This window comes from Pongo pygmaeus, chromosome 4, assembly GCF_028885625.2.
Source record: "Pongo pygmaeus isolate AG05252 chromosome 4, NHGRI_mPonPyg2-v2.0_pri, whole genome shotgun sequence".
Taxonomy (NCBI): Eukaryota; Metazoa; Chordata; class Mammalia; order Primates; family Hominidae; genus Pongo; species Pongo pygmaeus.
The window spans coordinates 54,934,275-55,078,453 of record NC_072377.2 but is presented as its reverse complement, the minus strand read 5'-3'; positions in this window follow the sequence as shown (position 1 = coordinate 55,078,453).

The window sequence follows — 144,179 nt, the reverse complement described above, 5'->3', positions numbered from 1 at the left end:
AGAATCTGTAAGTGGATATTTGGAGCGCTTTGGGGCCTATGTTGGAAACGGGAATATAATCACATATAAACTAGATGGAAGCATTCTCTGAAACTCCTTTGTGATGTGTGCATTCAACTCACAGAGCTGTATCCTTCTTTTGATTGAGGAGATTTGAAACAATTTTTTTTTTCAGAATCTGAAAGTGGATATTTGGAGTGCTTTGAGGCCTAGGTTGGAAACGAGAATATTATTACATAAAAAAATAGACAGAAGCATTCTCAGAAACTTCTTTATAACGTGTGCATTAAACTCACAGAGCTGAACCTTTCTTTTGATACAGCAGTTTTGAAACACTCTTTTTGTAGAATCTGCAAAGGGATATTTGGAACGCTGTGAGGCACAAAAGGGAAAAGGGAATATCTTCACATAAAAACTAGACAGAATCATTCTCAGAAACTTCTTTGTGACCAGTGCATTCAATTCAAAGAGCTGAACAATTCCTTTGATAGAGTAGTTTTGAAACACGTTTTTTGTAGAATGTGCAAGTGGATAATTCGGGCACTTAGAGGCCTACGTTGGAAACGGGAATATGTTCACATAAAATCTAGACAGAAGGATTCTTAGAAACGTGTTCGTTATTTGTGCATTCAACTCACAGAATTGAACCTTTCTTTTGATAGAGCAGTTTTGAAAAACTCTTGTTGTAGAATCTGCAAGTGGATATTTGGAGTGCTTTGAGGCTTATAGAGGAAAAGGAAATATCTTCACATAAAAACTGGACAGAAGCATTCTCAAAAACTACTTTATGATGTGTGCATTCAAATCGGGGTGCTGAATATTTCTTTTGATAGAGCAGTTTTGAAACACTGTTTTTCCAGAATCTGCAAGTGGATATTTGGAGCGCTTTGTGGCCTACGTTGGAAACGGTAATATCATCACATAAAAACTAGATAGAAACATTCTCAGAAACTCCTTTGTGATGCGTGCATTCAACTAACAGTGTTGAACATTTCTTTTGATATAACAGTTACGAAACACTCTTCTTATAGAATCTGCAAGTAGATATTTGGAGCGCTTTGGGATCTATGAGGTAATAGGGAATACCATCACATAAAAACTCGACAGAAGCACTCTCAGAGACTGATTTTAGATGTGTGCTTTCAACTCACAGATTTGTAACTTTCTTTTGATAGAGCAGTTTTGAAAGACTCTTTTTGTAGAATCTGCAATGGGTATTTGGAATACTTTGAGGAGTATATTGGAAAAGGGAATATCTTCACATAAAAACTAGACAGAAGAATTCTCAGAAACTTCTTTGTGATGTGTGCACTCAAAACACAGAGTTGAACTTTTCTTTCAACAGAGCAGTTTTGAAACACTCTTTTGTAGAATCTGCAAGTGGATATTTGGAGCGCCTTCAGACCTGTGTTGGAAAAGTGAATATCTTCACATAAAAACTAGACAGAAGCATTCTCAGAAACGTCTTTGTGATGTGTGCATTCAACTCACAGAGTTGCACCTTCCTTTTCAGAGAGCAGTTATGATACTCTCTTTTTGTAGAATCTGCAAGTTGATATTTTGAGTGCCTATAGGCCTACGTTGGAAACGGTGATATCCTCACATAAAAACTAGAGAGAAGAATTCTCAGAAACTTCTTTGTGATGTGTGCATTCAACTCACAGAGCTGAACCTTACTTTTGATAGAGCAGTTATTAAACAGTCTTTTTGTAGAATCTGCAAGTGGATATTTTGACAGCTTATAGGCCTATGTTGGAAACGGGGATATCTTTACATAAAAACTAGACAGAAGCACTCTAAGAAACATCTTTGTGATTTGTGCATTGAACTCACGGAGCTGAACCCTTCTATTGATAGAGCTGTTTAGAAACACTGTTTTTGCTGCATCTGCATGTGAATATTTGGCAAACTTTGAGTACTACTTTGAAAACGGGAATATCATCACATTAAAACTAGAAAGAAGCATTCTAAGAAACTTCTTTGTGATGTGTGTACTCAAAATACAGAGTTGGACCTTTCTTTTGATATAAAATTTTGAAACACTCTTTTTTGTAGAATCTACAAGTGGATATTTGGAGCGCTTTGAGGCCTATGGGGGAAAAGGGAATATCTTCACATAAAAACTAGACAGAAGCATTCTCAGAAACTTCTTTTGATGGATCCATTCAACTCACAGAGCTGAACATTTCTTTTGATAGAGCAGTTTTGAAACACTCTTGTTGTAGAGTCTGCAAGTGGATATTTGGAGTGCTTTATGGCCTATAGTGGAAAAGGAAATATCTTCAAATTAAAACTGGACAGAAACATTCTCAGAAACTTCTTTATGATGTGTGCATTCAACTCACAGTGCTGAATAAGTCTTTTGAAAGAGCAGTTTTGAAACACTGTTTTTCCAGAATCTGCAAGAAGATATTTAGAGTGCTTTGAGTCCTACGTTGGAAACATAGACGTCATAAAAACTAGACAGAAGCATTCTCAGAAACTACTTTGAGATGTGTGCATTTAACTCGTAGATTTGAACTGTTCTTTTGATAGTGCAGTTGCGAATCACTCTTTTTGAAGAATCTACAAGTGGATATTTTGAGGGCTTTGAGGCCTGTAGAGGAAAAGGAAATATCTTCACATGAAAACCAGACAGAAGTATTCTTCGAAATTTATTTGTGATGTGTGCATTCAATTCACACAGCTGTATCTTTCTTTTGATTGACGAGTTTTGAAACACTGTTTTTGTGGAATCTGCAAGTGGATATTTGGAGCACTTTGAGGCCTACGTTGGAAACGAGAATATCATTACATAGAAACTAGACAGAAGCATTCTCAAAAACTTATTTATAATGAGTGCATTCAACTCACAGAGCTGAACCTTTCTTTTGATACAGCAGTTTTGAAACACTCTTTTTGTACAATCTGCAAGGGGATATTTGGAACGCTGTGAGGCCCAGAAGGGAAAAGGGAATATCTTCACATAAAAACTAGACAGAAGCATTCTCAGAAACTTCTTTGAGACGTCTGCATTCAATTCAGAGAGCTGAACATTTCTTTTGATAGGGCAGTTTTGAAACACTCTTTTTGTAGTATCTGCAAGAGGATATTTCGAGCGCTTAGAGGCCTACATTGGAAACGGGAATATGTTCACCTAAAATCTAGACAGAAGAATTCTCAGAAACTTATTTGTCATGTGTGGATTCGACTCACAGAGTTGAACCTTTCTTTTGATAGAGTAGTTTTGAAAAACTGGTTTTGTAGAATCTGCAAGTGGATATTGGGAGTGATTTGAGGCCTATAGTGGAAAAGGAAAGATCTTCACATAAAAACTGGACAGAAGCATTCTGAGAAACTTCTTTTTTTTTTTTTTTATTTTGACTCACTTTATTGTAATATTTGCTTTGTTGCAGTGGTCTGGAACAAAACAGGCAGTGTCTTCAAGGTATACCTGTATATTGGATATCAAGACCTTTTCAAGATGATTTACTGTTTTGTATATCCTCTATCCATTTAATATGACTGAAAATTTTATAATTTATTAGGAAGCTGAAAGGTAACACATACTTGTTGAGTATCTCCTGTATTTGTTTTCCCCTTTATTCTTAGTATTTGTTTCTGAGAAACTTCTTTATGATGTGTGCATTCAAATCACAGTGCTGAACATTTCTTTTGACAGAGTAGTTTTGAAACAGTGTTTCAAAACTTTGAAACAGTGTTTTTCCATATATCCAGTCTGCAAGTGGATATATGGAGCTCTTTGGGGCCTACGTTGGAAACGGGAATATCATCACATAAAAACTAGATAGAAGCATTCTCAGAAACTCCTTTGTGATGTGTGCATTCAACTAACAGTGTTGAACATTTCTTATAATATAACAGTTTTGAAACACTCTTTTTGTAAAATCTGCAAGTGGATATTTGGAGCGCTTTGAGGTCTATGGGGCAAAAGAGAATATCTTCACATAAAAACTCGACAGAAGCATTCTCAGAAACTTGTTTTAGATGTATGCATTCAACTCACAGATTTGTACCTTTCTTTTGATAGAGCAGTTTTGAAACACTCTTTTTGTACAATCTGCAAGTGGATATTTAGAGTACTTTGAGACCTATATTGGAAAAGGAAATATCTTCACATAAAAACTAGACAGATGCATTCTCAGAAACCTCTTTGTGATGCATGCACTCAAAACAAAGAGTTGAACCTTTCTTTGAACAGAGCAATTTTAAAACACTCTTTTGTAGAATCTGCAAGTGGATATTTTTATTGCCTTGAGGCCTATGTTGGAAAAGGGAATATCTTCACGTAAAAATGAGACAGAAGCATTCTGAGAAACTTCTTTGTGATGTGTGCATTCAGCTCACAGATTTGAACTGTCCTTTTGAGAGAGCAGTTATGAAATTCTCTTTTTGTAGAATCTGCAACTTTATATTTTGAGCGCTTATAGGCCTACGTTGGAAACGGGAATATCTTCACATCAAAACTAGACAGAAGAATTCTTATAAACCTGCTTCTGATGTGTGCATTCAACTCACACAGCTGAACCTTACTTTTGATAGAGCAGTTATGAAACAGTCTTTTTGTGGAATCTGCAAGTGGATATTTTGACAGCTTATAGGCCTATGTTGGAAACGGGAATATCTTTACATAAAAACTAGACAGAAGCATTCTCAGAAACATCATTGTGATGTGTGCATTCAACTCACAGAGCTGAACCTTTCTTTTCATAGAGCTGTTTAGAAGAACTGTTTTTGCTGCATCTGCAAGTGGATATTTGGGGAATTTTGAGGCCTACGTTGGAAACGGGAATATCATCACATAAAAACTAGTCAGAATCATTCTCAGAAACTTTTTTGTGAAGTGTGCATTCAACTCACAGAGTTGAACATTTTTTCTGACGGAGAAGTAATGAAACAATCTTTTTGTAGAATGTGCAAATGGACATTTGCAGTGCTTTGAGGCCTATAGGGGAAAAGGAAATATCTTCACATAAGCTAGAAGAAGCATTCTTTGAAATATCTTTGTGATGTGTGCATTCAAATCACAGAGCTGAAACTTTCTTTTGATAGAGCAGTTTTGAAACACTCTTTTTGCAGAATCTGCAAGTGGATATTTGGAATACTTTGACACCTCTATTGGAAATGGGAATAGCATCACATAAAAAATATACAGAAGCATTCTCAGAAACTTCTTTCTGATGTGCGCATTCAACTCACAGTGTTCAAAGTTCCTTTTGATAGAAAAGTTTTCAAATTCTCTTTTTGTAGAATCTGTAAGTGGATATTTGGAGAACTTAGAGGCCTACTTTGGAAATGGGAATATCATCTCGTAAAAGCTAGACAGAAGCATGCTCAGAAACTTCTTAGTAATGTGTGCATTCAAATCATAGAGTTGAACCTTTCTTCTGATAGAACAGTTTTGAAACACTCTTTTTTTAGAACCTGCCAGTGTATATTTGGAGCGATTAGAGGCTCATATTGGAAAAGCGAATATCTTAAAGTGAAAACTAGACAGAAGCATCCTCAGAAACTTCTTTGTGATGTGTCCATTCAACTCACAGAGCTGAACATTTCTTTTGGTAGAGCAGTTTTGAAACACTCTTTTTGTAGACTCTGCAAGTGGATATTTGGAGCACTTTGAGGCCTATGGGAAAAAAGTGAATATCTAAGTATAAAAATTAGACAGAAGAATTCTCAGAAACTTCTTTGTGATGTCTGCATTCAACTCACAGAGCTGAAACGTTCTTCTGATAGAGCAGTTTTGAAACACTGTTTTTGCATTGTCTGCAAGTGGATATTTGGAGAGCTTTGAGGTCTACGATGTAAAGGGGAATATCATCATATAAAAACATGATAGAAGCATTCTCAGAAACTACTTTGTGATGAGTGCATTCAACTGACAGAGTTGAACCTTTCTTTTGATAGAGCAGCTTTGAAAAACTATTTTTGTAGAATCTGCAAGTGGATATTTGGAGCGTTTTGAGGCCTACGTTTGAATAGGGAATATCATCACATTATAAGTAGACAGAAGCATTCTCAGAATCTTCTTTTGATGTGTGCTTTCAACTATCAGAGTTGAACCTTTCTTTTGATAGAACAGTTTTGAAACACTCTTTATGTAGAATGTGCAAGTGGATATTTGGAACGCTTATAGGCCTACGTTGAAAATGGGAATACCTTCACATAAAAACTCGACAGAAGTTTTCACAGAAACTACTTTGTGATGTGTGCATTCAACTCACAGACCTGAAGATTTCTTTTGATAGAATAGTTTTGAAATACTGTTTTTGCAGAATCTACAGGAGGATATTTGGAGATCATTGAGGGCAACGTTGGAAACGGGAATATCATCACATAAAAACTAGACAGAAGCATTCTCAGAAACTTCTTTGTGACGTGAGCATTCAAGTAACAGAGTGAAACTTTTCTTTTGATAGAATAGTTTTGAAACACTCTTTTTTTAGAATTAACAAGTGGATACTTGAAGAGATTGCAGGTCTATGGGGGAAAGGGAATATCTTCACATAAAAACTGCACAAAAGCATTCTCAGAAACTTCCTTGTGATGTGTCCTTTCAACTCACAGAGCTGAACCTTTCTCTTGATAGAGCAGTTTTGAAACACTATTGTTGAAGAATCTGCAAGTAGATATTTGGAGAGCTTTTAGGTCTACGTTGGAAAGGGGAATATCATTACATAAAACCTAGACAGAAGCATTCTCAGAAACTAGTTTGTGATGTGTGCATTCAACTCACAAACTTGAGCCTTTCTTTTAATGGAACAGTTTTTAAACACTGTTTTTGTAGTATATGCAAGTGGATATTTGGAACGCTTTGAGGCCTATGGGGAAAAAGGGAATATCTTCACATAAAAACTAGACAGAAGGATTCTGAGAAACTTCTTTGTGATGTGTTCATTCAATTCACATAGCTGAACATTTCTTTTGATAGAGCAGTGTTGAAACACTCTTTTTGTTGAAAATGCAAGTGGATATTTGGATCGCTTACAGGCCTATATTGGAAAAGGGAATATCTTCACATAAAAACTCGAGAGGAGCATTATCAGAAACGTGTTTGTGATGGGTTGATTCAAGTCACAAAGTTTAACCTTTCTTTTGATACAGCAGTTTTGAAACACTCTTTTTGTAGAATTTGCAAGTGGATATTTGGAGTGCTTTGAGGCATACGGGGAAAAAGATAATATATTCACATAAAAACTAGACAGAATTATTCTCATAAACTACTTTATGATATGTACATTCAACTCACAAAGCTGAACATTTCTTTTGATAGAGTAGTGTTGAAACACTCTTTTTGTAGAATCTGAAAGTGGATATTTGGTGCGCTTATAGGCCTACGTTGGAAACAAGAATATCTTCACATAAAAACTAGACAGAAGCATACTCAGAAACTTGTTTGTGATGTGTGCATTCAACTCACAGAGTTGAACCTTTCTTTTGATAGAGTAGTTTTGAAACACTCTTTTTGGTGAAACTGGATGTGAATATTTAGAGTGCTTTGAAGTTTATAGACGAAAAGGAAATATCTTGACATAAATACTAGATAGAAGCATTATCAGAATCTTCTCTGTGGTGTGTGCATTCAACTCACAAAGCTGAACATTTCTCCTGATAAAGCAGTTTTGAAATACTCTTTTCATAGAATCTGTATGTGGATATATGGTGAGACTATAGGCCTACGTTGGAAACGGGAATATCTTCACATAAAAACTAGACAGAGGGATTCACAGAATCTTCTTTGTGATGTGAGCATTCAACTCACGAAGCTGAACAGTTCTTTTCATGGAGCAGTTTTGAAACACTCTTTGTGTAGAATCTGCAAGTGTATATTTGGAGCGCTTATAGGCCTACGTTAGAAACAGGAATATCTTCACATAAAAACTAGACAGAAACATTCTCAGAAACTTATTTGTGATAAGTGCATTCAACTCACAGAGTTCAACTTTGTTTTGATAGAGCAGTTTTGAAACACTCCTTTTGTTGATTCTGCAAGTGAATATTTGGAGTGCTTTGAGGCCTATAGTGGAAAAGGAGATATATTCAAATAAAAACTTGACAGAAGCATTCTGAGAAACTTCTTTGTGATGTCTGCATTCAACTTACAGAGTTGAAAGTTTCTTTTAATAGAACAGTTTTGAAACACTCTTTTGTAGAATCTGCAAGTAGATATTTGCAGCGCTTTGAGGCCTATGGGGAAAAAGGGAATATCTAAATATAAAAACTAGACAGAAGCATTCTCAGAAACTACTTTGTGATGTGTGCATTCAGCTCACAGAGGTGAATCTTTCTTTTGATGGAGCACTTTTGAAACACTGTTTTTGCAGAATCTGCAAGTGCATATTTGGAGTGCTTTGAGTGCTGCTATGGAAATGGTAATATCAACACATAAAAACTAGACCGAAGCATTCTAAGAAACTTCTTTGTGATTTGTGCCTTCAGCTCACAGAGGAGAACCTTTCTTTTGATAGAGCAGTGTTGAAACACTGTTTTTGCAGAATCTGCAAGTGGGTATTTCGAGCACGTTGAGGCCTACAATGGAAATGGGAATATCAACATATAAACACGAGGCAGAAGCATTCTCATAAACTTATTTGCAATGTGTGCATGCAAGTAACAGAGTAGAATCTTCATTTTCATGGAAAAGTTTTGAAACACACTTTTTGTAGAATTTACAAGTGGCTATTTGGAGTGCTTTGAGGCCTCTGGGGGAAAGGTGAAAATCGTCACATAAAAACTAGACAGAAGCATTCTCATAAATTTCTTTGTGATGTGTGCATTCAACTCACAGAGCTGAACCTGTCTTTTGACAGAACAGTTTTGAAACACTCTTTTTGTAGTATCTGCAAGTGGATATTTGGAGCGCTTTGATTCCTACTTTGGAAGCGGGAATATCATCACATAAAAACTACATAGAAGGATTCTCAGAAACATTTTTGTGATGTGTGCTTTCCACTAACAGAGTTGAACGTTTGTTTTGAACGAACGGTTTTGACACACCCTTCTTGTAGAACCTGCAAGTGGATATCTGGAGACCTTTGAGGCCTGGGGGTAAAAGGGAATATCATCACATAAAAACTAGACAGAAGCATTCTCAGAAACTTCTTTGTGATGTCTACAATCAACTCACAGAGCTGAACATTTCTTTTGAGAGAGGAGTTTTGAAACTCTCTTTTCGTAGAATCTGCAAGTGCATATTTGGATTGCTTACAGGCCTACGTTGGAAATGGGAATATCTTCACATAAAACCTAGACAGAAGCATTCTCAGAAACTTGTTTTTGATGGGTGCATTCAACGCACAGAGTTGAACTTTCTTTTGATACAGCAGTTTTGAAACACTCTTTTTGTAGAACCTGCAAGTGGATATTTGGAGCGCTTATAAGGCTACGTTTGAAACAGGAATATCTTCACATAAAAATTAGACAGAAGCATTCTCAGAAACTTCTTTGTGATGTGTGCATTCAACTCACAGAGCTCAACATTTCTTTTGATATAGCAATTATGAAAGACTCTTTTTGTAGAACCTACAAATGGGTATTTGGAGCTCTTATAGGCCTATGTTGGAAACTGGAATATCTTCACATAAAAACTAGACAGAAGCATTGTCAGAAACTCCTTTGTGATGTGTGCATTCAACTCAAAGAGTTGTACGTTTCTTTTGATAGAGCAGTTTTGAAACACTGTTTTTGCAGAATCTGCAAGTGGATATTTGGAGCGCTTTGAGGCATATGTTGGAAACGGGAATATCAACAAATAAAAACAAGACAGAAGCATTCTCAGAAACTTCTTTGTGATGTCTGCATTCAACTCACAGAGCTGAACATTTCTTTTGAGAGAGGATATTTGAAACTCTCTTTTTGTAGAATCTGCAACTGCATATTTGGATTGCTTATAGGCCTACGTTGGAAACGGGAATATCTTCACATAAAAACTAGACAGAAACATTCTCAGAAACTTCTTTGTGATGTGTGCACTCAAGTAACAGAGTGGAATCTTTCTTTTGATGGAACAGTTTTGAAACACACTTTTTGTAGAATTTACAAGTGACTATTTGGAGCGCTTTCAGGTCTGTGGGGAAAAAGGGAATATTTTCACATAAAAACTAGACAGAAGCAGTCTGAGGAACTGCTTTTTCATGTGTGCATTCAAGTAAAAGAGTGGAATCTTTCTTTTGAAAGAATGGTTTTGAAACACCCTTTTCGTAGAATTTGCAAGTGTATATTTGGAGTGCTTTGAAGCATATGGGGGAAGGGAAAATATCTTCACAGAAAAACTAGATAGAATCATTCTCAGAAACTTCTTTGTGATGTGTGCATTCAACTCACAGAGCTGAACGTTTCTTTTGATAGAGCATTGTTGAAACAATCTTTTTGTAGAATCTGCAAGTGGGTATTTGGATCGCTTATAGGCATACGTTGGAAACAAGAATATCTTCACATAAAAACTAGACAGAAGCATACTCAGAATCTTGTTTGTGATGTGTGCATTCAACTCACAGAGTTGAACCTTTCTTTGATAGAGTAGTTTTGAAACACTCTTTTTGGTGAATCTAGATGTGAATATTTGGAGTGCTTTGAAGTGTATAGAGGAAAAGAAAATATCTTTACATAAATACTAGACAGAAGCATTATCAGAAACTTCTTTGTGATGTTTGCATTCAACTCACAAAGCTGAAAATTTCTTTTGATAGAGCAGTTATGAAACACTCTTTTTGTAGAATCTGCATGTGGATATACGGAGTGACTTTAGGCCTACGTTGGAAATGGGAATATCTTCACATAAAAACCAGACAGAATCGTTCACAGAAACTTCTTTGTGTTGTGAGCATTCAACTCACGAGTTGAACATTTCTTTTGATGGAGCAGTTTTGAAAAACTCTTGTTGTAGAATCTGCAAGTAGATATTTGGAGCGCTTATAGGCCTACGTTGGATCTTCACATAAAAACTAGACAGAAACATTCTCAGAAATTTGTTTGTGATGTGTGCATTCAACTCACAGAGTTCAGCTTTGTTTTGATAGAGCAGTTTTGAAACACTCCTTTTGTGCAATCTGCAAGTGAATATTTTGAGTGCTCTGAGGCCTATAGTGGAAAAGGAAATATATTCAAATAAAACTTAGACAGAAGATTCTGAGAAACTTCTTTGCGATGTGTGCATTCAAGTCTCAGGGTTGAAAGTTTCTTTTAATAGAGCAGTTTTAAACACTCTTTTTTGTAGAATCTTTAAGTGTGTATCTGCAGCGCTTTGAGGCCTATTGGGAAAAAGGGTATATCTAAATATAAAAACTAGACAGAATCATTCTCAGAAACTTCTTTGTGATGTGTGCATTCAGCTCACAGAGCTGAACCTTTCTTTTGATAGAGCACTTTTGAAACACTGTTTTTGCAGAATCTGCAAGTGGCTATTTGGAGCGCTGTGAGTGCTGCTTTGAAAACGGGAATATCATCACATAAAAACTAGAAAGAAGCATTCTCAGAAACTTCTTTGTGATGTGTGCATTCAACTCACAGAGTTGGACCTTTCTTTGATGGAGCAGTTTTGAAACACTGTTTTTGCAGAATCTGCTAGTGGATATTTCGAGCACGTTGAGGCCTACAATGGAAACGGGAATATCAACACATAAAAACTAGGCAGAAGCATTCTCGTAAACTTCTTTGTGATGTGTGCATTCAAGAAACAGAGTGGAATCTTTCTTTTGATGGAACAGTTTTGAAACACACTTTTTGTAGAATTTAGAAGTGACTATTTGGAGCGCTTTGAGGCCTGTGGGGGAAAAGGGAATATCTTCACATAAAAACTAGACAGAAACATTCTCAGAAACTTCTTTGTGATGTGTGCATTCAACCCACAGAGCTGAACTTGTCTTTTGATAGAATAGTTTTGCAACACTCTTTTTGAAGTATCTACATGTGAATATTTGGAGCGCTTTGAGGCCTATGTTGGAAGCGGGAATATCATCACATAAAAATTAGACAGAAGCATTCTCAGAAACATTTTTGTGATGTGTGCATTCAACTAACAGAGTTGAACGTTTCTTTTGAAAGAACGGTTTTAACACACTCTTCTTGTAGAATCTGCAATTAGATATCTGGATCCCTTTGTGTCCTAGGGGTAAAAGGGAATATCATCACATAAAAACTAGACAGAAGCATTCTCAGAAACTCCTTTGTGATGTCTGCATTCAACTCACAGAGCTGAACATTTCTTTTGAGAGTGGAGTTTTGAAACTCTCTTTTTGTAGAATCTGCAAGTGCATATTTGGATTGTTTATAGGCCTACGTTGGAAACGGGAATATCTTCACATAAAAACTAGACAGAAGCATTCCCAGAAACTTGTTTGTGATGGGTGCACTCAACTCACAGAGTTGAACCTTCCTTTTGATAATGCTGTTTTGAAACACTCTTTTTGCAGAATCTGCAAGTGTGTATTTGGAGTGCTTTGAGGCCTATAGTGGAAAATGTTGTATCTTCACATAAAAATTAGACAGAAGAATTCTCAGAAACTTCCTTGTGATGTGTGCATTCAAGTAACACAGTGGAATATTTCTTTTGAAGGAACAGTTTTGAAACACCCTTTTTGTAGAATTTGAAAGTGGATATTTGGAGCGCTTTGAGGCATATGTGGTAAAAGGGAATATCTTCCCATATAAACTAGACAGAAACATTCTCAAAAACTTATTTGCGATATGTGCATTCGGCTTACAGAGCTGAACATTTCTTTTGATAGAGCAGTTTTGAAGCACTGCTTTTGCAGAATCTGCAAGTGGGTATTTGGGGCACTTTGAGGCCTAGGGGAAAAAGGAATATCTTCACATAAGAAATACACAGACGCATTCCCAGAAACATCTTAGTGATGTGTGCATTCAACTAACAGTGTTGAACGTTTCTTTTGATAGAACAGTTTTGATGCACTCCTCTTGTAGAATATGCAAATGGATATCTGTAGCCCTTTGAGGACTAGGGGGAAAAGGGAATATATTCACATAAAAACTAGACAGAAGCATTCTCAGAAGCTACTTTGAGATGTCTGCATTCAACTCACAGAGCTGAACATTTCTTTTCAGAGAGGAGTTTTGAAACACTCTTTTTATAGAATCTTCAAGTGGATATTTGGGGTGCTTATAGGCCTACGTTGGAAACGGGTATATCTTCATATAAAAATTAGCCACAAGCATTCTCAGAAACCTGTTTTTTTAGCGTGCATTCAACTCACAGAGTTGAACCTTTCTTTTAATTCAGCAGTTTTGAAACACTCTTTTTGTAGAATTTGCAAGTGGATAATTCGAGTGCTTTGAGGCTTATAGTGGAAAAGGAAATATCTTCACATAAAAATAAGACAGAAGCATTTTGAGAAACTTCTTTGTGATGTGTACATTCAACTGACAGAGCTGAACATTTCTTTTGATTGAGCAGTTATGAAATACAATTTTGTAGAATCAGCAAGTGGATATTTGGAACACTTACAGGCCTAAGTTGGAAACGGGAATATCTTCACCTAAAAACTAGACAGAAACATTCTCAGAAACTACTTTTTAAGGTTTGCATTCAACACACAGAGATGAACCTTTCTTTTGATACAGCAGTTTTGAAACACTCTTTTTGTAGAACCTACAAGTGGATATTTGGAGCGCTTATAAGCCTAGGTTTAAACGGGAATATCATCACATAAAAATTAGACAGAAGAATTCTCAGAAACTTCTTTGTGATGTGTGCTTTCAATTCACAGAGCTGAACACTTCTTTTGATAGAGCAGTTACAAAACACTCTTTTTGTAGAACATGCAAATGGGTATTTGGAGCACTTATAGGCCTACGTTGGATACAGGAATATATTCACATAAAAACTAGACAGAAGTATTCTCAGAAATTTCTTTGTGATGTGTGCATTTAACTCAAAGAGTTGAAAGTTTCTTTTGATACAGCAGTTTTGAAACACTTTTTGCAGAATCTGCAAGTGTATATTTGGGGTGCTTTGAGGCCTATAGTGGAAAAGGAAATATCTTCACATAAAAACTAGACGGAAGCATTCTCAGAAACTTCCTTTTGTTGTGTGCATTCAAGTAACAGAGTGGAATATTTCTTTTGAAGGAACAGTTTTGAAACTCTCTTTTTGTAGAATTTGCAAATGGATATTTGGGGCGCTTTGAGGCATATGGGATAAAGGGAATATCTTCACATAAAAATTAGACAGAAACAGTCTCAAAAACTTCTTTGTGATATGTGCATTCAACTTACAGTGCTGAACATTTCTTTTGATAGAGCAGTTTTGAATCTCTGTTTTTGCAGAATCTGCAAGTGGATATATGGAGCGCTTTAAGGCCTAGGGGAAAACGAATATTTTCACATAAGAAATACAGAGAAGTACTCCTAGAAGCATCTTTGTTATGTGTGCATTCAACTAACAGTGTTGAACCTTTCTTTTGATAGAACAATTTTGATGCACTCTTCTTGTACAGTCTGCAAGTGGATATCTGTAGCCCTTTGAGGACTAGTCGAAAAGGGAATATCAACACATAAAAACTAGACAGAAGCATTCTCAGAAACTTCTTTGTGATGTCTGCATTCAACTCACTGAGAGAACATTTCTTTTGAAAACGGAGTTTTGAAACACGCTTTTTGTAGAATCTTCAAGTGGATATTTGAAGTGCTTATAGGCCTACATTGGAAATGAGAATATCTTCACATAAAAACAAGACAGAAGCATTCTCAGAAACTTCTTTGTGATGGGTGCATTCAACTCACAGAGTTGAACCTTTCTTTTGATAGTGCAGTTTTGAAACACCATTTTGATAAATCTGCAAGTGAATATTTGGAGGGCTTTGAGGCCTATAGTGGAAAAGGAAATATCTTCATATAAGTATTAGCCAGAAGCATTCTCAGAGTCTTCTTTGAGTTGTATGCATTCAACTGACAAAGCTGAACATTTCTTTTGATAGAGCAGTTATCAAACACTCTTTTTGTAGAATCTGCATGTGGATATTTAGAGCGCTCATATGCCTATGTGGAAATGGGAATATCTTCCCGTAAAACCTAGACAGAAGCATTCTCAGAAACTTCCTTGTGATGTGTGCATTCAACTCACGGAGATGAACATTTCTTTTGATAGAGCAGATTTGAAACACTCTTTTTGTAGAATCTGCAAGTGGATATGTGGAGAGCTTTGAGGTATATAGGGGAAAAGGGAATATCTTCACATAAAAACTAGACAGAAGCATTCTCAGAAACTTCTTTGTGAAGTCCGCATTCAACTCACAGAGCTGAACATTTCTTTTGAAAGAGGGGTTTTGAAACACTCTTTTTGTAGAATCTTCAAGTGGATATTTGGAGTGCTTATAGGCCTATGTTGGAAACGAGAATATCTTCACATACAAACTAGACAGAGGCATTCTCAGAAACTTATTAGGGATGGGTGCATTCAACTCACAGAATTAAACTTTTCTTTTGAAGAAGCAGTTTTGAAACACTCTTTTTGCAGAATCTACAAAGGGATATTTGGAGTGATTAGAGACCCATAGTGGAAAAGGAAATATCTTCACATAAATAATAGCCAGAAGCATTCTCAGAAACTTCTTTGTGATGTGTGCAATCAACACAAAAAGCTGAAAATTTCCTTTGATAGAGCACTTATGAAATAATCTTTTTGTAGAATCTGCAAGTGGATATTTGGAGCGCTTATAGGCCTACGTTGGAAACGGGAATATCTTCACATAAAAACTAGACAGAAGCATTCTCAGAATCTTATTTGTGATTTTTGCATTCAACACACAGAGTTGAACCTTTCTTTTGATAGAGCAGTTTTTTAAAACTGTTTTTATAGAACCCTGCAAGTGGATATTTGGAGCGATTTGAGGCCTATTGGGGAACAGGGAATATCTTCACATAACTAGACAGAAGCATTCTCAGAAACATTTTTGTGACATGTGCATTCAGCTTTCGGAGCTGAACTTTTCTTTTGATAGAGCATTTTTAAAACACTGTTTTTGCAGCATCTGCAAGTGTATATTTGGAGCGCTTTGAGGCCTACGTTGGAAACGGGAATATCATCACATAAAAACTAGAGAGAAGTATTTTCAGAAACATCTTTGTGATGTGTGCATTCAACTAACAGTATTGAATCTTCTTTTGATAGAAAAGTTTTGAAACACTCTTTTTGTAGGATCTGCAAGTGGATATCTGGAGCGCTTTGAAGCCTATGTGGGAAAAGGGAATATCTTCACACAAAAACTAGGCAGAAGCATTCTCAAAAACTTATTTGCGATGTCTGTATTCAACTCACAGAGCTGAACCATACTTTTTGTAGAGTAGTTTTGAAACACAGTTTTTGCAGAATCTGCAAGTGGATATTTTGAGCACTTTAAGGCCTACGATGGAAAAGGGAATACCATCACATAAAAACAAGGCAGAAGCATTCTCAGAAACTTCTTTGTGATGTGTGCATTCAGTTCACAGAGTTGAAATTTTCTGTTGATAGAGCAGTTTAGAAACACTGTTTTTGCAAAGTCTGCAAGTGGATATTCGGATCTCTTTGAGGACCACGTTGGGAACAGGAAAATTATCACATAAAAATTAACAGAAGCATTCTCAGAAACTACTTTGGGATGTGTGCATTCAAGTAACAGAGTGGAAGCTTTCTTTTGATACAACAGTTTTGAAACATTCTTTTTGCAGAATTTGGAAGTGGATATTTGGAGCGCTTTTAAGCCCATGGGGGAAAAGGGAATATCTTCAAATAAATACTAAACAAAAGCATTCTCAGAAACTTCTTTGTGATGTATGCATTCAACTCACAGAGTCGAACCTTTCTTTTGATAGAGCAGTTTTGAAACACTGTTTTTGCAGACTCTGCAAGTGGATATTTGGAGAGCTTTGAGGCCTACATTGGAAACGGGTATATCATCACATAAAAAGTAGACAGAAGCATTCTCAGAAACTTCTTTGTGATGTGTGAATTCACCTCACAAATTCGAGCCCTTCTTTTTATAGAACAGTTTTGAAACACAGTTTTTGTGGAATCTGCAAGTGAATATTTTGTGTTCTTTGAGGCCTACAGGGGAAAAGGAAATATCTTCACATAAATAACAGACAGAGGCATTCTCAGAAACTTTTCTGTGATGTGTGAATTCAACTCACAGAGTTGAACCTTTCTTTTGGTAGAACAGTTTTGAAACACAGTTTTTGTGGAATCTGCCAGTGAATATTTTGTATGTTTTGAGGCCTACAGGGAAAAGGAAATATCTTCATGTAAATAATAGACAGAAGCATTCTCAGAAACTTCTTTGTGATGTGTGCATTCAACTCACAGAGCTGAACATTTAGTTTGATAGATCAGTTCAGAAACACTGTTTTAGTAGAATCTGCAAGTGAATATTTTGAGTGCTAACAGGCCTAAGTTGGAAACGGGTATATCTTCACATAAAAACTAGACAGAAGCATTGTCAGCAATTTGTTTGTGACTGGTGCATTCAAGTAACAGTGTTGAAACTTGCTTTTGATAGATCAGTTTTGAAACACACTTTTTGCCGAATCTGCAAGTGAATATTTGGAGTGCTTTGAGGCCTATTGTGGAAAAAGAAATATATTCACATAAAAACTAGACAGAAGCATTCACAGAAACTTCTTCATGATGTGTGCATTCAACTCACACAGATGAACGTTTCTTTTGTTAGAGCAGTTATGAAACACTATTTTTGTGGAATCTGCAAGTGGATATTTGGAGTGCTTTGAGGCCCATAGAGGAAAAGGAAATATTTTCACGTAAAAAGTAGACAGAAGCATTCTCAGAAACATCTTTGTGATTTGTGCCTTCAACTCACAGAGCTGAATCTTTCTTTTGATAGAGCAGATTTGAAACACTGTTTTCTCAGAATCTGCAAGTGGATTTTTAAGCGCTCTTAGGCCTTCGTTGCAAACGCGGATATCATCACACAAAAAGAAGAGAGAATCATCCTCAGAAAATGCTTTGTGATATGTGAGTTCAACTCACAGAGCTGAATCTTTCTTTTGATAGAGCAGATTTGAAACACTATTATTGCAGAATCTGTAACTGGATATCTGTAGCGCTTTGAGGACTACCTTGGAGACGGGAATATCATCACATAAAAACTTGTCAGAGGCATTCTCAGAAACTTCTTTGTGATGTTTGTATTCAACTAACAGAGTTGAAGCATTCTTTTGATTGAACAGTTTTAAAACACTTTTTGTAATATGTGCAAGTGGATATTTGGAGCGTCTAGAGGCCTATGTGTGAAAAAAAAAAATCTTCACATAAAATCTAGACAGAATTATTCTCAGAAACTAATTTGTGATGTGTGCATTCAACTCACAGAGCTGAACATTTCTTTTGATTGAGCAGTTTTGAAGCACTGTTTTTCCAGATTCTGCAAGTAGATATCTGGAGTGCTTTGAGGCCTACGTTGTAAATGGGAATATGATCACATAAAAACTAGACAGAAGCATTCTCAGAAACTTCTTTTTGATGTGTGCATTCAACTCACAGGGCTGGACCTTCTTTTGTTAGAGCAGTATTGAAACACTGTTTTTGCAGAATCTGCAAGTGGATATTTGGAGAGCTTTGAGGCCTATATTGGAAACGCGAATATCATCACATAAAAAGTAGACACAAGCATTTTCAGAAACTTCTTTGTGATGTGTGCATTCAACTCACATAGTTGAACCTTTCTTTTGATGGAGCAGTTTAGAAAAACTATTTTTGCAGAATCTGCAAGTGGATATTCGGAGCGCTTTGAGGCCTACGTTAGAAACGGGAATATCATCACATAGAAACTAGACAGAAGCATTCTCAGAAATTTCTTTGTGATGTGTGAATTCAACTCACAGAGCTGAACATTTCTTTTGATAGAGCAGTTTTGAAACGCTGTTTTTCCAGATTCTGCAAGTGGATATTTGGATCGCTTTGAGGCCTACTTTGGGAATGGGCATATCATCACATAAAAACTAGACAGAAGCATTCTCAGAAACTTCTTTGTGATATGTGCATTCAATTAATAGAGTTGAACCTTTCCTTTGATAGAACAATGATGAAACACTATTTTAATAGAATCTGCAAGTGGATATTTGGAGCGATTTTTGGCCTCTTGGGGAAAAAGAACTATCTTCACATAAAAACTAGACAGAAGAATTCCCAGAAACTTCTTTGTGATATGTGCATTCAACTCAGAGAGCTGAACATTTCTTTTGATAGACCAGTTTTTAGACACTCTTTTTGTAAAATCTGCCAGTGGATATTTGAAGCACTTATGGGCCTATGTATGACAAGGCAATATCTTCACATAAACTCTAGACCGAAGCATTCTCAGAAACATGTTTGCGATGTGAGCATTCAACTCATAGAGTTTAAACTTTCTTTTGATAGAGCAGTTTTGAAACACTCTATTTGTAGAATCTGTAAGTGGATATTTGGATTGCTTTGAGGCCTATAATGCAAAAGAAAATATCTTCACATGAAAACTAGACAGAAACATTCTCATAAACTACATTGTGATGTGTGCATAAAACTCACAAAGTTGAACATTTCTACTGATAGAGCAGTTTTGAAACATTCTTTTTTTTAGAATCTGCAAGGGGATACTAGTAGCATTTTGAGGCCTATTGAGGGAAAGGGAATATCTAAACATAAAAACTGGAAAGAAGCATTCTCAGAAACTTCTTTGTGATATGTGAATTCAATTAACAGATGTGAAACTTTCTTTTGATAGAACAGTTTTCAAGCACTCTTTTTGTAGTATCTGCAGGTGGATATGTGGAGCACTTTGAGGCCTATGGGGGTAAGGGAATATATTCTCATAAAAAACATACAGAAGCATTCTCAGAAACTACTTCGTGAAGTGTGGATTCATCTCACAGAGCTGAACACTTCTTTTGATAGAGCAGTTATGAAACTCTTTTGGTAAAATTTGCAAGTGAATATTTGGAGCGCTTATAGGCCTACTATTGGAACGGGAATATCTTTATATAAAAACTAGACAGCAGCATTCTCAGAAACTTTTTAGTGATGTGTGTATTCAACTCACAGAGCTGAACATTTCTTTTGATACAGCAGTTATGAAACATTCCATTTGTAGAATCTGCAAATGGATATTTATAGCTCTTATAGGCCTACGTTGGAAACTGGAATATATTTACATAAAAACTAGACAGAATCATTGTCAGAAACTTCTTTGTGATGTGCACATTCAACTCACAGAGTTGAACTTTTCTTTTGATAGAGCAGTTTTGAAACACTCTTTTTGTAGAATCTGCAGCTGTATATTTCGTGTCCATTGAGTCCCACAATGGAAAAGGAAATATCTTCACATCAAAATTAGACAGAAGCATTCTCAGAAACTTCTTTGTGATGTATGCATTCAACTCAGAGAGGTGAACATTTCTTTTGATAGAGCAGTAATGAAACTCTCTTTTTGTATAATCTGCAAGTGGATATTTGGAGTGCTTATAGGCCTACGTTGGAAACCGGAATATCTTCACATAAAAACCAGAAAGAAGCATTCACAGAAACTGCTTTGTGATCTGTGCATTCAACTCACAGAGTTGAAATTTTCTTTTGATAGAGCAGTTTCGAAACACTCTTTTTGTAGAATCTGCTAGTGGGTATTTGGAGTGCTTTGTGTCCTACAGTGGAATAGAAAATATCTTCATATAAAAACTAGACAGAAGCATTCTCAGAAACTTCTTTTTGATGTGTGCATTCAACTCACAGAGCTGAACCTTTCTTTTGATAGAGTAGTTTTGAAACACTGTTTTTGCAGAATCTGCAAATGGATATTTTTAGCGCTTTGAGTCCTGCATTGGAGATGGGAATATCATCATATAAAAGTAGGCAGAAGCATTCTCAGAAACTTCTTTGTGATGTGTACATTCAACTAACAGAGCTGAACATTTCTTTTGATAGAGCAGTTTTGAAACACTCTTTTTGTAGAATCTGCAGCTGTATATTTGGAGTCCATTGAGTCACACAATGGAAAAGGAAATATCTTCAAATCAAAATTAGACAGAAGCATTCTCAGAAACTTCTTTGTGATGAGTGCATTCAACTCACAGAGGTGAACATTTCTTTTGATAGAGCAGTAATGAAACACTCTTTTTGTAGAATCTGTAAGTGAATATTTGGAGCGCGTATAGGCCTACGTTGTAAACGGGAATATCTTCACATAAAAACCAGACAGAAGCATTCACAGAAACTGCTTTGTGATCTGTGCATTCAACTCACAGAGTTGAAACTTTCTTTTGATAGAGCAGTTTCAAAACACCGTTTTTGTAGAATCTGCAAGTGGGTATTTGGAGTGCTTTGTGTCCTACAGTGGAAAATAAAACATCTTCATATAAAAACTAGACAGAAGCATTCTCAGAAACTTCTTTGTGATGTGTGCATTCAACTCACACAGTTGAACCTTTCTTTTGATAGAGTAGTTTTGAAACACTGTTTTTGCAGAATCTGCAAATGGATATTTTTAGCGCTTTGAGGCCTCCGTTGGAGACGGGAATATTCATCATATAAAAGTAGACAGAAGCATTCTCAGAAACCTCTTTGTGATGTCTGCATTTAAGTCACAGAGCTGAACCTTTCTTATTATAGAGCAGTTTTGAAACGCTGTTTTTGCAGTATCTGCAATTGGCTATTTGGAGCGCTTTGAGACCTACGTTGTAAACGGGGATATCGTCACATAAAAACTAGATAGAAGAATTCTCAGAAACTTCTTCATGATGTGTGCATTCAACTCACAGAGCTGAACATTTCTGTACATAGAGCATCTTTGAAATACTGTTTTTCAAGAATCTGGAAGTGGATATTTGGAGCCCTCTGAAGCCTATGTTCGAAATGGGAATATCGTCACATAAAAACTACACAGAAGCATTCTCAGAAACTTCTTTGTAATGTGCACATTCAACTCACAGAGCTGAACCTTTCTTTTGATACAACAGTTTTGAAACACTCTTTTTGTAGAATCTGCAAATGGGATATTTGGAGGGTTTTGAGACTTTTGGGGGAAATGAGACTATCTTCACATAAAAACTAGAGAGAAGCTTTTTCAGAAACTTCTCTCTGATGTGTGTTTTCAACTCACAGAGCTGAAGCTTTCTTTTGTTAGAGAATTTGTGAAATACTGTTTTTGCAGAATCTGCAAGTGGATATTTTGAGTGCTTTGAGGCCTACGTTGCAAACGGGAATATCATTATGTAAAAACTAGACAGGAGCATTCTCAGAAACTACTTTGTGATATGTGCATTCAACTCACAGAGGTGAACGTTTCTTCTGAGAGAACAGTTTTGAAACACCCTTTTTGAACAATCTTCATTTGGATATTTGGAGCACTTTGGGTCCTATGGGGTAAAGGGAATATTTTCACATAAAAAGTAGATGGAGTCATTCTCAGAAACTTGTTTGTGATGTGTGTATTAAACTCACAGAGATGAACCTTTCTTTTGATAGAGAAGTTTTGAAACACTGTTTTTGCAGAATCTGCAAGTGGATAATTGTAGGGCTTTGAGACCTACTTTGGTAACAGGAATATCATCACATAAAAATTAGACAGAAATATTCTTTGGAACTTCTTTCTGATTTTTGCATTCAAGTAAAAGAATTGAATCTTTCCTTTATAGAGAAGTTTGGAAACACTGTTTTTGCGGAATCTGCAAGTGGATAATTAAAGCACTTTTAGGTCTAAGTTGGAAACAGGAATACGATCACATAAAAACTAGACAGAAGCATTCTCAGAAACTTCTTTGTGATGTTTGCATTCAAGCAACAGATTGGAACCTTTCTTTTGATGGAACAGTTTTGAAACATTCTTTTTATAGAATTTGCAAGTGGATATTTGGAGCAATTTGAGGCCTATGTGGGAAAAGGGAGTATTTTCACATAAAAACTAGACAGAAACATTCCCAGAAACTTCTTTGTGCTGTGTGCATTCCACTGAAAGAGCTGAAACTTCCTTTTGATAGAGCAGATTTGAAACACTGTTTTTGAAGAATTTTTAGTGCTACATTGGAAACGGGAATATCTGCATTTAAAAACTAGACAGAAGCATTCACAGAAAGTGTATTGTGATGTGTGCATTCAACTAACAGAGTTGAACCTTTCTTTTTATAGAGCAGTATTGAAACACTCTTTTTGTAGAATCTGCAAATGGATATTTGGAGTGCTTTGTGGCCTATAGTGGAAAAGGAAATATTTTCACAAAAAAACTAAACAGAAGCATTCTCAGAAACCTCTTTGTGATGTGTGCATTCAACTCACAGAGCTGAACATTTCTTTTCATAAGGCAGTTTTCAAACACTGTTTTTACACAATCTGCAAGTAGATATTTGGAGTGCTTTGAGGCCTACATTGGAAACGGGAATATCATCACATAAAAACTAGACAGAAGCATTCTCAGAAACTTCTTTGTGATGTGTCCATTCAATTCAGAGAGCTGAACCTTTCTGTTGATAGAACAGTTATGAAACACTCTTTTTGTAGAATCTGCATGGGGATATTTGGGGTGCTTATAAGCCTAAGTTAGAAAAGGGATTATCTTCAAAGGAAAACTGGATAGAAGCATTCTCAGAAACTTTTTTGTGATGTTTGCATTCAACTCACAGAGATGATCTTTTCTTTTGATATAGCAGTATTGAAACAATCTTTTTGTAGAATCTGCAAGTGGATATTTGGAGTGACTTGAGGACTAGAGTGGAAAAGGAAATATCTTCACAGAAAAACTTGACAGAAGCATTCTCAGAAACTTCTTTGTGATGTGTGCATTCAACTCACCGAGCTGTACGTTTCTTTTGATAGAGCAGTTTTGAAACACTATTTTTGTAATATCTGCAAGTGGATATTTGGAACGCTTATAGATCTACATTGGAAATGAGAACATGTTCATATAAAAACTAGACAGAAGCATTCTCAGAAACTTCTTTGTGATGTGTGCATTTAACCCACAGAGTTGAACGTTTCTTTTGAAAGAGCAGTTTTGAAACACTCTTTTGTAGAATCTGCAAGTGGATATTTGAAATGCTTTGAGGCCTATAGTGGAAAAGGAAATATCTTCACTTAAAAACTAGACTGAAGCATTCTCAGAAACTTCTTTTTGATGTGTGCATTCAACTAACAGAATTGAAACTTTCTTTTGATAGAACAGTTTTGAAATACTCTTTTTGTAGAATCTGCAGCTGGATATCTGGAGCGATTTGGGGCCTATAGGGGAAAAGGGAATATCTTCACATAAAAACTAAGCAGAAGCATTCTCAGAAACTTCTTTCTGATGTGCGCATTCAACTAACTGTGTTGAAACTGTCTTTTGATAGAACAGTTTTGAAACACTCTTTTTGTAGTATCTGCTGTTGGATATCTGGAGCGCTTGGAGGCATATGGGTAAAAGGTTATATATTGACATAAATTCTAGACAGAAGCATTCTCAGAAACTCCATTGTGATGTGTGCATTCATCTCACAGAGCTGAACGTTTCTTTTGATAGAGCAGTTTTGAAACACTCTTTTTGTAGAATCTGCAAGTGGATATTTGGAGCTGTTATAGGCCTACGATGGAAAAGGGAATATCTGCACATAAAAACTAGACAATAGCATTCTCAGAAACTTGTTTGTGATTGTGCATTCAACTCACAGAGTCGAACGTTTCTTTTGAAAGATCAGTTAAGAAACACACTTTTTGTAGAATCTGCAAGTGGATATCTGGAGTCCTTTCAGACCTATAGAGGAAAAAGAAATATCTTCCCTTAAAAATTAGGCAGAAGCATTCTCAGAAACTTCTTTGTGATGTGGGCGTTCAATGCAGAGAGCTGCACCTTTCTTTTGATAGAGCAGTTTTGAAACACTGTTTTTGCAGAATCTGCAGGTGGATATTTGGAGCGATTTGAGTCCTACGTTGGAAACTGGAATATCATCACCTGAAAACTAGAAAGAAGCATTCTGAGAAACTTCTTTGAAATGTGTGCATTCAACTCACAGAGTTGAACCCCTCTTTTGATAGAGCAGTTTTGAAACACTCTTTTTACAAGATCTGCAAGTGGATAATTGGAGCGCTTTGAGACCTACGTTGGAAACGGGTATATCATCACATAAAAACTAAACAGAAGCATTCTAAGAATCTTCTTTGTGATGTGTTCATTCAAGAAACAGAGTGGAACCTTTCTTTTGATGGAAGAGTTTTGAAGCAGTCTTTTTGTAGTATTTGCAATTGGATATTTGGAGTGCTTTAAGTCCTACGGTGTAATAGGGAATATCTTCACATAAAAACTAGATACAAGCATTCTCAGAAACTTCTCTGTGATGTGTGCATTCAACTCACAGAGCTGAACCATTCTTTTGATATAGGAGTTTTGAAACACTGTTTTTGGAGAATCTGCAAGTGGATATTTGGAGAGCTTTGAGGCGTACGTTGGGAACAGGAATATCTTCACATAAAAACTAGTCAGAAGTGGTCGGGAGCCAAGATGGCCGAATAGGAACAACTCCGGTCTACAGCTCCCAGTGTGAGCAACGCAGAAGACTGGTGCTTCCTGCATTTCCATCTGAGGTACTGGGTTCATCTCACTAGGGAGTGACAGACAGTGGGTGCAGGTCTGTGGGTGCACACACCGTGTGCGAACCGAAGATGGGGGAGGCATTCCCTCACTCGGGAAGTGCAAGTGGTCAGGGAGTTCCCTTTCCTAGTCAAAGAATGCGGTGACACAAGGCACCTGGAAAATCGGGTCACTCCCTCCCTAATAGTGCGCTTTTCTGACGGGCTTAGAAAAAGACGCACCAGGAGATTACTTCCCACACTTGGCTCAGACGGTCTTATGCCCATGGAGCCTCATTGATTGCTACCACAGCAGTCTGAGATCAAAGTGCAAGGTGGCCGTGAGGCTGGGAGAGGGGTGCCCGCCATTGCCCCGGCTTGCTTAGGTAAACAGAGGAGCCAGAAAGCTCGAAATGGGTGGAGCCCACCACAGCTCAAGGAGGCCTGCCTGTTTCTGTAGGCTCCACATCTGGGGGTAGGGCACAGACAAACAAAAAGACAGCAGTAACCTCTGCAGACTTAAATGTCCCTGTCTGACAGCTTTGAAGAGAGAAGTGGTTATCCCAACATGCAGCTGTAGATCAGAGAACGGGCAGACTGGGTCCTCAAGTGGCTCCCTGACAAGTGGCCCCCGAGCAGCCTAACTGGGTGGCACCCCCCAGCAGGGGCAGACTGACACCTCACATGACCGAGTACTCCAACAGACCTGCAGCTGAGTGTCCTGTCTGTTAGAAGGAAAACTAACAAACAGAAAGGACATCCACACCAAAAACCCATTTGTACTTCTCCATCATCAAAGACCAAAAGTAGATAAATCCACAAAGATGAGGAAAAAACAGAGCAGAAAAATCGGAAACTCTAAAAAGCAGAGCACCTCTCCTCCTCCAAAGGAACGCAGTTCCTCACCAGCAATAGAACAAAGCTGGACGGAGAATGAATTTGACAAGCTGAGAGAAGAAGGCTTCAGACAATGAAATAACTCCGAGCTACGGGACGATACTCAAACGAAAGGTAAAGAAGTTGAAAACTTTAAATAAAAAACTTAGAAAAATGTATAACTAGTATAAACAATACAGAGAAGTGCTTAAAGGAGCTGATGGAGCTGAAAACCAAGGCTCGAGAACTACGTGAAGAATGCAGAAGCCCCAGGAGCTGATGTGATCAACTGGAAGAAAGTGTATCAATGATGGAAGATGAAATGAATGAAATGAAGTGAGAAGGGAAGTTTAGAGAAAAAAGAATAAAAAGAAACAAGCAAAGCCTCCAAGAAATATGGGACTATGTGAAAAGAGCAAATCTACGTCTGATTGGTGTAAGTGAAAGTGACGGGGAGAATGGAAACAAGTTGGAAAACACTCTGCAGGATATTATCCAGGAGAACTTCCCAATCTAGTAAGGCAGGCCAACATTCAGATTCAGGAAATACAGAGATCTCCACAAACATATTCCTCGAGAAGAGCAACTACAAGTCACATAATTGTAAGATTCATCAAAGTTGAAAAGAAGGAAAAAATGTTAAGGAGAGCCAGAGAGAAAGGTCGGATTACCCTCAAAGGGAAGCCCATCAGACTAAGAGTGGATCTCTTGGCAGAAACTGTACAAGCCAGAAGAGAGTGGGGGCCAATATTCAGCATGCTTAAAGAAAAGAATTTTCAACTCAGAATTTCATATCCAGCAAAATTAAGCTTCATAAGTGAAGGAGAAATAAAATACTTCACAGAGAAGCAAATGCTGAGAGATTTTGTCACCACCATACCTGCCCTAAAAGAGCTCCTGAAGAAAGCGTTAAACATGGAAAGGCACAACCAGTACCAGCCACTGCAAAATCATGCCAAAATGTAAAGACCATTGAGATTAGGAAGAAACTGCATCAACTAATGAGCAAAATAACCAGCTAACATCATAATGACAGGATCAAATTCACACATGACAATATTAACTTTAAATGTAAATGGACTAAAATCTCCAATTAAAAGACACAGACTGGCAAATTGGATAAAGAGTCAAGACCCATCAGTGTGCTGTATTCAGGAAACCCATCTCATGTGCAGAGACACACATAGGCTCAAAATAAAAGGATGGAGGAAGACCTACCAAGCAAATGCAAAGCAAAAAAAAGGCAGGAGTTGCAATCCTAGTCTCTGATAAAGTAGACTTTAAACCAACAAAGATCAAAAGAGACAAAGAAGGCCATTACATAATGGTAAAGGGATCAATCCAACAAGAAGAGCTAACTATCCTAAATATATATGCACCCAATACAGGAGCATCCAGATTCATAAAGCAAGTCCTGAGTGACCTACAAGGAGACTTAGACTCTCACACATTAATAATGGGAGACTTTAACACCCCACTGTCAACATTAGACAGATCAACGAGACAGAAAGTCAACAAGGATACCCAGGAATTGAACTCAGTTCTGCAACAAGCGGACCTAATAGACATCTACAGAACTCTCCACCCCAAATCAACAGAATATACATTTTTTTCAGCACCACACCACACCTATTCCAAAATTGACCACATACGTGGAAGTAAAGCTATCCTCAGCAAATGGAAAAGAACAGAAATTATAACAAACTATCTCTCAGATCACAGTGCAATCAAACTAGAGCTCAGGAATAAGAAACTCACTCAAAACTGCTCAACTACATGGAAACTGAACAACCTGCTCCTGAATGACTACTGGGTACATAACAAAATGAAGGCAGAAATAAAGATGTTCTTTGAAACCAATGAGAACAAAGACACACACCAAAATCTCTGGGATGCATTCAAAGCAGTGTGTAGAGGGAAATTTATAGCACTAAATGCAAACAAGAGAAAACAGGAAAGATCCAAAACTGACACCCTAACATCACAATTAAAAGAACTAGAAAAGCAAGAGCAAACACATTCAAAAGCTAGCAGAAGGCAAGAAAAAACTAAAATCAAAGTAGAACTGAAGGAAATAGAGACACAAAAAACCCTTCAAAAAATCAATGAATCCAGGAGCTGGTTTTTTGAAACGATCAATAAAATTGTTAGACCACTAGCAAGACTAATAAAGAAGAAAAGAGAGAAGAATCAAATTGATGCAATAAAAAATGATAAAGGAGATATCACTATCGATCCCACAGAAATATAAACTACCATCAGAGAATACTACAAACAGCTCTATGCAAACAAACTAGAAAATCTAGAAGAAATGGATAAATTCATCGACACATATAAGCTACCAAAACTAAACCAGTAAGAAGTTGAATCTCTGAATAGATCAAAAACAGGAGCTGAAGTTGTGGCAATAATCAATAGCTTACCAACCAAAAAAAGTCCAGGACTAGATGGATTCACAGCCAAATTCTCCCAGAAGTACAAGGGGGAACTGGTACCATTCCTTCTGAAACTAAACTATTTCAATCAATAGAAAAAGAAGGAATCCTCCCTAACTCATTTTATGAGGCCAACATCATCCTGATACCAAAGCCGGGCAGAGACACAACCAAAAAAGAGAATTTTAGACCAATATCCTTGATGAATATTGATGCAAAAATCCTCTATAAAATACTGGCAAACCAAATCCAGCAGCACATCAAAAAGCTTATCCACCATGATCAAGTGGGCTTCATCCCGGGGATGCAAGGCTGGTTCAATATATGCAAATCAATAAATGTAATCCAGCATATTAACAGAACCGAAGACAAAAACCATATGATTATCTCAATAGATGCAGAAAAGGCCTTTGACAAAATTCAACAATGCTTCATGCTAAAAACTCTCAATAAATTAGGTATTGATGGGATATATCTCAAAATAATCAGAGCTATCTATGACAAACCCACAGCCAATTTCATACTGAAAGGGCAAAAACTGGAAGCATTCCCTTTGAAAACTGGCACAAGACAGGGATGCCCTGTCTCACCACTCCTATTCAACATAGTGTTGGAAGTTCTGGCCAGCGCAATTAGGCAGGAGAAGGAAATAATGGGTATTCAACTAGGAAAAGAGGAAGTCAAAGTGTCCCTGTTTGCAGATGATATGATTGTACATCTAGAAAACCCCATCATCTCAGCCCAAAATCACCTTAACCTGATAAGCAACTTCAGCAAATTCTCAGGATACAAAATCAATGTCCAAAACTAACAAGCATTCTTACACACCAACAACAGACAAAGAGCCAAATCATGAGTGAACTCCCATTCACAATTGCTTCAAAGAGAATAAAATACCTAGGAATCCAACTTACAAGGGACGTGAAGACCTCTTCAAGGAGAACTACAAACCACTGCTCAAGGATATAAAAGAGAAAATTTTCGCAACCTACTCATTTGACAATGGGCTAATATCCAGAATCTACAATGAACTCAAACAAATTTACAAGAAAAAAAACAAACAACCCCATTAAAAAGTGGGTGGAGGACATGAACAGACACTTCTCAAAAGAAGACATTAATGCAGCCAAAAAACACATGAAAAAATGCTCACCATCACTGGCCATCAGAGAAATGCAAATCAAAACCACAATGAGATGCCATCTCACACCAGTTAGAATGGCAATCATTAAAAAGTCAGGAAACAATGGGTGCTGGAGAGGATGTGGAGAAATAGGAACACTTTTACACTGATGGGGACTGCAAACTAATTCAACCCTTGTGGAAGTCAGTGTGGCGATTTCTCAGGGATCTAGAACTAGAAATTCCATTTGACCCAGCCATCCCATTACTGGGCCTATACCCAAAGGACTATAAATCCTGCTGCTATAAAGACACATGCACACGTATGTTTATTGTGGCATTATTCACAATAGCAAAGACTGGGAACCAAGCCAAATGTCCAACAATGATAGACTGGATTAAGAAAATGTGGCACATATACACCATAGAATACTATGCAGCCATAAAAAATGATGAGTTCTTGTCCTTTGTAGGGACGTGGATGAAATTGGAAATCATCATTCTCAGTAAACTATCGCAAGAACAAAAAATCAAACACTGAATATTCTTACTCATATGTGAGAATTGAACAATGAGAACACAAGGACACAGGAAGGGGAACATCACACTCTGGGGACAGTTGTGGGGTGGGGGGAAGTGGGAGGGATAGCATTGGGAGATATAACTAATGCTAGATGACGAGTTAGTAAGTGCAGTGCACCAGCATTGCACATGTATACATATGTAACTTACCTGCACATTTTGCACATGTACCCTAAAACTTAAAGTATAATAATAATAAATAAATAAATAAGTAAATAAATAAATAAAAAAAACTAGTCAGATGCATTCACAGAAACTTATTTTTGATGTGTGCATTCAACTCACAGAGTTGAACCTTTCTTCTGATAGAGCAGTTTTGAAACACACTTTTTGAAGAATCTGCTGGTGGATATTTGGAGTGCTTTGAGGCCTATGGGGAAAAGGGAATATCTTCACATAAAAAAATAAACAGAAGCTTTCTCAGGAACTTCTTTGTGATGTGTGCATTCACCTTACAGAGCTGAACATTCCTTTTGATAGAGCAGTTAGGAAACACTCTTTTTGTAGAATCTGAAGTGGATATTTGGAGTGCTTATAGTCCTACGTTGGAAACGGGATTATCATCACATAAGAACTGGAAAGAAGGATCCTCAGTAACCTCTTTGTTATGCGTGCATTTAACTCACACAGTAGAAATTTCTTTTGATAGAGCAGTTTTGAAAAACTCTTTTTGGAGAATCTGCAAATGAATATGTGGTGTGCTTTGGGGCCTATAGTGGAAAAAGGAAATATCTTCAAATAAAATCTAAACAGAAGCATTCTCAGAAACTACTTTGTGGTGTGTGCATTCAACTCACAATGCTGAACATTTCCTTTGATAGAGCATTTATGAAACACTCTTTTTGTAGAATCTGCAAGTGGATAGTTGGAGCGCTTATTGGTCTACGTTGGAAAGAGGAATATCTTCACATAAAAACAAGACAGAATCATTTCCAGAAATTCCGTTGTGATTTCTGCATTCAACTCACAGAGTTGAACTTTTCTTTTGATAGAACAGTTTTGAAACACTGTTTTTGCAGAATCTGCAAGTGAATATTTGAGGAGCTTTGAGGCATACTTTGGACACGGGAATATCATCACGTAAAAACTAGACAGAAGCATTCGCAGAAATCACTTTGTGATGTGCACGTACAACTAATAGAGTGGAACCTTCTTTTGATAGAACAGTTTTGAAACATTCTTTTTGTAGAATCTGTAAGTGGATATTTTGAGTGCTTTGAGGCCAGTGGGGGAAAAGGGAATTTGTTCACATAAAAACTAGACAGAGGCATTCACAGAAACTTCATTTTGATGTGTGCATTCAACTCACAGAGGTGAACTTTTCTTTTGATAGAGCAGTTTTGAAACACTGTTTTTGCAGAATCTGCAAGTGGATATTTGGAGCGCTTTGTGTCCTATGTTGGAAACGGGATTATCATCACATAAAATCTAGAAAGAAGCATTCTCAGAAACTTCGTTGTGATGTGTACATTCAACTCACATAGTTGAACCTTTCTTTTGATAGAATAGTTTTGAGACACTCTTTTTGGAGTATCTGTATGTGGATATTTGGAGCTTTTTGTGGCTTATGGGAGAAAAGGGAATATCTTCACATAAAAACTAGACAAACGCATTTTCAGAAACTTGTTTGTGATGTGTGCATTCATCTCACAGATTTGAACCTTTCTTTTGGTAGAGCAGTTTTGAAACACTCTTCTTGAAGTATCTGCAAGTGAATATTTGGAGTGCTTTGAGGCCTATGGGGGAAAAAGGTATATCTTCACATAAAAACTACACAGAAGCACTGTTAGAAACTTCTTTGAGATGTGTGCATTCAACTCAAAGAGCTGAATAGAATCTGCAAGTGGAAATTTGGAGTGCTTATAGGCCAACATTGGAAATGGGATTATCATCACATAAAAACTAGACAGAAGCATTCTCAGAAACTTCTTTGTGATATTTGCATTCAACTCACAGAGTTGAAATTTCTTTTGATAGAACAGTTTTGAAACACTCTTTTCAGAGAATCTGCAAGTGAATATATGGAGTGCTTTGAGGCCTACAGTGGAAAAAAAAATATCTTCACATAAAAACTAGAGAGAAGCATTTTCAGAAACTCTTATATGGTGTGTGCATCCAACTCACAATGCTGAATATTTCTTTTGATAGTGCAGTTATGAAACACTCTTTTTGTGGATTCTGCAAGTAGATATTTGGAGCGCTTATTGATCTATGTTGTTAACTGGAATATCTTCACATAAAAACTAGACAGAAGTATTAACAGAAATTCCTTTGTCCTGTGTGCATTCAACTCACAGATTTTAAGTTTTCTTTTGATAGAGTTTTGAAACACTGTTTTTGCAGAATCTGCAAGTTAATATTTGAGGAGCTTTGAGGCTTACGTTGGAAAAGGGAATATCTTCACAGAAAAACTAGACAGAAGCATTCTCAAAAACTTCTTTGTGATGTGTGCATGCAAATAATAGAATGGAACCTTTCTTTTGATATAAGAGTTTTGAAATACTCTTTTTGTAGAATCTGTAAGTGGATATTTTGCACACTTTGAGTCCTGTGGGGGAAAAGTGAATATGTGCACATAAAAACTAGACAGAGGCATTCACAGAAAATTCTTTGTGATGTGTGCATTCAACTCACAGAGCTGAACTTTTCTTTTGATAGAGCCATTTTGAAGCACTGGTTTTGCAGAATATGCAAGTGGATATTTGGAGAGCTTTATGTCCTACGTTGGAAATGGGATTGTCATCACACAAAATCTAGACAGAAGAATTCTCAGAAACTTCGTTGTGACGTGCACATTCAACTCACAGTGTTGAATCTTTCTTTTGATAGAACAGTTTTGAGACATCCTTTTTGGAGAATCTTTATGTTGATACTTGGAGCTTTTTCTGGATTATGGTGGAGAAGGGAATATCTTCACATAAAAACTAGATCAAAGCATTCTCAGAAACTTGTTTGTGATGTCTGCATGCAATTCACAGAGTTGAATCTTTCTTTTGATAGAGCAGTTTTGAAATTCTCTTTTTGAAGTATCTGCAAGTGGATATTTGGAGTACTTTGAGAACTATAGTGGAAAAGGAAATATCTTCACATAAAAACTAGACAAAAACAGTCTCAGAAACTTCTTGGTGATGTGTGCATTCAACTCACAGAATTAAACATTTCTTTTGATAAGACAGTTTTGAAACACTATTTTTGTAGAATCTGCATGTGGATAATTTTAGCGCTTTGAAGCCCATGGTGGAAAAGGGAATACCTATACATAAAAACTAGACAGAAGCATTCAGAAAAACTAATTTGTGATGTGTGCATGCAACTTACAGGGTTGAACTTTTCTTTTGATAGAACAGTTTTGAAACACTGTTTTTGCAGAATCTGAAATTGGATATTTGGAGCGCTTTGAGGCCTACGTTGGAAACGAGAATATCATGACAGAAAAACTAGACAGAAGCATTCTCAGAAACTTCTCTGTGATGTGTGCATTCAACTCACAGAGTTCAGCCTTTCTTTTGATAGAGTAGTTTTGGAGCACTCTTTTTGTAGAATCTGCAAATGGATATTTGGAGTGCTTTGAGGTCTATAGTGGAAATGGAAATATGTCCACATAAAAACTAGATAGAAACATTCTCAGAAACTTCTTTGTGATGTGCACATTCAACTCACAGTGCTGAAAGTTTCTTTAGATAGAGAAGTTTTGAAATACTGTTTTTCCAGAATCTGCAATTGGATATTTGGAGCGCTTTGTGGCCTATGTTTGAAACGGGAATGTCTTCACATAAAAACTAGACAGAAGCATTCCCAGAAACTTGTTTCTAATGTGAGCATTTAACTTACAGGGATGAAAGTTTCTTTTGATAGAACAGTTTTGAAATATTCCTTTTGTAGAATCTGTAAGTGGATATTTGTAGCGCTTTGAGGCCTATGGTGTAAAAGGGAATATCTTCACATAAAAACCAGACAGAAGCATTCTCAGAAACTCCTTTGTGATGTGTGCATTCAACTCACAATGCTGAATTTTCTTTTGATAGAACAGTTTTGAATCACTCTTTTTATAGAATCTGCAAGTGGATATTTGAAGTAATTTTAGGCCTATTGTTGAAAAGGAAATAACTTAGAAACTAGACAGAAGCATTCTCAGAAACTTCTTTGTGACTTGAGCATTCAACTCACAGAGCTGAACCTTTCTTTTTATAGAGCAGTTATTAAACACTCTTTTTGTAAAATCTAAATGGGGATATTTGGAGCGGTTATTGGACTACGTTAGAAAGAGGAATATCTTCACATAAAAACGAGACAGAAGCATTCTCAGAAACTTCTTTTTGATGTGTGCATTCAACTCACAGAGTTGAACCTTTCTTCTGATAGAGCAGTTTCGAAACACTCTCTTTGTAGAATATGCAAGTGGATATTTGGAGTGCTTTGAGGCCTATAGTGGAAAAGGAAATATCTTCAGATACAAACTGGACAGAAACATTCTCTGAAACTTCTTTGTGATGTGTGCATTCAACTCACAATGTTGAACCTTTCTTCTGATAGAGGAGTTTTGAAACACTCTCTTTGTAGCATATGCGAGTGGATATTTGGAGTGCTTTGAGGCCTATAGTTTAAAAGGAAATATCTTCAGATACAAACTAGACAGAAGCATTCTGAGAAACTTCTTTGTGATGTGTGCATTCAACTCACAGACCTGAATTTTTTTTTGAAAAACCAGTTTTTTAACACTCTTTTTGCAGAAGCTGCAAGTGGATATTTGGAGCGCTTTCAGGCCTATCTAGGAAACAGGACTATCTTCACATAAAAACCAGACAGAAACATTCTCAGAAACTTCTTTGTGATGTGTGCATTCAACTCACAGAGCTGAATCATTCTTTTGGTAGAACGGTTATGAAGCACTCTGTTTGTAGTATCTATAAGTGGATATTTGCAGCACTTTCAGGCCTATCTAGGAAACAAGACTATCTTCACATAAAAACTAGACAGAAGCATTCTCAGAAACTTCTTTGTCTTGTGTCCATTCAACTCACAGAATTGAACATTTCTTTTGATAGGACAGTTTTGAAACACTCTAATTGTAGAATCTGCATGTGGATATTTGGAGCGCTTTGAGGCCTATTGGGGAAAAAAGAATATCTTCACATGAAAACTAGACAGAAGCATTCTTAGAAACCTGTTTGTGATGCGTGCATTCAAGTCCCATAGTTGAAATCTTCTTTTGATGGAGCAGTTTTGAAACACTCTTTGTGTAGAATCTGCAATTGGATATTTGGAGTGCTTTGAGGCCTGTATTGGAAAAGGAAATATCTTCATATAAAAACTAGACAGAAGCATTCTCAGAAACTTCTTTGTGATGTGTGCCTTCAACACACAGAGCTGAAACTTTCTTTTGCTAGAGCATTTTTGAAACACTGCTTTTGCAGAATCTGCAAGTGAATATTTGGAGGGTTTTGAGGACTACGTTGGAAATGGAAATATCATCACATAAAAACTAGACAGAAGCAATCCCGGAAACTTCTTTCTGATGTGTGCATTCAACTAACAGAGTTGAAACTTTGTTTTGATAGAAAAGTTTTGAAACACTCTTTTTGTAGTATCTGCAGGTGTATATGTGGAGCGCTTTGAGGCCTACGCTGGAAAAGGAAATATCTTCACATAAAAACTAGACAGAAGCATTCTCAGAATCTTCTTTGTGATGTGTGCCTTCAACACACAGAGCTGAAACTTTCTTTTGCTAGAGCAGTTTTGAAAAACTGTTTTTGTAGAATACACAAGTGGACATTACGAGCGCTTTGAGGACTACATTGGAAACGGTAATAACATCACATAAAAACTAGACAGAAACATTCTCAGAAACTTCTTTGTCATGTTTGAATTCAACTAACGGAGTTGAAACTTTCTTTTGATTGAGCAGTTTTGAAACACTCTTTTTGTAGTTTCTTCAGGTGGATATCTGGAGCGTTTTGAGGTCTTTAGTGGAAAAGGAAATAACTACACATAAAAACTAGACAGAAGCATTCTCAGAAACTTCTTTGTGATGAGTGTATTCAACACACATAGCTGAACATTTCTTTTCATAGAGCAGTTATGAACCACTATTTTTCTAGAATCTGCAAGTGGATATTTTGAGTGCCTAAAGGTCTACGTTAGAAACGGGAATATCTTTACATTAAAGCTAGACAGAATCATTCTCAGAAACTTCTTTGTGATGTGTGCATTGAACTCACAGAGCTGAACCATTCTTTTGATAGAGCAGTTTTGAAACACTGTTTTTCCAGAATCTGCAAGTGGATATTTGGAGAACTCTGAGGCCTACGTTGGAAAAAGGAATATCTTCACATAAAAACTAGATAGAAGTATTCACAGAAACTTCTTTGTGATGTGTGCATTGAAATCACAGAGTTGAACTTTCTTTTGATAGAGCAGTTTTGAAACACTCTTTGTGGAATATGCAGGTTGATATTTGGAGTGCTTTGAGGCCTATGGTGGAAAAGGAAATATCTTCACTTATAAACTAGACAGAAGCATTCTCAGAAACTACTTTTTGATGTGTGCACTCAACTCACCGAGGTGTATTTTTCTTTAGTGAAAGCAGATTTGAAACACTGTTTTTCCAGAATCTGCAAGTGGATATTTGGAGCTCTTTGAGGCCTACGTTGGAAACGGGAATATCATCTCATAAAAACTAGACGGAAGCATTCTCAGAAACTTGTTTGTGATGTGTGCATTCAATGCACAGAGCTAAACCTTTCTTTTGATACATCAGTTTTGAAACACTCTTTTTGTATAATCTGCAAGTGAATATTTGGAGCCCTTCTGGGCCTACTTTGGAAACTGGAATATCTTCACATAAAAGCTAGAGAGAAGCATTCTCAGAAACTTCTTTGTGATGTGTGCATTCAACTCCCAAAGCTGAATCTTTCTTTTGATAGTGCAGTTTTGAAACACTGTTTTTGCAGTATCTGCATGTGGATATTTGGAGCAATTTGAGGCCTAAGTTGGAAACTGGAATATCATCCCATAAAAACAAGACAGAAGCATTCTCAGAAACTTACTTGTTATGTTTGTATTCTAATCACAGATTTGAACCTTTCTTTTGATAGAGCAGTTTTGAAACACTCTTTTTTTAGAATCTGCTAGTGGATATTGGGATTGCTTTGACGCCTACAGTGGAAAAGGAAATATCCTCACACAAAAACTTGACTGAAACATTCTCAGAAACTTCGTTTGAATGTGTGCATTCAACTCACAGACCTGTTGCTTTCTTTTGATAGAGTAGTTATGAAACACTCTTTTTGTGGAAACAGTAAGTGGATATTTGGAACGGTTATAGGTCTACATTGGAAACAGGAATATCTTCACATAAAAACTAGACAGAAGCATTCTCAGAAACTTCCTTGTGATGTGTGCATTCAACTCATAGAGCTGAACATTTCCCTTCATAGAGCAGTTTTGAAACCCTTTTTTTGCAGAATCAGCAAGTGGATTTTTGGAGCGTTTTGAAGCCTACTTTGGAAAAGGTTATATCATCATATAAAAATTAAGCAGAACTATTCCCAGAAACTTCTTTTTGATGTGGTCATTCAAGTAACAGAGTGGAACCTTTCTTTTGATGGGAGAGATATGACACACTCTTTTTCTAGTATTTGCAAGTGGATATTTGGAGCGCTGGGAGGCCTATGGTGAAAAGGGAATAGCTTCCATAAAAACTAGACAGAAGCATTCTCAGAAACTTCTTTGTGATGTGTGCATTCAACTCAGAAAGCTGAACCATTGTTTTGATAGAGCAGTTGTGAAACCCTGTTTTTGCAGAATCTGAATGTGTATCTTTGGTGAGCTTTGAGGTGAACATTGGAAACAGGAATATCTTCTCATAAAAACCAGACAGAAGCATTCACAGAAACTTCTTTCAGATTTGTGCATTCAACTCACAGAGTTGAACTTTCTTTTGATAGAGCAGTTTTGAAACAATCTTTTTGTAGAATCTGCAAGGGGATATTTGGAGTGCTTTGGGGCCTATTGTGGAAAAGATTATATCTTCACATAAATACAAGACAAAAGCATTATCAGAAACTTCTTTGACGTGTGCAATGAACTCACAGAGTTGATCCTTTCTTTGAAAGAGCAGTTTGGAACACTCTTTTTGTAGAATCTGCAAGTGGATATTTGGATTGCTTTCAGGCCTATAGTGGTAAAGGAAATATCTTCACATAAAAACTGGAGAGAAGCATCCTCAGAAACTTTTTTGTGATGTGTGCATTCAATTCACAGAGTTTAACCTTTCTTTTGATTGACCAGTTTTGAAACACTGTTTTTCTGGAACCCGCAAGTGGATATTTGGAGTGCTTTGTGACCTATGATGGAAACGGTAATATCAACACATAAAAACTAGACATAAGCATTCTCACAAAGTTCTTTGTGATTTTTGCACTCAACTCACAGAATTGAACTTCCTTTTGATAGAGAAGTTTTGAAACATTCTTTTTTTAGACTCTGCAGGTGGATATTTGGAATGCTTTGAGGTCTGTGTTGGAAAAGGAAATATCTTCATTTAAAAACAAGACAGGAGCTTTCTCAAAAATTTCTTTGAGATGTGTGCATTCGACTCACATTGCTGAAACTTTCTTTTGATAGAGCAGTTTTGAAACACTGTTTTTCTAGTATTTGCATTTGGATATTTGTAGCGGTTTGAGGCCTACAATGGAAACTTTTTTATCATCACATAAAAACTAGACAGAAGCATTCTAAGAAACTTCTTTTTGATGTGTGCATTCAACTCAGAGAGCTGAACCATTCTTTTGATAGAGTAGTTTTGAAACACTACTTTTGCAGAATCTAGAAGTGGATATTTGGAGAGCTTGGAGGCCTACGTTGGAAACGGGAGTAACTTCACATAAAAACTAGATAGAAGCATTCACAGAAACTTCTTTGTGCTGTGTGCATTCAACTCACAGAGCTGAACCTTTCTTTTGATACATCAGTTTTGAAACACTTTTTGTAGAATCTTCAAGTGGATATTTGGAGCGCCTATGAGCCTACTTTGCAAACGGGAATATCTTCACATAAAAGCTAGAGAGACGCATTTGCAGAAACTTGATTGTGATGTGTTCATTTAACTCACAGAGTTCAACCTTTCCTTTGATACAGCAGTTTTGAAACATTCTTTTTGTAGAATCTGCAAGTGGAGAGTTGGAATGCTTTGAGGCCGATAGTGGAAAAATAAATATCCTCACATAAAAACTAGACAGAAACATTGTCAGAAACTTCTTTGTGATGTGTGCATCCAAGAAACACAGTGGAACTTTTCTTTTGATGGAACAGTTTAGAAAAACTCTTTTTCTATTATTTGCAAGTGCATATTTGGAGGGCCACGATGCATATAGGGGAAAAGGGAATAACGTCACATAAAAACTAGACAGAAGAATTCTCAGAATCTCCTTTTTGATGTGTGCATTCAACTCAAAGAGCTGAACAATTCTTTTGATAGAGCAGTTTTCAAACACTGTTTTTGCAGAATCTGCAAGTGGATATTTGCAGAGCATTGAGGCCTTCATTGGACACGGGAATATGTTCATATAAAAACGAGACAGAAACATTCACAGAATCTACTTCAGGATGTGTGTACTCAAATCACAGAGTTGAACCGTTCTTTTGATACAGCAATTTTGAAACACGCTTTTTGTAGAATCTGCAAGTAGATATTTGGAGTGCTTTGGGGCCTAATGGGGAAAAGATTATATTTTCCCATAAATACTAGACAGAAGCATTCTCAGAAACATTTTTGCGATGTATGCATTCAACTCACAGAGTTGAACTTTTCTTTTGATAGAGCATTTTTGAAACACTGTTTTTCAATAATCTACGGGTGGATATTTGGAGCGCTTTGAGGCCTACTTTGGAAACGGGGATATCATCACATAAAAACTAGACAGAGGCATTCTCAGAAACTTCTTTGTGATGTGTGCATTCAAATCACAGGTTTGAACCTTTATATTGATAGATCAGTTTTGAAACACACTTTTTGTAGAACCTGCAAGTGGATATTTGGATAACTTTGAGGTCTACATTGGAAACGGGAATATATTCACAAAAAAACTAGACAGAAGCATTCTCAGAAATGTTTTTGTGATGTATGTGTTCAGCATTCAGAGTTGAACATTTCTTTTGACAGAGCAATTTGAAACACTCTTTTTGTAGAATCTGCAAGTGGATATGTGGAGTGCTTTGAGGCCTGTAGTGGAAAAGGAAATATCTTCACATAAATCTAGACAGAAGCATTCTCTGAAACTTCTTTTTGATGAGTGCATTCAACCCACAGAGCTGAACATTTCTTTTGATAGAGCAGTTTTGAAACGCTGTTTTTGCAGAATCTGCAAGCGGATATTTGAAGAGCTTTCAGGCCTACGTTGGAAACGGGAATATATTCACATAAAAAATAGACAGAATCATTCACAGAAACTTCTTTGTGATGTGTGCATTTAACCCACGGAGTTGAAATTTCTTTTGATAGAGCAGTTTTGAAACGCTCTGTTTGTGGAATCTGAAGGTGGATATTTGGAGTGCTTTGAGGCCTATGTTGGAAAAGTAAATATCTTCGATTAAAAACTAGACAGAAGCATTCTCGGAAACTTCTTTGTGATGTGTGCATTCAACTCATAGAGATGAAACTTTCTTTTGATGGAGCAGTTTTGAAACACTGTTTTTCTAGAATCGGTAAGTGGATATTTGGAGTGCTTTGAAGTCTACGTTGGAAAGGAGAATATCATCACATAAAAACTAGATAGAAGCATTCTCAGAAACTTCTTTGTGATATGTGCATTCCACTCACTGAACTGACCCTTTCTTTTGATAGAGTAGTTATGAAACACTCTTTTTGAAGTATCTGCTAGTGGATATCTGGAGCAGTTATATGCCTGTGTTGGAATTGGGAATATCTTCACATAAAACCTAGGCAGAAGCATTCTCAAAAACTTCTTTGTGATATGTGCATTAAACTCACAGAGACGAAACTATCTTTAGCTAGAGTAGTTTTGAAACACTCTTTTTGTAGAATCTGCTAGTGGATACTTGGAGTGAATTGAGGCCTACAATAGAAAAGGAAATGTATTCCCATAAAGTTAGACAGAAGAATTCCCAGAAACTTCTTTGTGATAGGTGTATTCAACTCACAGAGCTGTACATTTCTTTTGATATAACAGCTCTGAAACTCTCTTTCTGTGGAATCTGCAAGTGGATATATGGAGTACTATGAGGCCTATGGGGAAAAGGGAATATCTTCATTTAAAAAATAGACAGAAGCATTCTCAGAATCTTCTTTGTGAAGTGTGCATTAACTCACAGTGCTGAACCTTTCCTTTGATAGAGCAGTTTTGAAACACAGTTTTTGAAGTATCTACAAATGGATAATTGGAGTGCTTTGATTCCTACATGGGAAACTGGAATATCATCACATAAAAACTAGACAGAGGCCTTCGCAGAAACTACTTTGTGATGTGTGCATTCAGCTTACAGTGTTGAATGTTTATTTTGATAGAGCAGTTTTTAAACACGGTTTTTGCAGAATCTGGATGTGGATATTTGGAGTGTTTTGATGCCTACGTTGGAAATGGGTATATCATCACATAAAAACTAAACAGAAGCATTCTAAGGAACTTCTTTTTGATGTGTGCATTCAAGTAACAGAGTGGAAACTTACTTTTGATGGAAAAGTTTTGAAACACTCTTTTTCTATTATTTGCAAAAGAATAATTGGAACGATTTGAGGTCTATAGGGAAAAGGGAATAACTTCACAAAAGAACTAGACAGAAGCATTCTCAGAAACTTCCCTGTGATTTGCACATTCAACTAAGAGAGTTGAACCTTTCTTTTCATAAAACAGTTTTGAAACACTATTTTGTAGAATAAGCAGGTGGATAGTTGGAGAGCTTTGAGACCTTTGTGGGAAAAGGGAATGTCTTCACATAAAAACTAGAAAGAAGCATTCTCAAAAACTTTTTTGTGATGTGTGCATTCAACTCACAGAGTTGAACATTTCTTTTGTAGAGCAGTTCTGAAATACTCTTTTTGTAGATTCTGCAGGTGGATATCTTGAGTGCTTTGAGGGCTATAGTGGAAAAGGAAATATCTTCACATAAAAACTAGACAGAAACATTCTAAGAAACTTCTTTGTGATGTGCTCATTTAACCAACAGAGTTGAAGCATTCTTTTGATAGAATAGTTTTCAAACACTGTTTTTGCATAATCTGCAAGTGGATATTTGGAGGGCTTTGAGGCCTACGTTGGAAACAGGAATATCTTCACATAAAACCTAGACAAAAGCATTCACAGAAACTTCTTTGAGATGTGTGCATTCAAATCATAGAGTAGAACCTTTCTTTTGATAGAGCAGTTTTGAAACACTCTTTTAGAGAATCTGCAGGTGGATATTTTGAGTGCTTTCTGGCCTATGGTGGAAAAGGAAATACCTTCACACAAAAACTAGACAGAAGCATCCTCAGAAACTTCTTTGTGATGTGTGCATTCAACTCACAGAGCTGAACATTTCTTTTGATATAGCAGTTTTGAAACACTCTTTTTGCAGAATCTGCAAACTGATATTTCAACATCTTTGAGGCCTACGTTGGAAACGGGAATATCTTTACATATGAGCTAGACAGAAGCATTCTTAGAAACTTCTTTGGGATGTGTGTACTCAACTCACAGGGCTGAACCTTTCTTTTGATAGAGCAGTTTTGAAACATTATTTTTCCATATTCTGGAAGTGGATATTTGGAGCGCTTTGTGGCCTACATTGGAAACGAGAATATCATCACATAAAAACTAGAGAGAAGCATTCTCAGAAACTTCTATGTGACGTGTGCATTCAACTCACAGACTAGAACCTTTCTTTTGATAGAAGGATTGTGAAACACTCTTTTTTTAGAATCTGCAAGTGGTTATTTGGAGCGCTTTGAGAGCGGTGGGGGAAAAGGGAATATCTTCACTTAAAAACTAGACACAAGCATTCACACAAACTTCTTTGTGATGTGTGCATTCAACTCACAGAGGTGAATCTTTCCTTTGATAGTGTAGTTTTGGACGACTATTTTTGAAGAATCTGCAAGTGGATATTTGGAGCGCTTTTTGTCCTACGTTGGAAACGGAATATCATCACACAAAAACTAGACAGAATAATTCTCAGAAACTGCTTTGTAATATGTTCATTCAACTCACAGAGCTGAAACTTTCTTTTGATAGAGCAGTTTTGAAACAATGTTTTTGCAGAATCTACAAGTGGATATTTGGAGCTCTTTGAGGCCTACGTTGGAAACGGGAATATCGTCACACAAAAACTAGACAGAAGCATTCTCAGAAACTTCATTTTGATATGTGTATTCATCTCACAGAGTTGAAAATTTCTTTTGATGGAACAGTTTTGAAACACACTTTTTGTAGAATCTGCAGGTGGATATCTTGAGCGTTTTGAGGCGTACGTTGGAAACTGGAATATCGTCACATGAAAATAGGACAGAAGCATTCCCAGAAACTTCTATTTTTCGTGTGCATTAAAATCGCAGAGTTGAAACTTTCTTTTGATAGAGCAGTTTTTATACACTCTTTTTGTAGAATCTGCAAGTGGATATTTGGAGAGGTTATAGGCCTACGTTGGAAAAGGAAATATCTTCACATAAAGACTAGACAGAAGCATTCTCAGAAACTTCTTTGTGATGTGTGCATTCAGCTCACAGAATTGTACTTTTCTTTTGATGGGGCAGTTGTGAAACACTCTTTTTGCAGAGTCAGCAAGTGGATATTTGTAATGCTTCGAGGCCTATGGTTGAAAAGGAAATATCTTCACTTAAAAATCAGAGAGAAGCATTCTCAGAATTTTCTTGGTGATGTTTGCATTGAACTCACAGAGTTGAACCTTTCTTTTGAAAGAGCAGTTTTGAAACACTCTTTTTGTAGAATTGGCAAGTGACTATTTGGAGTGATTTGAGGCCTATAGTGCAATAGAAAATATCTTCACATTAAAACTGGACAGAATCATTGTCAGAAACTCCTTTCTGATGTGTACATTCAACTCACAGAGCTGAACCTTTCTTTTGGTAGGGCAGTTATGAAACACTCTTTTTGTAGATTCTGCAAGTGTATATTTGGAGAGGTTATATGCCTACATTGGAAACGGGAACATCGTCACATAAAAACTAGACAGAAGCATTCTCAGAATCCTCTCTGTGATGTGTGCATTGAATTAACAGAGCCGAAAGTTTCTTTTGATAAAACAGTTTTGAAATACTCTTTTTGTACAATCTGTACGTGGATATCTGGAGCACTTCTAGTCCTAAGGAGGAGAAGGGAGTATCTTCACTTAAAAACAAGACAGAAGCATTTTCAGAAACTTCTTTGTGATGTGTGAATTCAACTCACAGAGCTGAACATTTCTTTTGATATAGCAGTTTTGAAACACTCTTTTTGCAGAATCTGCAAGTGAATATTTGGAGCGCTTTGTGTCCTACGTAGGAAACGGGAATAACATCACAAAAAAACTAGACAGAAGAATTCTCAGAAACTTCTTTGTGATGTGTGCATTCAACTCACAGTGCTGAACCTTTCCTTTGATAGAGCAGTTGTGAAAAACTGTTTTTGCTGTATACGCAAGTGGATATTTGGAGCTGTTTTAATCCTACGTTGGAAACCTGAATATCATCACATAAAACTAGACAGAAGCATTCTAAGAAGCTTCTTTGTGTTGTGTGCCTTCAAATCACAGAATTCAACCTTTCTTTAGATAGAGCAGTTTTGAAACACTCTTTTTGTAGAATCTGCAAGTGGATATTTGGAGGGCTTTGAGGCCTATTATGGAAATGGAAACATCTTCACATAAATACTAGACAGAAGCATTCTCAGAAACTTCTTTGATATGTGTGCACTGAACTCACAGTGTTGAACATTTCCTTTGATAGAGTAGTTTTGAAACACTCTTTTTGTAGAATGTGCAAGTGGATATTTTGTGCACTTTGAGGTCTACGTTGGAACGGAGAATATCATCACATTAAAACTAGAGAGAAGCATTCTCAGAAACTTCTTTGGGATGTGTGCATTCAACTCACAGAGCTGAAACTTTCTTTTGATAGAGCAGTTTTGAAACAATTTTTTGCAGTGTCTGCAAGGTATATTTTGAGCGCATTGAGGGATATTTTGGAAATGGACATATCATCACATAAAAACTAGACAGAAGCATTCTCAGAAACATCTTTGTGATGTGCGCATTCAAATCACTGAGGTGAACCTCTCTTTTGACACAGAAATTTTGAAACACTCTTTTTGTGGAATCCGCAAGTGACTATTTGGAGTGCTTTGATGCCTATTGTGGAAAAGGAAATATCTTCATATAAATGCTAGACAGAAGCATTCTCAGAAACATCTTTTTGATGTGTGCATTGAATTCACAATGTTGAACATTTCTTTTGATAGAGCAGATTTGAAACACTCTTTTTTAGAATCTGCAGGTGGATAATTGGAGTGCTTTTTGCCTATAGTGGAACAGGAAATATCGTCACATAAAAAGTGTGAGCAGTTTGAGGCCTATGGGGGAAAAGAGAATATACTCACATAAAAACTAGACTGAAGTAATCTCAGAAACTTCTTTGTGATTTATATATTCAACTCACATAGCTGAACATTTCCTTTGACAGAGAAGTTTTGAAAAACTCTTTTTGTAGAATCTGCAATTGGATATTTGGATCGCTTATAGGCCTACGTTGGAAACGGGAATATATTCACATAAAAACTAGACAGAAGCATTCTCAGAAACTTCTTTGTGATGTGTGCATTCAACTCACAGAGTTGTACCTTTCCTTTGATAGAGCAGATTTGAAACACTCTTTTGTAGAATCTGCAAGTGGATATATGAAGCTTTTATGGTTCTACATTGGAAACGGGAATATCTTCGTATAAAAATTACAAAGAAGCATTCTCAGAATCTTCTTTTGATGTGTGAATTTAACTAACAGAGTTGAACCTTTCTTGTGACACTTTTGAAACACTCTTTCTGTAGAATCTGCAAGTGGATATTTGGAGTGCTTATAGGCCTATGTTGGAAAAGGGAATATCTTTACATAAAAACTAGACAGAAGCATTCTCAGAAACTACTTTGTGATGTGTCCATTCAACTCACAGAGTTGAACCTTTCTTTCGATAGAGCAGTTTGGAATCACTCTTTTTGTTGAATCTGCAAGTGGATATTTGGATTGCTTTGATGCCTATAGTGGAAAAGGAAATATATTCACATAAAAACTAGACAGAAGCATTCTCAGAAACTTCTTAGTGATGGGTGCATTGAACTCATAGAGCTGAACCTCTCTTTTGATAGAGCAGTTTTCAAACAGTGCTGCTGCAGAATCTGCAAGTGGATATTTGGAGCGTTTTGATGCCTATGTTGGAAACAGGCATATCATTACATAAAAACTAACAGAAGAATTCTCAGAAACTTCTCCATGATGTGTGCATTCAAGCAACAGAGTGGAACCTTTCTTTTGATGGAACAGTTTTGAGACACTCTTTTTGTAGGATCTGCAGGTGGATATATGGAGCGATTTGAGGCCTTACGGAGAAAAGGGAATATCTTCACATAAAAACTAGACACAAGCATTCTCAGAGACGTCTTTGTGATGTGTGCAATCAACTCACAGACTTGAACATTTCTTTTGATACAGCAGTTATGAAACACTCTTTTTGTAGAATCGGCAAGTATATATTTGGAGCGCTTTGAGGCCTATGGAGGAAAAGTTAATATATTCACATAAAAACTAGACAGAAGCATTTTCAGAAACTTCTTTGTGATGTGTGAATTTAACTCACAGAGCTGAACCTTTCTTTTGATAGAGCAGTTTACAAACACTGGTTTTGCAGAATGTGCAAGTGGATATTTGGAGTGCTTTGAGTCCTACATTGGACACGGGAATATCATCACATAAAAACTAGACAGAAGCCTTTTCAGAAACTTCTTTGTGATGTGTGCATTCAACTCACAGAGTTAAACCTTTCTTTGGAGAGAGCAGCTTTGAATCACTGTTTTTGCAGCATCTGCAAGTGGATATTTGGTGCGTTTTGTTGTCTACGATGGAAAAGGGTATATCATCAGATAAAAACTAAACAGAAGCATTCTCAGAAGCTTCTTTGTGATGTGTGCATTCAAGTAAAGGAGTGAAACCTTTCTTTTGATGGAACAGTTTTGAAACACTCTTTTTCTATTATTTGCAAGTGGATATTTGGAGTACTTTGAGTCCTAAGGGGAAAAGGGAATAACTTCACATAAAAACTACACAGAAGCATTCTCAGAAACTTCTTTGTGATATGTGCCTTCAACCCACAGAGTTGAACTTTCTTCTGTTAGAGCAGTTTTCAAACACTGTTTTTGCAGAATCTGCAAGTGGATATTTGGAGTGTTTTCAGGCCTATGGTGGAAAAGGAAATATCTTCACTTAAAAACTAGACAGAAGCGTTGTCAGAAACTTCTTTGTGATGTGTGCATTCAACTCAAAGAGCTGATATTTCTTTTGATAGAGCAGTTTTAAAACACTTTTTTTCCAGAATCTGCAGGTGGATATTTGGAGCGCTTTGAGGCATTCGTTGGAAACAGGAATATCTTCACATAAAAACTAGAGAGAAGCATTCACAGAAACTTCTTAGAGATGTGTGAATTCATCTCACAGAGTTGAATGTTTCTTTTGATAGAGCAGTTTTGATACACTCTTTTTGTTGAATCTGCAGGTGGATATTTGGAATGCTTTGAGGCCTAAGGGGTAAATGAAAATATCTTCTCATAAAAACTAGACGGATGCATTTTCAAAAACTTCTTTGTGATGTATATATTCAACTCACAGAGTTGAACATTTCTTTTGATAGAGCAGGTTTGAAACACTCTTTTTGCAGAATATGTAAGTGGACATTTGGAGTGCTTTGAGTCCAATGGTGGAAAAGGAAATATCTTCTCATAAAAACTAGAGAGAAGCATTCTCAGAAACATCTTTGTGATGTGTGCATTCAGCTAACAGAGTTGAAACTTTCTTTTGATAGAGCAGTTTTCAAAAACTGTTTTTGCAGAAGCTGCGAGTGGATATTTGGAGGGTTTTGATGCCTACCTTGGAAAGGGGTTTATCATCACATAAAAACTAAACAGAAGCATAATCAGAGACTTCTTTGCAATGTGTGCGTTCAAGTAACAGAGTGAAACCTTTCTTTTGATGGAATAGTTTTGAAACACTCTTTTTCTATTATTTGCAAGAGGATATTTGGAGTGCTATGAGACCTATGGTGAAAAGGGAATAACTTGACATAAAAACTGGACAGAAGCATTCTCAGAAACTTGTTTGTGATGTGTGCATTGAACTCACTGAGCTGAACCACTCTTTTGACAGAGCCGTTTTCAAACACCGTTTTTGCAGAATCTGCACTTGGATATTTGGAGTGTTTTGAGGCCTATGGTGGAAAAGGAAATATCTTCACTTAAAAACTAGACAGCAGCATTCTCAGAAACTTCTTTGTGATGTGTGCATTTAACTCACAGAGCTGAACCATTCTTTTGATAGAGCAGTTTTCATACACTGTTTTTGCAGAATCTAGAAGTGGATATTTGAAGAGATTTGTGGTCTGCTTTTGAAATGGGAATATATTCACATGAAAACTAGACAGAAGCATTCAAAGAAACTTCTATGTGATGTGTGCATTCAACTCAGAGAGTTGAAGATTTCTTTTGATAGAGAAGTTTTGAAACACTCTTTTTGTAGAATCTGCAGATGCATATTTGGAGTGATTTGAGGCCTATGGTGGAAAAGGAAATATCTTCCCATAAAAACTAGACAGAAGCATTCTCAGAAACTTCTTTGTAATGTGTGCATTTAACTCACAGGGCTGAATATTTCTTTTACTAGAGCAGTTTTGAAACTCTCTTTTTTGTAGAATCTGCAAGTGGATATTTGGAGCGCTTATAGGCCTACGGTGGAAACGGGAATATCTTTAAATAAAAACTAGACGGAAGGATTCTCAGAAACTTCTTTGTGATGTGTGCCTTCAACTCACAGAGTTGAAACTTTCTTTTGATAGAGCAGTTTTGAAGCACTGTTTTTGCAAGATCTGCAAGTGGATATTTGCAGCACTTTGAGTCCTGCATTGGAAACGGGAATATCATCATATAAAAAATAGACAGAAGCCTTCTCAGAAACTTCTTTGTGATGTGTGCATTCAATTCACAGAGTTGAACTTTTCTTTTGATATAGCAGTTTTCAAACACTGTTTTTGCAGAAACTACAAGTGGATACTTACAGCGTTTTTATGCCTACCTTGGAAACGGGTACATCCTCAAATAAAAACTAAACAGAGGCATTCGTGGAAACTTCTTCGTGATGTGTGCTTCAAGTAACAGAGTGGAACCTTTCTTTTGAGGGAACAGTTTTGAAACACTTTTTTCTAGTATTTGCAAGTGGATATTTGCAGCGCGTTTTGGCCTATGGCGAAAAGGGAATAACTTCACATAAAAACTAGACAGAAGCATTCTCAGAAACTTCTTTGTGATGTGTGCATTCAAATCACATATCTGAACCATTCTTTTGGAAGAGCAATTTTCAAACAATGTTTTTGCAGAATCTGCAAGTGGATATTTGCAAAGCTTTGAGGCCTACGTTGGAAACGGGAATATCTTCATGTAAAAACTAGACAGAAGCATCCACAGAAACTCCTTTTTGATGTGTGCATTCAAATCACAGAGTTGAACCTCTCTTTGGATAGAGCAGATTTGGAACACTCTTTTTGTAGAATCTGCAGGTGGATATTTGGAGTGCTATGAGACCTATGGTGGAAAAGGAAATATCTTTTCATAAAATCTAGACAGAAGCATTCTCGGAAACTTCTTTGTGAAGTGTGAATTGAACTCAGAGATCTGAACATTTCTTTTGATACAGAAGTTTTGAAACATTCTTTTTGTAGAATGTGCAAGTGGATATTTGGAGCTCTTATAGGCCTACTTTGGAAGCTGGGATATCTTTACAGAAAAACTAGAGAGAAGCATTCTCAGAAACTTCTTTTTGATGTGTGCATTCAACTCACAGAGTTGAACCTTTCTTTTGATAGAGCAGTTTTGATACAGTCTTTTTGTAGAATCTGCAAGTGGATATTTCTAGTGCTTTGAGGTCTATAGTTGAAAAGGAAATAATATTCACATGAAAACTAGACTGAAGCATTCTGAGAAATTAGTTTCTGATGTGTGCATTGAAGTAACGGAGTGGAACGTTTCTTTTGATGTAACAGTTTTGAAACTCCCTTCTTCAATTATTTCCATGTGGATATTTGGAACAGTTTGAAGTCTATAGGGGAAAAGGAATAACCTCACATAAATACTGGTCAGAGACATTCTCAGAAACTTCTTTGTGATGTGTGTATTCAACTCAGAGAGTTGAACCTTTCATTTGATAGAGCAGTTATGAAACACTGTTTTTGCACAATCTGCAAGTGGATATTTGGAGCTCTTTCAGGCCCACGTTGGAAACGGGAATATCATCACATAAAAACTAGACAGAAGCATTCTCAGAGACTTCTTTGTGATGGGTGCATTCAACTCACAGTGTTGAACCTTTCTTTTGATAGAGCATTTTAGAAACACTGTTTTGCAGTATCTGCAAGTAGATATTTGGAGCGCTTTGAGGCCTACGTTGGAAACGGGAATATCATCACGTGAAAACTAGACTGAAGCATTATCAGAAATTTCTTTGTGACGTGTGCATTCAACTCACGGAGCTGAACCTTTATTTTGATAGAGCAGTTTTGAAACACTGTTTTTGCAGAATCTATCATTGGATATTTGGAGCGCTTTGAGGCCTACATTGGAAACGGTGATATCATCACAAAAAAACTGGACTGAAGCATTCTCAGAAACTATTCTGTGATGTGTGCATTCAACTAACAGAGTTGAACCTTACTTTTGATAGAACAATTTTGAAAACCTCTTTTTGTTGAATCTGCAAGTGGATATTTGGATCGCTTTGATTACAATGTGGGCAAAGGGAATATCTTCACATAAAAACTAGACAGAAGCATTCTCAGAAACTTCTTCGTGATGTGTGCATTCAACTCAGAGACCTGAAGTTTTCTTTTGATAGAGCAGTAATGAAACACTCTTTTTATATTATCTGCAAGTTGATATTAGTTGCGCTTATAGGCCTATGTTGGAAACGGGAATATCTTCACATAAAAACTAGACAGAAGCATTCTCAGAAACTTCTTTGCGATGTGTGTATTCAACTCACGGAGCTGAACCATTCTTTTGATATAGCAGTTTTCAAACACTGTTTTTGCAGAATCTGCAAGTGTATATTTGGAGAACTTTGAGGTCTATGTTGGTAAAGGGGATATCTTCACATAAAAACTAGACAGAAGCATTCTGAAAAACTTCTTTGTGATGTGTGCATTCAACGCACAGTGTTGAACCTTTCTTTTGATACAGCAATTTTTAAATGCTCTTTTTGTAGAATCTGCATTTGGATATTCGGAGCGTTTTGATGTCTACATTGGAAACGAGTATATCCACACATAAAAACTAAACAGATGCATTCTCAGAAAGTTCTTTGTGATGTGTGCATTCAAGTAGAAAAGGGGAACCTTTCTTTTGAAGGAACAGTTTTCAAAAAACTCTTTTTCTATTATTTGTAAGAGGATATTTGGATCGCTTTGAGGCTCATGAGGAAAAGGCAGTAACTTCACATAAAAACTAGACAGAAGCATTCTCAGAAACTTCTTTCTGATGTGTGCATTCAATTCACGGGGGTGAACCATACTTTTGATAGAGCAGTTTTCAAACACTGTTTTAGCAGATTCTGCAAGTGGATATTTGAAGGGCTTTGAGGCCAACGTTGGAAACGGACATATCATCACATAAAAAGTAGACAGAAGCATTCTCAGAAACTTCTCTGTGATGTGTGCATTCAAATTACACAGTTGAACCTTTATTTTGATATCGCAATTTTGAAGCACTCTTTTTGTAGTATCTACAAATGGATGTTTGGAGTGCTTTGAGGCCTATAGTGGAAAAGGAAATATCTTCACATGAAAACATGACAGAAGAATGCTCAGGAAACACTTTGTGATGTGTGCATTCAACTCAGAGACTTGAACTTTATTTTGATAAAGCTGTTTTCAAACACTGTTTTCGTAGAATTTCCAAGTGGATATTTGGAGCCATTATAGGCCAACGTTAAAAACGGGAATATCTTCACATAAATAATAGACAGAAGTATTCTCAAAAACTTATTTGTGATTTGTACATTCAACTACCAGAGCTGAACCATTCTTTCGATAGAGCATTTTTCAAACACTGTTTTTGCAGAGTCTGGAAGTGGATATTTGGAGAGCTTTGAGGCCTACATTAGAAATGGGAATATCTTCACATAAAAGCTAGATAGAAGCATTCACAGAAACTTCTTTGTGATGTGTGCATTCAACTTACGAAGTTGAACCTCTTTTGATAGAGCAGTTGTGAAACTCTTTTTGGAGAATCTGCAGGTGGATATTTGGAGTGCTTTGAGACCTATGGAGAAAAAGGAAATATCTTCACAAAAAAACTAGAAAGAAGCATTCTCAGAAACTTCGTTATGATGTGGGCATTAAACTCACAGAGCTGAAACTTTCTTTTGATAGAGCAGTTTTGAAACACTGTTTATCCAGAACATATAAGTGGATATTTGGAGTACTTGAAGGCCTATAGTGGGAAAGGAAATATCCTCACATAAAAACTAGACAGAAGCAATCTCAGAAACTTCTTTGTAATATGATAGAACACTTTTGAAACATTGTTTTTGCAGAATCTGCAAATGGATATTTAGAGAGATTTGTGGCCTATGTTGGAAACTGGAATATCTTCATATAAAAACTAGACAGAAGCATTCACAAAACCTTCTTTGTGATGTGTGCATTCAACTCCCATATTTGAACCTTTCTTTTGATAGGGCAGTTTTGAAACACTCTTTTTGTAGAATCTGCAGGTGGATATTTGGAGTGCTTTGAGGCCTATTGTGGAAAAGGAAATATATTCACATAAAAACTAGACAGAAGCATTCTCAGAAACATATTTGTGATATGTGCGTTCAACTCACAGTGCTGAATCTTTCTTTTGCTAGAGCAGTTTTGAACCACTCTTTTTGTATAATCTGCAACTGGATGTTTGGAGGGTTTTGAGACCTAAGTGGAAAAGGACATATCTTTACATGAAAACTAGACAGAAGCATTCTCAGAAAATTCTTTGTGATGTCGGCATTCATCTCACACAGTTGAACATTTCTTTTGATGGAGCACTTCTGAAACACTGTTTTTGCACAATCTGCAAGTGGATATTCAGAGAGCTTTGAGGCCTACGTTCGAAAAGGGATTATCATCACATAAAAACTAGACAAAAGCATACTCAGAAACTTCTCTGCGATGTGTGCATTGAAATCACAGAGTTGAACATTTCTGTTGATACAGCAATTTTGAAACACTGTTTTCGTAGAGTCTGCAAGTGGTTGTTTGGAGTGCTTTGAGGCCTATAGTGGAAAAGGAAATATCTTCACATAAAAACAAGACAGAAGCATTCTCAGAAACTTCTTTGTGATGTGTCCATTCAACTCACAGATCTGAACATTTCTTTTGATAGATCAGTTATGAAACACTCTTTTTGTAGAATCTGCAAGTGGATATTTGGAGCGGTTATAGGTCTAAGTTGGAAAGGGGAATACCTTCACATAAAAACAAGACAGAAGCATTCTCAGAAACTTGTTTGTGATGTGTGCATTCAACTCCCAATATTTAACCTTTCTTTTGATAGAGCAGTTTTAAATACTCTTTTTGTAGGATCTGCAGGTGGATATTTGGAGCGTTTTGATGTCTACATTGGAAACGGTTATATCATCATATTAAAACTATACAGAAGCATTCTCAGAAAGTTCTTTGTGATGTGTGCATTCAAGTAGAATAGTGGAACCTTTCTTTTGATGGAATAGTTTTCAAAAACTCTTTATCTATTATTTGCAAGTGGATATTTGGATCGCTTTGAGGCTTATGGGGAAAAGGCAATAACTTCACATAAAAACTAGACAGAAGCATTCTCAGAAACTTCTTTCTGATGTGTTCATTCAACTCACAGGGGTGAACCATTCTTTTGGTAGAGCAGTTTTCAAACACTGTTTTCGCAGTTTCTGCAAGTGGATATTTGAATGTCTTTGAGGCCTACGTTGGAAAAGAGAATACCATCACATAAAAACTGGACAGAAGCATTCTCAGAAACTTCTCTGTGATGTGTGCATTCAAATCGCAGAGCTGAGCCTTTCTTTTGATAGCGCAATTTTGAAACACTCTTTTTGTAGTATCTACAAGTGGATATTTGGAGTGCTTTGAGGCCTACAGTGGAAAAGGAAATATCTTCACATAAAAACATGAGAGAAGGATGCTTAGAAACTACTTTGTGATGTGTGCATTTAACTCACAGACCTGAAATTTATTTTGATAGAGCAGTTTTCAAACACTGTTTTTGTAGAATCTGCAAGTGGATATTTGGAACCGTTATAGGCCAACGTAGGAAAAGGGAATATCTTCACATAAAAACTAGACAGACCCATTCACAGAAACATCTTTGTGATGTGTGCATTCAACTCACGGAGTTGAACTTCTTTTGATAGAGCACTTGTGAAACCCCTTTTGTAGAATATGTAGGTGGATGTTTGGAGTGCTTTGAGGCCTATGGAGGAAAAGGAAATATCTTCACATAAAAACTAGAAAGAAACATTATCAGAAACTTCGTTGTGATGTGGGCATTCAATTCACAGAGCTGGACATTTATTTTGATAGAGCAGTTTTGAAACACTCTTTATCCAGAACATATAAGTGGATATTTGGAGTACTTGAAGGCCTATAGTGGAAAAGGAAATATCCTCACATAAAAACTAGACAGACGCATTCTCAGAAACTTCTTTGTGATGTGTGCATTCAACTCACAGAGCTGAACCTTTCTTTTGATAGAACAGTTTTGAAGCATTGTTTTTGCAGAATCTGCAGGTGGATATTTGGAGAGATTTGTGGCCTACGTTGGAAATTGGAATATCTTCACATGAAAATTAGACAGAAGCATTCACACAAACTTCTTTGTGTTGTGTGCATTCAACTCCCATATTTGAACTTTTCTTTTGGTAGGGCAGTTTTAACACACTTTTTTTGTAGAATATGCAGGTAGATATTTGGAGTGCTTTGAAGCCTATGGTGGAAAAGGAAATATATTCACATAAAAATTAGACAGAGGTATTCTCAGAAACTTTTTGTGATGTATGCATTCAACTGACAGTGCGGAATATTTCTTTTTTGACAGCAGTTTTGAAACACTCTTTTTGTAGAAACTGCATGTGGATATTTGGAGCTCTTATAGGCCTACGTTGGAAACGGGAATTATCTTTATATAGAAACTAGACAGAAGCATTCTCAGAAACTACTTTATGATGTCTGCATTCAACTCACAGAGCTGAAACTTTCCTTTGATAGATCAGTTTTGAAACACTCTTTTTGCAGAATCGACACGATTAAATTTAGAGCGCCTTGATGCCTATTTTGGAAATGGGAATATCATCACATAGAAACTAGACAAAAGCATACTCAGAAACTTCTCTGTGATGTGTGCATTCAAATCACAGAGTTGAACATTTCTTTTCATAGAGCAATTTTGAAGCACTCTTTTTGTAGAATCTGCAAGTGGTTGTTTGGAGTGCCTTGAGGCCTATAGTGGAAAAGGAAATATCTTCACATAAAATCAGAACAGAAGCATTCTCAGAAACTTCTTTGTGATGTGTCCATTCAACTCACAGACCTGAGTCTTTCTTTTGATAGAACAGTTTTGAAACATTCTTTTTGTAAAATCTGCAAGTGGATATTTGGAGCGGTTATAGGTCTAAGTTGGAAATGGGAATATCTTCACGTAAATACTAGACAGAAGCATTATCAGAAACTTCTTTGTGATGTGTGCATTCAACTCAGAGACTTGAACATTTCTTTTCATAGAGCAGTTTTGAAACACTCTTTTTCTGGAATCTGCAAGTTGATATTTTGAGTGCTTATAGGCCTATGTTGCAAACGGGAATATCCTCCCATAAATCTAGACAGAAGGATTCTCAGAATCTTCTTTGTGATGTGTGCATTCAACTCACACAGCTGAACCTTGCTTTGATAGACCAGTTTTGAAACACTGTGTTTGCAGAATCTGCAAGTGGATATTTGGAGCGCTTTGAGTCCTGCATTGGTAACGGGTATATCACCACATAAAAACTAGACAGAAGCATTCTTAGAAACTTCTTTGTGATGTTTGCATTCTACACACAGAACTGCATTCTTCACGTAGTTCTCTAGCCTTCGTTTTCAGCTCCATCAGCTCCTTTAAGCACTTCTCTGTATTGGTTATTCTAGTTATACATTCTTCTAGATTTTTTTCTAAGTTTTCAACTTCTTTGCCTTTGGTTTGAATATCCTCCCGTAGCTCGGAGTAATTTGATGGTCTGAAGCCTTCTTTTCTCAGCTCGTCAAAGTCATTCTCCGTCCAGCTTTGTTCTGTTGCTGGTGAGCAAACTGCGTTCCTTTAGAGGAGGAGAGGTACTCTGCTTTTTAGAGTTTCCAGTTTTTCTGCTCTGTTTTTTCCCCATCTTTGTGGTTTTATCTACTTTTGGTCTTTGATGATGGTGATGTACAGATGGGTTTTTGGTGTGGATGTCCTTTCTGTTAGTTTTCCTTCTAACAGACAGGACCCTCAGCTGCAGGTCTATTGGAGTAGCTGGACGGCCCTGTGAGGTGTCAGTCTGCCCCTACTGGAGGATGCCTCCCAGTTAGGCTGCTCGGGGGTTAGGGGTAAGGGACCCACTTGAGGAGGCAGTCTGCCGGTTCCCAGATCTCCAGCTGCGTGCTGGGAGAACCACTGCTCTCCTCAATGCTGTCAGACAGGGACATTTAAGTCTGCAGAGGTTACTGCTGTCTTTTTGTTTGTCTGTGCCCTGCCCCCAGAGGTGGAGCCTACAGAGGCAGGCAGGCCTCCTTGAGCTGTGGTGGGCTCCACCCAGTTCAAGCTTCCCAGCTGCTTTGTTTACCTAAGCGAGCCTGGGCGATGGCGGGCGCCCCTCCCCCAGCCTCGCTGCCCACTTGCTGTTTGATCTCAGACTGCTGTGCTAGCAATCAGCGAGACTCCTTGGGCTTAGGACCCTCTGAGCCAGGTGCGGGCTATACTCTCCTGGGGCACCGTTTCCTAAGCCCCTCGGAAAAGCACAGTAATCGGGTGGGAGTGGCCGGATTTTCCAGGTGCTGTCTGTCACCCCTGGAAAGGGAAACCCCTGACCACTTGTGCTTCCCAACTGAGGCAATGCCTCGCCCCTGCTTCCGCTGGCGCACGGTGCACTCACCCACTGACCTGCGCCCACTCTCTGGCACTCCCTGGTGAGATGAACAGGGTACCTCAGATGGAAATGCAGAAATCTTCTGTCTTCTGCGTCACTCACGCTGGGAGATGTAGACCGGAGCTGTTCCTACGTGAAGAATGCAGAAGCCTCAGGAGCCGATGCAATCAAATGGAAGAAACGGTATCAGCCCTGGAAGATGAAATGAATGAAATGAAGTGAGAAAGGAAGTTTAGAGAAAAAAGAATAAAAAGAAACAAGCAAAGCCTCCAAGAAATGTGGGACTATGTGAAAAGACCAAATCTACGTCTGATTGGTGTACCTGAAAGTGACGGGGAGAATGGAAACAAGTTGGAAAACACTCTGCAGTATATTATCCAGGAGAACTTCCCCAATCTAGCAAGGCAGGCCAATATTCAGGTTCAGGAAATACAGAGAACGCCACAAAGATACTCCTCGAGAAGAGCAACTCCAAGACACATAATTGTCAGATTCACCAAAGTTGAAATGAAGGAAAAAATGTTACGGGCAGCCAGAGAGAAAGGTCGGCTTACCATCAAAGGGAAACCCATCAGACTAACTGTGGATCTCTTGGCAGAAACCCTACAAGCCAGAAGAGAGTGGGGGCCAATTTTCAACATTCTTAAAGAAAAGAATTTTCAACTCAGAATTTCAAATCCAGCCAAACTAAGCTTCATAAGTGAAGGAGAAATAAAATACTTTACAGACAAGCAAATGCTGAGAGATTTTGTCACTAACAGGCCTGCCCTAAAAGAGCTCCTGAAGGAAGCGCTAAACATGGAAAGGCACAACCGGTACCAGCCACTGCAAAATCATACCAAAATGTAAAGGCCATCGAGAGTAGGAAGAGACTGCATCAACTAACGAGCAAAATAACCAGCTAACATCATAATGACAGGATCAAATTCACACATAACAATATTAACTTTAAATGTAAATGGACTAAATGCTCCAATTAAAAGACACAGACTCGCAAATTGGATAAAGACCCAAGACCCATCAGTGTGCTGTATTCAGGATACCCATCTCATGCGCAGAGACACACATAGGCTCAAAATAAAAGGATGGAGGAAGATCTACCAAGCAAATGGTAAACAAAAAAAGGCAGGGTTTGCAATCCTAGTCTCTGATAAAACAGACTTTAAACCAACAAAGATCAAAAGAGACAAAGAAGGCCATTACATCATGGTAAAGGGATTAATTCAACAAGAAGAGCTAACTATCCTAAATATATATGCACCCAATACAGGAGCACCCAGACTCATAAAGCAAGTCCTGAGTGACCTACAAAGAGACTTAGACTCCCACACATTAATAATGGGAGATTTTAACACCCCACTGTCAACATTAGACAGATCAATGAGACAGACAGTCAACAAGCATATCCAGGAATTGAACTCAGCTCTGCACCAAGCAGACCTAATAGACATCTGCAGAACTCTCCACCCCAAATCAACAGAATCTACATTTTTTTCAGCACCACACCACACCTATTCCAAAATTGACCACATACTTGGAAGTAAAACTCTCCTCAATAAATGGAAAAGAACAGAAAATATAACAAACTATCTCTCAGATCACAGTGCAATCAAGCCAGAACTCAGGATTAAGAATATCGCTCAAAACCGCTCAACTACGTGGAAACTGAACAACCTGCTCCTGAATGACTACTGGATACATAACGAAATGAAGACAGAAATAAAGATGTTCTTTGAAACCAATGAGAAGCAAGACACAACATACCAGAATCACTGGGATGCATTCAAAGCAGTGTGTAGAGGGAAATTTATAGCACTAAATGCCCACAAGAGAAAGCAGGAAAGATCCAAAATTAACACCCTAACATCACAATTAAAAGAACTAGAAAAGCAAGAGCAAACACATTCAAAAGCTAGCAGAAGGCAAGAAATAACTAAAATCAGAGCAGAACTGAAGGAAATAGAGACACAAAAAACCCTTCAAAAAATAAATTCATCCAGGAACTGGTTTTTTGAAAGGATCAACAAAATTGATTGACCGCTAGCAAGATTAATAAAGAAAAAAAGAGAGAAGAATCAAATCGATGCAATAAAAAATGATAAAGGGGATATCACCACTGATCTCACAGAAATACAAACTACCATCAGAGAATATTAAAAACACCTCTACGCAAATAAACTAGAAAATCTAGAAGAAATGGATAAATTCCTCAACACATTCACCCTCCCAAGACTAAACCAGGAAGAAGTTGAATCTCTGAATAGACCAATAACAGGAGCTGAAATTGTGGCAATAATCAATAGCTTACCAATCAAAAAAGTCCAGGACCAGATAGGTTCACAGCCGAATTCTATCAGAGGTACAAGCAGGAGCTGGTACCATTCCTTCTGAAATTATTTCAATCAATAGAAAAAGAGGGAATCCTCCTTAACTAGTTTTATGAGGCCAGCATCATCCTGATACCAAAGCCTGGCAGAGACACAACAAACAAAGAGAATTTTAGACCAATATCCTTGATGAACATTGATGCAAAAATCCTCCTTAAAATACTGGCAAACAGAATCCAGCAGCACATCAAAAAGCTTATCCACCATTATCAAGTGGGCTTCATCCCTGGGATGCAAGGCTGGTTCAATATACGCAAATCAATAAATGTAATCCAGCCTATAAACAGAATCAAAGACAAAAACCACATGATTATCTCAATAGATGCAGAAAAGGCCTTTGACAAAATTCAACAACCTTCATGCTAAAAACTCTCAAGAAATTAGGTATTGATGGGATGTATCTCAAAATAATAAGAGCTGCCTATGACAAACCCACAGCCAATATCATACTGAATGGGCAAAAACTGGAAGCATTCCCTTTGAAAACTGGCACAAGACAAGGATGCCCTCTCTCACCACTTCTATTCAACATAGTGTTGGAAGTTCTGGCCAGGGCAATTAGGCAGGAGAAGGAAATCAATGGTATTCAATTAGGAAAAGAGGAAATCAAATTGTCCCTGTTTGCAGATGACATGACAGTATATCTAGAAAACCCCATTGTCTCAGCCCAAAATGTCCTTAAGCTGATAAGCAAGTTCAGCAAAGTCTCAAGATACAAAATCAATGTACAAAAATCACAAGCATTCGTATACATCAATAACAGACAAACAGAGAGCCAAATCATGAGTGAACTCCCATTCACAATTGCTTCAAAGAGAATAAAATACCTAGGAATCCAACTTACAAGGGATGTGAAAGACCTCTTCAAGGAGAACTACAAACCACTGCTCAAGGAATTGAAAGAGGACACAAACAAATGGAAGAACATTCCATGCTCATGGGTAGGAAGAATCAATATCGTGAAAATGGCCATCCTTCCCAAGGTAATTTGCAGATTCAATGCAATCCCCATCAAGCTACCAATGACTTTCTTCACAGAATTGGAAAAAATTACTTTAAATTTCATGTGGAACCAAAAAAGAGCCCGCATTGCCAAGTCAATCCTAAGCCAAAAGAACAAAGCTGGAGGCATCACACTACCTGACTTCAAACTATACTACAATGCTACAGTAACCAAAACAGCATGGTACTGGTACCAAAACAGAGATATAGATCAGTGGAACAGAAGAGAGCCCTCAGAAATAATGCCACATATCTACAACTATCTGATCTTTGACAAACCTGAGAAAAACAAGAAATGGGGAAAGGATTCCCTATTTAACAAATGGTGCTGGGAAAACTGGCTAGCCATATGTAGAAAGCTGAAACTGGATCCCTTCCTTACACCTTATACAAAAATCAATTTAAGATGGATTAAAGACTTAAATGTTAGACCTAAAACCATAAAAACCCTAGAAGAAAACCTAGGCATTACCATTCAGGACATAGGCATGGGCAAGGACTTCATGTCTAAAACACCAAAAGCAATGTCAACAAAAGCCAAAATTGACAAATGGGATCTAATTAAACTAAAGAGCTTCTGCACAGCAAAGGAGACTACCATCAGAGTGAACAGGCAACCTACAAAATGGTAGAAAATTTTCACAACCTATTCATCTGAGAAAGGGCTAATATCAAGAATCTACAAAGAACTCCAACAAATTTACAAGAGAAAAACAAACAACCCCATCAAAAAGTGGGCAAAGGACATGAACAGACACTTCTCAAAAGAAGACATTTATACAGCCAAAAAACACATGAAAAAATGCTCACCATCACTGGCTATCAGAGAAATGCAATTCAAAACCACAATGAGATACCATCTCACACCAGTTAGAATGGCAATCATTGAAAAGTCAGGAAACAACAGGTGCTGGAGAGAATGTAGAGAAATAGGAACACTTTTACACTGTTGGTGGGACTATAAATTAGTTCAACCCTTGTGGAAGTCAGTGTGGCGATTCCTCAGGGATCTAGAACTAGAAATTCCATTCGACCCAGCCATCCCATTACTGGGTATATACCCAAAGGACTATAAATCCTGCTGCTATAAAGACACATGCACACATATGTTTATTGCGGCATTATTCACAATAGCAAAGACTTGGAACCAACCCAAATGTCCAACAATGATAGATTACATTAAGAAAATGTGGCACATATACACCATGGAATACTATTCAGCCATAAAAAACGATGAGTTCATGTCCTTTGTAGGGAAATGAATGAAATTGGAAATTATCGTTCTCAGTAAACTATCGCAAGAACAAAAAACCAAACACCGCATATTCTCACTCATAGGTGGGAATTGAACAATGAGAACACATGGACACAGGAAGGGGAACATCACACTTCGGGGACTGTTTTGGGGTGGGGGGAGGGGGGAGGGATAGCATTGGGAGATATACCTAATGCTAGATGACGAGTTAGTGGGTGCAGCGCACCAGCATGGCACGTGTATACATATGTAACTTACCTGCACATTGCACATATGTACCATAAAACCTATAGTATAATAATAATAATAATAATAATAAATAAATAAATAAATATTATATTACCACAATTTCTATTTGTAAAAAAAAAAAACACACACACACACAGAACTGAACATTTCTTTGATAGCACAGTTTTGAAACACTGTTTTTGCAGAATCTGCAAGTGGATTTATGGAGCGTTTTGAGTCCTGCATTGGAAACGGAATATCATTATATAAAATCTAGATAGAAGCATTCTCAGAAACTTTTTGTGATGTGTGCATTCAACTCACAAAGCTGAACCTTTATTTTGATAGAGAAGTTCTGAAACTCTCTTTTTGCAGTATCTGCAAGTGGATGCTTGCAGCGCTTTGAGGCCTACGTTGGTGCCGGGGTTATCATCACATAAAAACTAGACTGAAGCAATCTCAGAAACTTCTCTGTGCTGTGTGCATTGAAATCACAGAGTTGAAATTTCTTTTGATACAGCAGTTTTGAAACACTCTTTTTGTAGAATCAGCAAGTGGATGTTTGGTGTGTTTTGAGACCTAAGGAGAAAAAGGAAATATCTTCACATAAAAATTAGACAGAAGCATTCTCAGAAACTTCTTTGTGTTGTGTGCATTCTACTCACAGTGCTGAACATTCCTGTTGATAGAGCAGTTTTGAAACACTCTTTTTGTAGAATCTGCATGTTGATATTTGCAGCGCTTATAGGCCCACGTTGGAAATGGGAATATCTTTACATAAAAACTAGACAGAAGGATTCTCAGAGGCTTCTTTGTGATATGTGCATTCAACTCACAGAGTTTAAGCTCTCTTTTGATAAGGCAGTTTTGATACACTCTTTTTGTAGAATCTGCAAGTGGATATTTGGAGTGATTTGAGTCCTATAGTGGAAAAGGAAATATCTTCATGTAAAAACTAAACAGAAGCGATCTCAGAAACCTCCTTTTAATGTGTGAATTCAATTCACAGACCTGAACCTTTCTTTTGATGGAGCAGTTATGAAACAGTTTTTTTTGTAGAATCTGCAAGTGTATATTTGGAGCAGATGGAGGCCTACATTGGAAACGGGAATATCTTCACATAAAAACTAGATGGAAACATTCTCTGAGTCTTCTTTGTGATGTGTGCACTCAACTCACAGGGCTGAGCATTTCCTTTGATTGAGCAGATTTCAAACACTACTTTTGCAGAATCTGCAAGTGGATATTTGGAGAACTGTGAGGCCTACATTGGAAATGGGAATATCTTCACATAAAAAGTAGACAGAAGCATTCACATAAACTTCATTTTGATATGTGCATTCAACTCACAGTGTTGAACTTTTCTGTTGATAGAGCAGGTTTGGAAAACTCTTTTTGTAGAATCTACTGGTGGATATTTGAAGTGATTTGAGGCCTATGCTGGAAAACGAAATCCCTTCACATAAAAAAGAGACAGAAGAATTATCAGAATCTTCTTTGTGAAATGTGTATTCAACTCACAGAGCTGATCCTTTCTTTTAATAGAGCAGTTTTGAAACAGTCTTTTTGTAGAATCTGCAAGTCGATATTTAGAGTGCTTATAGACCTACTTTAGAAACTTGAATATCTTTACATATAAACTAGACTGAAGCATTATCAGAAACTTTTTATTATTATTATTATTATACTTTAAGTTTCCGGGTACATGTGCACAATGTGCAGGTTAGTTTCATATGTATACATGTGTAATACTGGTGTGTTGAACCCATTAACTTTCTATTTAGCATTAGGTATATCTCTTAATGCTATGCCTCCTCCCTACCTTCACCCCACAACTGTCCCCAGAGTGTGATGTTCCCCTTCTTGTGTCCATGTGTTCTCATTGTTCAATTCCCATCTATGAGTGAGAATATTTGGTGTTTGGTTTTTTGTTCTTGCGATAGTTTACTGAGAATGATGATTTCCAATTTCATCCATGTCCCTACAAAGGACATGAACTAATCAATTTTTATGGCTCCATAGTATTCCATATTGTATATGTGCCACATTTTCTTAATCCACTCTATCATTGTTGGACATTTGGGTTTGATCTAAGTCTTTGCTACTGTGAATAGTGCCACAATAAACATGTGTGTGCACGTGTCTTTATAGCAGCATGATCTATAGTCCTCTGGGTACATACCCAGTAAAGAGATGGCTGGGTTGAATGGGACTTCTAGTTCTAGATCCCTGAGAAATATTCTTTGTGATGTGTGCATTTAATTCACATAGTTGAACCTCTCTTCTGATAGATCACTTTTCAAACACTGTTTTTCCAGAATCTGCAAGGGGATATTTGGAGAGCTTTGATGCCTACCTTAGAAACGGGAATATCTTCACATAAAAACTAGACAGAAGCATTTTCAGAAACTTCTTTGTGATGTGTGCATTCAAGTAACAGAGTGGAACCTTTCTTTTGATGGAACAGTTTTGAAACACTCTTTTTCTATGATTTGCCAGTGGATATTTGGAGCGCTTTGAGGCCTACAGGGAAAAGGGAATAACTTCACATAAAAACTAGATAGAAGCATTTTCAGAAACTTCTTTGTGATGTGTGCATTCAACTGACAGATCTGAACCATGCTTTTGACAGAGCAGTTTTCAAACACTGTCTTTGCAGAATCTGCTAGTGGACATATGGAGAGCTTTGAGCCCTACGTTTGAAATGGGGATATCTTCACATAAAAACTAGACAGAAGAATTCTCAAAAACTTCTTTGTGTTGTATGCATTCTACTAATAGACCTGAAACTTTCTTTTGACAGAGCAGTGTTGAAATACTGTTTTTCCAGACTCTGCAATTGGATATTTGGAGCGCTTTGAGGCTGACATTGGAAACGGAAATATCATCACATAAAAACAAGACAGAAGCTTTCAGAAGAACTTCTTTGTGATATGTGCATTCAACTCACCAAGCTGAACCTGTCTTTTGATAGAGCAGTTTTGAAACACTCTTTTTGCAGAATCTGCAAGTGGATATTTGGAGTGCTTTGAGGCCTATAGTGGAAAAGGAAATATCTTCACATAAAAACTAGACAGAAGCATCTCAGAAACTTCTTTGTGATGTGTTCATTCAACTCACAGACATGAACCATTTTTTTGATAGAACAATTATGAAACACTCTTTTTGTAGAATCTGCCAGTGGATATTTGGAGTGCTTTAAGCCTATGTTGGAAATGAGAATATCCTTCCACAAAAACTAGACAGAAGCATTCTCAGAAACTTCTTGGGATGTGTGCATTCTTCTCACGGAGTTGAACCTTTCTTTTGATGGAGCAGTTTTAAAACACTGTTTTTCCAAAACCTGCAAGTGAATATTTGGCATTCCTTGAGGACTACAGGGGAAAAGGAAATATGATCACATAAAAACTAGACAGGAGCTTTCTCAGAAACTTCTTTGTGATGTGTGCATTCAACTCACATAGCTGAACCTTTCTTTTGGTAGAGCAGGTTTGAAATACAGTTTTTGCAGAATCTGCAGGTGGGCCTTTGGAGGACTTTGTGTCCTTCGTTGGAAACGGGAATATCATCACATAAAAACTAGACAGAAGCATTCTCAGAAATTGCTCTTTGATGTGTGCACTCAATTCACAGAGTTGGACCTTTTTTTTGACAGAATAATTTTGAAACACTCTTTTTGTAGAATCTACAATTGGATGTTTGGAGTGCTTTGTGGCATATAGTGGAAAAGGAAATCTCTTCACATTAAAACTAGACAGAAGCATTCTCAGAAACTTCTTGGTGATGTGTGCATTTAACTCACAGACCTGAACCTTTCTTTTAATAGAGGAGTTATGAAACACTCTTTTTGTAGAATCTGCATGTGGATATTTGGAGCGGTTATAGGCCTACAGTGGAAATGGGAATATCTTCACATAAAAACTAGGCAGAAGCATTCTCAGAAACTTATTTGTGATGTGTGCATTCAACTCGCAAAGCTGAAACATTCTTTTGATACAGAAGTTTTCAAACAGTGTTTTTTGCAGAATCTGCAAGTGGATATTTGGAGCGCTGAGTCCTGCGTTGGAAACGGGAATATCATCACATAAATACTAGACAGAAGCCTACTCAGAAAGTTTTTTGTGATGTGTGCATTCAAATCATAGAACTGAGTCTTTCTTTTGATAGAGCAGTTTTGAAACACTGTGTTTGCAGCATGTGAATGTGGATATTTGGAGCGTTTTGATGCCTACATCAGAAACGGGTATATCATCACATAAAAACTAAAGAGAAGCATTCTCCGAAACTTATTTCTGATGTGTGCATTGAAGTCACAGAGTGGAAGCTTTCTTTTGATGGAACAGTTTTGAAACACTCTTTTTCTATTATTTGCAAGTGGATATTTGGAGTGCTTTGATGCGTATAGGGAAAAGGGAATAACTTCACAAAACTAGACAGAAGTATTCTCAGAAACTTCTGTATGATGTGTACGTTCAACTCAAAGAGTTGAACCTTTCTTTTGATAGAGCAGATTTGAAAAACTTTTTTGTAGAATATGCAGGTGGATATTTTGAGGGATTTGAGGCTATGGAAGAAAAGGAAATATATTCACATAAAAACTAGACAGAAGCATTCTCAGAAACTTCTTCGTGTTGTGTGCATTCAACTCACAAAGGTGAACATTTCTTTTGATAGAGCAGTTTTGAAACCCTCTTTTTAAAGAATCTGTAACTGGATATTTGGAGCACTTTGAGGCCTATGTTGGAAACGGGAATATGATCAAATAAAAACTAGAAAGAAGAATTCTCAGAAACTTCTTTGGGATGTGTGCATTCAACTCACAGAGCTGAACCTTTCTTTTGATAGAGCAGTATTGAAACACTGTTTTTTCAGTATCTGCGAGTGGATATTTGCAGCGCTTTGAGACCTACGTTGGAAATGAGAATATCATCACATAAAAACTAGACTGAAGCATTCTCAGAAACTTCTCTGTGATGTGTTCATTCAAATAACAGAGTTGAACCTGTCTTTTGATACAGAAGTTTTGAAATACTCTTTTTGTAGAATGTGCAAGTGGATGTTCGGAGTGCTTTGAGGCCTATAGTGGAAAAGGAAATATCTTCACATAAAAAGTAGATGGAAGTATTATCATAAACTTCCTTGTGATGTGTGCCTTTAACTCACAGACCTGAACCTTTGTTTTGATAGAGCAGTTATGAAACACACTTTTTGTAGAATCTGCTAGTGCATATTTGGAACGATTATAGGCCTAGAGTGGAAACGGGAATATCTTTACATAAAAACTAGACAGAAGTATTCTCAGAAACGTCTTTGAGATGTTTGCATTCAGTTCACAGATCTGAACCATTGCTTTGATAGAGCAGATTTCAACCACTGTTTTTGCAGCATCTGCATGTGTTCCTTGGGGGAGCTTTAGGCCTATGTTGGAAAAGGGAATATCTTCACATAAAAACTAGACAGAAGCATTCACAGAAACTTATTCATTATGTGTGCATTCAACACACAGAGTTGAAGCCTTTCTTTTGATACAGCAGTTTCCAAACACTCTTTTTGTAGAATCTGCAGGTGGATATTTGGAGTGCTTTGAGGACTATGGTGGAAAAGGAAATATCATCACTTAAAAACTAGACAGAAGCATTCTCAGAAACTTCTTTGTGATGTGTGCATTCAACTCACAGAGCTGAACATTTCCTTTGACAGAGCAGATTTGAAGCACTATTTCTGTAGTATCTGCAAGTGGATATTTGCAGCGCTTTGAGACCTACGTTGGAAACGAGAATATCATCACATTAAAACTAGACTGAAGCATTCTCAGAAACTTCCCTGTGATGATTGCATTCAGCACACAGAGATGAATCTTCCTATTGACAGAGCAGTTTTGAAACCCTCTATTTGTAGAATCTGCAAGTGGATATTTGGAGTACTTTGAGCCCTATGCTGGAAAAGAAAATATCTTCACATAAAAACTAGACAGAAGCATGCTCAGAAACTTCTTTGTGATATGTGCATACAACTCATGGAATTGAAACATCTTTTTGATATAGCAGTTTTCAAACTCTCTTTTTGTAGAATCTGCAAATGGGTATTTGAAGCACTTTGAGTCCAATGCAGGAAATGGAAATATCTTCACATAAAAACTAGACTGAAGCATTCTCAGAAACTTCTTTGTGATGTGTGCATTCAAAACACAGCATTGAATATTCCTTTTGAAAGAGTAGATTTGAAACATTCTTTTTGTAGAATCTGTGAGTGGATATTTGGAAAGATTTGAGTCCTATGATAGAAAAGGTATATCTTCACAAAAAAACTAGACAGAAGCATTCTCAAAAACTTCTTTGAGATGTGTGCATTCAACTCACAGAGTTGAACATTCCTATTGATAGAACAGTTTTGAAAATCTCTTTTTGTAGAATCTGCAAGTGGATATTTGGAGCCCATTGAGGCCAATGCCGGAAAAGGAAATATCTTCACATAAAAAGTAGACAGAAACACTCTCAGAAACTGCTTAGCAATGTGTGCATTCAACTCACAGTGTTGAACCTTAATTTTGATAGAGCAGTTCTGAAACATTCTTTGTAGAATCTGAAAGTGGATATTTGGAGCTCTTTGAAGCCTAAGCTGGAAAAGGATATATCTTCACATAAAAACTAGACAGAAGCATTCTCAGAAATTCCTTTGTGATTTGTGCATTCAACTCACAGAGTTGAAGCTTTCTTTTGATAGAGCAGTTTTGAAACACTGTTTTTGCAGAATGTGCATGTGGATATTTGGAACACTTTGAGACCTATGCTGGAAAAAGAAATATCTTCACATAAAAACTAGTAAGATGCACTCTCAGAAACTTCTTTGTGATGTGTGCATAAAACTCACAGAGTTCAAATTTCCTATTGATAGAGCAGTTTTGAACCACTCTTTTTGTAGAATCTACAAGTGGTTATTTGGAGCGCTTTGAGGTCTGTATTGGAAAATAAAATATATTCACCTAAAAACTCGTAAGAAGTATGCTCTGAAACTTGTTTGTGATATGGGCATTCAACTCACGGAATTGAAACTTCCTTTTGCTAGAGCAGTTTTGAAACTCTCTTTTTGTAGAATCGGCAAGTGGATATTTGAAGTGATTTGAGGCCTGTGGTAGAGAAGGAAATATCTTCACATAAAAACTAGATATAAGCATTATAAGAAAATTTTTTGTGTTGTGTGCATTCAGTTCACAGGGTTGAACCTTCCTTTTAATAAAGAAGTTTTGAAACACTCTTTTTATAGAATCTGCAAGTGGATATTTGGAGAGATTTGAGGACTAGGCTGGAAAAGGAAACAGCTTCACCTAAAAACTAGACAGAAGGATTCTCAGAAACTTCTTTATGATGTGTGGATTCAAATCACAGAGTTGAACCCTCGTTTTTACAGAGCATTGTTGAAATAATATTTTTGTAGAATCTGCAAGTATATATTTGGAGTGCATTGAGGTCTATGCTGGAAAACCGAAAATCTTCATAAAAAATTAAACAGAAGTTTCTGAGAAACTTCTTGTGATGTGTGCATTCAACTCACAGTTTTGAACTTTCCTTTCAATACAGCAGGTTTGAAACCCTTTTTTTGTAGAATCTGCATGTAGATACTTGGAGCGCCTTGAGGCCTATACTGGAAAACGGAATATCTTCACACAAAAACTAGACCAAAGCATTCTCAGAAACTTCTTTGTGATGTGTGCATTCAAATCACAGTGTTGAAACTTCCTATTGATTGAGCAGTTTTCAAACACTCTTTTTGTAGAATCTGTATGTTGATACTTGGAGAGCTTTGAAGCCTATGCGGGAAAAGGAAATATGTTCACATAAAAATTAGACAGAAGCATTCTCAGAATCTAATTTGGGATGTGTGCATTCAACTCACAAAGTTGAACCTTCCTTTTGATACAGCAGTTTTGAAACACACTTTTTGTAGAATCTGTAAGTGTATATTTGTAGCGCTTTGAGGCCTATGGTGGAAAAGGAAATATCTTCACATAAAAACTAGACAGAAGCATTTTCAGAAACTTCTTTGTGATGTATGCATTCAATTCAACTCACAGAATTGAACTTTCCTTTTAATAGAGCAGTACTGAAACACTCTATTTGTAGTATCTGCAAGTAGATATTTGGAGCACCTAGAGGCATATGCTGCAAAAGGAAATATTTCACATAATATTCAAGCAAAAGCATGCTGACAGAATACTTTTTGATGTGTGCACTGAACTCACGGATTTGAACTTTCCTTCAGATAAAGTAGTTTTGAAACACTCTTTTTGGAGAATCGGCAAGTGGATACTTGGAGCACTTTGAGCCCTATGCTGGAAAAGAAAATATCTTCACATAAAAAAAAGACAGAAGCATTCTTAGAAACTTCTTTCTGATGTGTCCATTCAACTCACAGACTTGAACCTTCCTTTTGATAGAGCAGTTTTGAAAGAGTCTTCCTGTAATTTCTGCAAGTGGATATTTGGAGCGCATTGCGGCCAAGGCTGGAAAAGGAAATATATTCACCTAAAAAATAGATAGAAGGATTCTCAGAAACATCCTTGTGATGTGTGCATTCACCTCCCATAGTTGAACTCTCCTTTTAATAGAGTAGTTTTGAAACACTCTTTTTGTAGAATCTACAAATGGATATTTGGAGCGCTTTGAGGCCTATGCTGGAAAAGGAAATATCTTCACATAAAAACAAGCAAAAGCATTCTCAGAAAATTCTGTGATATGTGTGAGTTCAACCCACTTACTTGAATCTTACTTTTGATAGGGCAGTTTTGAAAAACTATTTTGGAGTATCTGCAAGTGGATAATTGGAGCGCATTGATGCCTATGTTATAAAATGAAAAAACTTCACATAAAAACTAGACAGAAGTATTCTCAGAAACTTTTTCATGATGTGTGAATTCTACTCGCAGAGTTGAACCTTCCTCTCGACGGAGCAGTTTTGAAACACTCTTTTTGTAGAATCTGCAAATGAATATTTGGAGCGCTTTGAGGGGAATGTTAGAAAAGGAAATATCTTCACATAAAAACTAGACAGAAGCATTCTCAGAAACTTCTTTCTTATGTGTGCATTCCCCTCACAGTGTTGAGCCTTCCTTCTGTTGTGGCAGTTTTGAAACACTCTTTTTGAAGTATCTGCAAGTGGATATTTGGAGAGCTTTGAGGAGTATGCTGGAAAAGGAAATATCTTCACATAAAAACTAGACAGAAGCATTCTCAGATACATCATTGTGATGTGTGTATTCAACACAGAGAGTTGAACATTTCTTCCATTAGAGCATTTTTGAAACACTCCTTTTGTAACATCTGCGAGTGGATATTTGGAGTACTTTGAGGACTATGCTGAAAGGAAATATCTTCATATAAAAACTAGATAGAAGCAATCTCAGAAACTTCTTTCTGATGTGTGCATTCAACTCGCAGAGTTGAACCTTCTTTTGTTCAGGGCAGTTTTGAAACACTCTTTTTTTAGTATCTGCAGGTGGATATTTGGAGCGCTTTGAGGCCAAAGCTGGAAAAGGAAACATCTTCACCTAGAAAATAGACAAAAGCATTCTCAGAAACCACTTTGTGATGTATGCATTCAACTCCCAGAGATGAACATTCCTTTTGATAGAGGTGTTTTGAAACACTCTTTTCATAGAATCTGCAAATGGATATTTGCAGCGATTTGATGCCTATGCAGGAAAAGGAAATATCTTCACATAAAAAGTAGACAGAAGCATTCTCAGAAACTTCTTTGTATTGGGTGAATTAACCTCGCAGAGTTGAAGCTTCCTTTTGATGGTGCAATTTTGAAACATTCTTTTTGTAGAATCTGCAAGTGGATATTTGGAGCGCTTTGAGGAATATGCTGGAAAGGAAATAGCTTCACATAAAAGGCAGACAGAAGTATTCTCAGAACTTCTTTGTGAATTGCTCATTCAACTCACAGTGCTGAACCTTCCTTTTGATAGATCAGTTCTGAAACACACTTTTTGTAGAATCTGTGAGTGCATATTTGGAGCGCTTTAATGCCTATGCTGGAAAAGGAAATATCTTCACATGAAAACTGGACAGAAGCATTCTCGGAAACTTCTTTTTAATGTGTACATTCAACTCACAGAGTTGAACCTTCCTTTTGATAGAGCAGTTTTGAAACACTTTTTTTGTGGAAAGTGCAAAGGGATATTTGGAGCGCCTTGAGGCCTACGGTGGAAAAGGAAATATCTCCACATAAAAACTAGACGGAAGCATTCTCAGAAACTTCTTTTTGATGTGTGCATTCAACACACAGAGTTGAAACTTCTTTTCGATAGAGCAGGTTTGAGACACTCTTTTTGAAGAATCTTCCAGTGGATTTTGGGAGCGCATTGAGGCTATACTGGAAAAGGAAATATCTTCACATAAAAATTAGAGAGAATCATTCTCAGAAACTTCTTTCTGATGCGTGCATTAAACGTGCTGAGTTGAACCTTCTTTTGTATAGAGCAGTTTTGAAACACTCTTTTTTTAGTATCTGCTAGTGGATATTTGGAGCGCTTTCAGGTCAAAGCTGGGAAAGGAAACATCTTCACATAGAAACTAGACAGAAGCATTCTCAGAAACCACCTTGTGATGTATGCATTCAACACCCAGAGATGAGGATTCCTTTTGATAGAGGGGTTTTGAAATACTGTTTCCGTAGAATCTGCAAATAGATATTTGGAGCGCTTTGAGGCCTATGCAGGAAAAGGAAATATCTTCACATAAAAACTAGATAGAAGCATTCTCAGAAACTTCTTTGCAATGCGTGAATTCACATCGCAGAGTTGAACCTTCCTTTTGATGGTGCAGTTGTGAAACATTCTTTTTGTAGAATCTGCAAGTGGATATTTGGATTGCTTTGAGGACTATGCCGGAAAGCAAATATCTTCACATAAAAAGTAGACAGAAGCATTCTCAGAAATTTCTTTGTGAAGTGTTTATTCAACTCATGGCGTTGAACCTTCCTTTTGATAGATTACTTTTGAAACACACTTTTTGTAGAATCTGTGAGTGGACATTTGGAGTACTTTAATGTCTATGCTGGAAAAGGAAATATCTTCACATAAAAACTGGACAGAAACATTCTCAGAAACAACTTTGTGATGTGTGTATTCAACTCACAGACTTGAACCTTCCTTTTGATATTGCAATTTGAAACTCTCTTTTTGTAGAATCTGCAAGTAGATACTTGGAGCGCCTTGAGGCCTACAGTGGAAAAGGAAATATCTCCACATAAAAACTAGACGGACGCATTCTCAGAAACTTCATTGTGATGTGTGCATTCAACACACAGAATTGAAATTTCCTTTCGATAAAGAAGTTTTGAGACACTCTTTTTGAAGGATCTGCCAGTGGATATTGGGAGTGCATTGAGGCTATGCTGGAAAAGGAAATATCTTCATATAAAAACTAGACAGAGAAATTGTCAAAAACTTCTTTGTAATGTGTGCATTCAACTGACAGAGGTGAAGTTTCCTTTCGATGGAACACTTTTTAAGCAAACTTTTTGTAGAATCTGCAACTGGATATTCTGAGTGCATTGAGGCCTCTGCTAGAAAAGGTAATATCTTCACATAAAAACTAGACAGAGCCATTCTGAGATACTTGTTTGTGATGTGTGCATTCAACTCACAGAGTTAAACCTTGCTTTTATAGAGACGTTTTGAAACAGTCTTTTTTAGAATCTGCAAGTGGAAATTTTAAGCGCTTTGAGATTTATGTTGGTAAAGGAAGTATCTTCACATAAAGACTAGACAGAAGCATTCTCAGAAACTACTTTGTGATGAGTGCATTCAACTCACAATGTTGAAGTTTCCTTTTGATAGAGCAGATTTGAAACACTGCTTTTGTAGTATCTGCAAGTGGATATTTGGAGCGCATTGAGACCTATGCTGAAAAAGGAAATATCTTCACATAGAAACTAGACAGAAGCATTCTCAGAAACCTCATTGTGATGTGTCCCTTCGGCTCCCAGAGTTGAACCTTGCTTTTGATAGGGCAGTTTTGAATCACTGTTTTTGTAGAATCTGCCAATGGATATTTGGAGTGCTTTGAGGCCTATACTGTAAAAGGAAATACCTTCACATAAAAACTAGACAGAAACATTCTCAGAAACTACTTTGTGATGTGTGCATTCAACTCACAGGGTTGAGCCTTCCTCTTGATAGAGCAGTTTTGAAACACTCTTTTTGTAAAATGTGTAAATGGATATTTGGAGCATTTTGAGGATTACCCTTGAAAAGGAAATATTTTCCCATAAAAACAAAAGACAGAAGAATTCTCAAAAATATCTTGGTGATGTGTGCATTCAACTCACAGTGTTGAAACTTCTTTTGAAAGTGCAGTTTTGAAGCACTCTTTTGGTAGAATCTGCCAGTGGATATTTGGAGCGGTTTGAGGCCTATGCTCGAAAAGGAAATAACTTCACATAAAAACTAGACAGAAGCATTCTCAGAAACTTCTTTGTGATGTGTGCATTCCACACAGAGTTGGACCTTCCTTTTGATAGAGCAGTCTTGAAACACTCTTTTTGTAGACTCTGTAAGTGGATATTGGTATCACACTGAGGCTACGCTGGAAAAGCAAATATCTTCACATAGAAAATAGACAGAAGCATTGTCAGAAACTACTTTGGGATGTGTGCATTCAACTGACAGAGTTCAACTTGTCTTTTGATGGAGCAGTTTTGAAATAAACGTGCTGTAGAATCTGCAAGTGGATAACTGGAGCGCTTTAAGTCCAATGCTGGAAAAGCAAGTATCTTCATAAAAAACTAGACAGAAGCATTCAATGAAACATCATTGCCATGTGTGCATTCAACGCACAGAGTTGAACTTTCCTTTTGATAGAGCAGTTTTTAAAAAATCTTTGTGTAGTATCTGCAAGAGGATATTTGGGGCACATTGGGGCCTATACGGGTAAAGGAAATTTCTTCACATAAAAATTAGACAGAAGCATTCCCAGAAACTTCTTTTTGATGTGTGCATTCAACTCTCAGAGTTGAAAAATCCTGTTGATAGAGCAGTTTTTAAACACTCTTTTTGCAGAATCTGCAAGTGGATATTTGGAGCGCTTTGAGGCATATGCTGGAAAGGAAAATGTCTTCACATAAAAACTAGACAGAGGCATTCTCAGAAACTTCATAGTGAAGTGTGCATTTAACTCACAGAGTTGAACCTTCATTTTGATAGAGCATTTTTGAAACACTGTTTTTGAAAAATTTGCAAGTGGATATTTGGAGTGCTTTGAGGCCAATGCGGGAAACGGAAATATCTTCACATAAAAACAAGAAAGAAGCATTCTCAGACACTTCTTTGTGATGTGTGCATTCAACTCACCGAGTTGAACCTTTCTTTTCGTAAAGCATTTCTGAAACTCTCTTTTAGTAGAGTCTGCACATGAATATTTGGAGCGCTTGGAGACCTATGCTTGAAACGGAAATATCTTCACATAAAAACTAGATAGAAGCATTCTCAGAAACTTCTTTCCACTGTGTGCATTAAACTTGTGAGTTGAACCTTCTTTTGTATAGAGCAGTTTTGAAACACTCTTTTCTTAGTATCTGCAAGTGGATATTTGGAGCGCTTTGAGGCCAAACTGGGAAACGAAACATCTTCCCATAGAAATTAGTCAGAAGCATTCTCAGAAAACATCTTGTGATGTATGCATTCAACTCCCGGAGACGAACATTCCTTTAGATAGAGGAGTTTTGAAATACTGTTTTCGTAGAATCTGCAACCGGATATTTGAAGTGCTTTGAGGCCTATGCAGGAAAAGGAAATATCTTCACATAAAAACTAGACAGAAGGATTCTCAGAAACCTCTCTGTATTGGGTGAATTCATTTCACAGAGTTGAACCTTCCTTTAGATGGTGCAGTTCTGAAACACTCTTTTTGTAGAATTTGCAATTGGATATTTGGAGCGCTTTGAGGAGTATGCTGAAAAGGAAATATCTTCACATAAAAAGTAGACAGAAGCATTCTCAGAAACTTCTTTGTGAAGTGCTTATTCATCTCACAGTGTTGAACCTTCCTTTTGATAGATCAGTTTTGAAACACACTTTTTGTAAAATCTGTGAGTGGATATTTGGAGTACTTTAATGTCTATGCTGGAAAAGGAAATATCTTCACATAAAAACTGGATAGAAACATTCTCGGAAACTTCTTTGTGATGTGTGCATTCAACTCACAGTGTTGAACCCTCCTTTTGATAGAGCAGTTTTGAAACGTTCTTTTTGTAGAATCTTCACGTTTATATTGGAGCGCTTTGAGGCCTATGATGGAAAAGGAAATATATTCACATAAAAATTAGACAAAAGCATTCTCAGAAACTACTTTGTGATGTGTGCATACAACTCACAGTGTTGAACCTTCCTTTTGATAGAGCAGTTTTGAAACAGTCTTTTTGTAATATCTGCAACTGGATATTTGGAGTGGTTTGAGACCGATGCTGGAAAAGGAAATATCTTCACATAAAAACAAGACAGAGGCATTCTCAGAAACTACTTTGCCGTTTGTGCATTCAACTTACAGACTTGAACTTTCCTTTTGATAGAGCAGTATTGAAGCACCCTTTTTGTAGTATCTGCAAGTGGATATTTGGAGTGCAATGAGGCCTAGGCTGGAAAAGGAAATATCTTCACATAGAAACTAGACAGAAGCATTCACAGAAAGCTCTTTGTGATGTGGGCATTCAACTCCCAGAGTTGAAACTTCCTTTTGATAGAGGAGTTTTGCAACACTCTTTTTGTAGAATCTGCAAGTGGATATTTGAAAGTTTTTATGTCTATATTAGAAAAGGAAATATCTTCACATAAAAACTAGACAGAAGCATTCTCAGAAACTTCCTTGTGTGTGTGCATTCAACTCACAAGGTTGAACCTTCCTTTTGATAGAGCAGTTTTGAAACACTCTTTTTGTAGAATCTGCAATTGGATATTTGGAGCTATTTGAGGCCTAAGTGGAAAAGGAAATATCTTCACATAAAAACTAGTCAGAAGCATTCGCAGAAACTTCTTTGTGATGTGTGCATTCAACTCACAGAGTTGAACCATCCTGTTGTTACAGCAGCTTTGAAACACATTTTTTTCTATAATATGCAAGTGGATATTTTGAGCGATTTGATGCCTATGATGGAAAAGGAAATATCTTCACATAAAAACTAGACAGAAGCATTCTCGGAAACGTCTTTGTGATGCGTGCATTCACCTCACAATTTTGAACCTTCCTTTTGATAGAGCAGTTTCAAATATTCTTTTTGCAGAATCTGAAGTGGATATTAACAGCACTTTGAGGCCTATGCTGGAAAAGCAAATATCTTCACATAAAAACTAGACAGAAGCACTCTCAGAAACTTCTTCGTGATGTCTGCATTCCACTTACAGAAGTGAACCTTCCTTTTGATAGACTAGTTTAGAAACTTTCTTTTTGTAGATTCTGGAAGTGGATATTTGAGTGCTTTGATGCCTATTCTCTAGAAGGAAATATCCTCACATAAAAACAAGACAGTAGCACTCTTAGAAACTTATTTGTTATGTGTCCACTCAGTTCATAGAGTTGAGCCTTTCTTTTGATGGAGGATTTTTGAAACACTCTTTTTGTAGAATCTGCAAGTAGATATTTGGACGGCTTTGAGGCCTATGCTGAAAAAGGAAATATCTTCTCATAAAACTAGACAGAAGTATTTTCAGTAATTTCTTTGTGGTGTGTGCATTCAACTCAGAGAGTTGTACCCTACTTTTGGTAGAACAGTTTTGAAACACTCTTTTTGTAGAATCTGCATGTGGATATTTCAAGCGTTTTGAGGCCTGTGCTGGAAAAAGAAATACCTTCACATAAAAACTAGACAGAATCATTTTCAGAATCTTCTTTGTTATGTGTGCACTTAACTCAAATAGTTTAATCTTCGTTTTGATAGAGCAGTTTTGAAACAATCTTTTCGTGGATTCTTCAATTGGGTATTTTGAGCGCTTTGAGGACTATGCTGGAAAAGGAAATATTTTCACATAAAAACTAGACAGAAGCATTCTCAGAAACTTCCTTGTAATGTGTGCATTCACCTCAAGGAGTTGAAACTTACTTTTGAGAGAGCCGTTTTGATAAACACTTTTTGTAGAATTGGCTAGTGGATATTTGGAGCATATTGAAAAATACCCTGGAAAAGGAAATGTCTTCACATAAAAACTAGACAGAAGCATTCTCAGAGAGTAATTTGTGATATGTGCAATCAAATCACGGAATTGAATCTTCCTTTTGATAGAGCAGTTTTGAAACACTCTTTTTGTAGAATCTGCAAGAGTATATTTGGAACGCTTAGAGACCTGTGTTGGAAAAGGAAAAAACTTCACATAAAAACGAGACAGAAGTATTCTCAGAAACTACTTTGTGATGTGTGCATTCAACTCACAGAGTTGAACCTTGGTTTTAATAGAGTAGTTTGGAAACATTCTTTTTGTACAATCTGCAAGGGGATATTTGTAGCTATTTCAGGCCTATGCTGGAAAAGGAAATATCTTCACATAAAAACTAGACGGAAGCATTCTCATGAACTTCTTCATGATATGTGCATTTAACTCAGCGTTCAAACTTCCTGTTGATAGAACAGCTTTGAAACTCTCTTTTTGTAGAATCTGCAAGTCGATATTCGGAGGGCTTTGAGGTCTTTGCTGGAAAAGGAAATAGCTTCTCATAAAAACGAGACAGAAGCATTCTCAGAAACTTCTTTGAGATGGGTGCATTCAACTCAGAGAGTTGCACATTCCTTTTGATAGAGCAGTTTTGAAACACTCTTTTTGTAGAATCTGCAACTGGATAATTGGAGTGCATTGAGGCCTATGCTGGAAAAGGAAGAATCTTCAAATAAAGACTAGACAGAAGTATTCTCAGAAAATACTTTATGATGTGTTCATTAAACTAACAGAGTTGAATCTTCCGTTTGATAGAGCTGTTTTAAAACTCTCTTTCTGTAGAATCTGCAATTGGATATTTGGAGAGCTTTGAGGATTATGCTGGAAAAAGCAATATCTTCACGTAATAACTAGACAGAAGCATTCTCAGAAAGTCCTTTGTGTTGTGTGCATTCATCTCAAAGATTTGAACATTCCTTTTGATAGAACTTTTTAGAAACAATCTTTTTGTACTATCTGGAAGTGGATATTTGAAAACTTTGGGGCCTTTGCTGGAAAAGGAAATATCTTCTCACTAAAATTAGACGGGAGCATTCTCATAAACTTGTTTGTTATGTGTGCACTCAACTCAAAAAGTGGAACATTCCTTTTGATGGAGAAGTTTTGAAACACACTTTTTGTAGAATCTGCGAGTGGATATTTGGAGCACTTTGATTACTATGCTGGAAAAGGAAATATCTTCACAGAAACTTCTTTGTGATGTGTGTATTCAACTCAGAGAGTTGAACCTTCCTTTTGAAAGAGCAGTTTTGAAACACTTTTTTTGTAGAATCTGCAAATGGATATATGGAGCGCAATGAAAACTCTGCTGGAAAAGGAAATATCTTCACAAAAAAACTAGACAGAAGCATTCTCAGAAACTTCTTTAGGATGTGTGCATTCAACTCAAAGGGTTGAACATTCCTTTTGATAGAGCAGTTTTGAAACACTCTTTTTGTACTATCTGACAGTGGATATTTGGAGCGCTTTGAGTTCTATGTTTGAAAACCAAATATCTTCACATGAAAACTAGACAGAAGCATTGTCAGAAAATTCTTTATGATGTGCGCATTCAACTCACAGAATTGAACTTTCCTTTTGATAGAGCAGTTTTGAAACTCTCTTTTTGTAAAATCTGCAAGTGGATATTTGGAGCGATTTGAGGCCTATGCTAGAAAAGAAAATATCTTCACAAAAAAACTATACAAAAGGTTTTTCAGAAATTTCGTTGCGATGTGTGTGCTCAACCGACAGAGTTGAACCTTCCTTTTGATAGAGCAGTTTTGAAACAATCATTTTGGAGAAACTGCAAGTGGATATATCGAGCTCTTTGAGGCCTAGGCTGGAAAAGGTAATATCTTCACCTAAAAACTAGACAGAAGCATTCTCAGAGACTTCTTTGTGACTTGTACATGCAATTCACAGACTTGAACCTTCCTTTTGATAGAGCACTTTTGAAACACTCTTTTTGCAGGATCTGTATGTGCAGGCTGGAAAAGGTAATATCTTCACCTAAAAACTAGACAGAAGCATTCTCAGAGACTTCTTTGTGACTTGTACATGCAATTCACAGACTTGAACCTTCCTTTTGATAGAGCACTTTTGAAACACTCTTTTTGCAGGATCTGTATGTGAATATTTGGGGAGTTTTGAGGCCTATGCTAGAAAAGGAAATGTTTTCACATAAAAAATTGACAGAATCATTCTCAGAAACTTCTTTGTGATGTGTGCATTCAACACACGGAATTGAAACTTCCATTTGATAGAGCAGTTTTGAAACACTCTTTTTGTAGTATATGCTAGTGGATATTTGGAGTGCTTTGAGGCCTTTGCTGGAAAAGGATATATCTTCACATATAAACCAGACAGAAGCATTCTCAGAAACTTCTTTGTGATGTGTGCATTCAACTCACAAATTGAATCTTCCTTTTCATAGAACAATTTTGAAAAACTGTTTTTGTAGAATCTACAAGTGGATATGTGGAGCGCTTTGAGGCCTATGCTGGAAAGGGAAATATCGTCACATAAAAACTAGACAGAAATATTCTGAGAAACCTCTTTGTGATGTGTGCGTTCAACACACACAGTTGAACGTTCCTTTTGATAGAGCAGTGTTGAAACACTCTTTTTGTAGAATCTACAAGTGGATATTTGCAACACATAGATGCCTATACTGAAAATGGAATCATCTTCAGAAAAAACTAGACAGAAGAATTCTCAGAAATTACTTTATGATGTGTGCATTCAACTCAGAGAGTTGAACCTTCCTTTGGTTAGAGTAGTTTTGAAACACTCTTTTTGTAGAATCTGCTAGTGGATATTTGGAGCGCCTAGAGGACTATGCTGGAAAAAGAAATATCTTCACATAAAAACTAGAAAGATGTATTCTCAGAAGCTACTTTGTGACGTGTGCATTCAACTCACAGCGTTGAACCTTCCTTTTGATAGAGCAGCTTTGAAACACTCTTTTTGTGGAATCTGCAAGTGGATATTTGAACGCTTTGGGGCCTATGCTGGAAAAGGAAATATCTTCACATAAAAAGTAGACAGAAGCCTTCTCAGAAACTTCTTTGTGATTTGTGCATTCAACTCACAGAGTTGAACCTTCCTTTGGATTGAACAACTTTGAAACACTCTTTTTGTAAAATCTGCAAATGGATATTTGGGGCGCATTGAAAAGTGTGCTGGAAAAGGAATTATCTTCACATAAAAATTAGACAGATGCATTCTCGTATACTTCTTTGTGATGTGTGCATTCAACTCAAAGAGTTGAAAGTTCCTTTTGATAGAGCAGTTTGAAACACTCTTTTTGTAGATTCTGCAATTGCATATTTGGAGCACATTAAGGCCTATGCTGGAAAAGGAAATATCTTCAAATAAAAACTAGACAGAAGAATTCTCAGAAACGACTTTATGATGTGTTCATGAGACTCGCAGAGTTGAATCTTCCTTTTGATAGAGCTGTTTTCAAAGTCTCTTTTTGTAGTATCTGCAAGTGAATATTCAGAATGCTTTGAGGCCTACACTGCCAAAGGAAATATCTTCACATAAAAACTAGACAGAAGCATTCTCAGAAACTTCTTTGATATGTGTGCATTCATCTCAAAGACTTGATCTTTCTTTTGATGGAACAGCTTTGAAACAGTCTGTAGAATCTGGGAGTGGATATTTGAGCGCTTTGGGGCCTTTGCTGGAAAAGGAAATATCTTCTCATTAAAACTAGACAGAAGCATTCTCATGAAAGTTTTTATAATATGTGCATTCAACTAAAAATTTTGAAACTTCCTTTTGATGGAGAAGTTTTGAAGCACTCCTTTTATAAAATCTGTGAGTGGATATTTGGAGAGCTTTGAGGCTTATGCTGGAAAAGGAAATATCTTCCCATAATAAGTAGACAGAATCATTCTCAGAAACTTCTTTTTAATGTGTGCATTCAACACACAGTGTTAAAACTTCCTTTTGATAGAGCAGTTTTAAAACACTCTTTTTGTAGAACCTGCAAATGGATATTTGGATCGCATTGAAAACTATGCTGGAAAAGGAAATATCTTCACATAAAAACTAGACAGAAGCATCTCAGTGATTTATTTGTGATGTGTGCATTCAACTCACAGAGCTGAACTTTCCTTTTGAGAGAGCAGTTTTGTAACACTCTTTTTGTAGAATCTGCAAGTGAATATTTGCAGTGGTTTGAAGCCTATGCTGGAAAAGGAAATATCTTCACTTAAAAACTAGACAGAAGCATTCTCAGAAACTTCTTTGTTATGTGTGCATTCAACTCGCAGAGTTGAACCTTACTTTTGTTAGAGCAGTTTTGAAACACTCTTTTTGTAGTATCTGCTAGTGGATATTTGGAGCGATTTGAGGCCTATGCTGGAAAGGGAAATATCATTGAAAAAAAACTAGACTGAAGCATTGTCAGAAACTTCTTTGTGACATGTGCATTGAACTCAAAGAGTTGAACCTTCTTGTCGATATAGCAGCTTTGAAACTCTCTTTTTGTAGAATCTGCAGGTGGATATTTGGAGGGATTTTAGTTCTATACTAGAAAATTAAATATCTTCAAATACAAACCAGACAGAATCATTCTCAGAAACTTCTTTGTAATGTGTGTATTCAACTCACAGATTTGAACCTTCCTTTTGGTAGAGCTGTTTTGAAACACTCTATTTGAAAAATCTGCAAGTGGATATTTGGAGCGTTTTGAGGCCAGTGCTGGAAAAGGAAATATCTTCACATAAAAACTAGACAGAAGCATTCTCAGAAACTTCTTTGCGATGTGTGCATTCAACTCACAGAGCTGAATCTTCCTTTTGATAGAACAGCTTTGAAACACTCTTTCTGTAGAATCTGCAAATGGATATATGGACTGCTTTGGAAACTATGCTGTAAAAGGGAATATCTTCAATAAAAACAAGACAGAAGAATTCTTGGAAACTTCTTTGTGATGTGTCTATTCAACTCATAGACTTGAAGGTTCCTTTTCACAGAGCAGTTTTGATACACTCTTTGTGGAATCTGCAAGTGGATATTTAGATCGTTTGGGGCCTATAGTGGAAAAGGAAAAATCTTTGCATAAAAACTAGACAGAATCATTCGCAGAGACTTCTTTGTGATATGTACATTCAATTCATGGAGCTGAACCTTTCTTTTGATAGAGCTGTTTTGAAACACTCTTTTTCCGCAATCTGCAAGTGGATATTTGGAGCGCTCTGATGCCTACGTTGGAAACGGGATCTTCATCACTTAAAAACTAGACAGAAGCATCCTCGCATTCAACTCACAGAGTTGAACCCTTCTTTTGATAGAGCAGTTTAAAAACTCTGTTTTTGCAGAATCTGCCAGAGGATATGTGGAGCGCTTTGAGGCCTACGTTGCAAACCGGAATATCTTCACGCAAAAACTATACAGAAGCATTCTCAGAAACTTCTTTGTGATGTGTGCATTAAACTCACAGAGCTAAACTTTTCTTTTGATAGAGCAGTTTTGAAGCACTGTTTTTGTATAATCTGCAATTGGACATCTGGAGTGCTCTGAGGCCTAAGAGGTAAAAGGATATATGTTCAAATAAAAAGAAAACAGAAGCATTCTCAGAAACTACTCTGTCATATCTGCATTCTACTCACAGAGATGAACATTTCTTTTGATAGGGGAGTTTTGAAACACTCTTTTTGTAGTATCTGCAAGTGGATATTTCAGTGCTTTTATGCTTATGTTGGAAACGGGAATATTTTCACATATAAACTAGAAAGAAGCATTCTCAGAAACTTGTTTGTGATGGGTGCATTCAACCCACAGAGCTGAACATTTCTTTTAATAGAGCAGTTTTGAAACACTCTTTTTGTAGAATCTGCAAGTTGATATTTGGAGTGCTTTGCGGATTGTAGTGGAAAAGGAAATATCTTCACATAAAAACTAGCCAGAAGCATTCTCAGAAACTTCTTTGTGATGTATGCATTTAGCTCGCAAAGTGGAACACTTCTTTTGATAGAAGAATTAGGAAACACTCTTTTTGTTGAATCTACAAGAGGATATTTGGAAAGCTTTTAGGCCTACAATGGAAATGGGAATATCTTCACATAGAACCTAGATTGAAGGATTCTCAGAAACTGCTGTGTGATATGTGCATTCAACCCACAAAGTTGAACTTTTCGTTTGATAGAGGAGTTTTACAAAACGGTTTATGCAGAATCTGCAAGAGGATATTTGGAGTGCATTGAGGCCTACGTTGGATACGGGAATATCATCACATAAAAACTAGACGGAAGCATTATCAGAAACTTCTTTGTGTGTGTGCCTTCAACTGACAGAGCTGAAACTTTCATTTCATAAAACAGCTTTGAAACACTATTTTTGCAGAATCTGCAGGTGGATATTAGGAGAGTTTGAGGCCTCCTTTGGAAACGGGATTATCATCACGTAAAACTTAGACAGAAGCATTCTCTGAAACTTCTCCGTGATGTGGGCATTCAACTCACACAGTTGAGCCTTTGTTTTGATAGAACAGTTTTGACCCACTCTTTTTGTATAATCTGCAAGTGAATATTTAGAGTGCTTTCAGCACTATGTGGGAAAAGGGAATATCTTCACATAAAAACTAGACAGAAGAATTCTCAGAAACTTGTTTGTGATGTGTGTGTTCAACTCACGGAGCTGAACTTTTCTTTTGATAGAGCAGTTTTGAAACACTGTTTTTGCACATCCTGTAAGTGGATAATTTGAGCGCTTATAGGTGTACGTTGGAAACGGGATTATATTCACATAAAAACTAGAGAAAAGCATTCTCAGAAAGTTATTGGGATGTGTGCATTCAACTCACAGAGTTGAACTTTCCTTTCATAGAGCAGTTATGAAACACTCCCTTTGTGGAATCTGAAAGTGGATATTTGGAATGATTTGAGGCCTATAGTGGAATAGAAAATATCTTTGCATAAAAAGTAGACAGAAACATTCTCAGAAACTACTTTGTGATGTGGGCATTCAACTCATAGAGCTGAAATTTTTTTGGATAGAGCAGTTTTGAAACACAGTTTCCGCACACTCTTCAAGTGGATATTTGGAGCGCTTTGATGCCTATGATGGAAACGGGATTATCTCCACATAAAAACTAGAAAGAAGCGTTCTCGCATTTAACTCACAGAGTTGAAACTTTCTTTTGATAAAGCAGTTTTGAAACTGAGTTTTTTCAGAATCTGCAACTGGATATTTGGAGGGCTTTGAGGCCTACATTGGAAACGGGAATATCACCACATAAAAAATAGACAGAAGCATTCTCAGTAACTTCTTTGACATGTGTGCATTGAAGTAACAGAGTTGAAAATTTCTTTTTATAGAACAGTTTTGTAACACTCCTTTTGTAGAACCTGCGGGTGGATATCTTTAGCACTTTGATGCCTATGGTGGAAAAGGAAATAACTTCACATAAAAACTAGACAAAAGCATTCTCAGAAACTTCTTTCTGATGTGTGCATTCAACTCACAGAGCTGAACCTTTGTTTTGATAGAGTAGATTTGAAAGACTCTTTTTGCAGAATCTGCAAGTGGATATTTGGAGCGCTTTGAGGCCTACATTGGAAACGGGAATATCATCACATAAAAACTAGACAGAAGCATTCTCAGAAACTTCATTGTGATGTTTGCATGCAACTAACAGAGTTGAACTGTTCTTTTGATACAACACTTTTGAAAGACTCTTTTTGTAGAATCTGTAAGTGGAAATCTGGAGCACTTTAAGGCCTATGGGAGAAAAGGGAATATGTTTACATAAAAACTAGACAGAAGCATTCTAAGAAACTTCTGTGTCATGTCTGTATTCGACTAACAAAGCTGAACATTTCTTTTGATAGAGCAGTCATGAAAAACTCTTTTTGTGGAATCTGCATGTGGATATTTGGAGCGCTTATTTGCCTACGTTGCAAACGGGATATCTTCACATAAAAACTAGACAGAAGCATTCTCAGAATCCACTCTGCGACGTCTGCATTAAACTCACAGAGTTTCAACTTTCTTTTGACAGTCCAGTTTTGAAACAGTGTATTTGCAGAATCTGCAAGCAGATATTTGGAAACATTTGAGGCCTAAATTGGAAAAGGAAATTCATCACATAAAAACTAGACAGAAGAATTCTGAGAAAATTCTTTTTATTGCATACATTCAAGTATCAGAGTGGAAATTTCTTTTCATGGAACAGATCTGAAACCCTCTTCTTGTAGTATTTGCAAGTGGCTATTTGGAGCGCTTTGAGGCCTATGGGGAAAAGGGAATATCTTCATATTAAAACTGGATGGAAGCATTCTCAGAAACTTCTTTGTGATGCGTGCATTCAACTCACAGAGTTGAACCTTGCTTCTGACAGAGAAGTTATGAAACAATCTTTTTGAAGAATCTGCAATGTGATATTTGGGGCACTTTAAGGTCTCTACTGTAAAAGGAAATATCTTCACATAAAAACCTGTCAAAAATATGGTCAGAAACCTCTTGGTGATGTTTGTGTTCAACTGACAGAGCTGAACATACCTTTTAATAGAGCAGATTTGAAACACTCTTTTTGTAGAATCTGCAAGTGGATATTTGGAGTGCTTTGAGGCCTGTGGTGGAAAACGAAATATCTTCACATAAAAACTAGACAGAAGCATTCTCAGAAACTTCTTTGTGATGTGTGCATTCAACTCAGATAGTTGAACCTTCCTTTTGATAGAGCAGGTTTGAAACACTCTTTTTGTAGAATCTGCAACTGAATATTTGGAGCGTTTTGAGGACTATCTTGGAAAAAGAAATATCTTCACATAAAAAATTGGCAGAAGAATTCTCAGAATGTTCTTTGTGATGTGTGCATTCAAGTCTCAGGGTTGAACCTTCCTTTTCGTGGAGCAGTTTTGAAAAACTCTTTTTGTAGATTCTGCAAATGGTTATTTGGAGCACTTTGTGTTCTATGCTGGAAAAGGAAATATCTTCACCTAAAAACTAGACAGAAGCGTTCTCAGAAACTACTTTGTGATTTGTGCATTCAACTCACAGTGTTGAACCTTACTTCTCATAGAGCAGTTTTGACAAACTGTTTTTTTAGTATCTGCAACTGGATATTTGGAGCACACTGAAAACTATGCGGGAAAAGGAAATATGTTCACATAAAAACTAGACGGAAGGATTTCAGAAACATCTTTTGACGTGTGCACTCAACTCACAGGGTTGAACATTGCTTTTGATTGAGCAGTTTTGAAACAATCATTTTGGAGAATCTGCAAGTGGGTATTTGGAGTGCTTTGAGGCCTATGCTGTAAAAGGAAATATCTTCACATAAAAACTAGTCAGAAGCATACGCAGAAACTCCTGTGTGATGTGTGCATTCAACTCACAGAGCTGAACCTTCCCTTTAATAAAGCAGTTTTGAAACACTGTGTAGAATCTGCAAGTGGATATTTGGAGCGCTTTGAGGCCTATGCTTGAAAAGGAAATATCTTCACATAAAAACTAGACAGACGCATTCTCAGAAACTAATTTGTGATGTGTGCATTCAACTCACGGAGTTGAACCTTCCTTTTGATAGAGCTGTTGTGAAACACTCTTTTTGTATTATCTGCAAGTGGATATTTGGGGCGCTTTGAGGACTATGCTGGAAAAGGCAATATCTTCACATAAAAACTAGACAGAGCATTCTCAGAAACTTCTTTGTGATGGGTGCATAGAAGTCACAGTGTTGAACCTTTCTTTTGATAGAGCAGTTTAGAAACACGCTTTTTATAGAACCTGCAAGTGGATATTTGGAGCACTTTCAGTTCTGTTCTGGAAAAGGAAATATCTTCATATTAAAGGTAGACAGAAGCATTCTCACATACTTCTCTCTGATGTGTGGGCTTAACTCACAGAGTTGAACCTTCCTTTTGATAGAGTACTTTTGCAACAATCACATTAGAGAATCTGCAAGTGCATATTTGGAGCGCTTTGAGGCCTAGGCTGGAAAAGGAAATATGTTCACATAAAAGCTAGACAGAAGCACTCTCAGAAACTTCTTTGTGATGTGTGCATTCAACTCACAGAGTTCAACCTTCTTTTGATAGAGCAGTTTTGTAACACTCTTTGGTAGAATCTGCAAGTGGATATTTGGAGCTCTATGAGGCCTGTGTTTGGAAAAGGAAAAATCTTCACATAAAAACTAGACAGAAGCGTTCTCAGAAACTTCTTTGTGATGTGTGCATTGAAATCACAGAATTGAAACTTCCTTTTGATAGAGCAGTTGTGACACACTCTTTTTGTAGAATCTGCAGGTGGATATTTGGAGTCCGTTGAATCCTATGATGGAAAAGGAAATTTTTTCACATAAAAAGCAGTCAGAAGCAGTCTCAGAAACCTCTTTCTGATATGTTCATTAAACTCACAGAGTTGAATATTCCTTTTGAAAGAGCAGTTTTGAAACACTCCTTTTGTAGAATCTGCAAATGGATATTTGGAGCTCTTTGATTCCTTTGGTTTTAAAAGGAAATATCCTCACATAAAAACTAGAGAGAAGCATTCTTAGAAACTTCTTTGTGACATGTGAATTCAACTTACAGATTTTAAACTTTCTTTTGATAAAGCAGTATTGAAACATTCTTTGTAGAATCTAAAATTGGTATTTGGTGCACAATGAAAACAATGCTGGAAAAGGAAATGTCTTCATATAAAACATGGACAGAAGCATTCTCAGAAACTACTTGGTCATGTGTGCATTCAAGTCCCAGACTTAAAACTTTCTTTTGATAGAGTAGTTTTGAAACACTCATTTTGTAGAATCAAAAATTTGTATTTTCAGTGCTTTGAGTCCTATGCTGCAAAAGGTAATACCTTCATAAAAAAATGGACAGAAGCATTCTCAGAAACTTCTTTTTGATGTGTGCATTAACCTCACAGAGTTGATAATTCCTTTTGACAGAGCTGTTTTGACACACACTTTTTGTACAATTGGATAGTAGATATTTCGAGCGCTTTGAGTTCTATGCTGGAAAAGGTAATATCTTCACATAAAAACTAGACAGAAGCATTCTCAGAAACTTCCTTCTGATGTGTGCATTCACCTCACAGAGTTGAACCTTTCTATTGATAGAGCAGTTTCGAAACACTGTTTTGTAGTATCTGCAATTGGATATTTGGAGCCCTTTGAAGCCTATATTGTAAAAGGAAATATGTTCACATAAAAACTAGTCAGAAGCATACTCAGAAACTTCTCTGTGATGTGTACATTCAAGTCACAGAGCTGAATCTTCGTTTTAATAAAGCAGTTTTGAAACACTCTGTTTGTGGAATCTGCAAGTGGATATTTGGAGCGCTATGAGGCCTATGCTTGAAAAGGAAATACCTTCACATAAAAACTAAACAGAAGCATTCTCAGAAACTACTTTGTGACGGGTGCATTCAACTCACATAGTTGAACCTTCCTTTTGATAGGGCTGTTTTGAAACCCGAATTTCATAGAATCTGCAAGTGGATATTTCGAGCTCTTTGAGGCCTATGCTGGAGAAGGAAAAATCTTCACATAAAAACCATTCAGAAGCATTCTCAGAAACTTCTTTGTGATGTGTGCCTTCAACTCACAGAGGTGAACGTTCCTTATGATAGGGTAGTTTTGAAACACTCTTTTTGTAGTGTCTACAAGTGGATATTTGGGGCGCTTTGAGAGCTATGGTGGAAAAGGTAATATCTTCACATAAAAACTAGACAGAATTCTCATAAACTTCTTTGTGATTTGTGCATTAAAGTCACAGCGTTGATCCTCCTTTTGATAGAGCAGTTTAGAAACACTCTTTTTGTAGAAACTGCAAGTGGATATTTGCAGCGCTTTGTGGCCTATGCTTGAAAAGGAAATATCGTCACATAAAAACTAGTCAGAAGCATTCTCAGAAACTTCTTGTCATGTGTGCATTCGACTCACAGAGTTGAACATTCTTTTTGATAAAGCATTTTTGAAACACTCTTTTTGTAGAATCTGCAACTGGATATTTGGGGCGCTTTGATTCCTATGGTGGAAAATGAAATATCTTCACATAAAAACTAGACGGAAGCATTGTCAGAAACTACTTTGTGATGTGTGCATTCAACTCACAGTTTCGAACCTTCCTTTTGATAGGACACTTTTGAAACACTCTTTTTGTAAAATCTGTAAGGGGATGTTTGGAGAGCTCTGAGGTCTCTGCTGGAAAAGGAAATATCTTCACATGTAAACCAGTCAAAAGCATACTCAGATACTTCTTTGTGATGTATTCATTCAACCCACAAAGCTGAACATTCCTTTTGCTTGAGCAGTTTTGAAACACTCATTTTGTATACTCTGCAAGTGGGTATTTGGAGTGCTTTCATTATTATGGAGGAAAAAGAAATATTTGCACATAAAAATTAGGCAGAAGCAATCTCAGAAACTACTTTGTGATGTGTTCTTTCAACTCACTGGGTTGAAACTTCCTTTTGGTATGGCAGTTTTTAAATATTCTTTCTGTAGAACCTGCAAGTGGATATTTGCAGCACATTGAGACCTATGCTATAAAAGGAAATATCTTCACATAAAAACTAGAAAGAAGAATTCTCAGAAACTTCTTTGTGATGTGAGCATTCAGCTCACAGAGGTCAACCTTAGTTTTGATAGAGCAGTTTTGAAACACTCTTTTTGCAGAATCTCCAAGTAGATATTTGGAACACTTTGTGGCCTATGCTTGAAAAGGAAATATCTTCACATAAAAACTAGTCAGAAGCATTCTCAGGAACTTCTTGTGATATGTGCATTCAACTCACAGATTTGAAAATTCCTTTCGATAGAGCAGTTTTGAAACACTCTTTTTGTAGAATCTGCAACTGGATATTTGGTGCACTTTGATTTCTATGGTGGAAAATGAAATATCTTCACATAAAAACTAGACAGAAGCATTCTCAGAAACTTCTTTGTGATGTGTGCATTCAACTCACAGAGTCGATCCTAGCTTTTGATAGGACAGTTTTGAAACACTCATTTTGTAGAATCTGTAAGTTGATGTTTGGAGCGCTCTGAGGCCTGTGCTGGGAAAGGAAATATCTTCACAGGAAAACTAGTCAGAAACGTACTCAGATACTTCTTTGTGATGTGTGCATTCAACTCACGGAGTTGAACATTCCTTTTGCATGAGCAGTTTTGAAACACTCTTTTTGTAGAATCTGCAAGTGGATATTTGGAGTGCTTTCACTATTATGGAGGAAAAGGGAGTATTTTCACATAAAAACTAGATAGAAGCTATCTCAGAAACTTCTTTGTGATGTGTCATTCAACTCACTGGGTTGAACCTTCCTTTTGGTATGGCAGTTTTGAAACACTCTTTTTGTAGAATCAGCAAGTGGATATTTGGAGCGCATTGAGACCTAAGCTATAAATGGAAATACTTTCACATAAAAAGTAGACAGAAGCATTCACAGAAACTTCTTTGTGATGTGTCATTCAACTCACTGGGTTCAACCTCCCTTTTGGTAGGGCAGTTTTGAAACACTCTTTTTGTAGAATCAGCAAGTGGATATTTGGAGCGCATTGAGACCTATGCTATAAACGGAAATACCTTCACATAAAAAGTAAACAGAAGCATTCACAGAAACTTCTTTGTGATGTGTGTATGCAATTCACCATGTTGAGACTTCCTTTTGAAACGACAGCTTTGAAACACACTTTTTCTAGAATCTGGAAGTGGGGATTTTTAGTGCTGTGATTCCTATGCTGGTAAAGGAAATATCTTCACATAAAAACTAGACAGAAGCATTCTCAGAAACTACTTTGTGATGTGTGCATTCAACTCACAGAGTTGAACATTCCTATCGATAGTGCAGTTTTGAAACAAACTTTTTGTAGAATCTGCAAGAGGATATTTGGAGCACTCTGATTCCTAAGGTGGAAAAGGAAATATCTTCACATAAAAAGTAGACAGAGGCATTCTCACAAACATTTTTGCGAAGTGTGCATTCACCTAACAGAGTCAAAGCTTCCTTTTAATATAGCAGTTTTGAAAACCACTTTTTGTAGAATCTGCATGTGGATATTTGGAGCACTTTGAGGCCTGGGCTGGAAACGGAAAAGGAAATATCATCACATAAAAACTAGAAAGAAACTTTCTCAGAAACTAGTTTGTGATGTGTGTATTCAATCCACAGAACTGAACGATCCTTCTGATAGAGCAGTTTTTAAGCAATCTTTTTGTAGGATCTGCAGATCGATATTTGGAGCACTTTGAGGCCTATGTTGGAAAAGGAAATACCTTCTCATTAAAAGTAGACAGAAGCATTCACAGAAACTACTTTGTGAGGCATGCGTTAAACTCAGAGGTGAGCATTTCTTTTTGCATAGCAGTTTGAAACACTCTTTTTGTAGAGTCTCCAAGTCGACAGTTGGAGCGCTTTGAGGCCTCTGATGGGAAAAAAAAAAAAGGAAATATCTTCACATAAAAACTACACAGAAACATTCTCAGAAACTTCTTTGTGATGTGTGCATTCAACCCACAGAGTTTAACCTTATTTTTGATAGAGCAGTTGAGAAACACTCTTTTTATTATATGCAAGCAGATAATTGGAGGGCTTTGATTCCTAAGGTGGAAAAGGAAATATCTTCACATCAAACTAGATAGAAGCAATCTCAGAAATTTCCTTGTTTTGTGTGCATTCAACTCACAGACTTGAACCTTCCTTATGATTGAGCAGTTTTGAAACACTCTTTTTGTATAATCTGTAAGTGCATATTTGGAGAGCCTTAAGGCCTATGCTGGAAAAGGAAATATCTTCACTTAAAAACTAGACAGAAGGATTTTCAGAAACTTCTTTGTGTGTGTGCATTCAGTTCACAGAGCTGAGCCTTCCTCTTGATAGAGCAGTTTTGAAACACTCTTTCTATAAAATCTGCAGGTGGATATTTGGAGCGCTTTGAATCCTATGGTGGAAAAGGAAATATCTTAACATAGAAATTAGACACAAGCATACTCAGAAACTTCCTTGTGATGTGTGCATTCAACTCACAGAGTTGCACCTTCCTTTTTAAACAGCAGTTTTGAAACACTATTTTTGTACAATCTGAAGGTGGCTATTTGGAGCGCTTTGAGGTCTATGCGGGAAAAGGAAATATTTTCACACAAAATCTAGACAAAAGCATTCTCAGAAACTTCTTTGTGATGGGTGCATTGAACTCACATTGTTGAACCTTCCTTTTGATAGAGCAGATTTGAAACACTCTTTTTGCAGTATCTGTAAGTGGATATTTGAGGGCCTTGAGGTCTATGCTAGAAAAGGAAATGTCTCCACATAACAACTAAATAAAACCATTCTCAGAAACTTCTTTGTGATGTGTGCATTCAACCCACGGAGTTGAAACTTTCTTTTGATACAACAGGTTTGAAACACTCTTTTTGTAGAATCTGCTAGTGGATATTTGGAGCGCCTGTGGCCTATGGAGGAAAAGGAAATATATTCACATTAAAACTAGACTGAAGCATTCTCAGAACTAATTTGTGATGTCTGCATTGAACAGACAGAGCTGAGCCTTCCTGTTGACAGAGCAGTTTTGAAACACTCTTTTTGTTGAATTAGCAAGTGTATATTTGAGCGATTTTAGGCCTATGCTGGAAAAGGAAATATCTTCACATAAAACTACACAGAAGCATTCTGGAAAACTCCTTTGTGATGAGTGCATTCATCTCACAGAGTTGAATCTTCCTTTTGATAGAGTAGTTTTGAACCGCTCTTTCTGTAGAATCCGCAAGTGGTATTTGGAGCGCTTTGAGGCTATTCTGGAAAATGAACATCTTCACATAAAAACTAAACTGAAGCATTCTCAGAAACTTCTTTGTGATGTGTGTATTCAACTCACATTGTTGAGCCTTCCTTTTGATAGAGCACTTTTGAACCACTCTTTTTGTAGAATCTGCAACTGGATATTTGGAGTGCTTTCAGGCCTATGCTGGAAAAGGAAATATCTTCACATAAAAACTAGACAGAAGCATTCTCAGAAACTTCTTTGTGATGTGTGCATTCAAAACACATTGTTGAAGCTTCCTTTTGATAGAGCAGATTTGAAACACGCTTTTCGCAGAATCTGCAAATGGATATTTGAGCGCTTTGAGGCCTATGCTGGAAAAGGAAATATCTTCACATAAAAACTAGACGGAAACATTCTTAGAAACTTCTTTTTCATGTGTGCATTCAACCCACAGAGTTGAAACTTACTTTTGATAGAGATGTTTTGAAACACTCTTTTTGTAGAATCTGCTAGTGGATATTTGGAGCGCTTTGTGGCCTATGCTGGAAAAGGAAACGTCTTCGGAAGCATTCTCAAAAACTACTTTGTGATGTGTGCATTCAGCACACAGAGTTGAGCTTTCCTTTTGATAGAGCAGTTTTGAAACACTCTTTTTGTAGAATCTACAAGTGGATATTTAGAGCACTTTGATGCCTATGCTAGAAAAGGTAATATCTTCACATCAAAACTAGACGGAAGCATTCTCAGAAACTTCTTTGTGAGGTGTGCATTCAACTCACATAGCTGAACGTTCATTTTGATAGAGCAGTTTTGAAACACTGTTTTCATAGTAACTGCAAGTGGATATATTGTGTGCCTTGATTCCAATGTTGGGAAAGGAAATATCTTCACATAAAAACTGGACAGATGCATTCTCAGAAACTTCTTTGTGAGCTGTGCATTCAACTCACATATCTGAAGATTCCTTTTCATAGAATAGTTTTGAAACACTGTTTTTATAGTAACTGCAAGTGGAGATATGGTGTGCTTTGATTCCAATGTTGGGAAAGGAAATATCTTCACATAAAAAGTAGACAGAAGCATTCTCAGAAACTTCCTTGTGATAGATGCATTCAACTCACAGTGTAGAACATTCCTTTTGATAGGGCAGTTTTGAAACACGCTTTTTGAAGAATCTGCATGTGGATAGTTGGAGCGCTTCGAGACCTATGCTGGAAAAGGAAATATCTTCACATAAAAACTACATAGAAGCATTCTCAGAAACTTCTTTGTGATGTGTGTATTCAAGACAAAGATTTGAACGTTCCTTTAGTTAGAGCAGTTTTGAAACACACTTTTTGAAGAATCTGCAAATGGATATTTGGAGAGCTTTGAGGCCTGTGCTGGAAAAGGAAATTTCATCACATCAAAAATAGTGAGAAGCATTCTCAGAAACTACTTCGTGATGTGTGCATTCAACTCACAGAATTGAAAATTCTTTTGGTAGAGCAGTTTTGAAACCTCTTTTCGTAGAATCTGCACGTGGATATTTGGAGTGCTTTGATTCCTATTGTGGAAAAGTTAATATCTTCACATAAAAACTAGACAGAAACATTCCTAGAAACTTCGTTGCAATGTGTGCATTTAACTCACAGAGTTGAAACTTCCATTTGTTAGAGCAGTTTTGAAACACTCCTTTTGTAGGATCTGCAATTGGATATTTAGAACGCTTTGATGCCTATGCTGGAAAAGGAAATATCTTCACATAAAAACTAGACAGAAGAATTCTCAGAAACTTGTTTGTGATGTGTGCATTCAATTCACAGAGTTGAATCTTCCTTTTCATAGAGCAGTTTTGAAACACACATTTTATAGAATTTGCAAGTGGATATTAGGAGCGTTTTGAGGCCTATACTGGAAAACGAAATATCTTCACTTAAAAACCAGACAGAAGCATTCTCAGAAACTACTTAGTGATGTGTGCATTCAATTCACAGAGTTGAACCTTCCTTTTGGTAGAGCAGTTGTGAAACACGATTTTTGTAGAATGTGCAACTGGATATTTGGGGTGCTTTGATTCCGATGCTATGAAAGGAAAAATCTTCACATAAAAACTAGACAGAAGCATTCTCACAAACTTCTTTGTGATATGAGCATTCAACTCACAGAGTCAAAACTTCCTTTGGATAGAGCAGTTTTGAAAAGCTCTTTTTGTAGAATCTGCAAGTGGAAAGTTGTAGCGGTTTGTGGGCTCTGCTTGAAAAGGAAATATCTTCACATAAAAAATAGTCAGAAGCATTCTCAGAAACTTCTTTGTGATGTGTGCATTCAACTCAAAGTGTTAAACATTCCTTTTGATAGAGTAGTTTTGAAACACTCTTTTTGTAGAATCTGCAAATGGATATTTGGAGTTCTTTGAGACCAAGGTTGGAAAAGGAAGTTTCTTCATATAAAAACTAGACAGAAACATTCTCAGAAACTTCTTTGGGATATGTGCATTCAACTCACAGAGTTACACCTTCCTTTTGATAGGACTGTTTTTTAACACTCTTTTTGTGGGAACTGCAAGGGGATATTTGTAGTGCTCTGAGGCCTATGCTGGAAAAGAAAATATCTTCACATATAAACTAGATAGAAGCATTCTCAGAAACTAGTTTCTAATGTGTGCATTGAACTCACAGAGTTGAACATTCCTTTTGATAGAACAGTTTTTAAACCCTATTTCGTAGAATCTGCAAGTGGACATTTGCAGGGCTTTGATTCCTATGGTGGAAATGGAAATATCTTCAAAGGAAACTAGACAGAAGCATTCTCAGGAACTTCCTTGTGATGTGTGCATTCAACTCACACTGTTGAACCTTTTTTGTGATAGAGCAGTTTTGAAGCACTCTTTTGGTAGGAACTGCAAGTGGATATTTGGAGTGCATTCAGGCCAATGCTCTTAAAGGAAATATCTTCACATAAAAGTTAGACAGAAGCATTCACAGAAACCTCTTTGTGATGTGTGCATTCAGCTCACAGAGTCCAACCTTCCTTTTGCCAGAGCAGTTTTTAAAAACTTTTTTTGTAGAATATGCAAGTGGATATTTGGAGTGCTTTGAGGTCTATGCTTGAAAAGGAAATATCTTTACATAAAAACTAGACAGAAGCATTCTCAGAAACTTCTTTGTGATGTGTGCATTCAGCTCACATCCTTGAACCTTCCTTTTGATAGAGCAGATTTGAAACACTCTTTTTGCAGAATCTGCAAGTGGATATTTGAGCACTTTGTGGACAATGCTGGAAAAGGAAATATCTTCACATTAAAACTAGACAAAAACATTCTCAGAAACTTCTTTGTGATGTGTACATTCAACCCAAAGATTTGAAGCTTACTTTTCATAGAGCAGTTCTGAAACACTCTTTTTGTATAATCTGCAAGTGCATATTTGGAGCGTTTAGAGGCCTATGCTGGAAAAGGAAATATGTTCACATAAAAACTAGTCAGAAGCATTCTCAGAAACTTCTTTGTGATGTGTGCATTTCACTCACAGAGTTGAACCATCCTTTTGATAGAGCAGTATTAAAACAGTCTTTTTGTATAATCAGTAAGTGGTTATTTTGAGCGCATTGAAATGTATGCTGCAAAAGGAAATATCTTCACAAAAAACTAGGCAGAAGCATTCGCATAAACTTCTTTGTGATGTGTCCATTCTACTCACAGAGGTGAACCTTCCTTGTGATACAGCAGATTTGAAACACCCTTTTTGTAGGATCAGCAAGTGGATATTTGGAGCGCTTTGAGGCCTATGCTGGAAAAGGGAATATCTTCACATAAAAGCTTGACAGACGCAGTCTCAGAAACTACTTTGTGATGTGTGCATTCAGCTCACAAATTTTAACCTTTCTTTTGATGGAGCAGTTTTTAAACACTCTTTTTCTAGAATCTTCAAGTGGATATTTGGAGCGATTTGAAGCCTTTGGTGGAAAAGGAAATATCTTCACATAAAAAATAGTCAGAAGCATTCTCAGAAACTTCTTTGAGATATGTGCATTCAACTCACAGAGTTGTTACTTCCTTTTGATGGAGGAGTTTTGAAACACTCGTTGTAGAATCTGCAAGTGGATATTAGGAGCACTTTGAGGTCTATGTTGGAACAGAAAATATCTTCACATAAAAACTAGACAGAAGCATTCTCAGAAACTACTTTGTGATGTGAGCATTCAACCCATTGAGTTAAACCTTCCCTTTGATGGAGCAGTTTTGAAAGACACTTTTTGTAGAATCTGCAAATGGATATTTGGAGAGTTTTGATTACTATGGTGGAAAAGGAAATATCATACATAAAATCTAGACAGAAGTATTCTCAGAAGCTCCTTTGTGATGTGTGCGTTCAAATCACAGATTTGAACCTTCCAATAGATAGAGCAGTTTTGAAACACACTTTTTGTAGGATCTGCTATTGGATATTTGGAACGCATTGAAAAGTATGCTGTGAAAGGAAATATCTTCACAAAAAAACTAGACAGAAGCATTCTCAGAAAATTCTTTGTGATGTGCGCATTCAACTCAGAGTCGAACCTTCTTTTTATTGAGCAGTTTTGAAACACTCTTTGTGTAGAATCTGCAAATGGATATTTGGATAGATTTGAAAACTATGCTGGGAAAGGAAATATCTTCACATAACAACTTGACAGAAGCATTCTCAGAAACTTCTTTATGATGTGTGCGTTCAACTCACAGGGTTGAGATTTCCTTTTGATAGAACAGTTTTGAAAAACACTTTTTGTAGGATCTGCAAGTGGATATTTGCAGTGCTTTGATGCCTATGCTGGAAAGGGAAATATCTTCACATTAAAGCTTGACAGAAGCATTTTCAGAAACCTCTTTGTGATGTGTGCCTTCAACTCACAGAGTTGAACCTTTCTTTTGATGAATCAGTTTTGAAACACTTTTTTTGTAGAATCTTCAAGGGGATATTTTGAGTGCTTTGAGGCATTTACTGGAAAAGGATATATCTTCACAAAAAAACTAGTCAGAAGCTACTTTGTGATGTGTGCATTTAACTCACAGAGTTGTACCTTCCTTTTGATAGAGAAGTTTTCAAACACTCTTTGTAGAATCTGCACAGTTATATTTGCAGAGCTTTGAGGCCTGTGGTGGAAAAGGAAAAATCATCATATAAAAACTAGTCAGAAGCATTCTCAGAAACTTCTTTGTGATGTGTTCATTCAACCCACAGAATTGAACCATCCTTTTGATAGAGCAGTTTCGAAACACTATTTTTGTGAATATTCAAGTCGATATTTGGAGCGCTTTGAGGCCTATGCTGAAAAAAGATATATCTTCCCTTAAAAAAATGTCAGAAACTTTCTCAGAAACTTCTTTGTGGTGTGTGCATTCAACTCACAGAATGGAAACTTCCTTGTGATAGATTAGTTTTGAAACACACTTTTTGTAGTATCTGCAGGTGGATATTTGGAGCGCTTTGTGGCCTGTGCAGGAAAATGAAATATCTTCACATCCAGTCTAGTCAGAAGCATTCTCAGAAACTTATTTGTGATGTGTGCATTCAGCGCATAGAGTAGAACATTCCTTTTCAAAGAGCAGTTTTGAAACACTCTTTGTGTAGAATCTGCAAGTGGATATTTGGAGCTATTTGATTCCTGTGTTAGAAATGGAAATATCTACAAATAAAAACTAGACAAAATCATTCCAGGAAACTTCTTTGTGACGTGTGCATTCAACTCACAGGGTTGAAACTTCTTTTTGAAGCATACACCTCAATGCGCTCCAGATATCCTCTTGCAGATTTTACAAAAAGAGTGTTTCAAAACTGCTCTATCAAAAGGAAGGTTCAATTACGTGAGTTGAGTGCACACATCACAAAGAAGTTTCTGAAAATTGTTCTTTCTAGTTTTTATGTGAAGATATTTCCTTTTCCAGCATAGGCATCAAAGCGCTCCAAATATCCACTCGTAGATTCTACAAAAAGAGTGTTTCAAAACTGCAATATCAAAAGGAAGGTTCAACTCTGCGAGTTGAATGCACAAATCCCAAAGTAGTTTCTGAGAATGCTTCTGTCTAGTTTTTATGTGAAGATATTTCCTTTTCCAGCGTAGGCCCCAAAGCGCTCCAAGTATCCACTTGCAGATTCCTCAAAAAGATGGTTTCAAGACTGCTCTATCAAAAGGAAAGTTCAACTCTGTTAGTTGAAAGGACACATCACAAAGAAGTTTCTAAGAATTTTTGTCTCTAGTTTTTATGTGAAGTTATTCCCTTTTACAGCATAGGCCTTAAAGTGCTCCAAATATCCCCTTGCAGATTCTACAAAAAGAGTGTTTCAAAACTGCATACGTGTGCATGTGTCTTTATAGCAGCATGATTTATAGTCCTTTGAGTATATACCCACTAATGGGATGGCTGGTTCAAATGGAATTTCTACTTCTAGATCCCTGAGAAATCGCCACTCTGACTTCCACAAGGGTTGAACTAGTTTACAGTCCCACCAACAGTGTAAAAGTATTCCTATTTCTCCACATCCTCTCCAGTCAGAACCTGCTGTTTCCTGACTTTTTAACGATTGCCATTCTAACTGGTGTGAGATGGTATCTCACTGTGGTTTTGATTTGCATTTCTCTGATGGCCAGTAATGGTGAGCATTTTTTCATGTGTTTTTTGGCTGCATAAATGTCTTCTTTTGAGAAGTGTGTGTTCATGTCCTTTTCCCACTTGTTGATTGGGTTGTTTGTTTTTTCTTGTAAATTTGTTTGAGTTCATTGTAGATTCTGGATATTAGCCCATTGTCAGATGAGTAGGTTGTGAAAATTTTCTCCCATTTTGTAGGTTGCCTGTTCACTCTGACGGAAGCTTCTTTTGCTGTGCAGAATCTCTTGAGTTTAATTAAATCCCATTTGTCAATTTTGGCTTTTGTTGCCATTGCTTTTGGTGTTTTAGACATGAAGCCCTTGCCCATGCCTATGTCTTGAATGGTTATGCCTAGGTTTTCTTCTAGGGTTTCTCTCGTTTTTGGTCTAATGTTCAAGTCTTTTTTTTTTTTTTTTTGTAACTTTGTTTTTGTTTTTTTTTTCTTTTTTATTATTATTATTATTATTATTATTATTATTATTATTATTATACTTTAGGCTCTATGGTACATGTGCACAACGTGCAGGTAATTTACATATGTATACATGTGCCATGCTGATGCGCTGCACCCACCACCTCGTCATCTAGCATTAGGTATATCTCCCAATGCTATCTCTCCCCCCTCCCCCCACCCCACAACAGTCCCTGAAGTGTGATGTTCCTCTTCCCGTGTCCATGTGTTCTCATTGTTCAATTCCCACATATGAGTAAGAATATTCAGTGTTTGATTTTTTGTTCTTGTGATAGTTTACTGAGAATGATGATTTCCAATTTCATCCATGTCCCTACAAAGGACATGAACTCATCATTTTTTATGGCTGCATAGTATTCCATGGTGTATATGTGCCACATTTTCTTAATCCAGTCTATCATTGTTGGACATTTGGGTTGGCTCCAAGTCTTTGCTATTGTGAATAATGCTGCAATAAACATACATGTGCATGTGTCTTTATAGCAGCATGATTTATAGTCCTTTGAGTATATACCCAGTAATGGGATGGCTGGGTCAAATGGAATTTCTACTTCTAGATCCCTGAGGAATCTCCACACTGACTTCCACAATGGTTGAACTAGTTTACAGTCCCACCAGCAGTGTAAAAGTCTTCCTATTTCTCCACATCCTCTCCAGTCAGAACCTGTTGTTTCCTGACTTTTTAATGATTGCCATTCTAACTGGTGTGAGATGGCATCTCATTGTGGTTTTGATTTGCATTTCTCTGATGGCCAGTGATGGTGAGCATTTTTTCATATGTTTTTTGGCTGCATAAATGTCTTCTTTTGAGAAGTGTCTGTTCATGTCCTTCACCCACTTTTTGATGGGGTTGTTTGTTTTTTTCTTGTAAATTTGTTGGAGTCTTTAATGCATCTTGAATTGATTTTTGTATAAGGTGTAAGGAAGGGATCCAGTTTCAGCTTTCTACATATGGCTAGCCAGTTTTCCCAGCACCATTTATTAAATAGGGAATCCTTTCCCCATTGCTTGTTTTTCTCAGGTTTATCAAAGATCAGATAGTTGTAGACATTCGGCATTATTTCTGAGGGCTCTGTTCTGCTCCATTGATCTATATCTCTGTTTTGGTAAAAGTACCATGCTGTTTTGATTACTGTAGCCTTGTAGTATAGTTTGAAGTCAGGTAGTGTGATGCCTCCAGCTTTGTACTTTTGGCTTAAGATTGACTTGGCAATGCGGGCTCTTTTTCAGTTCCACATTAACTTTAAAGTAGTTGTTTCCAATTCTGTGAGGAACCTTTCTTTTCATGGAGCAGTTTTGAAACACTCTTTTTGTAGAATGTGCATGTGGATATCTGGAGAGCTTTGAGGCCTGTGGTAGAAAAGGAAGTATCTTCACATAAAACCTAGAAAGAAGCATTCTCAGAAACTACTTTGTGATGTTTGCATTCAACTCACAGAGTTGAACATTCCTTTCTAAGAGCAGTTTTGAAACACTCTTTTTGTAGAATCTGCTAGTGGATATTTGGACCGCTTATAGGAATTCGATGGAAACTGGATATCCTCAAATAAAAACTAGAGAGAAGCATTTTCACAAACTTCTTTGTGATGTGTGCATTCAACTCACAGAGATGAACCTTTTTTTTGATAGAGCACTTTTGAAACACTCTTTTTGTAGAATCTGCAAGTGGACATTTGGAGAGTTTTGAGGCCTGTGGTGGAAAAGGAAATGTCTTCACATAAATGCTAGAAAGAAGCATTCTCAGTTACTACTTTGTGATGTTTGCATTCAACCCACAGAGTTGAACATTCCTTTTCTTAGAGTAGTTTTGAAAGACTCTTTTTGTAAAACCTGCTAGTGGATATTTGGACCGCTTATTTGAATTCGTTGTAAATGGTATATCCTCACACAAAGTCTAGATAGAAGCATTCTCACAAAATTCCTTGTGATGTGTGCATTCAACTCACAGAGTTGAACATTCCTGTAGTTACAGCAGTTTTGAAACACTCTTTTTGTAGAATCTGCAAGTGAACATTTGGAGAGCTCTGAGGCCTGTGGTGGAAAAGGAAATATCTTCACATAAAACCTAGAAAGAAGCATTCTCAGAAACTACTTTGTGAGGTTTCCATTCAACTCACAGAGCTGAACATTCCTTTTGATAGAGCAGTTTGGAAAGACTCTTTTTGTATAATCTGCAAGTGGATATTTGGACCGCTTTCAGACCTTCAGTGAAAACGGGAATGTCTTCACATAAAAAGTAGACAGAAGCATTCTTACAAACTTCTTTGTGATTTGTGCATTCAACTCACAGAATTGAACATTCTTTTTGTTAGAGTATTTTTGAAACACTCTTTTTGTAGAATATGCAAGTGGGCGTTTGCAGAGCTTTGAGACCTGCGGTGGAAAAGGAAACATCTTCACATAAATACTAGAAAGAAGCATTCTCAAGAACTACTTTGTGAAGTTTGCATTCAACTCACAGAGTTGAACATTCCTTTTCTTAGAGCAGTTTTGAAACAGCCTTTTTGTAGAATCTCCTAGTGGACATTTGGACCGCTTATGGGAGGGAATTCGTTGGAAATGGGATATCCTCACATAAAAAGTAGATAGAAGCATTCTCAAAAACTTCTTTGTGATGTGTGCATTCACCTCACTGAATTGAACCTTCCTTTTGATTGAGCAGTTTTGAAACACTCTTTTTATAGAATCTGCAATTGGATATTTTTATTGCTTTGATGCTTGTTGTAGAAAAGGAAATATCTTCATATGAAAAGTAGACAGAAGTATTCTCTGTAACTTCTTTGTGGTGTGTGCATTTAACCCACAGAGTTGAACATTTCTTTGGAAAGAGCAGTTTTGAAACTCTCTTTTTATACAATCTGCAAGTTGATATTTGCACCGCTTATAAGAATTCCTTGGAAAAGGGAGGTCCTCACGCAAAAACTAGACAGAAGCATTCTCACAAACTTCCTTTTGATGTGTGAATTCAACTCAAAGAGTTGAACATTCCTGTAGTTAGAGCAGTTTTGAAAAACTCTTTTCATTGAATATGCATGTGGACATTTGGAAAGCTTTGAGGTCTGTGGTGGAAAGGAAATATCTTCACATAAAAACTAGTCAGAAGCATTCTCTGAAACTTCTTTGTCGTATGTGCATTCATCTCACAGAGTTGAACACTCCATTTGACAGAGCAGTTTGGAAACACTCTTTTTGTAGAATCTGTAAGTGGATATTTGGAACGCTTTCAGGCCTTCAGTGTAAACGGGAATATCTTCACATAAAAACTAGACAGAAGCATTCTCACAAACTTCTTTGTGATTTGTGCATTCAACTAACAGAGTTGAACCTTCCTTTTGATAGAGTAGTGTTGAAGCACTCTTTTTGTAGAATCTGCAAGTGGGTATTTGCAGCGCATTGAGGTCTATGGTAGAAAAGGAAATATCTTTATATAAAACCTAGACAGAAGCATTCTTAGAAACTAATTTGTGATGTGTGCTTTCGTATCACAGAGTTGAACATTCCTTTTGTTAGAGTAGTTTTTAAACATTCTTTTTGTAGAATCTGCAAGTGGACCTTTGGACAGCTTTGAGGCCTGTGGTGGAAAAGGAAATACCTTCACATAAATACTAGAAAGAAGAATTCTCAGGAACTACTTTGGATGTTTGCATTCAATGCACAGTTTTGAACATTGCTTTTCTTTGAGCAGCTTTGAAGCACTCTTTTTGCAGAATCTGCTAGTGGATATTTGGACTGCTTATAGGAATTCATTGGAAATGGGATATCCTCACATAAAAACTAGAGAGAAGCATTCTTACAAACTTCTCTGTGATGTGTGCATTCAACTCACAGAGTTGAACCTTTCCGTTGACAGAACAGTTTTGAAACACTCTTTTTGTAGAATCTGCAGGTGCACATTTGGAGAGCTTTGGGGTCTGTGGTGGAAAAGGAAATATCTTCACATAAAAACTAAATAGGACCATTCTCTGAAACTTCTTTGTCGTATGTGCATTCAACTCACAAAATTGAACACTCCTTTTGACAGAGCAGTTTGGAAACACTCTTTTTGTAGAATCTGCTAGTGGATAGTTGGACTGCTTTCAGGCCTTCGGTGGAAACGGGAATATCTTCACAAAAAAACTAGACATAAACATTCTCACAAACTTCTTTGTAATGTGTGCATTCAAATAACAGAGTTGAACCTTCCTTTTGATAGAGCAGTTTTGAAATACTCTTTTTGTAGAATCTGCATGTGGATATTTGGAGTGCTTTGAGGCCTATGGTTGAAAAGGCAATATCTTCATATGAAAACTAAACAGAAGCATTCTCAGTAACTAATTTGTGATGTGTGCTTTCAACTCACCGAATTGAACATTTCTTTTAATAGTGCAATTTTGAAACATTCTTTTTGAAGACTCTGAACGTGGACATTCGGAGTGCTTTGAGTCCTATGGTGGAAAAGGAAATATTTTCACATAAAAAGTACACAGAAGCATTCTCAGTAACTTCTTTGTGGTGTGTGCATTCAACCCACAGAGTTGAACATTTCTTTGGAAAGAGCAGTTTTGAAACCCTCCTTTTGTAGAATCCGCAAGTCGATATTTGGACCGCTTAAAGGAATTCATTGGAAGTAGGATATCCTCACACAAAAAGTAGACAGACGCATTCTCACAAACTTCTTTATGATGTGTACATTCAACTCACAGAGTTTAACCTTTCTTTTCATGGAGCAATTTTGAAACACTCTTTTCGTAGACTATGCATGTGGACATTTGGAGAGCTGTGAGGCCTGTGGTAGAAAAGGAAATATCTTCACGTAAAACTTAGAAAGAAGCATTCCCTGAAACCACTTTGGGATGTTTGTATTCAACTCACAGAGTTGAACATTCCCTTTGTTAGACTAGTTTTGAAACACTCTTTTTGTAGAATGTGTAAGTGGACATTTGGAGAGCTTTGTGGCCTGTGGTCAAAAAGGAAATATCTACTCATATAAAATAGAAAGAAGAATTCTCAGAAACTACTTTGTGATGTTTGCATTCAACACACAGAGTTGAACATTCCTTTTCTTACAGCAGTTTTGAAACACTCTTCTTACACAATCTGCAAGTGGATACTTGGAGCTCTCTGAGGCATTCGGTAGAAACGGGACTATCTTCCCATAAAAACTAGACAGAAGCATTCTCACAAACTTCTTTGTAACGTTTGCATTCCACTCACAGAGTTGAACCTTTCTCTTCATAGAGCAGTTTTGAAACACTCTTTTTGTAGAATCTGCATGTGGACATTTGGAGCACTTAGAGGCCTGCGGTTGAAAAGGAAATATCTTCACATAAAAACTACAGAGAAGGATTATCTGAAACTTCTTTGTCGTGTGTGCATTCAACTTACAGAGTTGAACACTCCTTTTCACAGAGTAGTTTGGAAACACTCTTTGTAGAATCTGCAAGTGGATATTTGGACCGCTTTCAGGCCTTCAGTGGAAACGGGAATATCTTCCCAAAAAAAACTAGACTGAAGCATTCTCAGAAATTTCTTTGTGATGTGTGCATTCAACTAACAGGCTTGAACCTTCCGTTTCGTAGAGCAGTTTTTAAAGACTCTTTTTGTAGAATCTGCATGTGGATATTTGGAGTGCTTTGAGTCCTATGGTTGAAAAGGGAATATCGTCATATGAATACTAAACAGAAGCATCCTCAGTAACTAATTTATGACGTGTGCTTTCAACTCCCCAAATTGAACCTTTCTTTTGATAGCGCAGTTTTGAAATACTCTTTTTGTACAATCTGAAATTGGGCATTCGGAGCGCTTTGAGGCCTATGGTGGAAAAGGAAATATCTTCACATAAAAAGTACACAGAAGCATTCTCAGTAACTTCTTTGTGGTGTGTGCATTCAACCCACAGAGTTGAACATTTCTTTGGAAAGAGCAGTTTTGAAATCCTCTTCTTGTAGAGTCTGCAAGTGGATATTTGAACCGCTTATAGGAAATCATTGGAAAAAGGATATCCTCACACAAAAACTAGACAGAAGCATTCTCACAAACTTCCTTGTGATGTGAGCATTCAACTCACAGAGTTGAACATTCCTGTAGTTAGAGCAGTTTTGAAACACTCTTTTCGCAGAATCTGCAAGTGGACATTTGGAGAGCTTTGAGGCCCGTGGTGGAAAAGGAAATATCTTCACATAAAACCTGGAAAGAAGCATTCTCAGAAACTACATTGTGATGTTTGCATTCAATTCACAGAGTTGAATATTCCTTTAGTTAAAGTATCTTTGAAACACTCTTTTTGTAAAATCTGCAAGTGGATATTTGGACCGCTTTTAGGAATTCGTTGGTAAAGGGATATCCTTACATGAAAACTAGACAGAACCATTCTCACAAACTTCTTTGTAATGTGTGCATTCAACTCAGAGAGTTGAACCTTTCTTTTGATAGAGCAGTTTTGAAACACTCTTTTTGTTGAATCTGCAAGTGGACATTTGGAGACCTTTGAGGCCTGTGGTGGAAAGGAAATATCTTCACATAAAAACTAGATGGAAGCATTCTCTGAAACTTCTTTGTCTTATGTACATTCATCTCACAGAGTAGAACACTCCATTTGACAGAGCAGTTTGGAAACACTCTTTTTGTAGAATCTGCAAGTGGATATTTGGACCGCTTTCAGGCCTTCGGTGGAAATGGGAATATCTTCACATAAAAACTAGACAGAAGCATTCTCACAAACTTCTTTGTCAAGTGTTCATTCATCTAATTGTTGAACTTTCCTTTTGATAGAGAAGTTTTGAAACACTCATTTTGTAGTATCTGCAAGTGGATATTTGAGCGATTTGAGGCCTATGGTAGGAAAGGAAATATCTTCATATAAAAGCTAGACAGAAGAATTCTCAGAAACTAATTTGTGATGTGTGCTTACAACTCAAAGAGTTGAACTTTTCTTTTGATAGGGCAGTTTTGATACACTCATTTTGTAGAATCTGAATGTGGGCATTTGGAGCACTTTGAGGACTACGGTAGAAAAAGAAATATCTTCACATAAAAAGTACACAGAAGCATTCTTAGTAACTTCTTTGTGGTGTGTGCATTCAACCCACAGAGTTGCACATTTCTTTGGAAAGAGCAGTTTCGAAACTCTCTTTTTGTAGAATCTGCAAGTGGATATTTGGACCGCTTATAGGAATTCATTGGAAACGTGATATCCTCACACAAAGACTAGACAGAAGCATTCTCACAAGCTTCCTTGTGATTTGTGCATTAAACCTACAGAGTTGAACATTCCTGTAATTAGAGAAGTTTTGAAACACTCTTTTTGTGGAATCTGCAAGTGGACATTTGGAGAGCTTTGAGGCCCGTGGTGGAAAAGGAAATATCTTCACATAAAACCTAGAAAAAAGCATTCTCAGAAACTACTTTGTGATGTTTCCATTCAACTCACTGAGTTGAACATTCCTTTAGTTAGAGCAGCTTTGAAAAACTCTTTTTGTAGAATCTTCAAGTGGATATTTGGACTGCTTATAGGAAATAGTTGAAAATGCGATATCCTCACATAAAAAGTAGACATAAGCATTCTCACAAACTTCTTTGTGATGTGTGCATTCAATTCACGGAGTTGAACCTTTCTTTTGATAGAGTAGTTTTGAAACACTTTTTTTGTAGAATCTGCAAGTGGACATTTGGAGAGCTTTGAGGCCTGTGGTCGAAAAAGAAATATCTGCTCATAAAAAAATAGAAAGAAAAATTCTCAGAAATTACTTTGTGAAGTTTCCATTCAACTCACAGAGTTGAACATTCCTTTTCTTAGAGCAGTTTTGGAACACTCTTTATATAGAATCTGCAAGTGGGCATTTGGAGCGCTTAGACGCCCTTGGTTGAAAAGGAAATAACTTCACATGAAAACTACACAGAAGCATTCTCTGAAACTTCTTTGTCTTGTGTGCATTCACCTCACAGAGTTGAACATTCCTTTTGACAGAGCACTTTGGAAAGACTCTTTTTGTACTATCTGCATGTTGATATTTGGACAGCTTTCAAGCCTTCGGTAGAAACGGGAATATCTTCACACAAACACTGGACTGAAGAATTCACAGAAACTCCTTTGTGATGTTTGCATTCAACTTACAGAGTTGAACATTCCTTTTAAAAGAGCAGTTTTGAAAGACTTTTTTTGTAGAATATGCACCTGGATATTTGGAGTGCTTTGAGGCCTGTGGTAGAATAGGAAATATCTTCATATAAAACCTAGACAAATGCATTCTCAGAAACTAATTTGTGATGTGCACTTTGAACTCACAGAATTGAACATTTTTTTTGATAGAGCAGTTTTGAAACACTCATTTTGTAGAATCTGAAAGTGGACATTCGTAGCGCTTTGAGGCCTATGGTGGAAAAAGAAATATCTTCACATAAAAAGCACACAGAAGCATTATCAGTAACTTCTTTGTGTTGTGTGCAATCAACCCACAGAGTTGAACATTTCTTTGGAAAGAGCAGTTTCGAAACTCTCTTTTTGTGGAATCTGCAAGTGGATATTTGGACCGTTTATAGCAATTCGTTGGAAACGTGATATCCTCACACAAAAACTAGACAGAAGCATTCTCACAAACTTCTTTATGATGTGTGCATTCAACTCGCAGTGTTGAACCTTTCTTTTAATGGAGCAGTTGTGAAACACTCTTTTCGTAGAATATGCACGTGGACATTTCCAGAGCTTTGAGGCCTGCGGTAGAAAAGGAAATATATTCACATAAAACCTAGAAAGAGGCATCCTCAGAAACCACTTTGTGATGTTTGCATTCAACTCACAGAGTTCAACATTCCCTTTGATAGCGTAGTTTTGAAACACTCCTTTTGTAGAATCTTCAAGTGGACATTTGGAGAGCTTTGAGGCCTGTGGTCGAAAAGGAAATATCTGCTCATATAAAATAGAAAGAAGAATTCTCAGAAACTATTTTGTGATATTTGCATTCAACTCACAGATTTGAACATTACTTTTCTTAGAGCAGTTTGGAAACACTCTTTTTATAGAATCTGCAAGTGGATACGTGGAGCGCTCTGAGTCCTTCAGTAGAAATGGGACTATCTTCCCATAAAAACTAGACAGAAGCATTCTCACAAACTTCTTTGGGTTGTTTGCTTTCCACTCACAGTATTGAACCTTTCTTTTGATAGAGCAGTTGTGAAACACTCTTTTTGTAGAATCTGCTAGTGGATATTTGGAGAGCTTTGAGGCCTGTGGTATAAAAGGAAATATCTTAATATAAAACTTAGACAGAAGCATTCTCAGAAACTAATTTGCGATGTGTGCTTTCAACTCAGAGTTGAACCTTTCTTTTGATAGAGCAGTTTTGAAACACTCTTTTTGTAGAATCTGCAAGTGGACATTTAGAACCCTTAGAGGCCTGTGTTTGAAAAGGAAATATCTTCACATAAAAACAACACAGAAGCAATCTCTGAAAATTCTTTATCATGTGTGCATTCAACTCACAGAGTTGAAATTCCTTTTGACAGAGCAGTTTCGAAAGACTCTTTTTGTAGAATCTGCAAGTGGATATTTCAACCACTTTCAGGCCTTCTGTTGAAACGGGAATATCTTAATATAAAAATTAGACAGAAGCATTCTCAGAAACTTCTTTGTGATGTGTGCATTCAACTAACAGAGTTGAAACTTCCTTTTGATAGAGCAGTTTTGAAACACTCTTTTTGTAGAATCTGCTAGTGGATATTTGGACTGCTTATAGGAATGTGATGAAAACCGGATATCCTCACATAAAAACTAGAGAGAAATATTTAAACAAACTTCTTTGTGATTTGTGCATTCAACTCACAGCGTTTAACCTTTCTTTTGATAGAGCAGTTTTGAAACACTCGTTTTGTAGAATCTGCAAGTGGACATTTGGAGAGCTTTGGGACCTGTGATGGAAAAGGAAATATCTTCACATAAAAACTAGACAGAAGCATTCTCTGAAACTTCTTTGTCGTGTGTGCATTCAACTCACAGAGTTCAACACTCGTTTTGACAGAGCAGTTTGGAAACACTCTTTTTGTAAAATCTGCAAGTGAATATTTGGACGGCTTTCTGGCCTTCGGTGGAAACTGGAATATCTTCATATAAAAACTAGACAGAAGCATTCTCACAAACTTTTTTGTGATGTGTGCATTCAAATAACAGATTTGAAACTTCCTTTTGATAAAGCAGCTTTGAAACACTCTTTGTAGAATCTGCAAGTGGATATTTGGAGTGCTTTCAGGACTATGGTAGAAAAGGAAATATCTTCATATAAAACCTAGACAGAGCATTCTCAGAAACGAATTTGTGATGTGTGCTTTCAACTCATAGAGTTGAACTTTTCTTTTGATAGAGCAGTTTTGAAACACTCGTTTTGTTGAATCTGAAAGTGGACATTTGGAGCACTTTGAGGCCTATGGTGGAAAAGGAAATATCTTCACATAAAAAGTGCACAGAAGCATTCTCAGTAACTTCTTTGTGGTGTGTGCATTCAAACCACAGAGTTGAACATTTCTTTGGAAAGAGCAGTTTCGAAACTCTCTTTTTGTAGAATCTGCAGGTGGATATTTTGACCGCTTAAAGGAATTCGTAGGAAACGGGATATCCTCACAAAAAAACTAGACAGAAGCATTCTCACAACCTTCCTTGCGATGTGTGCATTCAACTTACAGAGTTGAACATTCCTGTAGTTAGAGGAGTTTGGAAGCACTCCTTTTGTAGAATCTGCAAGTGGACATTTGGAGAGCTTTGAGTCTTGTGGTGGAAAAGGAAATATCTTCACATAAAACCTAGAAAGAAACATTCTCAGATACCACGTTGTGATGTTTGCATTCAACTCAGGGAGTTGAAGATTCCTTTTCTTAGAGCAGTTTTGAAACAATCTTTTTATAGAATCTGCTAGTGGATATTTGGGCCGCTTATAGGAATTAGTTGGAATCGGGATATCCTCACATAAAAACTAGAGGCAAGCATTCTTACAAACTTCTTTGTGATGTGTGCATTTAACTCACAGAGTTGAACCTTTCTTTTGACAGAGCAGTTTTGAAACACTCTTTTGTAGAATCTGCAAGTGGACAGTTGGAGAGCTTTGAGGCCTGTGGGGGAAAAAGAAATATCTTCACATAAAACCTAGAAGGAAGCATTCTCAGAAACTACTTGGTGATGTTTGCATTCCACTCACAGACTTGAATATTCCTTTAGTTAGAGCAGCTTTGAAACACTCCTTTTTAGAACCTGCAAGTGGACATTTGGAGCGCTTAGAGACCTGTGGTTGAAAAGGAAATATCTTCACATAAAAACTACATAGAATCCATTTCTGAACCTTCTTTGTCGTGTGTGAATTCAACTCACAGAGTTGAACATACCTTTTCTTAAAGCAGTTTCGAAACACTCTTTTTATAGAATCTGAAAGTGGATACAAAGAGCGCTCCGAGGCCTTCAGTAGAAACGGGACAGTCTTCCAATAAAAACTAGACAGAGGCATTCTCACAAACTTATTTGTGATGTTTGCATTCCACTCACAGAGTTGAACCTTTCTTTTAATAGAGGAGTTTTGAAACACTCTTTTTGTAGAATATGCAAGTGGATATTTTGATCATTTAGAGGCCTGTGGTTGAAAAGGAATATCTTCACATAAAACTACACAGAAACATTCTCTGAAACTTCTTTGTCGTGTGTGCATTCAACTCACAGAGTTGAACTTTCCTTTTGACAGAGCAGTTTGGAAAGACTCTTTTTGAGAATCTGGAAGTGGATATTTGGACCTCTTTCAGGCCTTTGGTGAAAACGGGAATATCTTCACATAAAAACTAGACAGAAGCATTCTCAGAAATTTTTTTGTGATGTGTGCATTCAAGTGACAGATTTGAACCTTCCTTTTGATGGAGGAGTTTTGAACACTCTTTTTGTCGAATGTGCAAGTGGATATTTGGAGTGCTTAGTGGCCTATGGTAGAAAAAGAAATATCTTCATATGAAATCTAGACAAAAGCATTATCAGTAACTAATTTGTGATGTGTGATTTAAACTGACAGAATTAAACCTTTCTTTTGATAGAGCAGTTTTGATACACTCTTTCTGTAGAATCTGAAAGTGGACATTTGGAGCGCTTTCAGGCCTATGGTGGAAAAGGAAATATCTTCACATAAAAACTACACAGAAGCATTCTCAGTAACTTCTTTCTGGTGTGTGCATTCAACCCACAGAGTTGAACATTTGTTTTGAAAGAGCAGTTTTGAAACTCTTTTTGTAGAATCTGCAATTGGATATTTGGACTGCTTATATGAATTCGATGGAAACGGGATATCCTCTCAGAAAAACTAGACAGAAGCATTCTCACAAACTTCTCTGTGATGTGTGCATTCAACACACAGAGTTGAACCTTTCTTTTCATGGAGCAGTTTTGAAACACTCTTTTTATAGAATATGCATTTGTACATTTGGAGATCTTTGAGGCCTGTGGTAAATAAAGAAATATCTTCACATAAAACCTAGAAAAAAGCATTCTCAGAAACTACTTTGTGATGTTAGCATTCAACTCACAGAGTTGAACATTCCTGTAATTGGAGAAGTTTTGAAACACTCTTTTTGTAGAATCTGCAAGTGGACATTTGGAGAGCTTTGAGGCCCGTGGTGGAAAAGGAAATATCTTCACATAAAACCCAGAAAGAAGCATTCTCAGAAACTACTTTGCGATGTTACCATTCAACTCACAAAGTTGAACATTCCTTTAGTTAGAGCAGCTTTGAAAAACACTTTTTGTAGAATCTGCAAACGGATATTTGGACCGCTTATAGGAATTCGTTGAAAACGGTATACCCTCACATAAAAAGTAAACAGAAGCATTGACACAAACTTCTTTGTGATGTGTGCATTCAACTCACAGAGTTGAAACTTTCTTTTGATAGAGCAGTTTTGAAACACTCTTTTTGTAGAATCTGCAAGTGGACATTTGGAGAGATTTGAGGTCTGTGGTGGAAAAGGAAATATCTTCACATAAAAACTAGACAGAAGCATTCTCTGAAACTTCTTTGTCTTGTGTGTATTCAACTCACAGAATTTAACACTCCTTTTGACAGAGCAGTTTTGAAACACTCTTTTTGTAGAATCTGCAAGTGGAAATTTCGACCGCTTTCAGGCCTTTGTTGGAAACGGGAATATCTTCACATAAAAACTAGACAGAAACATTCTCACAAACTTCTTTGTGATGTGTGCATTCAACTAACAGAGTTGAACCTCCCTTTTGATAGAGCAGTTTTGAAACACTCTTTTTGTAGAATCTGCAAGTGGATATTTGGAGTGCTTTGATGTCCATGGTAGAAAAGGAAAAATCTTTATATAAAACCTAGACAGAAGCATTCTCAGAAACTAATTTGTGGTGTGTTCTTTCAGCTCACAGAGTTCAAATTTTGTTCTGATAGAGCAGTTTTGTAACATTCTTTTTGTAGAATCTGAGTGTGGACATTCGGAGTGCTTTGAGGCCTATGGTGGAAAAGGAAATATCTTCACATAAGAAGTACACAGAACCATTCTCAGCATCTTCTTTGTTGCGTGTGCCTTCAACCCACAGAGTTGAACATTTCTTTGGAAATAGCAGTTTTGAGACTCTCTTTTTGCATAATCTGCAAGTGGATATTTGGACCGCTTATAGGAATTCGTTGGAAACGTGATATCCTCACACAAAGACTAGACAGAAGCATTCTCACAAGTTTCCTTGTGATTTGTGCATTAAACCTACAGAGCTGAACATTCTTGTAATTAGAGAAGCTTTGAAACCCTCTTTTTGTAGATTCTGAAAGTGGACATTTGGAGAGCTTTGAGGACTGTGGTGGAAAAGGAAATATCTTCACATAAAACCTAGAAAGAAGCATTCTCAGAAACTACTTGGTGATGTTTCCATTCAACTCACAGAGTTGAACGTCCCTTTAGTTAGAGCTGCTTTGAAACTCTCTTTCTGTAGGTTCTGCAAGTGGATATTTAGACCGCTTATAGGAATTCGTTGGAAACGGGATATCCTCACATAAATAGTAGACAGAAGCATTCTCACCAACTTCTTTGTGATCTATGCATTCAACTCAAAGAGTTGAAACTTTCTTTTGATAGAGCAGATTTGAAACACTCTTTTTGGAGAATCTGCAAGTGGACATTTGGAGATTTTTGAGGCCTGTGGTGGAAAAGGAAATATCTTCACATAAAAACTAGACAGAAGCATTCTTTGACACTACTTTGTCATGTGTGCATTCAGCTCAAACAATTGAACACTCCTTTTGAGAGAGCAGTTTGTAAACACTCTTTTTGTAAAATCTGCAAGTGGATATTTGGACCGCTATCAGTCCTTCGGCGGAAACGGGAATATCTTCACATAAAAACTAGACAGAAGCATTCTCAGAAACTTCTTTGTGATGTGTGCATTCAACTAACTCAGTTGAAACTTCCTTTTGATAGAGCAGTTTTGAAACACTCTTGTTGTAGGATCTGCAAGTGGATATTTGGAGGGCTTTGAGGCCTATGGTAGAAAAGGAAATTTCTTCATATAAAACCTAGTCAGAAGCATTCTCAGAAACTAATTTTTCATGTGTGCTTTCAACTCAGAGAGTTGAAATTCTTTTTTGATAGAGCAGTTTTGAAACACTCATTTTGTAGAATCTGCAAATGGATATTTGGATCGCTTATAGGAATTCGTTGGAAACGGGATATCCTCACATAAAAAGTAGACAGAAGCATTCTCACAACCTTCTTTCTGATGTGTGCATTCAACTCACAGAGTTGAACTTTTCTTTTCATAGAGCAGGCTTCAAACACTCTTTTTGCTGAATCCGCAAGTGGACAATTTGAAAGCTTTGAGGCCTGTGGTTGAAAAGGAAATATCTTCACATAAAAACTACACAGAATAATTCTTTGGAACTTCTTTCTCGTGTGTGCATTCAACTCAATGAGTTAAACCTTCCTTTTGATAGAGCAGTTTTGAAACAATCTTTTTGAAGTATATGGAAGTGGATAATAGGAGCTTTTCTGAAGCCTATGCTGGAAAAGGAAATATCTTCACATAAAAACTACACAGAAGCATTCTCAGAAACTACTTTGTGATGTGTGCATTCAAGTCACAGAGTTGAACCTTCCTTTTGATAGGGCAGTTTTGAAACACTCTTTTTGTAGGATCTGCAAGCGGATATTTCGAGCCATTAGAGGCCTACTCTGTAAGAGGAAATAACTTCACATAAAACTTAGACAAAAGCATTCTCAGAAACATCTTTGTGATGTGTGCATTCAAATCACGGAGTTGAACCTTCCTTTTGATAGAGCAGTATTGAAACCCTCTTTTTATAACATCTGTTAATGGATATTTGGAGTCATTGCGACCTCTTCTGGAAAAGGATATGTCCTCAAATAAGAAGGAGACAGAAGAGTTCTCCGAAACATTTTTATGATGTGTGCATTCAACTCACAGAACTGAACCTTCGTTTTGATAGAGCAGTTTTGAAACACTCTTTTTGTAGAACCTGCAAGTGGACATTTAGAGCGCTTTGAGGCCTATGCTGGAAAAGGAAATATCTTCACATACAAACTAGACAGAAGCTTTCTCCGAAACTTTTTTGTGATGTCTTCATTCAACTCACAGAGTTGAAACTTTCTTTTGATAGAGCAGTTTTGAAACCCTCTTTTTGAAGCATCTGCAAGTGTATAATTGGAGCGCTATGAGGCCTATGTTGGAAACGTAAATATCTTCACATAAAAACTAGACAGAAGAATTCTCAGAAACTTCATTGTGATGTGTGCATTCAACACACAGAGTTGAAGCTTCCTTTTGATAGAGCAGTTTTGAAATACTCTTTTTGTAGAATCTGCAAGTGAATATTTGGAGCACTTTGAGGCCTATGCTGGAAAAGAAAATATCTTCACATAAAAACTAGACAGAAACAATCTCAGAAACTTCTTAGTGATATGTGCATTCAACTCACAGAGTTAAGCCTTCCTTTTGATAGAGCAGTTTTGAAACACTCTTTTTATAGAATCCTCTAGTGGATATTTGGAGCTCTTTATGGCCTATGCAGGAAAGGGAAATATCTTCACCTAAAAACTAGACAGAAGCATTCTCAGACACTTCTTTGTTATGTGTGCATTCAACTCAAAGAGTTGAACCTTCCTCTTGATAGAGTATTTTTGAAAAACTCTTTTTGTAGAATATGCAAGTGGATATTTTGAGAGTTTCTGACGCCTATGGAGGAAAAGGGAATATCTACACATTAAAAGTAGACAGAAGCGTTCTCCGAAACTTCTTTATGATGTGTGCATTCAACTCACAGAATTGAGCCTTCCTTTTGATAGAGCAGTTTTGAAACCCTCTTTTTGAAGAATCTGCAAGTGTATAATTGGAGGGCTATGAGGCCTATGTTGGAAACGGAAATATCTTCACATAAAAACTAGACAGAAGCATTCTCAGAAACTTCTTTGTGATGTGTGCATTCAACTCACAGAGTTGAACCTTCCTTTTGTTAGAAGAGTTTGGAAACATTCTTTTTGTAGAATCTGCAAGTGGATATTTGGAGTGCTTTGAGGCATATGATGTAAAAGGAAATAACTTCACATAAAAACCAGACAGAAGGATTCTCAGAAACTCCTTTGTGATGTGTCCATTCAGCTCAAACTGTGAAACTTCGTTTTGTACAGCAGTTTTGAAACACTCTTTTTGTAGAATATGCAAGTGGATAATTGGTGCGCTTCTGACACCTATGCTGGAAAAGGTAATATCTTCACATAAAAACTAGACAGAAACGTTGTCAGAAACGTCTTTGTGATGTGTGCATTTAACTCACAGAGTTGAACGTTCCTTTTGATAGAGCAGTTTTGAAACACTCCTTTTGTAGAATCTGCAAGTGAATATTTGGAGCGCTTTGTCTCCTATGATGGAAAAGGAAATTTCTTCCCATAAAAACTAGACTGAAGCATTCTCAGAAACTACCTTGTGATATGTGCATTCAACTCAGAGATTTGAAACTTACTTTTCATACAGCAGTTTTGAAACACTCTTTTCGTACTATCTGCAAGTGGATATTTGGAGTGATTGCGACCTCTTCTGGAAAGGATATATCTTCAAATAAGAACGAGACAGAAGCATTTTCAGAAACGTCTTTGGGGTGTGTGAATTCAATTCACAGAGTAGAACCTTCCTTTTGATAGAGCAGTTTGAAAGAGTCTTTTTGTAGAATCTGCAAGAGAATATTTTTATCGCTTTGAAGCCAATCGTGGAACAGGAAATATCTTCACTTAAAAACTACACAGAAGTATTCTCAGAAACTTCTTTCTGCTGTTTCCATTCAACTCAAAGAGTTGAACCTTCCTTTAGATAGATCAGTTTTGAAAACCTCTTTTTGTGGAACATGTAAGTGGATATTTTAAGCGCTTTGAGGCCTATGCCTTAAAAGAAAGTATCTTCACATAAAAACTAGAGAGAAGCATTCTCAGAAACTTCTTTGTTATATGTGCATTCAACTCACAGAGTTGACCCTTCTTTTTGTAGAGCAGTATTTAAACACTCTTTTTGTAGAATCTGTGAGTGGCTATTAAGAGCATTTTGAGGCCAAAGCTGGATAAAGAAATATCTTCACAAAAAAACGAGAGGGAAGCATTCTCAGAAACTTCTTAGTAATGTGTGCATTCACCTCACAGAGTTGAACCTTCCTTTTGATAGATAAGTTTTGAAAGACACTTTTTACAGTACCTGCAAGTGGATATTTGGAGCAAGTTGAGGCCCATGTTGGAAAAGGAAACATCTTCACATAAAACATAGACAGAAGCATTCTCAGAAACTTCTTTGTGAAGTGTGCATTCAACTCACAGAGTTGAAGTTTCCTTTTGAGAGAGCAGTTTTGAAACACTCTTTTTGTAGAATCTGAAAGTGAATATTTGTAGCGCTTTGAGGCCTACGCTGGAATAGGAAATATCTTCACATAACAACTAGACAGAAGCACTCTCAGTAACTTCTTTGTGATGTGTGCATTCAACTCACACAGTTGAACCTTCCTTTTGATAGAGCAGTTTCAAAGACTTTTTTTGTAAAATCTGCAAGTGGATAATCGGAGCGCTTTGAGGCCTATGCTGGAATAGGAAATATCTTCACATAAAAACCAGACAGAAGCATTCTCAGAAACTTCTTTGTGCAGTGGGCATTCAACTCACAGAGTTGAAACTTCCTTTTGATAGAGCAGTTTTAAAACACTCTTTTTGTAGAATCTGCAAGTGTATAATTGGAGGGCTATGAGGCCTATGTTGGAAACGGAAATATCTTCACATAAAAACTAGACAGAAGCATTCTCAGAAACTTCTTTGTGATGTGTGCATTCAACTCACAGAGTTGAACCTTCCTTTTGTTAGAGGAGTTTGGAAACATTCTTTTTGTAGAATCTGCAAGTGGATATTTGGAGTGCTTTGAGGCATATGATGTAAAAGGAAATAACTTCACATAAAAACCAGACAGAAGGATTCTCAGAAACTCCTTTGTGATGTGTCCATTCAACTCAAACTGTGAAACTTCGTTTTGTACAGCAGTTTTGAAACACTCTTTTTGTAGAATATGCAAGTGGATAATTGGTGCTCTTCTGACACCTATGCTGGAAAAGGAAATATCTTCACATAAAAATTAGACAGAAGCATTCTCAGAAACTACTTTGTGATGTGTGCATTCAACTCGCAGAGTTGAACCTTACTTTTGATAGAGCAGTTTTGAAACACTCTTATTATACAATCTGCGAGTGGATATTTGGAGCGCTTTGAGGCTTATGCTGGAAAACTAAATATCTTCAAATAAAAAGTAGAAAAAACGATTTTCAGAAACGACTTTCTAATGTGTGCTTTCAACTCACGGAGTTAAGCCATCCTTTTGATGGAGCAGTTTATAAACCCACTTTTTGTAGAATCTACGAGTGGATCTTTTGAGCGTTTTGAGGCCTACGCTGGAAAAGGAACTATCATCATATAAAAACAAGACAGAAGCATTCTCAGAAACTCCTTTATGATATGTGCATCCAACTCACAGAGTTGAACCTTCCTTTTGATAGAACAGTTTTGAAACATTCTTTTTGGAGAATCTGCAAGTGGATATTTGGAGCGCTTAGAGGCCTACGCTGGAAAAGGAAATATCCTTACATAAAATATAGACAGAAGTATTCTCAGAAACTTCTTTGTGATGTGTGCATTCAACTCACAGAGTTGAACCTTCCTTTTGATAGAGAAGTTTTGAAACCATCTTTTTGTAGAATCAGCAAGTTGATATTTGGAGCTCTTTGAGGCCAATGCTGGAAAAGGAAATATCTTCACCTAAAAACTAGACAGAAGCATTCTCAGAAACTTCTTCGTGATGTGTGCATTCAACTCACAGTGTTGAACGTTCCTTTTGATAGAGCAGTTTTGACACATTTTTTTTCTAGGATCTGCAAGTGGATATTTGGAGCGCTTTGAGGCTTAAGCTGGAAAAGGGAATATCTTCACATGAAAACTATACAGAAGCATTCCCAGAAACTCCTTTGTGATGTGTGCCTTCAACTCACAGAGTTGAACATTCCTTTTGATAGAGCAGGTTTAAAGTGAACATTTGGAGCGCTTTGAGGCATATGCTGTAAAATGAAATAACTTCACATAAAAACTAGACAGAAGAATTCTCAGAATCCTCTTTGCGATGTGTGCTTTCAACTCACAGAGTTGAACCTTCCCTTTGATAGAGCAGTTTTGAAACACTCTTTGTAGGATATGAAAATGTATATTTGGAGAGCTTTGAGGCCCACCCTGTAAAAGGAATTAACTTCACCTAAAAACTACACAGAAGCATTCTCAGAAACTTCATTGTGATGTGTTCATTCAACTCACAGAGTTGAAACTTCCTTTTGATAGAGCAGCTTGAAACAGTCTTTTTGTAGAATCTGCAAGTGGATACTTGGACCACTTTGAGGTCTATGCTGGAAAAGGAAATATCTTCACATAAAAACTGGACAGAAGCATTCTCAGAAATTTCTTTGTGCTGTGTGCATTCAGCTCACAGAGTTCAACCTTCCTTTAGAAGATCAGTTTTGAAAAACTCTTTTTGTAGAACATGCAAGTGTATATTTGAAGTGCTTTTAGGCCTATGCTTTAAAAGGAAATATCTTCACATAAAAACTGGAAAAAGCATTCTCAGAGACTTCTTTGTTGTGTGTGCATTCAACTCACAGAGCTGAACCTTGCTTTTAATAAAGCAGTTTTTAAACACTCTTTTTGTGTAATCTGAGAGTGGATATTTGGAGTGCTTTCAGGCCTATGCTGGAAAAAGAAATATCTTCAAGTAAAAACTAGAGAGAAGCATTCTCAGAAACTTCTTTGTGATGTATGCATTCAACACACAGAGATGAACCTTAATTTTGATAGACCCGTTAGAAACACTCTTCTTGTAGAATCAACAAGTGGATATTTGGAGCTCTTTGAGGACTAAGCTGGAAAAGGAAATATCTTCACCTAAAAACTAGGTAGAAGCATTCTCAGAAACTTCTATGTGGGGTGTGAATTCAACTCAAAGAGTGGAACCTTCCTTTTGATACAGCAGTTTTGAAACACTCTTTTTGCAGACTCTGCAAGTGGATATTTGGAGCCCTTTGAGGCCTATCTGGAAAAGGAGTTATCTTAAAACAAAAACTAGACATAAGCTTTCTCAGAAACATCTTTGTGATGTGTGCATTCAACTTGCAGAGTTGAACCTTCCTTTTGATGGAGCAGTTTTAAACAGTGGTTTCGTAGAATGTGCAAGTGGATATTTGGACCGCATTGGGGCCTATGCTGGAAAACGAATTATCTTCACATAAAAACTAGAGAAAATCATTCTCAGAAACTTCTTTCTGATGTGTGCTTTCAACTAACAGAGTTGAACTTTCCTTTTCATAGAGCAGTTTTGACACACTATTTTTGAAGTATCTGCAATTGCATATTTGGAGCGCTTTGAGGCTAATGCTGGAAAAGGAAATATCTTCACATACAAACTAGACAGAAGCATTCTCAGAAACTACTTTGTGTTGTGTGAATTCAACCAGCAGAGCTGAACTTTCCTTTTCATAGAGCTGTTTTGAAACACTCTTTTTGTAGAATCTGCCAGTGGATATTTGGACCTTTTTGAGGCGTATGCTGGAAAAGGAAATATCTTCATATAAAAATCAGAGAGAAGCATTCTCAGAAAGTTCTTTGTGAGTGTGAGTTCAACCCACAGGGTTTTACCTTCCTTTTGATAGAGCAGATTTGAAACACTCTATTTGTAGAATCTGCAATTGAATATTTGGAGGGCGTTGAGGCCTATGCTGGAAAAGGAGTTATGTTCATGCAAAAATTAGTCAGAAGCAGTCTCAGAAACTTCTTTGTGATGTGTGCATTCAACTCACCGAGTTGAACCTTGCTTTTGATAGAGCAGTTTGAAACAGTCTTTCTGTAGAATCTGCATTTGGATATTTGGAGAGCTTTGAGGCGTATGCTGGAAAATGAAATATCTTCACATAAAAACTACTCAGAAGCATTCAGAGAAACTTTTTTTGTGATGTGTGCTTTCCACTCACAGAGTTGAACCTTCCTTTAGATAGATCAGTTTTGAAAAACTCTTTTTGTAGAACGTGCAAGTGAATATTTGAAGCGCTTTGAGGCCTATGTTAAAAAAGGAAATATCTTCAAATAAAAACTAGTCAGAAGCATTCTCACAAACTTCTTTGTGAGGTGTGCATTCAACACACAGAGTTGAACATTCCTTTTGATAGAGCAGTTTTGAAAAAGACTTTTTGTAGAATCTGTGAGTGGATATTTGGAGCGATTTGAGGCCTATGCTGGAAAACGAATTATCTTTACATAAAAACTCGAGGGAAGCATTCTCACAAACTTCTTTGTGATGTTTCCATTCAGCTAAAGAGATGAAACGTCCTTTTGATATAGCGGTTTGAAACAATGTTTTTGTGAAATCTACAAGTGGATATTTGGAGCGCTTTGAGGCCAATGCAGGAAAAGGAAATATCTTCACCTAAAAACTAGATAAAAGCATTCTAAGAAATTTCTTTGTGATGTGTGAATTCCATCCACAGAGTTGAACCTTCCTTTTGATAGAGCTGTTTTGAAACACTCTTCTTGTAGAATCTGGATGTGGATATTTGGAGCGTTTTGAGGCCTATGCTGCAAAAGGAGTTATCTTCACATAAAAACTAGACAGAAGCATTCTCAGAAAATTCTTTGTGATGTGTGCATTCAACTCACAGTGTTGAACGTTCCTTTTGATAGAGCAGTTTGAAACAGTCTTTTTGTAGAATCGGCAAGTGGATATTTGGACCGCTTTGAGGCCTATTCTGGAAAAGGAAATATCTTCACATAAAAACTACACAGAAGCATTCTCAGAAACTGCTTTTTACTGTGTGCTTTCCACTCACAGAGTTGAACCTTCGTTTAGATAGATCAATTTGAAAAAACTCTTTTTGTAGAACATGCAAGTGGCTATATGGAGCGCTTTGAGGCCAATGCTGGAAAAGGAAATATCTTCACATAAAAACTAGACAGAAGCATTCTCAGAAACTTCTTTGTGATGGGTGCATTCAGCTCACAGAGTTGAAGCTTCCTTTTGATAGAGCAGTTTTGAAGCACACTTTTTGTAGAATCTGCAAGTGGATATTTGGAGCGCTTTGATGCCTCAGCTGGAAAAAGAAATATCTTCACATGAAAACTAGACAGAAGCATTCACAAAAACTACTTTGTGATGTGTGCATTCAGCTCACAGAGTAAAAGCCTTCTTTTGATAGAACAGTTTTGAAAGACTCTTTTCGTAGAATCTGCAAGTGAATATTTTGAGCGCTTTGAGCCCTATGCTGGAAAAGGAAATATCTTCACATAAAAGCTAGACAGAAGCATTCTCAAAAACTTCTTCTGATGTTTGCATTCAACTCACAGAGTTGAACCTTCCTTTTGATAGAGCACTTTGAAACAGTCTGTTTGTAGAATCTGCAAGTGGATGTTTTAAGAGATTTGAGGCCTATGCTGGAAAAGGAAATATCTTCACCTAAAAAGCAGACAGAAGCATTCTCAGAAACTTCTTTGTGAAGTGTGCATTCAACTCAGAAAGTTGAACTTTCCTTTTGATAGAGCAGTTTTGACACATTCTTTTTGTAGGATCTGTAAGTGGATATTTGGACCGCTTTGAGGCCAATGCTGGAAAAGGAGTTATCTTCGCACAAAAACGAGTCAGAAGCATTCTCAGAAACTTCTTTTTGTTGTGTGCATTCAACTCACAGAGTTGAACCTTCCTTTTTGATAGAGCAGTTTGAAACAGTCTTTTCATCGAATCTGCAAGTAGATAATTGGAGCGTTTTGAGGCCTATGCTGGAAAAGGAAATATCTTCACAAAAAAACCAGAGAGAAGCATTCTCAGAAACTTCTTCAGATGTGTGCATTCAAGTCACAGAGTGCAACCTTCCTTTTGATAGAGAAGTTTTGAAACACTCTTTTTATAGGATCTGCAAGTGGATATTTATAGCGTTTTGATTCGAATGCTGGAAAAGGAAATATCTTCACATAAAAACTAGACAGAAGCACTCTGAGAAACTTCTTTGTGATGTGCGCATTCAACTCAGAGAGTTGAACCATCCTTTTGATAGGGCAGTTTGAAACAGTCTTTCTGTAATATCTGCAAATGTATATTTGGAGCGCTTTGAGGCCTATGCTGGAAAAAGGAATATCTTCACATAAAAACGAGACAGAAGCATTCTCAGAAACTTCTTTGTGATGTGTGCATTCATCACAAAGAGTTGAATCTTCCTTTTGATAGAGCAGTTTTGAAACAATCTTTTTGTAGGATCTGCAAGTGGATATTTGGAGCGCTTCAGGCCTGTGCTGGAAAAGCAAATATCGTCACATAAAAACTAGACAGAAGTATTCTAAGAAACTACTTTGTGATGTGTGCATTCAACTCACAGAGTTCAACCTTCCTTTTGGTATAGAACTTATGAGACCACCTTTTTCTACAATCAGCAATTTGATATTTGTCGTGCTTTGAACCCTATGCTTTAAAAGGAAATATCTTCACAAAAAAACTAGAAGGAAGTACTCTCAGAAACTTCTATACGATGTATCATTTCAATTCAAAGAGTAGAACCATCCTTTTGATAGAGCAGTCTTTAAACCATCTTTTTGAAGATTCTGCAAGTGGATATCTGGAGTGCTCTGAGGCCTACATTTGAAAAGGTAATTTCTGTACTTAAAAACTTGATAGAAGCATTCTCAGAAACTTCTCTGTGATGTGTGCATTCAACTCACAGAGTTAAACCTTCCTTTTCATAGAGCAGTTTTGAAATACTCTTTTTGTAGAATAAGCAACTGGATATTTGGAGCGCTTTGAGGCCTATGTTGTAAAAGGAAATAACTTTAAATAAAAACTAGAGAGAAGAAGTCTCAGAAACTTCTATGTGATGGGAGCTTTCATCTCACAGAGTTGAACCTTTCTTTTGATAGAGCAGTCTTGAAACAATCTTTTGAAGAATCTGCAAGTGGATATTTGGAGCCTATGAGGTCTACACTGGAAAAGGAAATATCTTCACATAAAAACTAGAGAGAAGCATTCTCAGAAACTTCCTTGTGATGTGTGCATTCAACTCATAGAGTTGAACCTTAATTTTGATAGAGCGGTTTTGAAACACTCTTTTTGTAGCATCTGCGAGTGGATTTTTGGACCGCTTTGAGGCCTATGCTGGAAAAGGAAATATCTTCACATAAAAACTAGACAGAAGCATTCTCAGAAACTACTTTTTAATGTGGACAATCAACTCGCAGAGTTGAACCTTCCTTTTGATAGAACAGTTTTGAAACCCTTTTTTTTGTAGGACATGCAAGTGGATATTTGCAGCGCTTTGAGCCCTATGCTGGAAAAGTAAATATCGTCACATAAAAACTAGACAGAAGTATTCTCAGAAACTTCTTTGTGATGTGCATATTCAACTCACAGAGCTGAACTTTTCTTTCGATAGAGAAGTTTTAAAACCATCTTTTTGTGGAATCAGCAAGTTGTTATTTGAAGCGCTTTGAGGCCAATGCTGGAAAAGGAAATATCTTCACATAAAAACGACACAGAAGTACTCTCAGAAACTTCTATGTGATGTGTGCTTTGAACTCAAGGGGTTGAACCTACCTTTTGATAGAGGAGTCTTGAAAACATCTTTTTGAGGTATCTGCAAGGGGATATTTGGAGTGCTCGGTGGCCTACACTGCAAAAGGAAATATCTTCACATAAAAATTAGACAGAAGCATCCTCCGAAACTTCCCTGTGATGTGTGCATTCAACTCACAGAGTTGAACCTTCCTTTTGCTAGAGCAGTTTTGAAACACTCTTTTTGAAGAATCTGTGAGGGGACATTTGGAGCACTTTGAGGCCTATGCTGGAAAAGGAAATATCTTTACATAAAAACTTGACAGAAACATTCTCAGAAACTTCAATGTGAAGGGTGCATTCCAGTCACAGAATTGAAGCTTTCTTTTGATAGAGCAGTTTTGAAACACTCTTTTTGTAGGATCTGCAAGTGGATATTTGGAGAACTTTTATGCCTATTCTGGAAAAGGAAGAATCTTCACATAAAAATTAGACAGAAGCACTCTCAGTAACTTCTTTGTGATGTGTGCATTCAACTCACAGAGTTGAACGTTCCTTTCGTTAGGGAAGTTTTAAAACCATCTTTTTGTAGAATCAACAAGTTGTTATTTGGAACGCTTTGAGGCCAATGCAGGAAAAGGAAATATCTTCACATAAAAACTAAACAGAAGTACTCTCAGAAACTTCTATGTGATGAGTGCTTTCAACTCAAGGGGTTGAACCTACCTTTTGATAGAGGAGTCTTGAAAACATCTTTTTGAAGAATCTACAAGGGGATATTTGGAGTGCTCGGTGGCCTACGCTGCAGAAGGAAATATCTTCACATAAAAATTAGACAGCAGCATCCTCAGAAAATTCCCTGTGATGTGTGCATTCAACTCACAGAGCTGAACCTTCCTTTTGTTAGAGCAGTTTTGAAACACTCTTTTTGTAGAATCTGTGAGTGGATATTTGGAGCACTTTGAGGCCTACACTGGAAAACGAAATATCTTTACATAAAAACTAGACAGAAGCATCCTCAGAAACTTCTGTGTGATGTGTGCCTTCAACTCACAGAGTTGAACCTTCCTTTTGTTAGAGTAGTTCTGAAACACTTTTTTTAGAATCTGTGAGTGGATATTCGGAGCACTTTGAGGCCTATGGTGGAAAAGGAAATATCTTTACACAAAAACTAGACAGAAACATTCTCAGAAACTTCATAGTGAAGATTTCATTCAACTAACAGATTTGAAGCATTCTTTTGATAGAGCAGTTTTGAAACGTATTTTTGTAGGATCTGCAAGCGGATACTTGGAGCTCTTTGGTGCCTATTCTGGGAAAGGAAATATCTTCACATAAAAATTATACAGAAGCTCTCTCAGTAACTTCTTTGTGATGTGTGCCTTCAAATCACAGATTTGAGCTATCCTTTTGATAGAGCAGTTCGAAACAGTCTTTTTGTAGAATCTGCAAGTAGATAATTGGAGCACTTTGAGGCCTAAGCTGGAAAAGGAAATATCTTCACAAAAAAACCAGACAGAAGAACTCTCAGAAACTTCATTGTGATATATGCATTCTACTCACAGAGTTGAAGCTTCCTTTTGATTGAACAATTTTGAAACCCTGTTTTGTAGTATCTGCAAGTGGATATTTGGAGCGCTTTGAGGCCTATGCTGGAAAAGGAAATATCTTCACATAAAAACAAGACGGAAGAATTCTCAGAAACTTCCCTGTGCTTTATGCATTCAACTCACAGAGTGGAATGTTCCTTTTGATAGCGCAGTTTGGAAAAACTCTTTTTGGAGAATTTGCTAGAGGATGTTTGGTGCGATGTGAGGCATTTCCTGGAAAAGGAAATATCTTCAAATAAAAACTACGAAGAGGTACTCTCATAAACTTCTATGTGATGTGTGCTTTCAACCCAAGGGGTAAACCTACCTTTTGACAGAGGAGTCTTGAAAACATCTTTTCAAAGGAACTGCAAGGGGATATTTGGAGTGCTCGGTGGCCTACCCTGGAAAAGGGAATATCTTCACATAAAAACAAAACAGAAGCATCTTCAGAAACTTCCTTGTGATGTGTGCATTCAACTCACAGAGCTGAACCTTCTTTTTGTTACAGAAGTGTTGAAACACTCTTTTTGTAGAATCTGTGAGTGGATATTTGGAGCACCTTGAGGCCTACACTGGAACAGGAAATATCTTTACATAAAAATTATACAGAAGCATCCTCAGAAAATTCCGTGAGATGTGTGCATTCAACTCACAGAGTTGAACTTTCCTTTTGTTACAGCAGTTTTGAAACACATTTTTGTAGAATCTGTGAGTGGATATTTGTAGCACTTTGAGGCCTATGCTGGAAAAGGAAATATCGTTACATAAAAACTAGACAGAAACATTCTCAGAAACTTCATTGTGAAGGTTTCATTCAAGTAACAGAATTGAAGCATTCTTTTGATAGAGCAGTTTTGAAACACTTTTTTGTAGTATCTGCAAGTGGATATTTGGAGATCTTTGGTGCCTATTCTGAGAAAGGAAATATCTTCACATAAAAATTAGACATAAGCCCTCTCAGTAACTTCTTTGTGATGCGTGCATTCAACTCATAGAGTTGAACTTTCCTTTTGATAGAGCAGTTTGAAACAGTCTTTTTGTAGAATCTGCAAGTAGGTAAATGGAGCACTTTGAGGCCTAAGCTGGAAAAGGAAATATCTTCAGAAAAAAACCAGACAGAGGCACTCTCAGAAACTTCATTCTGATATGTGTATTCCACTCACAGAGTTGAACCTTAGTTTTGATTGAGCAATTTTGAAACCGTGTTTTGTAGTATCTGCAAGTGGATAATTGGAGCGCTTTGAGGCCTATGATGGAAAAGGAAATATCTTCACATAAAAACTAGAAAGAAGCATTCTCAAAAACTACTTTGCGATGTGTGCATTCAACTCACAGAGTTAAAGCCTTCTTTTGAGAGAGCAGTTTTCAAAGACCCCTTTTGTAGAATCTGCAAGTGAATATTTTGAGCGCTTTGATGCCTATGCTGGAAAAGGAAATATCTTCACATAAAAATTAGACGGAAGCACTCTCAGAAACTTATTTGCGATGTGTGCATTCAACACACAGATTTTAAACTTCCTTCTGATAGAGCAGTTTGAACAGTCTTTTTGTAGAATCTGCAAGTGGATATTTGGAGCGTTTTGACGCCCATGCTGGAAAAGGAAATATCTACACATAAAAACTACACAGAGGTACTCTCAGAAACTTCTATGTGATGTGTGCTTTCAACTCAAAGGGCTGAACCTACCTTTTGATAGAGGAGTCTTGAAACCGTCTTTTCAAAGGAACTGCAAGGGGATATTTGGAGTGCTTGGTGGCCTACGCTGGAAAAGGAAATATCTTCACATAAAAACAAAACAGAAGCATCCACAGAAACTTACTTGTGATGTGTGCATTCAACTCACAGAGCTGAACCTTCCTTTTGTTAGAACAGTTTTGAAACACTCTTTTTGTAGAATCTGTGAGTGGATATTTGGAGCACTTTGAGGCTTATGCTGGAAAAGGAAATATCTACACATAAAAACTAGACAGAAGCATCCTCAGAAACTTACTTGTGATGTATGCATTCAACTCACAGAACTGAACATTCCTTTTCTTAGAGCAGTTTTGAAACCCTGTTTTGTAGTATCTGCAAGTGGATATTTGGAGTGCTTTGAGGCCTATGCTGGAAAAGGTAACATCTTCACATAAAAAATAGACGGAAGCATTCTCAAAAACTACTTTGCAATGTGTGCATTCAACTCACAGGGTTGAACCTTCCTTTTGTTAGAGCAGTTTTGAAACACTTTTTTATAGAATCTCTGATTGGATATTCGGAGCACTTTCAGGCCTATGCTGGAAAAGGAAGTATCTTCACATAAAAACTAGACAGAAACATTCTCAAAAACTTCATTGTGAACGGTTCATTCAAGTAGCAGAATTGAAGCTTTCTTTTGATAGAGCAGTTTTGAAACACTTTTTTGTAGAATCTGTGGGTGGATATTCGGAGCACTTTGAGGCCTATGCTGGAAAAGGAAATATCTTTACATAAAAACTAGTCAGAAACATTCTCAGAAACTTCACTGTGAAGGGTTCATTCAAGTAACAGAATTGAAGCATTCTTTTGATAGAGAAGATTTGAAACACTTTTTTGTAGGATCTGCAAGCAGATATTTGGAGCTCTTTGGTGCCTATTCTGGGAAAGGAAATATCTTCACATAAAAATTTGACAGAAGCTCTCTCAGTAACTTCTTTGTGATGTGTGCATTCAACTCATAGAGTTGAACCTTCCTTTTGGTGGGGGAGTTTGAAAAAGTGTTTTTGTAGAATCTGCAAGTAGATAATTGGAGCACTTTGAGGCCTAAGCTGGAAAAGGAAATATCTTCACAAGAAAACCAGAGAGAAGCATTCTCAGAAACTTCATTGTGATATGTGCGTTCAACTCACAGAGGTGAACCTTCCTTTAGATTGAGCAATTTCGAAACCCTGCTTTGTAGTATCTGCAAGTGGATATTTGGAGTTCTTTGAGGCCTATGCTGGAAAAGGAAATATCTTCACATAAAAACTAGACAGAAGCATTCTCAAAATCTACTTTGTGATGAGTGCATTCAACTCACAGAGTTAAAGCTTTCTTTTGATAGAGCAGTTTTCAAAGACTCTTTTTGTAGAATCTGCAAGTGAATATTTTGAGCGCTTTGATGCCTATGCTGGAAAAGGAAATATCTTCTCATAAAAACTAGACAGAAGCACTCTCAGAAACTTATTTGTGATGTGTGCATTCAACTCACAGATTTCAAACTTCCTTCTGATAGAGCAGTTTGAAACAGTCTTTTTGTGGAATCTGCAAGTTGATATTTGGAGCGTTTTGAGCCCTATGCTGGAAAAGGAAATATCTTCACATAAAAACTAAACAGAAGTACTCCCAGAAACTTCTATGTGATGTGTGCTTTCAACTCAAATGGTTGAACCTACCTTTTGATAGAGGAGTCTTGAAACCGTCCTTTGAAAGAATCTGCAAGGGGATATTTGGAGTGCTCAGTGGCCTACGCTGGAAAAGGAAATAACTTCACATAAGAACTAGACAGGAGCATCCTCAGAAACTTCCTTGTGATGTGTGCATTCAACTCAAAGGGTTGAACCTTCCTTTTGTTACAGCAGCTTTGAAACATGCTTTTTGTACAATCTGTGAGTGGATATGTGGAGCATTTTGAGGCCTACACTGGAAAAGGAAATATCTTTACACAAAAACTAGACAGAAGCATCCTCTGAAATTTTCTTGTTGATGTGTGCATTCAAATCACAGAGTTGAACCTTCCTTTTGTTAGAGCAGTTTTGAAACACATTTTTGTAGAATCTGTGAGTGGATATTCGGAGCACTTTGAGGCCTAAGCTGGAAAAGGAAATATCTACATAAAAACTAGACAGAAACATTCTCAGAAACTTCATTGTGAAGGGTTCATTCAAGTAGTAGAATTGAAGTTTTCTTTTGATAGAGCAGGCTTGAAACACTTTTTTGTAGAATCTGTGTGTGGATATTCAGAGCACGTTGAGGCCTATGCTGGAAAAGGAAACATCTTTTCATAAAAACTAGACAGAAACATTCTCAGAAACTTCATTGTAAAGGGTTCATTCAAGTAACAAAATTGAAACATTCTTTTGATAGAGCAGTTTTGAATCACTTTTTTGTAGGATCTGCGAGTGGATATTTGGAGCTCTTTGATTCCTATTCTGGGAAAGGAAATATCTTCACATAAAAATTAGACAGAAACTCTCTCAGTAACTTCTTTGTGATGTGGGCATTCAACTCATAGAGTTGAACCTTCCTTTTGATAGAGGAGTTTGAAACAGTCTTTTTGTAGAATCTGCAAGTAGATAATTGGAGCACTTTGAGGCATAAACTGGAAAAGGAAATACCTTCACAAAAAAACCAGACAGAAGCAATCTCAGAAACTTCATTGTGATATGTGCATTCAGCTCACAGAGTTGAACGTTCCTTTTGAGTGAGCAATTTTGATACCCTGTTTTGTAGTATCTGCAAGTGGATATTTGGAGCGCTTTGAGGCCTATGCTGGAAAAGGAAATATCTTCACATAAAAACTAGACAGAAGCATTCTCAAAAACTACTTTGCAATGTGTGCATTCAACTCACAGAGTTAAAGCCTTCTTTTGGTAGAGCAGATTTGAAAGACTCTTTTTGTAGTATCTGCAAGTGAATATTTTGAGCGCTTTGATGCCTATGCTGGAAAAGGAAATATCTTCACATAAAAACTAGACGAAAGCACTCTCAGAAACCTAATTGTGATGTGTGCATTTAACTCACAGATTTCAAACTTCCTTCTGATAGAGCAGTTTGAAAGAGTCTTTTTGTAGAATCTGCAAGTGGTTATTTGGAGCGTTTTGAGGCCAATGCTGGAAAAGGAAATATCTTCACATAAAAACTACACAGAAGTACTCTCAGAAACTTCTATGTGATGTGTGCTTTCAACTCAAAGGGTTGAAACTACCTTTTGATAGAGGATTCTTGAAACCATCTTTTGAAAGTATCTGTAAGGGCTTATTTGGAGTGCTCGGTGGCCTACGCTGGAAAATGAAATATCTTCCCATAAAAACTAGACAGAAGCATCCTCAGAAACTTCCGTGTGATGTGTGCATTCAGCTCACAGAGTTGAACCTTCCTTTTGAGTGAGAAATTTTGATACCCTGTTTTGTAGTATCTGTGGGTGGATATTCGGAGCACTTTGAGGCCTATGCAGGAAAAGGAAATATCTTTACATAAAATGTAGACAGAAACATTCTCAGAAACTTCATTGTGAAGGGTTCATTCAAGTAGCAGAATTGAAGCTTTCTTTTGATAGAGCAGTTTTGAAACACTTTTTTGTAGGATCCGCAAGTGGATATTTCGAGGTCTTTGATGTCTGTTCTGGGAAAGGAAATATATTCACATAAAAATTAGACAGAAGCTCTCTCAGTAACTTCTTTGTGATGTGCGCATTCAACTCATAGAGTTGAACCTTCCTTTTGATAGAGCAGTTTGAAACAGTCTTTTTGTAGAATCTGCAAGTAGATAATTGGAGCACTTTGAGGCCTAAACTGGAAAAGGAAATATCTTCACAAAAAAACCAGACAGAAGCATTCTCAGAAACTTCATTGTGATATGTGCTTTCAACTCACAGACTTGAACCTTCCTTTTGATTGAGCAATTTTGAAACCGTGTTTTGTAGTATCTGCAAGTGGATATTTGGAGCGATTTGAGGCCTATGCTGGAAAAGGAAATATCTTCACATAAAAACCAGACAGAAGCATTCTCAAAAACTACTTTGTGATGTATGCATTCAATTCACAGAGTTAAAGCGTTCTTTTGATAGAGCAGTTTTGAAATACTCTTTTTGTAGAATGTGTAAGTGAATATATTTTGCGCTTTGATGCCTATGCTGGAAAAGGAAATATCTTCACATAAAAACTAGACAGAAGCATTCTCAGAAACTACTTTGTGGTGTGTGCATTCAACTCACAGAGTTGAAACTACCTTTTCATTAAACAGTTTTGAAACACTCTTTTTGTAGAGTCTGCAATGGGATATTTGGAGCGCTTAATATCCTATGTTGTAAAAGGGAATAACTTCACATAAAAACTAGAGAGAATAATTCTCAGAAACTTCTTTGTGATATGTGCTGTCAACTCACGGAGTTGAAGCTTCCTTTTGATAGAGCGGATTTGAAAACCTCTTTTTGTAGAATCTGCAAGTGATTATTTTGAGCGATTTGAGGCATATGCTGTACCATAACTTAGCTTCACGTAAAAACCAGAAAGAAGCATTCACAGAAAATTCTTTGTGATGTGTGCTTTCAAATCGTAGAGTTGAACCTTCCTTTTGATAGAGCAGTTTTGAAAAACTCTTTATGTAGAATATGCAAGTGTATATTTGGATCGCTCTGAGGCCTATGCTGGAAAAGGAGATAACTTCACATAAAAACTAGACAGAAGCATGCTCAGAAACTTCATTGTCATGTGTGCATTTAACTCACAGAATTGAACCTTCCTTTTGATAGAGCTGTTTTGAAACACTCTTTTTGTAGAATCTGCAAGTGCATTTTAGAAGCACTGTGAAGCCTGCGCTGGAAAAGGAAATATCTTCACATTAAAACTAGACAGAAGCATTCTCAGAAACTTCTTTGGGATGTGTGAATTAAACTCACAGAGTTGAACCTTCCTTTTTTATAGAGCAGTTTTGAAACACTCTTTTTGTAGAATCTGCGTGTGGATATTTGGATCGCTTTAAGGCCTATGCTAGAAAAGGAAATATCTTCACATAAGAACTAGACAGAAGCATTCTCATAAACTACTTCATGATCTATGCATTCAACTCCCGGAGTTGAACCTTCCTTTTGATAGAGCAGTTTTGAAACACTCCTTTTGTAGAATCTGCAAAGTGATATTTGTAGCGCTTTGAGTCCTATGTTGTAAAAGGAAATAACTTCACAAAAAAACTACAGAGAAGATTTCTCAGAAACTTCTTTGTGATGTGTGCTTTCAACTCACAGAGTTCATCCTTCCTGTTGATAGAGCAGTCTTGAAACCATCTTTTTGAAGTATCTGCAACTGGATATTTGGCGCGCTTTGAGACCTATGCTGGAAAAGGAAATATCTCCACATAAAAAATAGAAAGAGCAATTTTAAGAAACTTTTTTGTGATGTGTGCATTCAACTCACAGAATTGAACCATCCTTTTGATAGAGCAGTTTTGAAACACTCTTTTTGTAGTATCTGCAAAAGGATATTTGGAGCGTTTTCTGGTGCATGCTGGAAAAGGAATTATCTTCACATAAAAACTAGAAATAACCATTCTCAGAAACTTCTCTTTGATGTCTGCATTCAACTCACAGACTTGAACCTTCCTTTTGATAGAACAGTTTTGAAACCCTCTTATTGTCAAATCTGCAAGTGGATATTTGGAGAGCTTTGAGGCCTACACGGGAAAAGGAAATATCTTCACATAAAAACTAGAAAGAACCATTTTTAGAAACGTCCTTGTGATATGTGTTTTCAGCTAACAAAGTTGAAACTTCCTTTTGATGGAGCAGTTTTGAAACACACTTTTTCTAGAATCTGCGAGTGGATAATTGGTGTGCTTTGAGGCCTATGCAGGAAAAGGAAATATCTTCACATAAAAACTAGACAGAAACGTCCTCTTAAACTTCTTTGAGATGTGTGCTTTCAACTTACAGAGTTGAACCTTCCTTTTGATAGAGCAGTTTTGAAACCATCTTTTTGCAGAATCAGCAAGTTGATATTTGGAATGCTTTGAGGCCTATGCTTTAAAAGGAAATACCTTCAAATAAAAACTAGACAGAAGCATTCTCAGAAACTTCTTTGTAATGTGTGCATTCAACTCCCAGAGTTGAACCTTCCCTTTGATAGAGAAGGTTTGAAACACTGTTTTTTTAGAATCTGCAAGTGAATATTTGGAGCGCCTTGAGGCCTATGCTGGAAAAGGAAATATCTTCACATAAAAACTAGACAGAAGCATTCTCAGAAACTTCTCGATGTTTGCATTCACCTCACAGAGTTGTTCCTTCCTTTTGATGGATCAATTTTGAAACATTGTTTCTGTAGAATATGTAAGTCAATATTTGGAGTGCTTTGAGGCATATGCTGTAAAATGAAATAATTTCACATAAAAACTAGAGAGAAGAATTCTCAGAAACTTCTTTGCAGTGTGTGCTTTCAACTCACAGAGACGAACCTTTCTTTTGATAGAGCAGTTTTGAAAAACCCTTTTTTTAGAATATGCAAGTGCATATTTGGACCGTAATGTGGCCTTCGCTGGAAAAGGAAATAACTTCACATAAAAACGGGACAGAAGCATTCTCAGAAACTTCATTGTGATGTGTTCATTCAACTCACAGAGTTGAACCTTCCTTTTGATAGAACAGTTTTGAAACACTCCTTTTGTAGAATCTGCAAGGTGATATTTGGAGCGCTTTGAGGCCTATGCTGTAAAATGAAATAACTTCATATAAAAACTACAGAGAAGTATTCTCAGAAACTTCCTTGTGATGTGTGCTTTCAACTCACATAGTTGAAACTTCCTTTTGATAGCGCAGTGTTCAAACCATCTTTTTGAAGTATCTGCAAGTGGATATTTCGAGAGATTGAGGCCTATGCTGGAAAAGGAAATATCTTCACATAAAAACTAGAAAGAACAATTTTCAGAAACATTTTTGTGATGTGTTCATTCAACTCAATAACTGAACCTTGGTTTTGATAGAGCAGTTTTGAAACACACTTTTTGTAGAATCTGCAAGAAGATATTTGGAGCGCTTTGAGGCCTATCCTGGAAAAGGAAATATCTTCACATGAAAACTGGACAGATGCATTCTCTGAAACTTCTTTGTTATGTGTGCATTCAACTCACATAGTGGAACATTCATTTTGTTAGAGCAGTTTTGACACCCTCCTTTTGTAGTATCTGCAAGTAGATATTTGGAGCGCTTTGATGTCTACACTGGAAAAGGGAATACTTTCACATAAAAACTAGACAGGAGCACTCTCATAAACTTCTCGATGTTTGCATTCCCCTCATAGAGTTGATCCTTCCTTTTGATAGATCAGTTTTGAAACACTCTTTTTGTGGAATCCGCAATTCAATATTTGGAGCACTTTGAGGCATATGCTGTAAAATTAAATAATTTCACATAAAAACTAGAGAGAAGTATTCTCAGAAACTTCTTTACGATGTGTGCATTCAACTCACATAGATGAACTTTCCGTTTGATAGAGCAGTTTTGAAAAACCCTTTTTGTAGTATATGCAAGTGCATATTTGGACCACTTTGAGGCCTTCACTGGAAAAAGAAATAACTTCACATAAAAACTAGAAAGAAACATTCTCTGAAGCTTCCTTGTGATGTGTTCATTCAACTGACAGAGTTGAACCTTCCTTTTGATAAAGCAGTATGGAAACACTCCTTTTGTAGAATCTGCAAGGTGATATTTGTAGCTCTTTGAGGCATATGCTGTAAAAGGAAATAACTTCACATAAAAAGTACAGAGAAGAATTCTCAGAAACTTCTTTGATGTGTGCTTTCAACTCACAGAGTTGAACTTTCCTTTTGATAGAGCCGTCTTGAAACCATCTTTTTGTAGAATCTGCAAGTGGATATTTGGAGCTCTTTGAGGCCTATGCTGGAAAAGGGAATATCTTCACATAAAAACCAGACAGAAGCATTCTCAGAAACGTCTTTGTGCAGTGTGAATTCAACTCACAGAGTTGAACCTTCCTTTTGAGAGAGTAGTTTAGAAACACTCTTTTTGTAGAATCTGCAAGTGGAGACTTAGAGCGCTTTGAGGCCTACGCTGGAGAAGGAAATATCTTCACATAAGAACTAGACAGAAGCATTCTCAGAAACTTCTTTGTGATGTGTGCATTCAACTCACAGAGTTGAACCTTCATTTTCATAGAGCAGTTTTGAAACACTCTTTTTTTGGAATCTGCAAGTGGAGGTTTGGAGAGCTTTGAGACCTTTGCAGGAAAAAGAAATATCTTCACACAAAAACTAGACAGAAGCATTCTTAGAAACTTCTTTGTGATGTGTGTATTCAACTCACAAAATTGAACCTTCCTTTTGATGGAGCAGTTTTGAAACACAGGTTTTCTAGAATCTGCGAGTGGATATTTGGAGCACTTTGAGGCCTATGCTGGAAAAGGAAATATCTTAACATAAAAACTTGACAGACGCATTCTCAGAAATTTCTCGATGTTTGCATTCAACTCACAGAGTTGATCCGTCCTTTTGATAGAGCAGTTTTGAAACACTCTTTTTGTAGAATCCGCAAGTGGATATTTGGAGTGCCTTGAGGCCTAAGCTGGAAAAGGAAATACCTTCACATAAAAACTAGACAGAAGCATGCTCAGAAACTTCTTTGTGATGTGTGCATTCAACTCACAGAGGTGAACTTTCCTTTTGATGAAGAAGTTTTGAAACACTCTTTTTGTAGTATCTGGAAGTGGATATTTGGAGTTTTTTGAGGTGTATTCTGGAATAGGAAATATCTTCACATAAAAACCAGACAGAAGCATTCTCAGAAACTTCTTTGTGATGTGTCCATTGAAGTCTCAGAGTTGAACCTTCGTTTTCATAGAGCAGTTGTGAACCCTATTTTTGTCAAATCTGCAAGTGGATATTTGGAGCGCTTTGAGGCCTATGCTGGAAAAGGAAATATCTTCACATAAAAACTGGACAGAAGCATTCTCAGAAACTTCTCGATTTTTGCTTTCAACTCACAGAGTTGATCATTCCTTTTGATAGAGTAGTTTTGAAACACTCTTTTTGTAGAATCTGCAAGTTAATATTTGGAGCACTTTAAGGCCTGCTCTGGAGAAGGAAATATATTCACATGAAAACTAGACAGAAGCATTCTCACAAACTTCTTTGTAATGTGAGAATTCAATTCACAGAGTTGAACCTTCTTTTTGATACACCAGGTTTGAAACACTCTTTTAGTAGAATCCGCGAGTGGATTTTCGGAGCGCTTTGAGGCCTGTGCTGGAAAAGGTAATATATTCTCATAAAAACTGGACAGAAGCACTCACACAAACTTCTCGATGTTTGCATTCAACTCACAGAGTTGATACGTCTTTTTGATAGAGCAGTTTTGAAACATTCTTTTTGTAGAATCTGCAAGTGGATATTTGGAGTGCTTTGAGGCCTATGATGGAAAAGGAGTTATCATCATACAAAAACTAGTGAGAAGCATTCTCAAAAACTTCTTTGTGATGTGTGCATTTAACTCACTGAGTTGAACCTTCCTTTTGATAGAGAAGTTTGAAACAGACTTTTTGTAGAATCTGCAAGTGAATATTTGGAGCGCTTTGAGGCATATGCTGTAAAATAAAATAACTTCACATAAAACCTAGAGAGAAAAATTCTCAGAATCTTATTTGCGATGTGTGCTTTCAACTAACAGAGTTGAACATTTTTTTTGATAGAGCAGTTTTGAAACACTCTTATTGTAGAATCTCCAAGTGTATATTTGGAGCGCTTTGAGGCCTACACTGGAAAAGGAAATAACCTCCCATAAGAACAAGACAGAAGCATTCTCAGAAACTTTATTGTTATGTGTGCATTCAACTCACAGAGTTGAAACGTCCTTTTGATAGAGCAGTATTGAGACACCCTTTTTGTGGAATCTGTGTGTGGATATGTGCAGGTCTTTGTGGCCTATGCTGTAAAAGAAAATATCTTCACATAAAAACTAGAAATAACCATTCTCAGAAACTTCTTTGTGATGTGTTCATTCAACTCAGAGAGTTGAACCTTCCTTTTGATAGAGCAGTTTTAAAACACTCTTTTGTAGAATCTGCAAGTGGATATTTGGACCGCTGTGAGGCCTACGCTGGAAAAGGAAATATCCTCTCATAAACACTGGACAGAAGCGTTCTCAGAAACTTCTCAATGTTTGCATTCAACTCACAGTGTTGATCCTTGTTTTTGATAGAGCAGTTTTGAAACACTCTTTTTGTCAAATCTCCACGTGGATATTTGGAGCACTTTGAGGCGTATGCTGGAAAGGGAAATAACCTCATATAAAAACTAGACACAAGCATTCTCAGAAACTTCTTTGTGATGTGTGCATTCAACACACAGAGTTGAACCTTCTCTTTGATAGAGCAGTTTTGAAACACTCTTTTTGTAGAATCCGCAAGTCGATATTTGGAGCTTTTTGAGGCGTATTCTGGAAAAGGTAATATCTTCAAATAACAATCAGACAGAAGCATTCTGAGAAACTTCTTTGTGATGTGTGCATTCAACTCACAGATTTGAACCTTCCTCTTGACAGAGAAGTTTTGAAACACTCTTTTTGTAGAATCTGCAATTGGATATTTGGAGCGATTTCACGCCTATGCTGGAAAAGTAAATATCTTCACATAAAAACTAGACTGAAGAATTCCCAGAAAGTTCTTTGTGATGTGTGCATTCAACTGAGAGAGCTGAACCTTCCTTTTGATAGAGCAGTTTTGAAACACTGTTTTTTAGAATCTGCAAGTGGATACTTGGAGCTCTCTGAGGACTTTGCAGGAAAAGGTGTTATCTTCACACAAAAACTAGTCAGAAGCATACTCAGAAACTTCTTTGGGATGTGTGCATTCAAATCACAGAGTTAAACCTTCCTTTGGATAGAGCAGTTTGAAACAGTCTATTTGTGTAATCTGCATGTGGATATTTAGAGTGCTTTGAGGCCTATGCTGGAATAGGAAATATCGTCACATAAAAAGTAGATAGAAGCATTCTGAGAAACTTCATTGTGATGTGTGCATTCAACTCACTGAGATGAAACTTCCTTTTGATAGAACAGTTTAAACACTCTTTTTGTAGAATCTACAAAAGGATATTTGGAGCGCTTTGAGGCCCATGCTAGAAAAAATAACTTCATATAAAAACCAGACAGAAGCATTCTCAGAAACTTCTTTGTGATGTGTGCATTCAACTCACAGAGTTGAACCTTCCTTCTGATACAACAGTTTGAAACAGTGTGTATGTAGAATCCGAAAGTGGATATTTGGAGCGCTTTGAGGCCTAAGATGGAAAAGAAAATATCTTCACATAAAAACCAGACAGAAGCATTCTCAGAAACTTCTTTGTGCAGCATGCATTCAACTCACAGAGTTGAACTTTCCTTTTGATAGAACAGTTTTGAAGCACTCTTTTTGTAGTATCTGCAAGTGGATATTTTTAGCGCTTGAGGCCCATGCTGGAAAAGCAGTTATCTTCACACAAAACGTAGACAGAAGCATTTTGAGAAACTTCCTTGTGATGTGTGCATTCTACTCACAGAGTTGAACCTTCCTTTTCATAGAGCAGTTTAAAACAGTCTCTTTGAAGAATCTACATGTGGATATTTGGAGTGCTTTGATGCCTATGCTGGAAAAGGAAATATCTTCACATAAAAAGCAGACATAAGCATTCTCAGAAACTTCTTTTTGCAGTGTGCATTCAACTCACAGAATTGAACCTTCCTTTTGATAGAGCAGTTATGAAATACTCTTTTTGTAGAATCTGCAAGTGTATATTTGGAGCGCTTTGATGCCTATGCTGGTAAAGGAAATACCTTCACATAAAAACTAGACAGAAGCATACTCTGAAACCTCTTCGTGATGTGTGCATTCAACTCACAGAGTTGAACCTTCCTTTTGATATAGCAGTCTGAAACAGTCTTTTTGTAGAATCTGCAAGTGGATATTTGGAGCGCTTTGAGGCCTATGCTGGAAAAGGAAATATCTTCACATAGAAATCAGACAGAAGCATTCTCAGAAACTTCTTTGTGCAGTGTGCATTCAACTCACAGAGTTGAACCTTCCATTTGTTAGAGCAGGTTTGAAACACTCTTTTTGTTGAATCTGCAAGTGGATATTCGCAGCAGATTGAGGCCCGTGCTGGAAAAGGAAATAACATAAAAGCTAGACAGAAGCATTCTCAGAAAGTACTTTCTGATGTGTGCTTTCAACTCACAGATTTGAACCTTCTTCTCGATAGAGCAGTTTTGAAACACTCTTTTTGTAGAAAGTGCAAGTGGATATTTGGACCGCTTTGAGGCTTATGCAGGAAAAGGAAATATCTTCACATGAAAACTGGACAGAAGCATTCTCAGAAACTTCTCGATGTTCGCATTCAACTCAAAGCATTCAAATTTCTTTTTGATAGAAGAGTTTTTAAACATTCTTTTTGTGGAATCTGCAAGTGGATATTTGGAGAGCTTTGAGGCCTATGCTGGAAAAGGAAATATCTTCACATAAAAAGTAGACTGAAGCATTCTCAGAAACTTCTTTGTGATGTGTGAATTCAACTCAAAGTGTTGAATATTCCTTTTGATAGAGCAGTTTTTCAACACTCTTTTTGTAGAATCCGCGAGTGGATATTTGGAGAGCTTTGAGGCCTATGCTGGAAAAGGAAATATCTTCACATAAAAACTAGACAAAATCATTCTCAGAAACTTCTTTGTGATTTATGCATTCGACTCACTGAGTTGAACCTTCCTTTTGATAGAACAGTTTTGAAACACTCTTTTTGTATTATGTGCGAATGGATATTTGGAGAGCTTTGAGGCGTAAGCTGGAAAATGAAATATCGTCACATAAAAACTAGACAGAGGCATTCTTAGAAACTTCTTTTTTACGAGTGAATTCAACTCACAGATTTGAACCTTGCTTTTGATACAGTAGATTTGAAACACTCTTTTTGTAGGATCTGCAAGTGAGTATTTGGAGCGCTTTTAGGCATATGCTGGAAAATAAAATAACTTCACATAAAAACTAGACAGAAGGATTCTCAGAAACTTCTTTGTGATTTGTGCTTTCAACTCACAGAGTTGAACCTTCCTTTTGATAGAGCAGTTTGAAAAACCCTTTTTGTAGTATATGCAAGTGTATATTTGGACCATTTTGAGGCCTTCGCTGCAAAAGGAAATAACTTTACAAGAAACTACACAGAAGCATTCTCAGAAACTACTTTTTGATGTGTGCATTCAATTCACAGAGTTGAACCTTCCTTTTAATAGATCAGTTTTGAAAAACCCTTTATGTAGAACATGCAAGTGGATATTTGAAGCCCTTTGTGGCCTATTCTTCAAAAGGAAACATCTTCACATAAAAACTAGACAGAAGCATTCTCAGAAGCTTCTTTGTTATGTGTGCATTCAACTCACAGAGTTGACCCTTCCTGTTGATAGTGTAGTTTTTAAACACTCTTTTTGTAGAATCTGGGAGTTGATATTTGGAGAGCTTCGAGGCCTATGCTGGAAAAGGAAATATCTTCACATAAAAACTAGACAGAAGTCTTCTCAGAAATTTCTTTGTGAAATGTGCATTCAACTAATAGAGTTGAATCTTCCTTTTGATCTAGCATTTTGAAACAGTCTTTTTGTAGAATCTGCAAGTGGATATTTGGAGTGCTTTCAGGCCTATGCTGGAAAAGGAAATATCTTCACATAAAAACCAGACAGAAGCATTTTCAGAAACTTCTTTGTGCAGTGTGCATTCAACTCACAGAGTTGAACCTTCCTTTTGAGAGAGTAGTTTAGAAACACTCTTTTTGTAGTATCTGCAAGAGGATATTTGGAGCGATTTGAGGTGTATGCTGGAAAAGGAGTTATCTTCACACAAAAACTAGACAGAAGCATTCTCAGAAACTTTTTTGTGATGTTGCGTTCAACTCACAGCGCTGAACCTTCCTTTTGATAGAGCAGTTTTGAAACACTCTTTTTGTAGAATCTGGAAGTGATT